Raw genomic sequence first — 144179 nt, forward strand, 5'->3', positions numbered from 1 at the left:
GTGCTGTTACATGCCTGAAACTTCCACAGCTATCGCTTTCCACTACCCTCCTTAAAAAAAGACATTCATTTAAAAAATGCATGTATACCCTAGCAAATATAACTTTACCTGACTCTTTAAACTGCCTCTGAACTTTAAAGCTTTCAAATAGTATGACACAGTGGTACATACAGCATATGCTTTTATTGCAATTAAGTTTTTGGGCTTTTATATTTATTTCATGGGTTTAAAATCTTTCCCTAAATAGAGACCCCTAAGGTCATTAATAACAAAAATCTGCTGGTCATTTTCTTCCGTCTGTCACATAGCTAATAAATAGTATCACTTATTTCATGGCCTTATGTAACAGCACCTTTTCTAAGTTACTGAAAGAAAGTTATAACCAGTATTACACACTAAAAAGAGTTGAAGAATACTCTGTATCTATAAATACATTGTTTATAATAATCTAAATGAAACTGAGACCAAAATATTTTCTGACCTCTAGCATGCTAAGCAGTGTTGAGGAGTGGGTTAATAAGGAAGAAAATTAAAAGTAAGCAGCACTTACACATAGTTTAATAGTTGTCTCTTAAGACACTATTTTTTGAAAATCCTACGGAAAAGAAATTTTCTTCTGATTGCTTGTGCTGTGTAAATATTACCTCAGATAAATGCCATATTTTGACTAAATAAGTCTGCATAAACATAGACTGTTTCATGTTGGTTTCCTTAGTTTTTCTGCATTAATTCAAAATTCAAACCATGATTACCCCTAAAACACTCTATAAAATACTATTCATGACTTCATACAGTAAGGATGATATTTTCCTTTATAACTGCCACATAAAATCTGTAGTAAATTTTTAAATTGAAAAATTGTGAAAATCCCAACATAACCACAGATTGCCCTCCATCCCTTGTCCAATAAATTCTAACTTTAGGTTTTTACTCTCTGACAGAAATCCTTTACAGTCTTAAGGGGAAAAAAGCAGCTTTTTGTTTCTTGTACATTTGTCTGTGTAAGTTTCTCTTTTGCCACTGAAAATGCATTGAGGATAAACATAATTCATATCTGGATAGAGAAAGTTCGAGGAGTATATTTTCTCCAGAAATAATACTCAGAAAACTCAAATAAACTTTTGCCATTCAGGAAGAAAAGAAACAAATGAACATAATTTTTTTAAACACATATGTAGTCACCAAAAATATACCGGAGCCTAAAACAACTGATAGTCTACCAAAAAAAATAATAATAAAAGATGTCTATTTAAAATTGACTTTGACTGTTTTAGTCATGAATAAGAATTTGTTTATTAAATCTAAAATGTTAAAAGCTTGACTTACATATGTTTTTGTGTTAGAATATAAGTTTACATTTTTCATTCAATTACCAAAGTTAGCAGTTGCTACCAAACTGTAAGAATTCATTTAAATAAGCTACAAAAATATTACATTTAACTTCATATTAAGTACTAGAAACAGTACATATTTATGCTTGGGACTTTTAAATAGGAGGAAAACCCTATTGTTGTCATATATTACACAATTACAACAAAATATCAGAGAAAATTTTTCTGCCCAAAAAATGATAAGGGGAACAGATAGCTAATATTATAACTGCTATCTATCCTAAGTATATGTGGGCAGTAGCTCCTTTGACTGACTTACGTATTGAAATACATTCATCTAAGGAGAACCAGCCTCTCTTGTGAATAAAATGAAATTTTAGTTTCTTCTTTATTAGTTGAAGTGAATTAGAACATTGGCATCCACGATATCATTTATCCTCACATAGCAGGCTTCTAGGTCTTTCATTCCACATTCTCAGTGCTATATCTCCCCTTTTCTTATTTTTGCAGTTATTTTAGATAAAGATTTTGAGAGATAGAAATACTTTGTGCACATGCAATGTTTCCTACCCTGTTTGAGAGAGTAACTCTGTTGCTTTTGGGTTCCCAAGAAGACAGCTAGGAAAATTAAAAGAAATGAAATCAATGTCTCGTCCAATAGACTGTTTTGAAGCTCTATCTTACTGTTGTGTCCTAGATAATAAAGAAAAAAAAATCTCATATTCCAGACTATGAAGACAGGAAACACAAGAAAGCAAAATACTGTGTTCTATAATGAAAGAGAGAAGATTTGTCACACGGCAGGTATTTCCCCATTGACCAATTAAAATAAGAAACCCTATCTTCTCTTCTTTAACTAGAGGATGGTCACAACAAAGGATTTTTGAGCAGGAGATAAAATAGAGCAAACTGATGAGCATCTTCCAGGCTTCTCAGGGACATTAAACAGTCCCCTAAGAAAGACCAAATGGAAGAAACACACTGATAGGTTTCATTTTCTCTTGGAATATTTGGGCATCCTAGAAAGGAACTAGCAACTTTGTCCTTTGAGATCACAGTAAAAAGCTATATATTCAACCGTTTCAAATCTACTTCAAGAAATAAAAAAAAAGTATACACAATGCATAGCCCATTAAAGCTGTCCTTTCCATATGTGTGTGTGTGTGTGTGTGTGTGTGTATCAAGGACTCTAACATTAAAAATCAATTACAAAAGTAATATTTACCATTAAAAATAAACATGGATTATATTTTGAGTTATGATTTTGATGTTGCCAGAGCTCATTTCCCAGTCTCTCTCTTAATTTGCTGTTGAGTTGTGGAATTTATTTGGCTTTTTAAATGCAAGTTATTTCTTTATTTGCACATTAATTATTTTTAAAAATTCAAAGAAAACCAACACATATGAACAAATATGCTGAGATAGAATGCTTGCTTTGGGGCTAATGATTAAAGTATTAATAAAGTGGACAAGCAGCACTTTCAAGAATATGAAGCAATAAACATGAGGGAAGAAGAAGTTACAAATTACATAGTGATGTGACCTGTCAATATTAAATACTGACTTCTCATTATCAAAATTGAAGATTACTTACTACAAGTGTATTATAGCCTATACCTTAAATAAATGATTATACCCCCCTCACCCTGAGTCAGCCAAAGGACAAATGGGAAGCTGCTCTGTGAATACTTCTCTTAAAAAAATAGTTTCCCCAAATTAGCTAATAGTGAACATGACCTAAGTAGAAACTATGTTCTCCAAAATTATCCACCATCTTTGCTTGCTAAAAAGTGAGAATCTATTGACCACATGGATCATATGGATGAAACCAGCAACCACAAAGATGTCCCCATGTGCCTAATGTCTAAAATTGCCACTTAGTTATCATTCAGCAACTTCAGTAAATAATTTTCTGTACAGGTGATGATTTCTTTTCCAGCATAAGTAACGCTGAACTCAAAGAATTAGAACTAATACAATCTAGGGAAGGGAATCTAAATTCTAAACCATTCTTTTCCTTTGGCAAAATTAAGCCCATCCTCCCACTACAGGCTACAAGAAAATTATTTATAATTTGCAGATATTAGTGACATAATAAGCATACATTCCCCTTGGCGTTTGCATTTTAAAAGAGAAATTAAGGACAAAAAAACTTAATGCAAAGTAATAAACTGTTAATAAAATTATTTTAGAACACAGTGAAAGGAAATTATTTGCCCCTCCTGAGAAACTGATATCATTTCTCTCTGTGGATAATGAAAATAATTTGCTTTGAGTATCAAGAAGTATAGAGCCAAATTTACAACCGGCTTTTGTTGATTTTCTCATTCCTGACCTCCTACGGTGTTTCCCCAAAAATAAGACCTAGCTGGACAATCAGCTCTAATGCATCTTTTGGAGCAAAAACTAATATAAGACCTGGTCTTATTTTACTATAATATAAGGCTCGATATAATATAATGTAATATGGTATAATATAATATAATGTAATACCAGGTCTTATGTTAATTTTTGCTCCAAAAGATGCATTAGAGCTGATTGTCTGGCCAGGTCTTATTTTCGGGGAAACACGGTATTATAATTTATATTTTCTCTCGTCCTGAATTTTCTCAGGAATAAAGATATGTGCATAGTACCAGAGCTGCTGCTGTGTCTTCCAAGATTTGTTTCCTATGATCACCACCACCCAATTCCATCAGCCCATAAACAGCTTGGAGGTTTTCCCTTTTCAACTTTCTTCCTTCCATACTTAAGCTTCCGTATGTATAATATAGTTCTTCTACTTGAAGACAAATTAATTCAGAGCGATCCTTATAAAACTGTGAAATAAGATCAGTCTATGTTCTTTTCCTCTGTCCTCCTTGGAGTCCTCTTGGCTTCAGGGTTCCAGGACCCACATCACAGGGACTTCAAGCCTCCCCTCAACCCCAATCTCCCCTTAGCTCCACTGCCTCCATTTCACCAAACTTCATTCCTGCTCCAAAACTTGTTTGGAATTGCTCATTTCCATAATAAAATAGCTTTATAGCAAAGCTTGATATGGCTTTATGCAGCTAGTGTTGGTCTCTTAGTATGACCTTGATATTGAACCAAACCAAATGTTTCTTCAAGTGCCGACGAGTAGTGTTTTCTCATTTACACGAAGCTTGCACCTTATCTCATTTACTCAAGCAAAATAATAATAGCAATAACAGAGTTTAGTGTAATACCTGCTTCTCAAAAAACATTAGGTATAGAATTCGCATTAGTTATATTTATTTTAAATATTTCTGAAAAGCTCTAGTCTCAATTCTGAGGGAACACTCAGTCTCATTTCTTGTCAAATAAAAAATGGGGTATTTTTTCTTTAATATTTTTCATATTAAATGTAGAGCATTAATTGATCTAAATATTCCTTGTGGAGTTGCCACACTTCTAATGAAATTCCAAACAGGGCTCACTTCTTAGAAAACACATGAATTAATGCCCTAACTCTAAACTAAAACATAAAAAACTGCATCTTAATGAAAGTCAAGCACCATTGACAATCCTTCCTAAATTTTGAGTCAAACCATTGTCAGGTTGCACAGTGGTTCCCATTCAGCAGGGGTTGCTGGTTTTCTAAATGCTGAAGATTTTCATTTTGCACTGTGTATCATTTTAATAAGTAATTAACATACTTAGATACTTTTCTGCATGATCCTAATTTTCTCTCAATATCTTTTAGCTCTGTGGTATTCAACATTCATTCCTCTTTGTTTCTAAAAAGTATTTTTATACAACTTAATGCTAACACCAGGCATAAAGAGCTCTATTTGACTTATGCTTGTGTTAGATTGAAGAATAATTTCTCTAAACTTCTATGTTGGGAAACATGCTACTCCCCTCTACCTCTAGATGTGTTCAAAATGAGTTTAATGAATCTTATTCCCTTATTCAAAGTTTCAAGAAATAGTAGCTAGTCACCATTACTCAGCAGGCAATAATTACAGAGACAATTGTTTCAATAAATCAACTCAAAAGAGCTCACAAACGAAAGGGTTTCCTGGGTTAGCATTGTAAAAACTTTACAATCTTGAATTGTTTCCTGATTATTCTACTATTAATTATTTAAACAACATATCTCAGAAAAAATACAGATGTCATTTTACATTTGTCCAACTTATTAACTTGGTAACTGGATGAGAAGGCAGTAGAATGACTAAATATGTTATTTTCCCTAATATTCAAATGAAATTTTTCAGAAACTCATTTGTATACAGGAAAATTCACTTGCTTAATTACATACTCTACCACTACTATGAAAATTCATCAAAACAAAACAAAACAAATCTAACCATAGCCAAAAAGATTTTTAAATCTTATGAAATTTGTTCTGGATATAGAAGGCAATATTTTATGATATAATTAAAACCATAGTTTTTAACCTATGAAGAAATATTTTTTGATGGCAAGTTTTCAGTCCAGTCCAAAAAAATTTTATTTTTAAAACAACCTCTAACTAAGCAGTTACTTACTAATTGATTTCCAGCTGTTTAACTGACTAAAAACTAATTTTTGCCTGCACAAATAAATCATGCCAACAATTTAAGATTAACTGCTAGAGTATTTGAAATTTTCTTTAAGACTAAATTTAGGGTTAACATTTTTTAACTATTATTGACATAGTCATTGATTACAACAATCAGTCAATATAACTGAAATTATAAAACCAAATTACATAAGTAGACAAACTGCTGAAGCTAACAATAACATTGGTTTGGAGGTGGGGAAGTGCAAATTGTCTTTTTAACAGAAAACACTGCAAAATAAAGCAAAGGAAGGAGCTCCAAAGCATATTCCAAATAGAATTATATGACCAAAAAGAGTTCTTTGCATATGTCAAAGTACTCCCAGACTTAGGTGCATATGTAGAACCCTATATATAGAGAACCTATATTTGTTTTATGGGGAAAGTTGGCACGTTCTCCTGATAAACCTTTCAGTCAACTATTAAATTACCAGCTATGTAGAAGGCTTTTAACAAGATAGCTAAATTTCTGGTTGATAACTTTAAGACTAGGAAAAAATTAAATTCAGTACTGCAAATAAAAAGAATTAATTTTATTTTCTACCCACAAATTTTTTTGTTGTGCTTTTGAATCTGTGCCACTTCCTGCCTGAAACACTTATTTAGAACTGCTCTTTTGTGTTAATTGTTTTTTCAAATTTTACTAGATAATCTCAGAAACCAATAGGGATTTAAATCATCATGTATAATGATAGTCAGATTGATGTACTATTAAAGCAAAGATAACTTACACTTGTAACACTAGTTGTAAATGATAATAGGACATTAAAGAGTTTTAGTAGAAGAAAAATTGCCTGAAAAACTCCCTATTATCAGGTTAACCTTCTAGAATTTCTCAGACAAACCAAATTATTCTACAAAACCAAAGCCAATATCCAAGTCAGTTTATAAAAATCACCAATTCAAAAATGCTACTATTTGTCCTTCTCATTTAAAAATTTTAAATGGTCTCTTGTCCTCTTTTGTGTTGTAGCTGAATTTGTGTGCCGGCGTACATTATTCAGCTCAAAACCCTCCTGTGTGGCAGAGGGCTTGGCAGCTGAGAGAAAGGCAGTGAGCATTGTTGAATTCAGTGCAGTGCATTTGGAAACACAAGGAAAGCATGAATAATATTTAGAGATCTAGCACACCTTAGTGGAAACAATTATAACTACAACTGACTGCTTTGAAGACATTTCAATTTTAAATTCCATTGTTTTAGGGAAATTCCATTTCACCTAAAAAGAGGGACTTTGTTCAGGTTTTCTTTCCCCTTAACTTGATGTGTTTCTTCCCCAAACTCCCACAGATAAGAAGATAAATGTGATTGTGAATTTCCAAAAGTAAAAAATCATAATTATTTTCAGAATATCCATAAATGTCTGTACAATATCCCGGAAGCTATCACATTAAAGGCAATTCCATTTGCCATCATGGTCAAGCGTAAAGTGTCAGGTTTTTCTTGTTAAATGATTGCTGTGCATTTGCCCTGCAAAAGCTTGTCAGGTCAGCTCTTGGGATGCCTCAAAGACTTCGTTTCAAATAGGTTGTACATTTTCTACCATTAATGGTTGACCCCCGTTACTTCATACTACTCAAAGGTCATCAAGAAAAAGAGAGAAGACATCTTAAACATCATAAATATCTATTCTACTATCTAGACAATTTCAAGAGCTTTCAATTTTATCTCCTGCTCCATCATCCTGCATCTCAGAATTGAGATGTAAACATCCAAGAATAAGTACAGACCATTCATTCTAAAACATGAAGAAAATTAGTCCTGCTCATCTACATGTCCATTTATACATATAGTCCCAGAAATCAGAACGTAATATTTATGGAGCCACAGGTAAAATACACTTGTTTATTATCTAGGCATCTCAACTATCAGCCACATGACTGAAAACTAGGAAGTGAATAATGCTTATCAACAATTAAATATTTCAGAGCAGGGACTTCTACAATGACAGAATAAGAAACTTAGCAAATGCTCTCCCTCAAAAACAATGATAAAGCTAAAGAAAATTGTCCAAAAAAAAAAAAAGAAAGAAAATGAGTTTCAAGACTCCAGAAATTGACCAAAGGCACACAAAAAATGGAGATGTATTTATTCAAGAAAAACCTCCAGAAAGAACTGTGTCTATATGGATTGTCTGGGTCTGCTCCCGTCCCCATTTTCCTCCAGCTTTGCCAGTATGGTAGATAAATGAGGGCAGGCGAGCTGTGAAAAATAGCAGCGTTGCTGTCGGAGGGGGATCGCTGGTTTGGAGTAAAGCATGAGTAGAGCACTGAACAACTCCATTACTGCGGGCATTGTCCAAAATAGTAGCTATCTCTGTGGCCAACAAACAGGGAAGGCCGATGACAAAGCAATCCTGAGGCTGTAGTCCTGGTCAGAGCAAGCAGCAAAATGGCAGGCGAGCTAGAAAAGGAACCAGAAGACTGGAGAAGGAGACAACCATAGTCTCACAGTCTCATTCAAGTGGGACTGGGTAAGTTCTCACAAGTCTCTGGAAATTCGAAGGGCTGCAACAGGCTGCACAAGTACAGGAGAGACCAGAAAAGGCTCTAGCTACCCGTTCACCCCTGATTGGCCATGAGGCCATATGCAGGCACAGCCAAGAAGTGAGAGGGCCTGGAAGGAATCAAACGCTGCAACAGACTTGTAAACTGCCTGAATTTTGAATATGTTCCCAAACATATAGTCACACAAATAGGAAGAGAGTAGGAGTCTTACTGGGTTAAGGTGTTTGAGCCCCATTTCTGAATGATCATTGGCAGACCACTAAGCAATGCTGTCACAGGGGTGATCCCTACAAGGCCAGGATCAAATATATAAACAAAAATGTTTATCGACTCTTTTTGTGTACCTCCAGAGTTCTAAGAAATCTTCATTGCCAGCCATTTCTTGATTAAGAAAAAAGAAATAGAATGATGATTGCTACTATATTTGGGAACACACAGAACAAGGATGGCAATTGATAGACAGAAGAGAGAATAGGGAAGTCAGCACATGATCTTCCAAAAAGTGTAGCTATTTGATTTAGACATAAACAATGCTATCTCTTAGGTTTGTCCTTGGTGACATCCTGTGTTTAAGAGCTGTACTATAATTGGATTTCATAATGTATAAACTGAACCCCCAAAAAAATCTAACTTAATTTCAAATTCACATAATTAATATCCAATTATGTGACAACTTTCTCACTTCTAAATTATTTTCTAATGTAGACAAATAGTGGGGAAAACCAGCACAGGTAAAAATAGTGTTGTCTTGGGTTTCGATCCTAAATTAAACTTGTCACCACCACTGCCTTCAATATTTCATACTCAAGCTTTTTCTTTTCTCCCCTCAGGAGGGATCCATTCTCAAACAATTCCATTAATAGTTTCCAGAGGTTTTTGTAACTCCAATGTGATACGATTTTAAAAGGTGAGAAGTATGTGATTCTTTTGTATGGTGAAAGAAAGAAAATTATGAAAGGAGAGTTAGAAAAGAGACCTGGAAAACCACAGAGAGGTTCTTAGGCAGATTTATTTTATAAGACTGCATATGAAAGTTGTGGATACAATAATTAATTTCCTTATACTGATACATGATGATGTATCCTCCAGAAAACCTTTATGGTCTCCAAGAGTATGCATACTTTAATTCAAAGATTACTGTATTTGAAGACTCCAAATATGAAGACAGGTGTCTTATTTTACTAAATACAGAGGTTGCCAAAAACTTGTATACATATTTTAAGAAAGGAAAACTATATTAAAATTGTAATACTCAATGTATACCAATAACAAAAGACGAATACAAGTCATGTTTGACTTTTGCAATTACAAGTGCTCAAAGCGGTTACCACCAGTGTCCAGACACTTCTGATTATGGCGAACTACTGTTTGAGCACCACTGACCAAAGTGTCGACTTGTATACATTTTTTTGGCACCCCCGGTATATATTTAGCATAAATGCAGATTTTTTTCAATTCTCACCCTAGAGATGAAGAGCTAAGTGGTAACACATATTAAATTCATGTTTTAAAATATATAACTGATGCAAAAAAATATTGATGAACTGATATGTAATACATTAGAAGGTCAGAAACTACACAGTTTTTGTTTAAATCTATGACAGTTTCTCAACCTCAGCAGCATGGAAATTTTAGGCAACAAATATCTTTGTTGTGGGGCACTGACCTGTGCATTGTAGGACATAGAGCAGCACCCCTGACCTCTACCTATTAGAGGCCAGTAGCAACCCCTTTCCACTCCACCCTTCTCACCTTACCCCATTGTGACAACCAAAAATATCTTCAGACATTGCCAAATGTCCCTGACAGACAAAATCACCTCCAAATAAGAACCACTGAACTAGGATAATATTGCATAGTCCTGTCTAGGAGCACACAGAAAGTTGGGTTTTGTTTGGTTTTTGTTTTTAACCGTAATTTAATTTTTGAGATATAAATGATATTGTATTAGTTTCAGATGCACAACACAATAACTCAATATTGTAAATATTGTAAAATGATCACCACAATATGTCTTGTTAACATCCATCACCATAGTTATAGTTGTCTTTCTTGTGATGAACAGTTTTAATATTTACTCCTTAGCAACTTTTAAATATATAATACAGTATTATTAACTGTAGTCATCATGCTGTACATTACATCCCCTGGACTTATTTATTTTATATCTGGAAGTTTTTAACCTTTTAAACACCTTCACCCATTTCACCCACTCTCCTCGACCCCCCTACCTCTGGCAAACACTAATCTGTTCTGTGTCTGAGTTGAGTTTTTTGTTTTCGTTTTTTAGATTCCAAGTATAAGTGAAATCACACAGTACTTGTCTTTCTCTGTTTGACTTATTTCACTTAGCATAATGCCCTCAAATCCTTCCATGTTGTTACAAATGGCAAGATTTCTTTATACTGAATAATATTCTGTTGCATATATATACATATATATACATATATTTACATACATTTGTAAATATATATAAAATATATATACATATATTTTCTTTATCCATTCATCCATCAATGGACACTTAAGTCACTTTCATGTCTTAGCTATTGTAAATAATGCTGCAATGAACAAAAGAGTGAACACACTTTTTTGAGTTAGTGTTTTCATTTCTTTCCCTATAATCTAATTATTCCTGGTGTGTTGTCTATTTTATGATAGGCTCCTTCCAATTAAAAAGAAAACAGCATGTAGACAATTTGATCAAAATTTTCATATTTGTTTGGAACAGTGTCTCATAGGAAGCTCTAACTAGGAAGAGAAAGAAAATTCTTCTGAGTTAATTTCTCTTTAAAAATGTGTTACTATAACCATATAGCAGCTCCATGTCGTATAAAACTATCTATCCCATAATAATGTTTTATTCTTTCCTTTAATTGAAAGATGGACCCATTTACCCATTTGTTCTTTTTTTCTCCCAATAAAAAAAGTAAACTTTTTATGGAGACAATACAGCAGCAGTCTCCGACACCTGCAATTTGTTCCAAGAATTCTATTCTGATCGATCAGATTCTGTTCTCATAAACCACACAGGAACTACAGAAGTGTTGGTACTTACATCTCCCTCATTAAGTTGACCAGCTTCCAACTGTAAAAAGAGGATACTCCAACTGCCCACTTAGATAATGAAAGATGACTCAAATAGCTACACATTTTTCAAAACTCTACACCTCGTCCTATTTACATGTGATTTTTGAGCATCAATATTTCTTCTGATATTAGGAGAAGAAAAAATGGTGTATATACACATAACATTCATATCAAAATTAAGAAAATTTCTCAAATATTATAATCTTTGTTTTTGAAACTGTTCATGTGGTCACAACTAGTATTTACACCTACCTGCCTTCTTCTACTACCCATTCCATATCCCCTTTGCCTTCAGCAAGCTCCTCAGCTGGTCACGGTTCTTCGCCTGGAAGGGTGACTCAAACCTTCATTCCTAATGGATCTAGATCATTGGCATCGTGTGTTTCAGGTTGTAGTTTCCCATTGATTTTAATCAGAGGACATGGGAATAATAAGTGGCACCTTGGGGATCTCCTGCATTCCAGAAATTTTCCTCCTTATCCCAATTAGATAGAAGCAACATAATTTCCTCTTCATAGTCAGGATCAATCACACCAACCAGTAGAGTGACACCCTTATTTGAGTATTGGTTTACTGGCCTGAAGAGTCCAAAGTGGTCAAGTGGCAGACTCAATTTCCAGTTTAGTGGAACCACTACTGTATTCTCTGGTGAAGTTATTTCTTCTTTGGGAACTAAAATTTCTAGACTAGAAGAGCCCAAAATTGTGAGAAAGACAAACAAGAAATATTACTAGTGGATCTCTGTGTTTAACAGTGAGAGGATCAACTCCCATTACCGCCCTTTGGTTAATACTGGCTATGGGAGAAACAACGTCATATACTATTGGTCAGTCATTGATACAGAACATATACTGTATCCTAGAGAAAATGATCAGAAACTTGCAAGGTACTGCCACATAGCTGGCACCATAACAGAGTTAGAAAAAGCCATTCCATTATTCTATTGGGCCAGCAGCTTCAGGATAAGTGGTAAAGATGGTGAATTACATGAGCATGAGCTCCTCACTGAACTTCACTTGCTATAAAAGGAATTTCGTGATCAGAAGCAATGTTGTGTAGAATTCCATGACTCTTAAGATATTCAATAAGTTCACGGAAGGTAGTTTGCGCAGAAATATTGCAGGAAAAAGAAGTTAAATCTGTGTCCATTGTAAATGTCTATTCCAGTGAGAACAAATGCTACCTCTTCCATGATACAAATGACTCTATGTAACCAACCTGCCACCAGGTAATGGGGTAATGCTCTCCAGGAAGAGTGCCCTGTTGGGGGCTCAATGTTGATCTCCACTTCTGGCAGGTTAGAGACTCAGCAGTGTCTGAAGCTCGATGAGCCTTAGTGAGTGAAAATTCATGTTGCTGAGCCCATATATAATCTCCATTCATGTTGCCATTGTTTGTTCATGAGCCCATTGAGCAAGAGCAGGGCTGCTTGGTTTAAGAAGCTAACTTATACCCAGAGAACAGGTCATCTTGTCCACCTATTATTACAGTTTTCCTCTGCAGAAATTGTTTTTTGGAGATCATTCATATGGGACACAAATGCAAACACTTTGTGCCCATTCTGAGAGGTCTATTGATGTACTTTTTCCCCTAACTTCTGTGTCACTAATTTTCCAAGCATGTTGCTCCCAAGCCCCTAACCCCATCAAGCCAAATCATTCGCTTTCTGTGAAATAATACAGATCTGTATCTCCAGCTATCTTTCTTTCTAAGCAAAATGAGCAACAAGATCCGAACAGCTTGGATTTCTTCCAACTAAGATTTCCCTTCACTGACATTCAGGGCCAACCCAAAGCCAGGTTATAGTACTGCAACTATCCACATTCTGCTGGTATCAGCATAACATGAATAACTGTCTTCCCTAGTTTACTGGTCATGGGAAAATTCCCATTAGATTTTCAATGCAGGCTGAGAGAAAGGAGGCAATGCAGAAGCAGTTTGGACCACGGCCGCCTGATCCACTTGCATATGAACTTATGAGCTGTGATCAAACAATATGGTGAATGCTGCTGCCAAGTGCTATCCAGGTGATTTTAATTGTGTTTTTTGATTTTGATGGAATTGTGAGAGCTGAGTTTGTACCCAGGAACACTACGGTGAAGTCTGAATATTATAAGGGCTTATTAGAATGCTTAAGAAACAATGTCCTTAGAAAACCGCCTGTGAAATGGGCAAATGGTTTCATCCTCCATCATGACAATGCTCTGTGTCATGTATCACTTCAGTATGGCAATTTCTGCCAAATGAAAACATTATGGTGTATCCTTATCCACCTTATTCACCAGATCTGGCACCGTGTGACTTCTGGCACCAAAGTCAAAATCACCATGAAATCGATTCAGGACATTGAGGCAACCATGACAGTGCAACTAAAGACACTCATGAAAGAGGACTTCAAGAACTGTTTCAGAAAGTGAAACAGTTCTTTTTGATGGGGGTTATTTTGAGGAAACAGTTAATTTTGATGGGAAGTATTTGGAGGAGGCACCATGATCACCTTTCCATTCCATCTCATTGAACCACTATGTTGATGATAGTGTGCTGATTGGATATGGTGATGAAGAGTAGTAGTGACTCTAGATACCTTATTAAGACACATCCAAGCCAGAGGGTGGGAGATAAATCCCACCAAATTGACACCACAGTGAAATTTCTACAGTTCCACTGTCTGGGGTATCTCCAGATATTTTTTCCAGTCCTAAAGACAATTATTTGCATTTTTGTCTTTTCTACAACACAGAAAGAGGTACAATGCCTACTAAGCCTTTTTGAACTTTAGAGGTAACATATATGTTATTGAAGTATGCCATTCTGACTCATTTATCAGGTGTCTTGAAAAGCTCTCAGTGTTGAAAGATGCCAAGAATATGAGGAGGACGTATGACAAGTCCAGATTTCTCTCCAACTCGTTCTGCCAACTGGGAAAATATAGGCTATATGATGGTGCTTGAAGTGTCAGTGGTGGATAGGATTGCTATATGGGGCCTTTGGCAGGATCTTATAGGTAAATCAGAGCACAATGACTTTTAGGAGCAAAGCTATGCTATCCTCTGTAGATAACTGTTCTCATTTTGAGAATCATTTTAACTATGGCCACCAAGCTATCAAGGAACCTAAGCTTCCCATCATAAACTGGATGTTTAGGGGTATCTAACCCAACTGTTTCATAAAGTGGCAAGAACAACGGGATAAGTGTGCTAGAAGTGATGAGGAGTATTTTGAGGGGAATTAATGACAATGTGTCTTTTACTGTAATAAACTGTCTTTAATTTAAACATTCATCATATTTTTTATCACACCTCGTACTTGTGCTTTCAGTGACCACATAAGCCCAATCACAATACATATAACTTCTGTTTGATGATAGAGTGTCACTGTATACACTACCATGTGTCTTTTCTACTTTCAAGAACTAGCTTGCTCACAGGCCATCAAGTTATCATGCAACCTTCCATCACAAGTTGGATCAGACACCCATAAACATCCAAGGACTCCCAGGTTCCTTGATAGCTTGGTGGCCATAGTTAAAATGATTCTCAAAATGAGAACAGTTATCTACAGAGGATAGCATAGCTTTGCTCCTAAAAGTCATTGTGCTCTGATTTACCTATAAGATCCTGCCAAAGGCCCCATATAGCAACCCTATTCACCACTGACACTTCAAGCACCATCATATAGCCTATATTTTCCCAGTTGGCAGAACGAGCTGGAGAGAAATCTGGACTTGTTATACGTCCTCCTCATATTCTTGGCATCTTTCAACACTGAGAGCTTTTCAAGACACCTGATAAATGAGTCAGAATGGCATACTTCAATAACATATATGTTACCTCTAAAGTTCAAAAAGGCTTAGTAGGCATTGTACCTCTTTCTGTGTTGTAGAAAAGACAAAAATGCAAATAATTGTCTTTAGGACTGGAAAAAATATCTGGAGATACCCCAGACAGTGGAACTGTAGAAATTTCACTGTGGTGTCAATTTGATGGGATTTATCTCCCACCCTCTGGCTTGGATGTGTCTTAATAAGGTATCTAGAGTCACTACTACTCTTCATCACCATATCCAATCAGCACACTATCATCAACATAGTGGTTCAATGAGATGGACTGGAAAGCTGATCATGGTGCCTGCAGACTAGATTATGACATAAGGCTGGAGAGTTGAAATAGGCCTGGACAATACATTGAAGGTGTACTACTACCCTGTCAGCTCTGTCAGCTGAAAGCAAACTCTTATGGTCTTTAATAATAGGTATAGAGAAATAGTCATTTGCAGTGTTTAACAGCTACATACCAGATGTCACGATATGGGTTTATTTGTTTCAGCAAGAAAACATATCTGGAACAGCAGCTGCATTTGAAATCACCACTTGATTTTTTTTAAAAAGAACATAAAAACCATAAAAAAGAACCAGTCAGAAGTAAAGAATACATTAACTGAAGTGAAGAATGCACTAGAAGGAATCTCCAGCAGACTAAATGAAGTAGAGGATCAAATCAGTGATTTAAGAAATAAGGTAGCAGAAAATAACCTATAAGAAAATAAAAAAGAATCCAAAAATATGAAAATAGCTTAAGAGACCTCTGGGACAACATCAAGCATAACAATATTTGCATCATGGCGGGTCCCCGGGGGTTGGTGGGTGCCAGACGGATAAGAGAGAGAACAATGAATTGAAAACCTATTTGAAGAAATAATGACTGAAAATTTTCCTAACCTGATGAAGGAAATAGACATACAAGCCCAGGAAGTACACTGAATCCCAAATAAGATAAAACCAAACAGGCCAACACTAAGACACATCATAAGTAAAATGGCAAAGGTTCCTTTTCACAAAGATGGCACTGAAAATGAAGAAGGAGGCCCCTGCCCTTCTCAAAACCAAAGCCAAAACAAAGGCTTTGAAGACAAAGACAGCAGTGCTGAAGGTGTCCACAGCCACACAAAAAAATAAGATCCACACATCACCCACCTTCTGAAGGCCCAAGACACTCCAGCAACAAAGGCAGCCTAAATATCCTTGAAAAAGCGCCCCAGGAGAAACAAGCTTGACCATTGTGCCATCATCATATTCCCTCTAACGACCAAGTCAGCCATGAAGAAGATAGAAGACAATAATACACTTGTGTTCATTATGGATGTCAAGGCCAACAAGCACCAGATCAAACAGGCTGTGAAGAAGCTCTATGACATTGACATGGCAAAGGTCAACACCTTGATCAGGCCTGATGGAGAGAAGAAGGCATATGTTCAACTGGCTCCTGACTATGATTCTTCAGGTGTTGCCAACAAAATTGGGATCTTCTAAACTGAGCCCAGCTGGCTAATTCTAAATATATAATCATTTCACTCTGAAAAAAAAAATGGCAAAGGTTAAAGACAAAGAGAGAATCCTAAAAGCAGCAAGAGAAAGGCAACTAGTTACTTATAAGGGAGCTCCCATAAGATTGTCAGCTGATTTTTCAACAGAAATTCTGCAGGCCAGAAGGGATTGGCAGAAAATATTCAAAGTGATGAAAAGTAAGGACCTACAACCAAGATTATTCCACCCAGCAAAGCTATCATTTAGAATTGAAGGACAGATAAAGCTTCCCAGACAAGAGAAGGCTTAAGGAGTTCATCAGCACCAAACCTGTATTGCATGGAATGTTAGAGAGACTTCTTTAGGAGGAAAAAAGTATATATGAATAATAAAATGGCAATAACTACTTATCTATCGACAATTATTTTCAATGGAAATGGATTAAATGCTCCAGTCGAAAACATAGGGTGACTGAATAAATAAGAAAACAAAACCCTTACATATGCTACCTACAAGAGACTCACTTCAGATTGAAAGACACACACAGACAGAAAGTAAAGGAATAGAAAAAGTTATTTCATGAAAATGGAAACAAAACAAAACCAAAAAAAAATTTGTAAACTGGAGTAGCAACACTTATACCAGCCAAAATAGACTTTAAAACAAAGGCTATCACAAGAGACAAAGAAGGACCTAGTAATCCCACTTCTGGATATTTATCTGAAGAAACCCAACATACTACTTTGAGGGGATATGTGCATTGCAGCATTGTTTACAATGGCCAAGATGTGGAGGTGACCTGGATGTCCATTGATGGATGAATGGATAAAGAGGAGGTTGTACTTAAATACTATGGAATAAAGCTCAGCCATGGAATGGAATGGGTTCTTGCCCTTTGTGGCGGTATGAATGGACCTGGAGCATACTGTGGTAAGTGGAGTATGTCAGACAGAGAAAACAGATGCAATGTGATTTTGCTTACACATGGAATCGAAAGAATAAAGTAAACAAACATACAAAACAAAAAACAAACTCATAGATACAGAGTACATTTTGATGGTTGCCAGATGGAGGGGTGTTGGAGGTGGGGTGAGGGTAAAAAAAGGGGAAGGGATTAAGAAATACAAATTGGTAGTTACAAAGTAGTCATGGGGATGTAGGGTATAGTATAAGGAATATAATCAATAATATTGTAATAACTATGTATGGTATCAGCTGGGTACTAGATCTTTCGGGGTGATAGATGGGAGGGGGTTGGGGTCAGGGTGAAAAAGATGAAGGGATTAAGAAGTAGAAATTGGTAGTTACCATGTAGTCATAGGGATGTGAAGTAAAGCATAGGGAATATAGTCAATAATACGGTAATAACTATGTATAGTGGCAGGTTGTACTATAGGATGGGTACTATAGGATGGGTACTAGTCAGGTGGGTACTAGGCTAATCTTAAATTATATAAATGTCTAACTACTATGCTACATACCTGAAATTAATAAAAAATAATATTGAGTGTCAACTGTCACTGAAAAATTTAAACAGAGGGGAGGTGAAGGGGACTAAGAGGCCCAAATTTCCAGGTGTAAAACAAATAAGTCATGGGGATGTAATATACAGCATAGGGAATATTGTCAATACTGTGTTTCCCCGAAAATAAGACCTAGCTGGACCATCAGCTCTAGTGCGCCTTTTGGAGCAAAAATTAATGTAAGACCTGGTATATTATATTATATTATATTATATTATATTATATTATATTATATTATATTATATTATATTATATTATACCTGGTCTTATATTAAAATAAGACCAGGTCTTACATTAATTTTTGCACCAAAAGACACATGAGAGTTAATGGTCCGGCTAGGTCTTATTTTCAGGGAAACTCGGTAATATTGTTAAAGAGTGGTAGTGTCAGATGGTTGCTGGACTTATCATGGTTATCACTTCTTTAGGTACATAAATGTTGAACAACTATGGTGTACCCCTGAAATTGATATAATGTTGTACGTTAGCCATATTTTTGATAAAAGTCTTTTAAAAATAAATCACCACCTGATTAACTTTGTGATGATTACTTTAATTCTTCAAAATCCATGTCTTCTGCACAGACCAATAAGGTAAGTTGAATTAAGATATGCAGGAGCCATCACCCGAGCTTCTTTCAAATCTTTGCAGGGGAATTAATCTTTGCAGTCCCTCCATAAATACTGTATTACTTTTGGTTTACTATTTTGATAAGTAGAGGAAGCTCAGGTGACCTAAACTTGGCTTTTTCTTTTTTTTAACCACAGGTCAGGGAACCTATGTGGGAATTCTCCCATTCTCTGAGTATGTTCATGCCAATTATGCATTCTGGAACTGAGGAATAACGACAAGGTTCCGAGACCTACGGGACCCACTGTTAAGTGGACACAAGTCAAAATTCCATTGATCACCTGATTTTATTAAGCCCCAACTCTGATTAGTGAACCCTAATGGCATTTAAGACCGCCATGAACTAATGTCTAAGTCAGTGTCTAGAAATCCTTGAAATACCTGATTATTTACTTTTCCCCAGTACACAGTTAACTGGAAAGTGGTCATAGGCCTCTCAGGAAGGCTAGGAAGAATATTTATACTATACATTTTTTGATGTGTGGCAAAGTTTTTTCTAAATGGGGCCCACCATCCTTTCATTCATGCAAGGGTCCCTGGGTCTATGAACTTGTTCAATTCTGGGAATTGGTTGCAGGATTATTCTTCTCTTCTCAATCACTAAACTCTATAGACTCCCTCAATATCACCCTTAGGGCTCCTTGCCTTCTCACTCTACACTGTCACCTTATTGAAATGCATCCACACTTGTGGCTTCATTACTACCCACAACCAAATGCCTTACATTTCCATCTCCACTTCAGACCACTCCTCTGAGCTGTAGACTGCCTACATAAGTACCTACTAAAATATACCTCAGATTCAACAAGTCTGAAACCAAATTCAACCCCATTCTACTGCTCCACATCATAGCCAAAGGCACCACCATCTGTCCTTCTAAGAGAATCCCAATCCTAAAAGTCGTCTTCAATACCTACCTCCAACTCACTCAATTCATTGATTCTGGTAGATTTTTCTCCTAAATATTTCTCAAACCCACTACTTCTCTCCATTTCAAACACAACCATCCTAGGCAAACTTTCTCTTTACTGTTGTAATCAATTCCTGTTTGTTATACTCACATTGATTGTTGGTTGTCTCCAATTGTTTTCCATATTGCAGGCAGAGTTTGTGAGATTACAGTCTTCTCAAAGGTAATGTGTTTCTATATAATTTATGTACGAGCACAGTACCCTACCCAATTATTAAGGAAGTATTGGCTGTTTCTGCTGCTATGTCTACAGGTGATGATTTTTATGGGAAAACATTTTAAATGGACATAACAGTGCCTTAACCAAAGAATCTTGGAGAAACAATAAGCAATTATTTGATTCTAGAAATATACAACAAAATCTAATGTAAGTTTCTTCCCACACATGGAAGGCCTCATCCACAGATCTCATAATGTCAATGAGCCTCCACAGACATGCCTTTGCTTGTGAGACTTTTTCTCATCCCAAGGTTCATAGAGGATGAGTTGGTTTAGATATCAGAAAGGAGTTAAATGTCTTAGGAGAGCTGAGATCCTGTACTGATTGAGAAACCTTCATATTAACTTATAGATATTTGATTGGTTTTTGTATCACATTTCTTCTTACGAATCAATATGGATCCATATCCCTTGCATCAGAAATATGCTTATCAGCTTATTGAGTTAAGTTGATTTATGGCCAGAATTCTTTCACATAACTTAATGAACTAGACCGAGAAACATGGTCTAGTTGTGTACCCAGGAGAAAAACAAAAGTCAGGAAAACATAGTACTATTGCTAGTACAGTATTAATAGAGAATTTTGCTCTACCTATTTTTGATTGATTCTCCATTTTTATTTTTATCATCATTTTACCTTTTTTACAAACATTTCCACTTATGTTATAGATGCCCATGGCTTCCACTCTAGCCCTGTCCCCTTATTAAATAACCTGACCACATCCACTGCTCTCATAGACTAGCCCCTGATAAGTAGACCATAGGCCACACATATGTGCTCACTATCTAGCAACAAAGGTTACAACAGTGGTGTATTATTTTCCTAGAGCTGCTATAACAAAGAACTACAGACCAGGTGGCTTAAAACAACAGAAACTTATTATCTCACAGTTCTGGAGGTTGAAGTCTAAAATCAAAGTATCAAGATAGCCAAGTTCCCTCAGAAAATGCAAAAGACAGTTCTTTCTTGCCTCTTCCTAACTTTTGGTGGTTGCTGGTGATTCTAGGTGTCCTTTGGCTTGCAGCTACAGCTCTTCAATCTCTGCCTCCATCATTATGTAGCGTTCTCTCCTCTTTGTGTTTGTCTCTTCTTATAAAGACACCAGTTATATTAGATTGAGGACCCACCCAACTACAGCATGACCTCATCTCGATCAAATACATCTACTACAGCCCTATGTCCAAATAAAGTCATAATATGAGGTACCTGGGGTGAGGACTTCAACATATCTTTTGGGGGGACACAATTCAACCCATACCAAATGGGTAAACACCTGACACAAACCAGCCTGTCTCAGCATGGTTTCCCCGAAAAGCAGAGCCTATGACAAGACTTGTGAGCAGGTTGGTTTAGGTATCTAGAGGGAATTAAATGCCCTAGTATTTTTCAGGAAGTGATCACAGTGGGCAGGGTGAGGAGATGAAAAGAGTGAGATAGGGAAGGAGGAAAGGCCAATAATAAGGTGTGATATTGAGATGGCTACTGTGGACATAAGGGGCTCAATTCTGCTTGGACTTCCAGAAAAGTGTACAGAACACCTCCCAGAATCACAAGCTAGAAGGATGAAAAAGCAGGAGCACTTATGAGGCAGCAGCTCTCACTCCTCATTGTTCAAGGGAATGTTAACCCCCAAGGATGTTAACTCCCTCACACGTACCAGCCAATGGACATGGACAAAGTGAGCTCCCAGGGGCATCACTGGCATCAAAGGAGTTTCAGGGCAAAAAGCAAAGATCTGAGTCTATCAATCGGAAGTGGGTGAAAGCCTGCCCAGAGCTCTCTGCAGCAGCAAAGCTAAATCAGGGATGAGGCTGAGTGGATGTGAACCAGGACACCAGATTCTCTCTCCTGAGGACATAAATTGGGATTCAGAATCTATAATCGATTGGTGGCACTTGAACAAGCAGGAATTGTAGGAGCCTACAAGAGCCATAGTAGAAACGCAATTTTGTCCTGAAAAGCAGCAGACATACTGTGATATGAATATGCAGAATATAGCAGACATATAAAAGATGCAAAGAGTAGAAAGTGTGCTTTCACAGTCGAATGAGAACTAGAAAAGGAGTCTGTTTTGCTGCCTAACTTCTGTTCTGTTTCAGGGTTCCCACAAAACCCACTAATTGTCTTCCATTGGTGTCCACAGGACAACTCTATATCCTCCCAATAAATGCTTCTTTTTGATTTGTAGCCCAGATGTCATAGGAAGCCTCTCTGCCACTCAACATCTGGATAAACTTGGATCCAACTCTGTATGTGTGGAGATGTAAACACCCATTTCAAAATTACCATGAATATTCAGATTACTATGAATATTATACATCCTATGAATAAACTAAACATGAATAAATAAAGCATTATGGGTATAAGGAAAAAACTGGAGTTGCATATGCTGCCTATCTGATTGTCACTACGGAAATGTGTGCCCATTATTGACAGATTTTACAAGATGTACAACAAAGCTGAATCTTTATTAAAATTTCCCCAATTTTAAATGATGTCATGCAATTCAAATGTTTTAAAGCACTCTACAGACTAATCGCATCTGCCAGATTAGGCCTTGTGGTTCTAGTTTCAACCTCTATCATATTCTTGAAGCCCCCTCTGCCTCCAGACACCTGTGCTTTCTTCAGAATCCGCTGACCCACCCATCTTGTTCCTCACGTGAAATTCAGCCCTTTCATTGATTTCCACAACACAAAACAATCTCAATAAAAATTTCTCACCAAAGAACAAACATTGTATAACTTCACTTATATGAGTAATCAAATTCACACAGACAGAAAGTAGAATGTGGTTGGCAGGGGCTGAGGGATGGGGAGGATGGAGATTTAGTGTTTAATGAGTACAGACACTCAATTTGGATGATGAAGAAATTCTGGAGATAAATTACAGTGATGGTAGCACAACAAAGTGAATGTACTTAATGCCACTGAGCTTTACACTCAAAAATGGTTCAAATGGTAAGTTTTGTGTTATATATATTTTACCATAATTATTAAAATCAAAAAAATGTGAGGTTAGTGGTCTTCATTAAAAATTTGGGGTGATTCCAAGGAGGATTCACATTATGCAAGTGCAGTCTTCTACCCTCCTTTCTGTACCTCTTTCCTCTTCTGTTCCCCCAGCCCAAGTTCTACTTCCTCTATTACAAAGATCAGTATTATTGTAAATAAAGATACTTTAATGCAAAATAATTATGGTGATTGCTATTTGAAAAATAAAATTGTCTCCTCCTCATTAAATGTAAGTTAGACTGACTGACTTTCTAATTTCTCAGGACAAAAATGATCTCGGACTAAAGCACAAGTACTTACATACATATTTTGTAGAAAGAGTAAAATGCTGTTTCCTGAGACAATCTTTAACCTATGCATGTGTAATATTATCTTAAGAAAGTTGTAGCATAGTGAATGGGGCATATCACACATTAATATTTCCATACCTCTAAACCACGTTACAACAGAGATTGAAAAGATGAGGTGTTGGAGAGATATTAAAATAGAACTTTCATCTTTTGGCTTCTACATTAGCAGCATGTTAGAAAGCCATGTCCAGCTATCTGAAAACAGCAGAAAGGAGAGCTGCCGCCTCTCTAATTTAATACCAAACTCCCAGGAGTAGCTTACTGTCAGAGTTTTATCATGTATTATGGAGACAAGTATTGGCAGGTTTCCACGAGATCCATATAAGCTTTTATCTCTTCTCTGGATCAGGACATGTGACCAATAGCTGGATCCTTACATAGGCTTTTACCCTCCTTTTAGTAATACACTTGGTGATTGAGTTGAGTCCCATAAATCTAGTCCAGTTACAACCCCACTGGAATTTCATCCTGTTGATTCTCAACCATCTACCACACGTGTGCATTAACATTTCATAAAAGCTCTACTTACAGATCTCCTAAAAGCTTTCTCCTATGTAAATGAGAGTCTTTGAAGACCTTTTTCTTTCTCAGTAACCGAAAATAGTTGTTATACCTTAACAATAATTCAAAAACAGATGACTAACTTCTATTTTCTGTACTAAAACTCCACACTATGTTATTCCGGCAGCAACAATACACCAAAGTTATTAATAGGTGGCCCTGATTAACATTCTTCATTCTTATTGAGTCCCACAGAATCACAAAATTACAGTATTTGAAGATTGGTTAAAAATTAGCTAATCCAAGGGTCATAGATCGCTCATCTATCATAGGATGAATCTGTTTTACAGAACATGCTCTTTAACACAATCTTTATAAATCTTTTGAATTATTTATCACATTTTTTAAAGATTTTATTGGGGAAGGGGAACAGGACTTTATTAGGGAACAGTGTGTACTTCCAGGACTTTTTTCCAAGTCAAGTTGTTGTCCTTTCAGTCTTAGTTGTGGAGGGCGCAGCTCAGCTCCAGGTCCAGTTGCCATTGCTAGTTGCAGGGGGCGGAGCCCACCGTACTTTGAGGGAGTCGACTGGCAACCTTGTGGTTGAGAGCCCACTGGCCCATGTGGGAATCGAACCAGCAGCCTTCAGAGTTAGGAGCATGGAGCTCCAACCACCTGAGCCACCGGGCCAGCCCTACTTATCACATTTTAAAAAGTGGAGATTGTAAACCAATGTTTAAAGATCTGGAAAAAACAGGCTGGGGCTGGTGTTCACCTGTAAAAACAAGAGACCGGTGCCTGGAAGCCACTAAGGTCTGTGGACAAGACACATCTTCTTTATCACAGTCCTCACCAAGCTGTGCTGGCTTTCACCACATCCGTTATTCATCTGAGAATCCTGCCTTAATTTTTCTAGGTATTTGAAAACTTGACTTGTGTCACTTTAGAAATTAGAAAATATGAGATTAAGAGTACGGAAATGTACTCTTACATTTCAGGGGCTCTAGAAGAGGGTAAATGGAGTCTAATATATGGTGATGGAAAGAGAACTGCCTCTGGGTGGAGAACACACAATGTGAGATATAGATGATGTATTACAGAATTGTACACCTGAAATCTATGTAACTTTACTAACAATTGTCTCCCCAACAAACTTTAATTTAAAGAAAAAAATTTTTAAAATTAAAAAAATAAAGAGTGACTAGGCATTAAGTGACAAAAGTACCTGAACTCAAATCTTGTTTCCTCATAAAATGCTACAGTGTTCTAATGGACACAGTTTAAGGACATCTGCACTACATTACAATATTTCTTCTTTTAAGTTTTTAAAGTTTTTTAATACTTTGTTGTCTCTGCTTTTTAACATAAGTTTCAATTTAAGCAATCAATAATCAAAAATAATTAGCTCTGAATATCTAAAATAATGATTGCCTAATCAGAGATAGTAAATACCTAGGTAAATATGAAAGGTGATTCATCTCCTATGTGTATGTTTAAGTACATGACTGTTTGAAGCAAAATTATGACATTGATTTGTGGGTATTATAATATGTGTAGATGTAATATGTATAATATGTATAACATAAACTACAGTGGGGAAAGTGAATTTATTCAGACAATTGCAAATATTTCTATATGTTATGTGACGTAGTACAATATTGTCTCTAACTAGACTGTGAAGTTAAGGATCTTTATTATATTACCTGGAGCAAACACTAAAAACAAAACATTATATATTATTATGTATTCTATAAAATATTCAAATAAACTATTGGAAATATTTTTGCTTCCGATCTTGTGATCCTGATCTTGGTGTGTCTGTAAGTCCTATAATCCAATAAAAAAGTGTTTTCATCAGAGAATATGGGATGGCTCTGGTGAGTTGGAAGTAGAAACTGCCCCTTGACTATTTTGAATTACTCATAACTCTGAACCATCAGGCAGAGAAAGGAGATTATTTTTCTGGGAGGAGAGATTGATAGAAGTAACCTAGGGAAAATGGAATTACTGGTGCATATTAGGGATAAGAAACGCTGTTTGGAACCCAAGGAATTCCCCACGGCATCTCATAACGTTTTCATGCAACCTAGGCTTAATGATTACCTATAAAGTCAGGAGTATAGCAGTTACGCTTTACATTACCCTATTTTTTCTTCTGCTCTCCGTATTACATTTTATGAATTGAGAATAATCTAGGTTTCAATAGGAGTGTAATTGGGTTGATATTATCCCACTATGACACAGTAGCTGTTAAAACGTTATGTGTTCCCTTGTGTTGGAAATACAAGCTTACCACCTAGACAAAAAGAAAAAAGGAGGGAAAAGTGAATGCCTAAAGGTTGAACTATAACAAAAATCCTCCATTTTCCCTTCTCCACCATTCTCTTGACTCCAAGGAGCCAACCTATATCAAGATTCCCATGTCTTCTGTTTCTAGTTGGCTTTCTACCAATGGGAATCCCTGGTAGAAGAGTTTATGGAGGCAAGAGAGCGAAACCAGTTTATTTATTCCTGTGAATCTCTCTTTGCAAGGTCACCTTAAGCTGGCTATGTCCTCCACCCAACAGTCAATACCCCATTCATAGTGACGCTATACACAAACTTTTCCTTCCAAGTTCTAGAAACCATTCCCTCTCCTTGTTGCTTTAGACCTGGAGGTTGGTGACATCTTGGTTGCTACTCAGCTCCAAGTCAATGCACCATCCCTTATGGGTTCCCATTCTGCACCTTTTAAATAGTCCCTTTGTAAACAAAACTTCCTTGAATTTCCTGTTTTAAATGTACTGTTTTTATTGAAACAAGACTGATAACAAGAGTCATACTTATTTGTATAATACTTTAAAATTAAAATAAGTGAAGTGAAATACTAGATAAACATAAATAGTATGCACAATTACTAGAAGTTAAAAGGGATTTCAGCTCTAAGCAATTTATCGAAAGAGCTTTCTAAATAAACATATTTTTTCTCTGAGATGAATTATAGTAATATCTATTAATGTAACTCTTTTACCCCCACCAAACATATTTTTGCTACTTTCTCATCTCTTTTAAAGATTCTTTCAATTTGTCAAATTAATATATGCACTTTTAATTAATATATGCTTCTTTTTCCATCTATACACACATTTTCTAGAAATAACTATTCTATCCCTGTATCATTTTTGCTTAATTTTCACTTCCATATCTTTTAATGATATGCTTTTCATCCTATTTCCTGATTTACAATTTTTACATATTATCTAATGTATTATAATAAATGAAGAATGAGCTGGCTTACAATCAGCCCCCTTCCAACCAGTTGTTAAATTTCTATTTTGAGTGCTTCATGTAGTTACTTTGTATCTTTAGTGAAATACTAACATCGTATTTCAACAGCTGTGGACAGTATATTTTATAGCAGTAAACTAAATGCATACTTTGGCCAAATACCAAGGCAAACCCAAGCACGCTGCATCCATAATTTTTCTTCTCACATTTTAACATGATATTCATGATCATAGTTTTCATTTTAGCATCACTCTGTTCTTTTCTCCTGAAACTTCTATCATCTGTACATAACTTTTGCAATGGTAAGGTTAATACTATTAATAACGATTAATTCTTCCATGCTTTATCTGTAGATTAATGGAAAAGATGAAAGTCAGTAAGAATATTAAGATGTAAATGTTTTCCTGCAGATCCAAGCAGTGAACATTGATTATTGTGATATGTTTTTAACAGACTTTGTCTTCAATTTTCTAATTGTAGTGATTTTTCTTACATTTACCCCAGTACCAATAGATACAAAATAGTAATAGGTGCTCTGTTTTGTCACCGTTTCGCCTCCTGCCTCAGTTTACATTGGCTGAACTCCAGGCCTGCTGTATAACTGTAATTCTGAAGTTTCCCTTTGCTGTTCTTCTAGAGACAAATTGGCTCCACTGTTTCAAGAATGCCAAGATTCTTTTCTGTCTTAATTTTCTCCCTCATTTGGATATAGTCCAATCTAAAACAACCTCCCTTTCAAGGGTGCAGGAAATATTTTATGAATCTTGTGACATTATTCATTAGAACTTTAAGCTATTTCTTCAGTCTTCTAACATTGAACATTGTTGATGGAAAATGTGATATCAGACTTGTCATTTTTCTGTAGGTCATATTTTTTTCCTCAAGAAAACTTTTAGAATCTTGTCCTTATCCTTAGTAATTTGAATTTTCACAATGACATGTCTTGGGATGTATCTTCATTCATTGTGCCAGGATCTCAGTGCAGTCTTTAATTGCAAGTTTCAGCACTGGGAAATAACTATGTATTTTTTATTTGACAGTGCTCTCCATTCCATTTTCTTTGTTCTTTCTTTCTGGTATGCTGGGTTTCTTTTACCTCTCAGATTCTTTTACCTCTCAGATCTTTTTTAGCTTTGTTCTACTTTGTGACCAATTTATCATCTTTATCTTGCAAAGTTTCTATTAAATGTTTTTCTAGCAATATTGTGGTACCTCAGGGTTGGTGCCTTGGACAGTCCCTTGAAAGCCATTATACGAGTCGGACAATTAAGTTCATGAACTCATCCTAGAAAAAGTGCTACATACCTCATTGCTGAATATCACTATAGTCACCTCAAAGTACTCTCTTTGGGAAACTATACACAGACGCCAGCACCTAGTCCACCCTTCAAAGCAATTTTGGAACTCTTTCTGAAATGACCGTCAGAGCTGTGGTCATATTACCCTTGATGTCCTGAATGTCATCAAAATGTCTTCCTTTCAATATTTCCTTTATCTCCAGTTAAAGAAAGAAGTCATTGGGGGCCAGATCAGGTCAGTAGGGAGGGTGTTCCAATACAGTTATTTGTTTACTGGCTAAAAACTCCCTCGCAGACAGTGTTGTGTGAGCTGGTGCATTGTCGTGATGCAAGAGCCATGAATTGTAGGCAAAAAGTTCAGATCATCTAACTTTTCATGCAGCCTTTTCAGCACTTCCAAATAGTAAACCTTGTTAGTTGTTTGTGCAGTTGTTATAAATTCATAATGAATAATCCCTCTGATATCAAAAAACTTTAGCCAATCAAGTTTGTGAACCTGTCAGATCTTGTATGATGTCATGGAGGATACCAGGGGAACTGGCATGGTAAGGGTATCAACCTAGTGTGAGAGAGAAGGAGGAGCTAGAATGGAAAAATGAAAGAACTGTTTGTGGCATCTGGAGAGAATCCCACAGACTTACAGCATAACTATATGAGGTATGTGAATAAAGAAGGAAGTCAAATTAAATGGGCGTCTATTAAATTATCTGCCCAGCACTGTTATCCTGGATTTCTCCACTAACATCTCTGCTCCCCTATGCGTGCACACACGCACACACCAGTATGACTATGGTTACCATAAAGTACCATGTTCTGGAGCTTGGCCTCACCACTGTTGTCCTCGGTTGATTAGTTCAAGTGGGATATCTGAGCCATGATGAGTTCATCAGTCCCTTTTCCAAGGAGTTTTTAAACAAACTTTTTATTTTAGAAGTTTTAGATTTACAGAAAAGTTGTGAAGATCGTATATCCCATACACAGTTTCCCCTGTTATTTTTTTTAATTTTTATTACATTTATTAAACTTATTGGGATGACATTGGTGTGGGGACAAAGCCCCAAAAAAGCAGTTTCCAGGCTCTCGGCCCTCACATAGAAAGGTGCTGGCTCGGGTAGTAAATGGCCATCAACTGTGATCAGATGGCCAGCAGCTGTGGTTAGTTGGTCGTCAGCTGTAACCCGTAAGCCACTAATATAACTGCTGTGGCTACGCTAGCAGAAAGGAATGGGGGCTAGCAAGAAGATGGTGGCTGGCAAGCGCAGACTGCTGTTAGGCAGATTATGTAGATTCTGCTTCCTGTGTCTCCAGCCCAGCCGCCAGCGAGAGTATATTGGTTTGACTCCCCTATCTATGGCTCCATGGGTGTTCCTTTTTGGCCTTACCGTGTCCTGCGTTCTTGGGCGGAGAGTGGGAGCTGAGACCCTGCACGACAAATGGCGCAGCGAGCAGGGTCCCCCGCACGACAATTGGTTAGTAAAATTATATAGGTTTCAAGTGTATAATTCTATAATATAGCATATTATTAATGATTTGTAATAACAACTGAAAACATGATTCCAACTTTATATTCTTTAGTTAAACTGTAATTCACAACAATGATAGGTATTGTAGGAATTGGATTGAGTTTTATTTTTAATTGGAAACTAAAAGCCAGCTCCATCTAAAAGGTATCATAAGGGTTTTAGTACAAACTTGTCTAGACTGGGAGATTTACTGAAGGCCATTTATTTAATAGTCATGCATATCTTAATAAAGTTGCTGTATTAGTTTTCCATTGCTGCTCTAACATATTACTATAAATGTAGTGGCTTAAAACACCAACGCATTATCTTACAGCTCTGGAGGTCAGAAGTCAAAATCAAATGCTGTGTTCCTATCTGGAGTCTGCAGAGCAGGATCTCTTTCCTTGCGTCTTCAGATCGTTAGCAAAATTCCTGTAGTTGTAGGACTGATGTCCCCATTTTCTTGCTGGCTATCGGTTGGCTGCCATTTCCAACTTCTAGAGGACACTGCATTCCTTGGCTCTCAGCCCCCATCTTCCATCTTCAAAACCAGCCATGGTAGTTCGAGTCCTTCCCAAGTTTCAAATGTCTCTTTCTTCTTCTGTCTTATCTCTCTGACCAAGCCCAGAAAGGCGCTTCACTTTAATGGACTCCTATGATTAGATTGAGTCCAAACATGTGATCCCAGATAATCTCTCCATTTCAAGGCCTATTCTTTTGACCATATCTGCAACGTACTTTTTGCTATGTAACTGACACATTCACAGGTTCCAGGCCTTAGGGTGTGGGCATATTTGGAGGACTATTATTCTGCCTACCCCAGCTGCCAGATAATGGTAACTTTCAATCAGATAGACTTTACAGTAATTTAAACTCCACATTCATTTGCTACAATAGATTTATTTTAAATTTTTTTCTTCCTTTTGAAGGTTTTCTTAATTTTGTTGCCAAGAGAAATTTATTCAAATTTAGCAAATAAATGTATACAAGAATTTCACTCCAGTTAAATTTTCCAAACCATTTCATGAACAACACATCTGATAAGTTCTGTTTGCCGTCTTTTCATTTCCTCATACAACCATCTACTGACTTAATTTGATTTCAGAGGGATTTAGAGCTACTTTCTTCTTGAATGTTGAAATCACACTTTCACAGCAGACAGATTTCCTAAGGAGTAAGAATCACTTGTGCTCTTTTCTGTATGAGAAAATTAAGGTTTTCAATTTTACCAGAGAAAAGTTCATGATTAATTAGCTTCCAATAGTGATATCTGACTTCTACTCACCTTTAATAAAACATTTAAAATACTGCTTAATTAACAATAAACTGATTTTTTTTTCCCCAGTGACCATTACCCAGCAAATGCATTATACAAATCTCTGGTTCTCCTTTTCTCTGTCAATGCTTAGTAACTTGGCTACCACACTTAAAAAGATCAGAAGGAATTAGAAGTACAATTGAAAATCAGTTGGTATTATTATAATTCTTTTTTAGTAGTTCAGGTAAAAGATGGATATTCCATTATAATTATAATATATGACTTACATAAAACTATTTCCTTCTAGCTTTTTTTCCAACTCCCTGAATAGGACTATTAAGTCTAATATTCTCTGTGCCTCTTTTTCTATCCGCTTCCACATGATTTTATGCAAAATTTGCCTCAAATATTATATCTATGCAGGTGACTCTCAAATCAGTATTGCCAGACTGTCCAATGGCCCATTTTCCCATTCCTAACAAACTTTGTATTTGAACACTCCTTATTAACTCAAACTCAAAATATCAAAAACGTTAGTCCTCAATTTCATGATCATAATAATTATTGTACCTAAAGAGTTGAAGAGGGAGAACACAATAAAGGCAGGACAGGAACTTGTTGGTGGAATGTCTCAGAAATGAACATTTCTGAACATGGGGTAAGGAATTTGATCACCTAATATCAGAAAGTGAACCAGTTCAGTTTCAGCAGTGCTGAATTCTACACACACCTCGAGGTGAAAGACAACTGAGAAGAGGTCATCGGTAAGTTGGCAAATGGGTCTTCTAAAGGTAATTACAGTTTAACCTCCCAAACCAATACATGAGGGAGTCTGTTTTCTACTTGGGGGAAGGCAGAAGGAAGGGGGTGTAGAGAACAGAGGATATAGCCAGTGTGATCAATTGAGGCATAAATCTGATCATATCTCCACTCTTCATTTCTTGAGATAAGTCTTAGTTCACAACGCATTTATTGCTATTGAGTCTTCCGTGAAAATGCTAAATACCCTTAGCTTTACAGAAACATGGACTAATACCTTTGTTCTTGGTAACGTTTGATGAGTTCCTTGTATACCACAAGCTGTGCAGGCCTCCAGCAGTACACGCCTGGCGGTCCAGCATATCTAATGTCAGTGCAGACTGCCTCAATAGAGATCCCTAGGGAAGCAGACACATATAGCCAGCTTCATGAATTCTGCTTCCCTGATGCTGGCATCAATCCAGACAGCATAAAGGAGTTACAGACGAGTAGTAAATCAGGCATCACATGCAAAGATCTTAAAGTTCAGAGAACCTGGGAACTCAGCTGTCCCAGCAATTTATTGCCCAGTGCCTCCTTAATCATCCTGCAATTTCTCATCTCATAATCTGCCTGTTATCTATTGTTGTGTAACAAATTGCCTGAAAATTTAAGGTCTTAAAACAACAAGCATTTATTATCTCAGTGTCTGTGGGACAGGAATTTGGGAGCATCTTAGTCGGATGATTCTGGTATAGGGTCTCTCACAAGGTTGCTGTCAAGACATTGGCCAGAAGGCTTGCCTGGGACTGGTAGATTCACGCCCAAGCTCACTCAATATTCACATAGCTATTGGACAGAAGCCTCAATTCCTTGCCATATTATCCTCTCCATAGGGCAATAAGGCAGCTGGCCCAGAGTAAGTGATCTGAGAGTGAGAGAAAGAGAGAGAGGCAGACCACAACCACCAAAAAAAAAAAAACTAAAAATATGTTATGTGGCTCTCACAATCTCTGTGAGTACCAGAGGATCAGTCTTGAGGATTCTGCAGGCGAAAAGAGCACCAAACCAGTGAGACTGTCCCCAATAGAGATATCTTAGATGGCATCATTGGGTACAGACACTGTAGTTCAAAGCACTGATATTAAACACTAAAAAACAGAATCTGTACCACTGATTGCCCTAAAAAAACCAGCTTTCCCTTGCCAGAAAAGAATTGATTCTGCATAGCGCGTGGTCCTCAAGTTTCACTCTTTCACATCAAAATGTTAAGCACTTCATTGGTAAAGCCAGTGCCTAGGCACTAAGTGCAAAGAAAGTCTGGTAAATTTAAGTTCCAATTTGTATCTTGAAGAAGATAACTCCCCAATATAATATGAAAGTTTTCCCAAACTAAAGTGGAATATTCCAAAAATGGTAAATAATAACAAAGACTAAAAGAGTCCACTCCACTTCTCTACTTCACTTTGCAAAATCAACACACTGTCTTCTATATTTAAATTTGCAAGCAGCAGCAACAAATCATAATCTATGATGTCATCTAATTTATAATTTATGTTATAACTTATTATAATATTTTATAATAACATAAACCATGAGCTATCAATAATACCCAGGATCCATGCTCTATGAATATTATACTTAGATCTATATCACGATAATGACCCCTTCGTGACATTTTGTAATCTGTGGACTAAATCGTAAAGTTAAACACTATCATCACACCTTATGTATAAGAGGAGAATATTTGTTAAAATAAATAATTGAAACAGAAATAGATAATACAATTCTGCAAGTGGTCAGAAGGCTATAGTTGACAAGACTCACTTCCTACACCACACCGTCCATGCTCCTTTGTTCTACGCCAGCAACTCAGTTGGTTTGGGTTCTCTGTCTGATGAAATGACTTAAACTTTTATTCCTAATTGATTGGAGTCCTTGCTGCCTGAGTATTTTGGATTAGTGCAGTCTACCATTAATCTTTACCAATGTCAGCTATGATATGAGAAAGTCTATTCAACTGAATAGACTTATTCAACTGAATTTGATCTTTGTGAACTGAAACATACCATTTCAACTTGATGTTAAAGGACTGCCAAACCACCAAAGCTTAGGTACAGGTATCAGCCAGCCTTTGATGGGCAGTGCATGTTCTAGGTAGACATGGGGTGCCATGGCCAGGAATTGAATCTCTATTAGGAACAAGGAGAAAACCAAGAACCACTTCTCAAAAACAATAGTTGTCCATCAAAGAGAACATTGCAATTCCCCTAGCAGGGCCTGCGCTAGATTTTGTTCACACAGATCTGCAATGAATATTTGGATTCCCTGGGTCTTAAAACATAGCCAGCAGATCTGCTAGCCCAGCTAAAGAGCCTTGCTTTGCTCTGGAATGCACTCCAAGCTGGCAGGCAGCCTTTCAGGCCACAATTAAAGGTTTGCAGTAGATATATATGCCCCTTCTAAAATACAAAGAAGACCAACAAGCATTGTGCTGTATTTTTAGTAGCAAAGGAAGCAAATCTCACAAATACTGAAAAAACAAACCAAACCAGATGTTTTCAAAAAGAATCAGCTCTTATCTATCCAGGAAAGCTTTCCATTTCACAGATCTGAAGGGGAAAAAAATCAAGTATTAAAAAGTACACTATCTGAAACTTTTACCTGGTGTCAATCTCTGGAAGAGGCAAATAAGTAAAGAAAAATCTTAATGTAAAAAAGTGGAGCCTGATAATACCTATTCTAGGAGTTATTTTATCTTCTTCATTAATTATTTAAGCTTATTAATGTTTAATCTCCTGCACTTCTGAAAAGCACAAAGATTAATAAGGCACCTGCACATAGATGACTCAAACTCATTAAAGCATTTCATGTTTTTCCAGTACCTACCACAGTGCGTGGCTCTTTTTATAATCTCAATAAATGTTTTTTGAATGACTAATGGGATCTTCACTAATGTGGAAGAGCAGAAATAGTGTGAACTTTGGAGGCTAAAGACATCTAGATCCAAGTCTCATCTTTAATTCTTACCAGCTCTGTGACCTGGGGGAAATTAGTTAGGCTGAATAGTGGCCCCTCCAACAAGGTCCACCTCTAGTTACTGGGACCTGTGAATATTTTACTTTATATGGCAAAAGGAACTTTGTAGATGTAATTAAATTAAGGATATTGAAATGGAGAGATTATGCAGGTGAGTCCAATGTAATTACAAGGGTCCTTATAAGAGGTTGGCAGGAAGGTCAGAGTAGGAGAGGGAGCTGCGATGATGGAAGCAGAGATCGAAGGAAAAATAGCCCTGCTAAAACCTTGATATTAGCACTTCTGCCCTCCACAACTCTCAGAGAATAAATTCATGTTGTTTTAAACCATTAAATGTGTGGTAATTTGCACAACCGAAAACTAATCCAGGCATTCTGAGCCTTAGTTACCTTCTGGGGAAAACTGAGGTAGTATACTTGTACTGTGAGGATTAAAAATAATTTTACAGCACTCAGCCCATAGTAAGTACTCAATAAGCAGCAGCTATTACAACACTTTTGTTAAAGATGCACCTTAGTATACTGATTAAAAGCCTGGATTCTGGAGTCAGACTGAAGGATATTCCTTTTCAGACTGTGCCATTGACCGAGTCTAGGTTTCCTCTTTTATAAAATGGAGTTAAGCACAGGCTCCTATCATAAGACTGTTGTGAGGATTAATTGAAATATTTCATATAAAATACTGAGCCCCACGCCTGACACAATGTTAGCACATAATAAATATTGGCTACAAATACTACTACTACTCCTGCTGTTTGTTTTTCAATTTCACCATTGAAGCATTCAAAAACTATCTCTATAATTTAAAAAGATGTCCTGGAATTTCCTGCCACCAGATGACTATATCTTGCCATGATCACTTGTTCTGAACTTCAAAGACTGAAGTTAGCCTGGGGCTTAAAACTGTAGCTCTATCCTGAGCTCACCCAGATTTACTCTTAACCAGTAATTCCCGCATTCCACTCCAAACAGGAAAAAGAAAAATCTCTTTATTAAAATAATTAAACTAGGCTTTAGTAAACATTAACAAATACTAAAACCGATAATGTTTTTAGCTTTAATAAACCAAACCCTTAAGATACAATTACATTTCGCTTTCTTGTCCTAAGCATGTATTTACTAGCTTATTCTCAGCTGGTCTTTATGCATAAGCATTTCTTCCTGATCTTTACCTAATTTAAAATATATATCCTATTGCTCACATTTTTATAAATCATGAATAGTGTCTTAAACAGCTCCAGTTTCAGCCCCTCTTACACTTATAAACTTTCAGTTATAAATTAAAGATAAAATAAATATATATCAAAATGTTCAACATGCATAGACATGGCTTATTACTTAGAAAGTGAGAAATGCACTTAGAAAGTGAGAAACTGAAAAAATAGAGGGAATTAATTTCTGATTTTCATGAAGTTTTCTTCTGATAATATGTTCATAAACATCACCATCATTGTTACCATGAAATAACAGAAAAAGGAAAAGAACATTCAGCTTACATGGAAACAATTTATTTTCTATTTTAGGTGGAAGGCTAATGTGTGTGTATTTACAATATTTATACTTGTACTCATTCACAACAAATGAGTTAGTAAACATAGAAAATTTATTTTCAAATAACTAAATTTGAATTTGAATAATTTGTCAACCAAAATTTGAGAGTAAAAGGGGGCACTGGTAGTAATTATGTTGGAAAACAGATGTAAACCAAGACCATTCTAGACAACCTAAATATGTGGCCAATATGGTCATCATTATTTGACTTGAGGTGGCAGCACCCTGGGTGAGGTCAGTTGGAAGGAGAGGGGAGAAGGTACAAGTACTATATCATCTGAAAGCTAACTCCCCCTGTGTAATTTACCATTCCCCTTAGCTGATGTCAAAGTGTTCTTTAAAGGATTACTTGGCTCTCTGGGTTTAAGCTAACTTAGAACAGAAACCCAAAGAAGAAGAAACCAGAAGCTTTTGAATACTCATTGTCATTATTCCCATTCCCATGATTATCTTTTTCCCACTCTGTTTCTGATATAATTTCAATCACGTTTATTATTTAACAAACTTTATCCATTTTTATATGCTGGGTATATTTAGGGATGAGTACGAATTCTTAAGGAGAAGGAAATCATATGGAAGAGACAGATTTAAACATGAGCATTCACAAGTAGAGGTTGGGAAATGTCTGTACAATGTAGAGTGATAGCATATGAGAAAGAGTGCCTAAAAAAATCTGATGGACAAAGGAAAGCATTTATAGAGGGTGTAACCCCTAAAATAAAGACCAATCCTCTAAGAATTTTAAGCTGAGGAAATAAAATAAAAAGGGCAAGAGACTCCAAAATTAGTACTAAGGAAAACTATGAATATTTTAATGTAAGAGTATACAGTTCAACTGATGGGACAGTGAGGGTGAAAACGGCTTTAGTGGAATCATGAAGAATTGTGTTTGCCAACCCAAGAAGTTTAGATTTTAACCTATATGGAAAGGGAGCCATGGAGGCATTTAAGCAGAGCAGGACATGATTCAATTTATCTGTCAGTGGATCACTCTGAGTCAGTACTGGAATCCACTAGAGGAGGGTGAGCAGAACCATTGAGAACTTCCAGGTAGTCTTTGCATTGCCTGGGAAAGTCCTCAACTCTGGATAAGCATCAGAACAACCTGGAAACTTTTTAAAAATAGTGATGGGCATGGCAGAAGGGTTAAGCATTGTGCCTGCCACCTCCCATGATTACATTAAAATTACAACTAAATTATAGAACAACCAATTTCAAGAAACATCTGAAGACTAGCTAAACAGAACCCCTATAACTAAGGATATAAAGAAGAGGCCACATCAAGACTGGTAGGATGGACCTATGTAATTTTACTAACCATTGTCACCCCAATAAACTTTAATTTTTAAAAAAAAAGACCAGCAGGAGGGGTGGAGATGTGAATTGGGTTGACCCTAAACTGACAGGAAGTAGTTGAGCATCAGGAGGGACACTTTGGCAGCAGAAATCTCCCCTGAAGAGTGAGGGTTCCCAGCCCCACACCAGATGTCCTCTTAAAGGCTTCCACACAGACTCACTCACTTGCAACCACTCACCATGGGCTCCAACAAGGAGTGGCAACTCGAGAGGTGTCAGAGACATACAGGGAAAGACTGAGTTGTACAGCTTCAGAGCAAGGACAGTCACCGCTATCCCTGTGTGGAACCCACCCCTACAGGTGGGTGTCATCTTTCCTGTATTGTGCCCTCCCCCACATGGCCAAATCTGAGATGACATTGACCTGGAGAACTCTGCAGGCCTCATTCTGGTGACTGCCTAGGACACTGTCCTACCCAGCTTGTGCAGCATCTCCAGGGGTACTCTTAGCTCATGGCCAGCCAGCCTCACCCTGCAAGGTGTGGCAGGCTTTTCCAGCAGCAGACAGCCCACAGAGGCCTGTGTGGCTGCCTGGAAAATATTTGGTGGCAGGCAGTCAGCCCCAGCTCATGCTATAGCCTTTCTTGGGCTACTCTCAGTTATCTGTGGGCCCAAAGCAAGCAGCAGCTGAATGTGGTTTTCTCTGAGCATTTTACAGAGTGGGCACAGGCGTGGCACTGGTGTAAGAAGTGAATCTGCATTAACTTTGTGAACCTCACAAAGTTAACCTCATTAACCTCACCCTGGTGACTCCCTGGGACCCCACCTTGCCCAACACAGGTGGTAGAGCTAGCAGAACTGCCAGCACTGGGACAACCAGCCCAGCCCCATGCACCTAAGGAGGCTCTTTCAGCAACTGAGGTTTACAGGCAGCTGGCAGGTGGCAACAAGCCTATTTGTTTACTTATATATGGTCTGTCTCAATACCATCCCTCCCTCCTCCAATGCAAACTCCAGAAAACAAAACACATTCTCTGTCCCATTCACCCACGCCCAGAATGTACCTGGCCAAGGGAGGCACTCAATGATTCTTTCATGAGTAAAACGATTATTTAGCTCATGCTCAAATCATCATGCACAAAGTAAAAAAGTTACACATGGGCTGGCCTGGTGGCTCAGGAGGTTGGAGCTCCGTGCTCCTAACTCCAAAGGCTGCCAGTTTGATTCCCACATGGGCCAGTGGGCTCTCAACCACAATGTTGCCAGTTCAACTCCTTGAGTCCCGCAAGGGATGGTGGGCTGCGCCCCCTGCAACTAGCAACGGCAACTGGACCTGGAGCTGAGCTGTGCCCTCCACAACTAAGATTGAAAGGACAACAACTTGACTTGGAAAAAAGGCCTGGAAGTACACACTGTTCCCCAATAAAGTTCTGTTCCCCTTCCCCAATAAAATCTTTAAAAAAAAAAAAAAAAAGTTACACAGTTCACACTTTTACATCATTTATCATAAAACCCAAATCATCCTCATCACACACTTATTAACGGCTTACTAAATTACTTAGTTTAAAAGATGAAAGCCTAATTTTTTGTTGCCTCAGTACAATAACATTCATTTGCCCAAATCACAATTCAGTATGTAATATATTCACTTTTTAGATCATTTAGATAATATTTTAACCATCAATACCTTAAACTTTAAAGATTTAATTAATAACTGGAAGAATATGGATCAAAATGTGTTCTGGAGATCTGGACGGAGAATTAACACAGAATGTTCTTGAGAAAGTTAATTATATTTAGGAAAAAAAAAAGGCAACCTAAACAACTATAGCAAAGTCTTATCAATTAAGGTGCAATCGTACAAAGTATTGTGATTTAGCCATTATAAGTACCAAGCCCTTAATACTACCAGGAAATGCTTATGATGCAATACCAGGAGAAAGTGCAGGTGCACATATAAATATATCTGTGCATATAAATTATAAGTGTATACATTAATAAATGTGTTCTATATTACCCAAATTCTAAGACTCCATGAATTCTGAAATACACAGTCATTTTAATAGCAGCTTTGGGGGAGTCAAAGAAATAGCATCACATAAAAAACACAACTCTAAGATGCATTAGAACTACAAAATAACTCAAATATGTGAAAACGTTGAGTTTTATAATGAAGAAAATGCTGTGTAGGTAAGGGTACATGGGTGAGAGCTGATAGAGTACCCTGTGGGAGAACAGTTCTGGAATAAACTCCACAAAATGTCAAAAAGCACTTCTTTTTCCTTAATTGTTATTTTTATTTATCTACGTGTTTCTTCATTTTACAACTTCTCTGTATTGAGCATACATTGCCTCTACATTATTCAACCTCTTAAAACATCTTAAAGTGCTTTTTACAAATAAGCAAGTAATGTTGTTATATAAGTTGTATTAGGCCAATTCCTAGGCCAGGTCCTTTTGCTAAGCTGCCCCAGGTCAAAAACTGGTAGCAGCCAGCCTTGGTTCAGAGTGAGACCACCCACACACACCTCCAAGTCCAGCACAGGCAGCAACCAACTGCATATAGTTTGTAGCACCTACCAAGCAGTGCCAGACCAATCACAGGAATTGACTGAAGTTGGCCTGCAAGGGAGCCCCTCACAAGAGATACCATAAACAACACAACAACGCATCCAGAGGCCAGCTTCAGACCAAAACAGAGCACCACCGGATTAGCCGCACAAGCATGACACCCAAAGGGTGGTCTCAACAGGCACCAGAGCCCCTGGAGGCAAATCCCCTCTGAGGGATCAGCCCCCACATAACAGCCAATACACTATGGGCATAGCCAATCTTCACAACCAGTCGGCCTGAAAGTCAATTCCACTCACTGATACACTAAATGCAATCAAGGCTCAACTACAACAGGAGGGCACATGCAACCTACACAAGGGACACTCCTGGAACACATGGCACAGGTGATCAGGGAGACTTCACCACTAGAATACACAGGAGACCTACTATATAAGGCCACCTGGTGAAGACTGAAGACACAGGAGATCTACCTAGTACATAGAAACAAGCAGAGAGGCAGCCAAAATCAGGAAACAAAGAAATATGTCCCCAAAAAAATTACAGGAGAAAACTCCAGAAAAAGAACTAAATGAAATGGAGGCAACCAACCTACAAGAGACAAAGTTCAAAACACTGATTATAAGAGTGTTTAAGGAACTTATTGAAAACTGCAACAAAAAGATAGTAAGCATAAAGAAGGAAATACAAACCAGAAAAAAAGAACCAGTCAGAAATAAAGAATACAATAAGTGAAATGAAGAATATACTAGAAGGAATCAACACCAGAGATTTAAAAGACAAGGTAGCAGCAGAAAACACTGAATCAGAACAACAAAAATAACAATATTTTTTTTTTTAAATGAAGATAGTTTAAGGGACCTCTGGGACAACAGCAATTGTAACAACATTTGCATTATAGGAGTAGCAATAGGAGAAGAGAGGGAGCAAGGGATTCAGAACCTATTTGAAAAAATAATGACAGAAAACTTCCCTAACCTGGCAAAGGAAATAAACATACAAGGCCACAAAATACAGACTGTCCAAACAAGATGAATCCCAAATAGGCCCACACAAAGACACATTATAATTAAAATGGCAAATGTTAAAGACAAAGAGAGAATCCTAAAAGCAGCAAGAGAAAGACAACTAGCTACTTACAAGGGAGCTCCCGTAAGATTGTCAGATGATTTCTCAACAGAAACTTTGCAGGCCAAAAGGAAATGGCAGGAAATATTCAAAATGATGAAAAACAAGAGCCTAGAATCAAGACTATTCTACCTAGCAAGGTTATCATTTGAAATTGAGGAGAAATAAAGAGCTTCCCATACAAGAAACAGCTAAAAGAATTGATTGCCACCATGCAAGTATTACAAGAAATGTTAAAGGGATTTCCTCAAGAAGGGGGGAAAAAACACACACACAAAAAAAAAGATTAAAATATATGTAATAAAATGGCAATAACTATATACTATCAATAATCACTTTAAATGTAAATGGGTTAAATGCTCCAATCAAAAGACGTAGGAGGGCTAAATGGATAAAAAAAACAAAACCCATGAATACTTGTCTACAAGAGACCCACCTCAGATTGAAAGACACACGCAAACTGAAAGTAAAGGGATGGAAAAAGTGATTTCATGCAAATGGAAATGAGAAAAAAAGCTGGGGTAGCAACACTTAAATTGGAAAATATGCACTTTAAAATGAAGATATAATAAGAGACAAGGAAGGACATTGCATAATAATAAAGGGATCAATCCAACAAGAGGACATAATCCTAGTAAACATCTATGCACCCAAAATAGAAGCACCTAAATACCGTATTTGCCGGCGTATAAGACGACTGGGCGTATAAGACGACCCCCTAACATTTCCACTCAAAATACAGAGTTTGTTATATACTCGCCGTATAAGACGACCCCCTCTTCCGCACACCTTCCACACACCAAATAAAAGGTAAAACAATATCAGATTTGATTTCAACATTTTAATTTATATTCAAATGCTTATGACATGCAGGAAAACTGTCACAAGGCTGTATGTAATCAAACATATACATAAAACAGTGCAAGTTTATTACCAGTAAACATACCGGTAATTCACTAAAGAAAACACACTCTATAGACTGGTACCATAGATGCTTCTCAGGAACATAGGCAAACAGCCCACAACCTAGAGGTGACTGTCAATGATAGAAGTAAGATAACAAATAGAGGGAGAGAGCAAGTGCCAGGCAAGTCCCTAGCAAGTTTGCTGGCCTGACAGTTTCCCCTTAAAAGCCTTCAAACTCCTCTTCATCATCTGATATTAAAAGTTCATCAACGACATCTTGGGATACAGTTGCAAGGCAGTCATTGTATGGATCTACCAATTCTGCGTCAGATGATGTGGCCTCAGCTTCAGCTTCCTCTTCATCTTGCCACAAGTACTCGTCCTCCATACCATCCAATGAATTTGATATGCCACACTTCTTGAAAGACTTGATTACCGTTTGCGCATCAATATCATTCCAGGCTTTTATGACAAATTGGCACAAAACATCCAACTGTGGAGCACGCATGTTTCCTCCTTTTGTGTATGACTTTTCGCAGCTAACCATACATTCATTCCACTGTTCTCGAATGCGATCTTTAAACGGCTTGTTTAGGCACACATCCAGGGGCTGTACCAATGATGTCAATCCTGCAGGAATAACTGCTGCATCTGTTTTTATTCTCACAAGCCTTTCCTTGGTGCTGGGAGTTAAATGAGCCCGGAACATATCCCACACAAGTAGACTACGTTTTTGAAGTAGACCACCTGGTCGTCTGCTCCATACATTATCCAGCCATAGCTTCACACCCTCCTCATCCATCCAACCTTTTTCATGCACATGCACAAAACAACCAGCAGGGAACTTGAGTTTTGGCATTGTTTTCCTTTTAAAAATAATCATAGGTTTCAATTTGTTGCCATCAGCTGTACATGCGAGTACCACTGTAAAACTTGACTTCTCATGTCCTGTTGTTTTTATCAAAATAGTTTTTTCACCTTTTTGATGGATAGTTTTATTTCCAATCATATCAAAATTCATTGGAGTTTCATCCATATTTCCAATATGATTTAGTGCATAGCCATGTTTAGTGCACTGTTGTATTACGTATCGATGGAAACTACCCACTTTGTTATCCAGATCTGAGGGTAATTTTTGGGCAATTTTTGTCTTTTGCCTTAGTACCAGATCATGCCTTGCCATGAATCTACTGCACCAGGATATAGTGGCCTTAAAATTGTTGCTGTGATCTGGGTTAGATTTGGCCCACTGAAGTGCAAACAAGCGTATTGTATTTCGTGTCACCACATAACCGTTTTGGCGATGTTGAGCCACCATGTCTGCTACATGGTTTTCGAGTTCTGGCGAGTGTGGGGTGCCTCTTCTTAATGCACATACCCCTTGACATACTCTTTAATGCTTTCTCATTTGATTTCCAGTCCCGAACCATCTTTTCTGTTACTCCATATTGTCTTGCAGCAGCACAATTATTATTTTCCTTAGCAAAGTTTATAACTTTCAGTTTAAAATTTGCATCATACTTCTTTCTTTTGGCTGGTGCCATGATAGGGATGATAGGCGTTTGACTGGTCGACATTTTCTATGCTGTACTGTACAATGGTGCAGTATTGTGGTTGGCTGTTGGCTGTATACAAAGCCTGATTTGATTGGTCCCTGCTCCCTGTTTGCCCGCCCTGTCACTATAGCAGTCTGGTCCACCCTTGCATCAGCATCTCCCTGGGACCTCACTAGTGCGCAAGTGCGAGCTCTTCAACATTCTAACAGGCACCATGATAGCGCAAAATTGCGAATCTTCAATGCATATGTAAAGAAATATACGGTAACCCGAATTTACCACACTCGCAAAATCGCACACAGCCGACCATACACCCAGCATGGTATCGCGATTCGCGATTTTGCGCTATCATACTGGGTGTATGCTCGGCTGTGTGCGATTTTGCGAGTGTGGTAAAATCGCATAACAGCAAAATCGCATAACAGCCGAGCATACACCCAGCAGCGCTGCTGATGCCTGAACGGTATGTGGAATGAAGTGGGCGGGCATCAGGAGGCCACTATGGCACGGGGCAAGCACTATGGGCAGTCTATCTGAAGTGTACCTGGCGTATAAGACGACCCCCCCACTTGGAGGCATATTTTTCGGGGCCAAAAAATCGTCTTATACGCCGGCAAATACGGTATGTAAAACAAATAATGACTAACAGAAAGGCAGAGATAATCAGTAATATATCATAGTACGGGGATTTAACATCCCACTGATACCAATGGACAGATCTTCTAGACAGAAAATCAACATGGAAACAGTGGCCCTAAATGACACACTAGACCAGATGGATTTAACTGATATTTTTAGAGCATTCCACCCCAAAGTAGCAGAATACGCTTTTTTTTTTCAAGTGCACGTGGAACATTTTTCAGATAAGACCACATGTTAGGCCACAAAATAAATCTCAATAAATTCAAGTTGATTGAAATTATACCAAACATCCTCCTGACCATAATGGTATGAAACTAGAAATCTGTTATTTAAAAAACCCTAAAAACACACAAACACATGAAGGCTAAATAACAAGGTACTAAACAATGAATGGGTTAACAATGAATGGGCTAACAATGAAACAAAGGAAGAAATCAAAAGGTCCCTTGAGACAAATGAAAATGAAAACACAACAATCCAAAATCAATGGGACCCAGCAAAAGTAGTCCTAACAGGGAAATTCATAGAAATACCTCAAAAAAAAAAAAAACAAGAAAAATCTCCAATAAACAACTTACCTTTACACTTTAAGGAACTGGAAAAAGAACAGCAGATGAAGCCCAAACTGAGTAGAAGGAAGACTATAATAAATATAATATAGGTCAAAGTGGAAATATATGAAATAGACTCTTAAAAAAATAATGCAAAAGGTCAATGAAACCAAGAGCTGGTTCCCTGAAAAGATAAACAGAATTTATAAACCTTCAATCAGACTATGAAGAAAAAAAGACAGAAGACCCAAATAAATAAAATCAGAAATGAAAGAGAAGTGACAATTGACTCCACAGAAATACAAAAAATAAATAAATAAATAAATAAATACTACAAACAATTATATGCCAACAAATTAGACAATCTGGAAAAAATAGATAAATTCCTAGAAACATATAATCTTCTAAGACTGAGTCAAGAAGAAAAAGAAAATCTGAACCAACCAATTACTTCTAATAAAATCAAATCAGTAATCAAATACTCCCAACAAACAAAAAAATCCTGGACCAAATGGCTTCACAGGTGAATTGTACCCAACATTCAAAGAACAATTGACATCTATTCTTTTCAAAATATTCCAAAAAATTAAAGAAAAGGGAACGCTCCCAAGCTTATTTTACAAGGCCACCATTACCATGCTTCCAAAACCAAAGACATTACAAATAAAGAAAACACCATAGATGCAAAAATTCTCAACAAATTATGAGCAAACTGAATTCAGCAATACATTAAAAAGATCATACACCATGATCAAGTGGTATTTTTCTTAGCATGCAATGTTGGTTCAATATCTACAAATCAATTAACGTGATACACCACACAAAGAAAATGAAATATAAAAATCGTATGATCGTATCACTAGATGCAGAAAAAGTCTTTGACAAAATTCAACATCAATTTATGATTAAAAACTCTCAGCAAAGTAGTAATAGAGGGAACATATCGCAACATAACAAAGGCCATATATGGCAAACACACAGCTATCAGACTCAACGGAAAAAATCTAAAAGTATTCTCCTTAAGATCAGGACCAATACAAGGATGTCCACTTCCACCACTTTAATTCAACATAGTATTGGAAGTCCTAGCCACAGAAGTCAGAAAAGAAAAAGAAATAAAAGTCATGCAAATGGGGAAGGAAGAAGTAAGACTGTCATTATCTGCAGATGACATGATACTATATATAGAGAATAACAAAGATTCCACCCAAAAACTACTAGAACTGATAAATAAATTTAGTAAAGTAGCAGAATAAAAAATTAATATTCAGAAATTATTTTCATTTTTATACACCAATAACAAACTATCAGAAATAGAAATTAAGAAAACAATCCCATTTACAATTACATCAAAAAATAAATAAATAAAATACCAAGGAATAAATTTAACCAAGGAAGTAAAAGACCTGTACATGGAAAATTATAAAACACTAAAGAGACAAACTGAAGAACATAAAAATAAATGAAAGCATATATCACGCTTATACATAGGAAGAATTAATATAGTTAAAATGCCCATACTACCCAAAGCAATCTATAGAGTCAATGCAATCCCTATCAAAATACCAATGGCATTCTTCACAGAACTGGAACAAATAATCCTAAAATTTACATGGAACTATAAAAGACCCCAAATAACCATGGCAATCTTGAGAAAAAAAAACAAGGTTGGATGTATCACACTACTTTCTATCAAACTATATACTACAAGCTTATAGTAATCAAAGAGCATGGTACTGGCATAAAAACAGAAACATAGAACAGTGAAACAGAATAGAGAGGCCAGAAATAAACCCACACCTATTTAGTCATTCCATGGCAAAGGAAGAACATACAATGGGGTAAAGACAGTCTATTCAATAAATGATGCTGGGAAAACTGGAGAGATACATGCAAAAAAAATGAGACTGGACCGCGTTTTTACTCGGTCCGCGTTTTGAGTTTATACAAAAATAAACTCAAAGTGGATTAAAGACTTAAATGTAAGACCCAAAACTATAAAACTCCTAGAAGAAAACATTGGCAGTAAACTCTCCAAAATTACCCTTACTAATATTTTTTCTTACCTATTTCCTCGGGCAAGGAAAACAAAAGCAAAAAATAAACAAATGGGACTACATCAAACTAAACAGTTTGTTCACAGCAAAGGAAACTATCAACAAAACAAAAAGACATCCTACTGAATGGGAGATGATATTTGTCAATGATACATGTGATAACAGCTTAACATCCAAAATTTATAAGAACTCACACAACTCAACACCAAAAAACAAGCAATCCAATTAAAAAATGGGCAGAGGACCTGAACAGACATTTCTCTAAAGAGGACATGCACATGGCCGATGGTCATATGAAAAGATGCTTAACATCATTATCATAAGAGAAATGCAAATAACCACAAGGAGGTACCACCTCACACCTGTCAGAATGGCTATCACCAATAAATCAACAAACAAGTGTTGGCAAAGGTGCAGACTGGTGGGATTGCAAATTGGTGCACCCACTATGGAAAAAAGTTTGGAGGTTCCTCAAAAAGTTAAAAACAGAACTACTTATGACCCAGCAATTCCACTTCTGGGTATTTATCCAAAGAAATCAAAACACTTCTTCGAGGGCCGGCCCGGTGGCTCAGGCGGTTGGAGCTCCGTGCTCCTAACTCTGAAGGCTGCCGGTTTGATTCCCACATGGGCCAGTGGGCTCTCAACCACAAGGTTGCCAGTTCAACTACTTGAGTCCCACAAGGGATGGCGGGCTCCGCCCTCTGCAACTAAGATTGAACACAGCACCTTGAGCTGAGCTGCTTCCCGGATAGCTCAGTTGGTTGGAACGTGGGCTCTCAACCAAAAGGTTGTCAGTAAAGGTTGTCAGTTCGATTCCTCGAGTCCCACAAGGGATGGTGGGCAGTGGCCCCTGCAACTAGCAACGGCAACTGGACCTGGAGTGGAGCTGCGCCCTCCACAACTAAGACTGAAGGGACAACAACTTGGCTTGGAAAAAAGTCCTGAAGTACACACTGTTCCCCAGTAAAGTCCTGTTCCCTCTTCCCAACAAAATCTTTAAAAAAAAAACAACAAAAAAAAACACTACTTTGAAAAGATATATGCACCCCTATGTTTACTGGAGCACTATTCACAATAGCCAAGATATGGAAACAACCCAAGTGCCCAGCAATAGATGACTGGCTAAAGAAGATGTGGTACATTTATATAACAAAATGTTACTTGGCCATAAAAAGAATGAAATCTTACAATTTGGGACAACATGGATGGACCTAGAGGATGTTATGCTAAGTGAAATAGGTCAGACTGAGAAAGACAAATACCATAGGATTTCACGTACATGTGGAATATAGAGAACAAAATAAATGGACAAACAAAACGGAAATAGACTCAGAGATACAGAGAATAAACTCATGATTGCCGGATGAGAGGAGGGTTAGAGGCCTGGGTGGAAAAGGTGAAGGTATTAAAAAGTACAAACTGGTAGTTACAAAATAGTCATGGATGTAAAGTACAGTATGGTGAATACAGTCAATAATATTTTGAAAACTATGCATAGTGCTAGATGGGTACTAGACTTCCTGGGGAAATCACTTCATAAATTATGTAAATGTTGGATCCCAGCTTGGACGTCCCAGCTTGGACGTCATGCCTGGCCACGTACATGGACCACATAAAGTCCCTTACTAAAGTGGAAAAAAAATTATATAAATGTCTAACCACTACACTATACACCTGACACTAATACAAAATAATATTGAATGTCAACTGTAATTGAAATAAAATAGTCACGGGATGTAAAGTATAACATAGGAAACATAGTCAATAATATTATAATAACTATGCACAGTGACAGAGGGGTGGTAGACTTGTTAGGGTGATCACTTTGTGACGTATGTGAATGTCTAATCACTATGTTGTTTTGTACACGTGAAACTTATATAATATTGTATGTCAACAGTTATTTAAAAAATAAATTTTTAAAAATTAAAGAAATACATATTGATGTTGGGCCTTATCCCCAGAGGGTTCCGTGGGCCTGGGATGGGCCTGGAGATAAATATAAATATATATAATTAATTTCAGAGAGATCCAAATGCACTACTAAGGTTGTGAGCCACTGAGATAGAAAAGCTTTTGAACTAGAATTAGGAGAAGGGGGTAGGTGTGACAGATTGGAGGCAAAAACCTGTGGAATGTGGTGATAGAAAGGATGGTGAGTGAGTAAGGGAGAAAGGTACTTGTAGAATTTAGATATATCCTAGTTTTCTGGCTTGGGCTACTGGATTAATTTTGACGACATTAAACTATATCAGACAATGTTTAGGAAGACTTCACCCATGGAACAAGATGTTTATAAAAAAAGATAATATTCAATAAATACTACTTCAAAAAGATAGCCAATGGATCTAGGCTTTATTTAGTGTTGGAACAGGATTTTGGAAGACACATTTTCCGTTTTTGATGCTAAGGATTCATTACCTTTATAGTCTTTGGGGAAAGCACAGGGGGGCAAAGGATCCAAAGAATATCCTTTCCATGCTATATTCATGAAGCAATTCCCAAACATCCCTCTGAGGAAGATGCTACTGACTGTTAAGCATTGGTTTGGCAGAGCTTTTAGCATAATGCTCTCGTTTTCATCTAGTAATGAATTGTAAGAGGAGGGTGCAGGATACTGAATGGTATCTTTCCTGTTTTTGAGATTTGACGACTAAACACCACAGCTGAGCACAAAAGATCTGACACTGAAAGGACACATTGCCCCTTCTTTTCCACTTATTTTCAACAAGCACAATATTTTATTTTCCCCTACGCATCATTCTTTGATGTGAAGAAAGGGGCAGAAGAGAGAGAGTGAAGCTGAAGAAAGCCAAAGTAATTTTTAGAAACACTCAGATAGTACTTACTATGTGCCATACACTGTTCTAAACACATTTAATTTTATTCTCCTAACAACACTTTGAAGGAGATACTATTATGATCCTCAGTTTTTCATATGAAACTGGAGGCTCAGAGAGGTTAAGTAACTTGCTCAAGGCCACTCAGCTAGTAAGTAGCAGAAGTGAATAGTCTCCACTCAAACAGAAGGGAGGGGAGCTCCACCTGCACCTTTTTACCTGGCAAGAATACGGTTCCATTGGACAAGTGGACACTGTGGGAGTTGCCTGGGCATAAAACCAGTGTGTGCAGCAAGGGGGCTGCTCATAAAGCATATGTTTGTATGTTGAAGAAAATGAACCAATGAAGAGCAAAAGGTTGAAGACTTAAGAGAGGGGAGTAATTGATAGAACAGGGTTCAGGAGAATGTAAAACAAGATAAGCCTTCCATGGCACAAATGGAAAAGAGCAAGAGGTCAGGAAGTAGGTAACATTTTAGACACACTTTGGGAACCTAATGAAGCAAGAAGCAAAACCTGCGCTGCGAGAGAAAAGCTGGGTGTGGCTTGGGGGTGTTGACAGCGTGGTATTTCCACTGTAGTAGCATCAGAGGCAGGAGTGGCCCCATAGCTTGTGTCTACATAGGTTAGGGCCCAATGCAAACTGAAAAGCAGGGTTTCTTGTCCAAAAAATTATGAAGAATTGCAAGACAACAAAAGCACAGCATTGAAACAAGCAGAAGCACAGGTCCTGCTGAGTGTGGGGCCCCGTGAGACTGTTCAGGTCACAAACTTGTGAAGCCCGCCTGATCAGAGGTCAAGGGTGAAGTGATTTTATGCTGGCATAAACCTGAACTTACTGGACAGGTTTCTGATTCACACCACTATTCTCACCAAAAACTCTCTCCATGAGGAAGAAGACGGGGGTTGGGGAGGGGGGTGTTGATTAAATTCCTTCTGACCACAGGCAGTTTTCTATCTCCTCATTTTGTAGCTGAGTGAAACAATTACTCTCCTCTTTCTGTAATTAAGCACGTTGACTTTTATTCGTGAGCAAGTCTTGCTTATTATCCCAAAGTCTTGTGCTGGATTGCTCTGTAGTAATAACATCAGAAAAATTATCAGCTTAAAAAGTGACTATCTCACACCTAAAAAAAATGATAAAAAATTCCTTACTACCATTAAATGTCCGATAAATGTTCAAATTTCAAAAAAGTGACTGTATTTCTTAAAACAGAGATCACATTTCTTAACAAAACAAAATTATTTAATTTCAAAAGATTAAAGACTATCAACATGGGGCAACGGAGTAAGTTATTTCTGTGAGGGAACTTTGAAACTAGCCAATTTCCTATGTCCATGTAGAGGTTAAACGAGTTACAAGTCATATTGTATAAACATTACATAGCAGGTTTCAAATTATATTTAATTTCAGAAAATTGATATTTCATCAGGGTGTTTCCTTCCAACACAAATCTCACTTTCGTCCAAAAAAATTAGTGTTTTTCCAAATAGATTTTTTTTCAGTCATTAGTTGGAAATATTTGTTTTAGAGCTAATGAGATAATCAAATATTTGTTTAAATACTTGAGCAACCTGACTTGTGTATATAATTCTTATAATTATTTTTGTTGCCATGAAAGCTCAAGATACTGAGTGTACCTGCAGATATGTTTTCAAAAACATTTGTGTTATCAGAAGCTGAAACTATTTTAACTATGTTTGTAGAGATTTTGTGGCAGCCAGAATGCACATGAAGAAACATTTTCAAAATAAATTGCAGAGATAAAAAGAAACAGGTAGTATCTTCTAGTCCTCCCTTCTGTCGTAAGAAAATTTACTAATATAAACATACCATTTTTAAAAATCTCTAGGAACGTAAACTATAATGGTTTGGTTGTGTATGTACCTCACTTTATGTATGTATGTATGTATGTATGTATGTATTTTACTACAACTATAGAAAAATCCGTGGAATCTGGCCTAGATCAAACTTTGAGACTGCTAATTATTATGTCTGTATTTTGAACAGTCTTTCAAAATTTCTGGAACATTTTCATCTGTGCAATAGACGTTCTCATTCCAGACACGATTATAGAAGCCCCTCAGAAAGTGTTAAGCATATAGAGAAAGGAGCTATTCACATCACCCTGTGTTTTAACCCTGACTTCATTATAATGGAAGCAGTGGACTTGCACGTATGACCTCCCTGAGCTACCGTCCTTCAACAATAATAACACCACCACCTACGGAGCTTAGATGAGGATCAAAAGAGATTATGTAATTAAAAATGTGTTGTTCAACTAGAGGTAGACAGATGGTAGATAGATAGATAGATAGATAGATAGATAGATAGATAGATAGATAGATAGATAGACAGACAGACTGACAGACAGACAGACAGATGACAGGGATATGATGCTGTAGAAATATGACTTGCACTCCCAGAAATTCCCAATGTAGTAGAAGACACAATATGGATACACAAGTAATTGTAACACATGGGAAGATTATAACTGCCTAAGAAAGTAGTATATGGGAACACCTCTCTTTGTTCCTGATTTCTTCTTAGCCAGTTCAGGCATCCTGATCTGACTAACTTATGTTTTAGAAAAAGAAATATTATCAGTCAGCATTGTTAGGTACTGCAGGACCAGCTACACAATTGGTGGGGCCCAGTACAAAATGAAAATGCAGATCTCCTTGTTACACTGATTAGGAATTTCTAAACAGTGACAGCTGAGCATGAAGCCAAGAGCAGGGGACTGTGTGACTGCACAAATCACAAGCCACAAATCACAAATCACAAATCATAAAGCTGATTCTGGGTACAAGCAAGAAATTGACTCAGGCTAATTTCAACAGCAGTTATTATTCAGTTTTCAGGAAGGTTGCATACAAGGCTCAAAGCTGCATAGACATTATGCAGAATTACAGCCCTGTTTTAGTCTATTGAAGATGGCATTGCCACTGCCAAGAAGTACTTCAGGCTATAGCTTGTGTTACTGCCACCATAGACCAAACAATTTAATTTTATTGCAACCACTATCAAGGCTAAAGAGAAAATTCTCTATGGACCCTGGTTTCTGTAGGTCACTAGCTCCTGACTTAGTTTCTGAGGTAGAAACATCCCACTGACGGAGCCTAAGCCACATGCCCATTCTTCTAGCAACAGGGAATCCTGGGAAAGCAAGTACCTGGCATTTTCCGCATACAGCAGAAGGTGGGCTATGCCTCCCAGCAAGTCACACAAAACAGGGAATTCCTCAAACTTAAGAAGGAGAGGCAATGTGCCAGGCAGCCAATAAAGACCACAGAAGTCCATTCTAGAAATAAAATAATTCTCTCAGGTAGATAAAGTTATTAAATTTGACACAATTGTTTATTTGACTCTGAAACTTACAAGTTTGTTTTGTAAAGAAGATCTTGATAGTAACAGAGGTGTTCAAGAATCAAAATATCTACACAGGTAGGCTCTTCTTCCCGGTGTCTTTCCATGAGCAATAATCTTAGAAGTCCCCGTCTGTTTTCAATATTTCCTCAGATGTAAGATTAATCTTAAACCATTCCTTTCTTCTGGGCAAAATCATAACTGGTCAGATGCAGTGATAATGCAATTGTTTTTACTGTCCATCCTTACGCTTCTGGATTACGTTCTCTCACCCAGTCATGTGATACTGAGAGGGTTGCCCATCAACCTCCCATTCCCCTAAAGTAATTTTAATACCAATGAGATGCAGGCCCTGTCAATGATAAAAACCCCTTTCCCAGCCACAGTGGTTCAATATGAATACTCTCAAACTTTAATGTGCACACTAATCAACTAGGAAACTTTTAGTATATAGATTCTGATTCGGTAAACATGCGTACACCTGAGAATCTGGGCTTCTAACAAACTCACAAATAGATGGTGCCTCCGCTGTGCTGATCTGTGGAGAACACTGGGACTAGATTCCCCTGGGGTCTAGGGTTGTGCACACTTACCAAACCCAGCCAATTAATCAACACAGAGAAAGCCAAGGGGTCAGCGAGCAGAGGTGGGAAGAGGAATAATCATTTGTTTCTATTGCGAGCTAGATGTACCTGGTGCTAGTGCCTCACTCCAGTCACACAGGCCAATAAATCTACTTTTTGTTTAAATAAAGCCAAGTTGGACTTCTTCACTTGCAACCAAAAGAATGCATAGAATATAAACCTTCTTTAGATATAATAATCTAACAGTATCCAAGCTGTCCTGAACAAAGCTATTTCTTATTTGCTACACCTGCAACCTAACTACCTACCTTAAAGAATTATGAATTCTGACTCCTGGTTATAAGAAATAAGTAGAAACAAATATATGATTGCAAAGTTATTTGCTCTATGTGTGAAATTAATTTTTATTATTAGTCATTGTCATGCACGATGTCATGCAGGGTCTCAGCTCCCGCTCCCCACATAAGAACGCAGGATATGGTGAGGCCAAAAAGGAACACCCACAGAACCATAGATAGGGGAGTCATACCACTATATTCTCGCTGGCAGCTGCATTGGAGACACAGGAAGCAGGAGCCACACTATCCGCAACCTGCTGTCCACTTCTCTCTGCCAACCAACCTCACTTGCTAGCTGCAATCCACCAGGCTAACTGCAATCCGCTCTTACCAGCTCAGCCACCATCTTCTTGCTAGCCCCCATTTGCTGCTAGCATAGCCACGGCAGTTATATTAATGGCCAATGGCTCACTGCTTACAGCTGACAGCCAACTAGCCACAGCTGATGGCCATCCAATCACAGTTGATGGCCATTTACTACCTGAGCCAGCACCTTTCCACATGAGGACAAGAGCCTGGAAACTGCTCTCCTGGCTCTGTCCCCACAGTCATTATTTACGTTAAGCTAATATAATACTTTTAAGGCTTCTCTTTGATCACTTGATTGAAAAAACTAGTATTCTTTACAAATGTTTATTTCTACACTTTAGCTTCCTATGTTTTTCTATTGACCTCACTACATGTTTCCCGAAAAATAAGACCTAGCCGGACAATGAGCTCTAATGCGCCTTTTGGAGCAAAAGTTAATATAAGACCCAGTTTTGTTTTACTATAAGACCGAGTCTTTAATACAATATAACATAACATAAGATAATACCGGGTCTTATATTAATTTTTGCTCCAAAAGACGCATTAGAGCTGATTGTCCGGCTGGGTCTTATTTTAGGGGAAATGCGGTATGCCTCAGGGGTACAGTACAGTTTCAGGCTGTTATGAGATACACAGCTAAACTAGTATTCTAAATGACATTTTCCAAGTTTTAAAATTCCACCAAGTTCATATGTGTTTACCAACTACACTTATCCATAAGAGTGTAAACCAATTGTTTTTAATGCACATGAAAGATAAGTTGAGATCATTTTGCATTTGTTAAATTAAGCTGTCTAGAGAGTTCCGGTCAAGATGGCACTGTAGGTAAACACTGTGCTTACCTTCTCTCACAACCACATCAAAATTATAACTAAACTCCGACCTCACACTGAACCATCACATTATATATATAAAATTATAGTTGGCATTCATTAATGTTTAGCTTCTGATGTACAATGCCATGATCAGGTATCCACAGTATCCCTGAGGTGGTCTCCCAAATAGGACGCATGTCCATCGGATACCCAACAAAATCTTTACAACATTATAGAATACCCAAACTAGAAATAATGTATATGTAATGAAAATAAATATGAAAACTTGAAAAAAAAAAAAATTATTTCATAATAATATTAAAATATTAATTAGAAAAAAAAAAAAAAAATTATAACTAAACTACAAAACAGTCATCATTGAGAATCACCTAAAATCTTGCTGAACCAAAGCCCTAAAACTAAGGACTTGCAGAAGAAGCCATCTTGAGACTGGTAGGAGAAGCAAAGACCCACCCATGTGTGGCCATTAAAAATCAAGAAGGATCACTCGGCTGTGGTGGCTTCCCCCACCCTCCAGAAGAACAGCCCAGGGTTCCAGTGCCAGGGAGAGAAGTCCCCATAATTCCTGGTTGTGAAAATGAGCGGAGATTGTGGCTCAGGGAGACAGAAAGCAGCTAGAGTCCTAGGTGCTCCTCTTAAAGGGACCGTGCCAGACTTACTCACCAATGAAATAAAAAGTTGAAGGGATTAAGAAATACACATTGGTACTTACAAAATAGTCGCAGGGATGTAAAGTATAGGGAACATAATCAATAATATGGTAATAACTATGTATAATGCCAGGTGGCTACTAGTCAGGGGATCACTTCTTAAATTATATAAATATCTAATCACTGTGATATACACCTGAAACTAAAATAATATTGAATGTCAACAATAATTGAAAAATTAAAAAGGGGGGAAGATAAAGATTAATAAAAGGATCAAAATTCCAAGTATAAAACAAATAAGACTTGAGTATGTAATATACAGCATAGGAAATATAGTCAATAATATTATGATAGCATGGTACAGTATCAGATGGTTGCTGCACTTATCATGGTGATCACTTCTTTAGCATAAGGAATATAATCAATAATATGGTAATAACTATGTATAGTGTCAGGTAGGTACTTTTGAATAACTGTGATGTATACCCGAAACTAATATAATATTGTATGTTAGCTATATTTTAATAAAAATCTTTAAAAATTAAAGTAAATTAATCTGTCAATTGAGTTGTAGATTAAATCGGTCCTCTATTCACATGGCATAAATTATTAATCACCTTGGAAAACAGATGGGTGGCAATTCTGAAGTCAAGGTTAAATAAACATTTGGAGAAGTCTTCTTAGCGAAAAAATGACTCATTGTTCTTAGAGGTGTCACAGTTCTCCAAGAAAAATAGAATAGATATTCCCAGTATAAGCGCAAATAGTAATTAGCAAATTCCCACTGCATGGTTGCTATCCTTTTGTTAAAGCAATTTATTTTTAATCCAAGTGACATTTTATTAAAACATTCCCTTGGTAAGGCTAGGATAAATCAAGAAAGCAAAACAACTTTATCAAGTCAGTTCTAACTCAGGGCCTTCATACGAGGCTTATTCTTTCTGGAACCTTGTCTGTCCCCTTGGACCTAGATGAGCTTGTTAGTATGGGTCCCCATAGCCTCCCCTACTTCCCCCATCATTCACAGGCCCACACCACATTTGTTCACTTTTCTGAGTCCTTCCCTGCCTTTCCCCATATCCCTCTACACAGTTAAGTGTTTAGCACAAAGTTAGTATGTTAAATGTGTTTACTAACGAATAAGAAAGTTAGAAGGTGCTACATTACAACCAATTTAATTCATAACGTGAGGGGCACCTATGCTGCTTGCATAGTGCTGATGCAATCTACTTTGAGAAAATTTCGTACTTCGTTGAGTTTGTCCTTTTTATTTTTTTTAATGTATTAACATGAAAAGGTTTTGTTTTTCCTATATAAGATAAAGCTAGCCGATGTTGCTGGATTTGGCTTAAAAAGTCATGAGTGTTGTACTTGCCTTCAAAACCTTCAAATCCAAAGTCATAACCAAGAATTTAATAGTAGCAATGGAATTGAAAACAGGTGAAGTATCTTTTAAAGACATTCCCAAGGTAAAGACGGAACGTGTGACATTTTCTGCCATTGAATTATATCAACAACTACCACTAGGGGGTGCTTCATCTCTTCTTATTTCCAGTCAGCAGAGTGCTGCATTGAAAGCACATGTTGCTATATACGTAAGCTGATCATTTCATTCTTCGTTGTATGTGCAAGATACTTTATTCTCAAATTTCATATTAGCCGTTACATATTTGACATCTGTAAGTCAATAATTTCATTCATGTTTATTGAATAAGGGTCAATTTACTTTCAAATGATCACTTTTCTTGATGAAGTTAATTCTACGTGTAAATTTTTTTTTCCTATTTCACAACCCCACTGACATAAGGAAAAAAGTGTTCAGTATCAAAAGTAATAGACTTTTCGATTCCAAAAAAAATGGATAACAGCTACGTGTATGCCTAAAAAAATTAAAGGAAAAAAGATTTAGCAACTGTCTTTGACTTGATGAGTTTCCCAAATTTTTTCAGGGCATGGGACACTTAGTGTCTCAGTAACTTTTAATGAAGCTCCAAGCCAAAAAAAAAAAAAAAGTTCTGTTGATTAAATAGTTTTAATAACTTGAGTATTTAGTGCTAACAACTTAATAGCTGTTTAAAAAAATCTTCAAGAAAAGAAATTATGTCATTATTACTCACTGCCTCTATTAGTTATCTATTGCTGCTTAACAATTTATCCCCAAACTTGAATGGCTTAAATGAGCATTTATTATCTTATTGTTTCTGTGGGTCAGGAATCTAGGAGGGGCCTGGCTGGGGCTGGAAAATTCACTTCCAAAATGGCTCATTCACATGGCTGTTAGCAGGAGGCCTCGGTTTCCTGCTGGCTGTTGGAAAACAGGGTCAGTTCACTGCCATGTGGGCACCTCCATGGCACTGCTTGAGTATCTTCACAACATGGCAGTTGGCTTCCCCAAAAGAGAGTCATACAAGGGGGGTGTTAAGGGGGTTGTAATGCCTTTTATGACACAGACTCTCACACTGTCACTTCCGCCATCTTCTGTTTTTTAGAAGCTAGTTACTAAGTCCAGCCTATACTCAAGGGGAAAATAATTCAACTCCATTTCTTAAAAGAAAGATAGATTATCTAATAATTCTGGTCACAGTTTAAAACCACTGCACTTACCAATGAGGTATATGCATCTACCCTTTGGACATTGTAATAATTAATTGTGTGTCAACTTGACAGAGCTAATGGTGTCCCGAGAACTGGTAAAACACTATTTTGGGGTGTGTCTATAAGGGTGTTCTGCAGCAAATTAGAATTTGTATCTGTAGACTGAGTAAAGAAGATTGCCCTCACCAATGCAGGTAGGTAAGCAAGATCTGATCGGCTGAGAGCCTGAATAGAAGGAGAAAAAGAAACGAAGGAAGGGCAAATTTTCTTTCTGAGTGAGCTACCATGTTTCCCCAAAAATAAGACCTAGCCAGATGATCAGCTCTAATGCATCTTTTGGAGCAAAAATTAATATAAGACCCGATCTTATTTTACTATAAGACTGGCTATAACATAATATAATACAATATAATACCGGATTTTATATTAATTTTTGCTCCAAAAGACGCATTAGAGCTGATAGTCAGGCTAGGTCTTATTTTGGGGGAAACAAGGTAGCACATCCGTTTTCTCCTGCCCTGGACATCAGTGTTCCTGGTTCCAGGGCCTTTGGACTGGAACTGGGACTTATACCATTGGCTCTCTTGGTTCTCAGGCCTTCAGGTTTAAATTGGAACTACACCACCAACTTTCTTAGGCCTCCAGTTTAATAGACAGGCATGCTGTGGGACTTCTCAGTCTCCATAATCACGTGAACCAATCCCTCATAATAAACCTGTTTCTATATATCTATATCTATATCTCCTAATGGTTCTGTTTCTCTGGAGAATCCTGACTAAAACAGGTAATATACACTTAAACTTTGGAGTCAGATTAGAAACTACTACCTTCATTTTCTGTTCCACATTGGTTTTTATGACAGCAACTGACTGAACACCCAGTTTCACAAAGGTATGTCTTCTATCGAAGTAATGCAACACGATCCAAGATTACAGTCATGAGCTGCCTTGAGCTAGTAGTTCATACAATGGCTAAAAGATGATACTGCATTTCCCTCAAAATTTTTAAATATGTCATAATCCCCGGAGCTCACTGCAGCCTTCCTAGACTGCCTCACTGCTCAATTTGGGAACCATTGACTTAATAACATTTTTCTCAGAGATGAAAATTAAAGTTGAATGCATGTTTTAAAAAACTGTCTAGATATGCAAAAAATAGGTTCTCTATTATTCCAGGAAAATTATAAAAGAAAAATGAAGAAGCTATTTCTATCCATGGTATTGAAATAGAATGGAAGTTTTCTCTTATTATAAATGTTTGTTCAAATGTAAAAATAATCTAAGGGCAGGGCATTTTCCTCCACCCATTTTAGCCAGATATCAGCTGGATATGAAGAAAAAGCAATCCAAGAATGAAAAAACTACAACTGTAAAAAGTTTGAAAAATACTTTTCAAACTATCCAAAAAATAATTCCCTCCTTTCCATATATATATTTTAAAAATTCCTTTTCTAACATGATGGTATTTTAGTGTTGGCCTGGGGTCTGTGCCAAATGATTACATAGTACATATATTTCCTCACTCATAGGACGTTAGTTTTCAGGTAATGAAAGCTCTTCCTGTTAATTGCAGCAGATAGAAAAACAAAACAAAAGAAGCCAACATATTTCATCTTAGCTTTTTCCTGAAACTTCACTAAAATAACAAAAATTCTTTTTAAGGGCATGATCCCACAAAAACAGAGAATGAAAAGGTGATGATAGCAGATGATTATTGTCTGCAAAATACTGAAAGATGGAAAGCTATTTACCTAGTGGTAAATGACTTAGGTTTCAGCTTTCTCAGCTCTACTTAGCACCCAAAGAAGAAAAAAGCCAACCAGAAGCAAGTTGAGTCAGGCCACAGAAACCGAGACCATTTCCATCAGAAGAGGAACCAGGGGCTTCTGAGGGCATTGAGTTTGCAACTAGAGCTAAAAACAGGAGAATGTGTTAAAAGCTTAAGGAGTTAATAGGCCTTTTAGTCCCCTCTCACTGTCCATGCAGGCACATGACTACCTATCACAGAAGATAGGTTTTCTACTGATAACAGAGAGGTCAATGAGTCCACCTTCAGAAGTGAGGTCTCTAGTCCCCTTCCACATGGGCCCTGAGAAACCTGATGGCAGAGTTACACTCCATCTTGCGATACAGTGGAGAAGACCCCTGGGGAAACTGTCTAGCCCAGAAATATGGATACCAGGAGTCCCACACACAGACGGGACCTGCCTGTCACTCCACAGTGAAACTGGACACTTGATTAATGTTACGTGAACACATAGCTTGTAATCAGCATTTTAGTGCCCCATTCTTTACTTTGAAATAAATTAAAATTTCCAGACCTGCACAAAGACCTCTTGTATCCCTTTCATTCAGATTTCCCAAATATTAACCTTTTACTGAATATATATGAATGTCAACTCTCTCGTTCATTCTCTCTCTCCTCCCCCGCCCCCCTGCCCTGTGTGTGTGTGTGTGTGTGTGTGTGTGTGTGTGTGTGTGTGTGTGTGTGTTTAGGAGGTGATATACCTAGTTGTACTCTGAACATTTTAAAAGAAAGCTTCAGACATGAGGTCCCATCCTAAATAATCCAGTGCATATTTCCCCCAAAACAAGGACACTCTTCCATTCAAGTTTTGCCCACTATTAAAAACTGTCCCTTTTTTCTTTTCTGGTCCAGGGTTTTACCAAGGAATATGGGTTGCTTTTAGTTCTTAAGTCTCTTCAGACTCTTTCAACATCAAACAGTATTTCTCAGTCTTCGATGTCCTTAGTTTTACGCTTCATCCTGTAGGATGACCCTCACAATGTTTGTCAGGACCAGTTGCAGGTGACGTGAACTGGACAGGGAAACCATGGGAACCGTGGTGTGTTTTTCTCAGTGCATCACACCAGGGCTCTCAAACTTAGCAACGAAAAAAAAAAGAAAAAGCAAGTATTAAGTCTGAGAATTTTTTTTCAAGTACAGGAAAGGCAATGAAGCCAGAGTTCATTATCGTAAAGACCTGGGAAGAGTCAGAGACTTGACCCTACTTACGCTTAAGCCAACAAATTAGGCTGCCATAGTTTCAAGGATGCTGGCAACAGACACAAGACCCCTGGACCAGAGGTCAAAAGTTGTTTTGAAGAATCTAGAACAGCAAGCAGCAGAAGCTTCCTAGTGACTGTGGTCCCCTTTTTTCAAGTCCTGTGGAGGTGACAAAGAGTGGCCAGGTGGCTGCTGCACACCCAGTGGGTTTGTATCACAGCTGAGGAACCCTGAGATGAGGGAACTCCAGTCTTTTATAATAGGCTGAAAGCAAACCTGCACGACCTTTGTCCCAAAGAGAAACATTATCTTTATCATACTGGACAGAAAACAAACCTGTTCTCTGCCCTGAAGTGGGGTACTAGTGCTATCTTCCAAGGCTGCTCACTATAAATACATCCTTGAAATGGCAATCTGTACTACATGCCATCAGCACCTCTGCTCATAAGATGTGCAGAGATGCAAAAGAGCCATGCAGAATTGTCTCCCAAAGTATATGTGACTTAACTCTGGATGTAATGACATAGTTGTAATAGAGCAAACTCTGGATGTTGGCTTAACCAACCATTGTGACTTAAAGGCAATGGGAATGGGGAGCGAAGGGAAGAGTCTGTTGAGGAAAGTGGAACGACATCAAAGATAGTAAGTCCTAATATACTATAGTAGGAAGTAACTAGGTAACATCTAACAGAAAAATCAAGAAAGAGAAGTAAAAGCGTGTTACGTTTTTTAAAAGAAATAACTAAAGTGGTGAACGTGGTATTGCCTCCAAGGTACAGTTTTCGTGGGATGGGAAAGTTAGAACAAGTATCTGGTTTTTTTCAACATAAGCTATTGGACATTTTAAACTATACACATGACTATTTTCATAAAATTTAAAATACCATTTTAAAAAATGGGAGGAGATCCTGAGGCACAACAGTTCTGTTATAATCATTAGATTATAGCTTGAGGAAATTTAATCTGCCCCAAATGTCTCTAAGGACCTAATGAGAACATAGGCATCTCCTTTTCTGGGGGGAAATGGCTTTTAAGCACATAAAGCCAGCCCCCTTATCTTAAGGACCAGCTATTCAGGGATGGTCTCCAGGACCACCCCTTCAGCCCTGGGAGGGATGATTAGATTTCCACTCTAGAATTCCTCCACTCTGGCTCAGGGATCACATGCCCTTCTCGAAGAACACTGGGAGAGAGAAAACCACCTCATTGTTGATATGGTGTCTGTCATAACCTCTCCCAGCTGCTCTGTGCTGTTTTCACAACAAAGGAAGCTTGACTTTGTGAAGCCCTCCAGGCTGTTAAATCTCAGCAGCTCATTCATCTGCACTGAGCAATATGGATGGGAGGAGGGGTGGGACAGGGTAGGAAAAAGGTAGTGAGGAAAGAAGGAAGCTAATATGTTAGAATTTTATGAAGAGTCAAGGGTTATCTTGTTTTATCTTTTCCTCTACATATAGGTTTATGGTACTGGAAAAAAAATCAAAAGTTATGTAGGTGTAGAAAGTAGAAGCTCCCAGGCCCATTAATAGGAGGACATGAATCAAGACAGAGGAAGTCACAGAACGCAGGGAAAGGAGATCAACATAAGAAAGGGCTGCTGGGGACTCCACCAGATGGTAGAGCACAGGAGGATCAGAGTGACAGCTGTGCACGGTATAGAGAAGAAAACCAGTCCCAACTCAAGTTAACCAACTCAAGGCTCTGGAGGAAATTTCCTCAGGCACAATTTAATGGCTAGAATACACCAGATAACTGGCAAAGACTTTGTGTTGAATAGCATGTTTTCCAAACTAGGACAAGTACATACTGACAGTGACAGTGGACATTATTACTTATTACACCTGACCAACAGGCTTCAAGTGGGATGAGGGTCACAGTCGTATGGAAAAAAAGAATATGCAAGAAAGAAAAAGTATAAATTACTACATGGCAAACCTGTGACTATTACTTATAATAACGTGCACAAAGATGTAAACAAAATGACAATCTAACCAACAGCGGAATGATCAGTTGTACATGGAAAGGGTACAAAGGTGTGGTTAGGATAGGGGAGGAAAGAGAACTGAATCCTCATTTTCTACAGTGAGAAACTGATAGATAATGCATAAAACTGAAAAATCAAGAAGTAGTCAAATAAGCATGCTATTTAGAGACAAAAAAGTCAATACAAAATTCGGCAACTAAAAATAGGTGAACAGTTTCCTTTGGGGAAAAGAAGATGGACCTAGAAGAAACAGGGATTGTTGTTGTGCATAATTATTTGCCTCTACGCTTTACACATTTTTATCTTTGATATAAATAAAAAGCAAAACACAAAAGAAAGGAAAGATGGAAGAGAGGAAAACAAAGAAAGGAGGGACAGAAGGATTGAGCAATGCATCTACTTTTCATCTGGTAGAACTCTATATGAGTATCTTCTATTTTGAGATTTAAGCCTCTAGGGTAGTGCGATTTAACAGTATATTAATAATTTAGCTTGGGACTTTTTGAAAGTTTTGCTTTTCTTTGCTTCCCTCCCCTCCCATCAACCTTACTGATTCTGTTTACTACATATTTACTATGCATGCCGGTTTCAGTGGTTTTGTTTACTCCATACCTTATGCCATACCAGGCCCTGGTTCCTCAAGGAAACCTCCAGGACACTGACTTGAAAGAAGTTTTGACATCTGCAGAAGATCCACTGCTTTCCTTGAAAAAAACCAGCCTCTGGGAAACGCCTTTTCTCCTGACCAACTTCTCCTTTCCTTTGTTCTGCCTCTCTTTTATATTTTAGGAGCAGGAAGGCAGTTTTTGTGACTGGGAGTTCACTGTCTTCCCTTAATGCTGGCATTTTGGAATAAACCTGCTTTTCTTTACAACAGTCTTGTCTCCTGAGTTTTGGACTAGCATAAAGGCAGCCGGATCCTATTGGGCATAGTAACAAAACTAAAAATATTAGTAAAAATGTCAAGTTCGATCTACATTTGACTAGATTTTCTAAGCTATACTTATTTTGTTTTGGTAGATTGAAGGCAAAGTCTACAAAAGAAATAATACTCCTTAATAGTTACAGAAATAGGGAAATGAGGACAAACAGAGATGGTGCTATAGCATGCCTCGGAAATATTTACTCAGAAATGGGTTATTCAGCAGTATTTGCTTTCAAAGCCACGAACCATGGGTTTTCAGTTACCAACAGACATTAAGCAATCTGGAAAAGGAAAATGTGAAAATAAAGGGAGGGTGACCCATCTATCCTCACCTTTTCTTCTTTGCTATGTTCCTGTCATTGCTACTACTTCAACCTAACAGATACTGGCTTTTTACAAAGATACCAACTGCCTGATTGTAATTTGATTTTCAGAAATCTTAACCAACATGTTCTGATGAGAACTAAAGAAAATATGGTGTAGATGACACTTTGTCATCATTGACTTCCTCTCCTCAGTAGTTCACGAAAAGGTCATTTTTAAAAATTTCCACCAATGATATATTTTGTGCAAAGCCCTACATGGAGGTTATTATCTGAGGCTGCTTCCTCATAAATGTGTATCCCTGGGTCCCCAAAATCCTCTATTAGGAGGACATATTTTTCACCTTCTTTGAGTGCACTTACTTATAAAGCCACGAAAAATTGACAGGTAAAAAGAACCTCAATTAGCACCAAATCCTAATAAGAGTGTACACAGCACTATTTTTATAGGATTCCATTATAATATATTTACAAATTCAACTCAAATCCTTGAACTCAAAAATAGAGAAATCACCTAACTTAACGTCAACAATTGCTGTAGGCAGAGGGCTCCTCAGAGAGCTAACCCCCCTGCTTCTACTAGCACAGTGGAATCAAGGACAATAGGAAGGAAAAGGAGACACATCTAGGACGGATTTCTTACTCTGTAAGTGGCGAGCCCTGTAATTTTGGAGATAGTTAACCACTCTGAAACTCAGTCTGTTTATCTGTAAATTGAAGAAGCTAAGGTTTTCCTTACTATGGTCTAGCAGAGTAAATATCTTATTTAAAGAAGACTCTCAACTAATATTAGAGCTCCCTTTCTTCTTATTTCTTGGGGCATAAGGAAAGAGTGTGGCAGGCGTAATGTTTACTTTTTCTTTCACAAGACCAGGTTCCCCACTTTTTTCCCTTATTTGGAATACAAGGAGAAAGTGAAGATGTTAACCTACGAAAGACCACCTTGTGAGTTTGCATTCACTTCATATTAGAGGATTTGAAAAAAAATCAGATCAACCCCGGGGGCTCTGCTTTCACTCTTGGGCCTGGACTTTGTTAAATCATTGGCAGAGATTATTTTTCTAGTGACACTGTCAAATCAAAGGCTAGCCAGGCCACCTGGATTGCCCTCTTGGGAAATGGTCTCTTAACAGAGATTATATAACTATAACCCATTGGTGTCCCTTTTCAGAGAAGTGAGGAGGAAAGACAGTAAAGAAAAACCATAAATCATGAGACATGGGCAAGGTAGGGGTGGGGATAAAAATTATTTCATAAATTAGCAGAAAATTATAATCAGGAATTCCTCATCATTTCTCCTTAGGTATCATCTATAAAGTAATTTTGCACTTGTATAGAATATACAAAAATCTTAGAACCTGGAAAAGCTTTATAGATTCTTAAAAGCAATAACCCCAATTTACAGATATAGAAACTGTTCCCAGAAGTCAAGAGCTTTCTCCAACACAGTACAGCTAATTAATGGTGAGTCTCATTTCTATCCATGCATATTACGCTTTAGTTCATGTATTTGAGTGTGTGTGAAAACTACATTTAGTTTATGTATCCAAGTGTGTGTGAAAACTGTATTTTTGTGTGCTGTATTGTTCCGCTATTTAGGAATTAGCTAATAGGCCTTACATTTATTTTAAGGAACTCTCAACAAAAGTCATGCTTTCTATTTAGGTGAAACATTTTAAGGGGTGAAAGTAAAAACAGAAGTTGGGCCTTTTAAGAATTCAATTAGAAAAATAAGAAAATTGTCTGACACCTTCTTGCTAACTCTAGAAATAAAAATGAGACTGTTGCTTTTCTCCTTTGTATTGTTCTTTGGTTCTTCTCTGAACGCAGAAATTTCAAAGACCCAAAACGTTTGCTAAAAAACCAGTAAGTTGCTATGCAACCTACATATGAAATAATTTCTTCCTATATTTAATTCCGAGGATCTATTATTATGCTATTTAAAAAACAATCATGCTGTGTCAGAAGGAAGTCAGACAATCTAGTTTTCCAGCTTGTCATGGCTCCTTAGACACTGTTTAAGGAAATATTACAAATGAAACTGATTTACCATAAAACATGCATATTTTCCATTAAATCTTGCTGTTTGCTTCACGAGGCACAGGATTTACCAATGTTTCACTGGTTGACCCTGCAGGGCCACCTCTAGGTCTTGTTAGTCCAGAAGACGAACCTTGGAGGAAGAGGTTTGTTCGCATTGGTTGATTTGCACATTGCTTAAACTAGACATGTTAACAATTCCTTGAAGAGAGCAATATTAGTCAGACCTTTGGGGAAAATAGTGAGAAATGAAACTTACCCTGTCACATGCTTGACAGAAACATGTCAGTTGAGATAGGCATAGGGAAGAACATAAGAAATCTGTTCTCAGAGCATCATTAGTGAAATGGGAGAAGGCCTTAGAACCCTTCATATCCCAGGTAAAATTCCACAATGGCTACCGTGTTTCCCCAAAAATAAGACATAGCTGGACAATCAGCTCTAATGCAAATTAATATAAGACCCGGTCTTATTTTACTGTCATATAAGACTGGGTATAATATAATATAATATAATATAATATAATATAATATAATATAACATAATACCAGGTCTTATGTTAATTTTTGCTCCAAAAGACGCTTTAGAGCTGATTGTCCAGCTAGGTCTTATTTTCAAGGAAACAGGGTATGTACGCAATGTATGACCTTGATGAAATCCCTTAACCTTCAAACTTCACTTTCTTCATATATAGAATGGCCATGATATTACTAACTCAAGAAGTTATTATGGGCATCAAATAAAATAGCATACATAAGGTACCCATTCCAGGTTTGATCATCAGTGTGTACACAGTAAGAGTCAGCAATCTTAATGATTGTGATGCTGATTATTATTATTCTAATCCAACCACTATCATTCCCCAGCTCTATGTCCTTGAGTGAGGAATCATGAGTTTCATTTTCTTCCACTTAGAAAATAAGGAAATTAAGATTGACCTTGCAAGGTTGTTCTGAGGACCAGAAATGGTGTGTGGAAAGTACCTACCAACAGTATCTAGCCTAGCACATGTAGGTTCTTGATAATTTGTTGTTCTTATTGTTTTCACCATTACCTATTACTTTTATAACATCCTGTTTAATCTTGAAAAAAGTCATGCTTCATGTAAAGGTTGGTTCATTTTGGTATGATAAATTTATACACTAGTCCATCTATAAATATTTCCTCAAGAGATAGACAAGATTTCTCTGTCTCATAAGCCCCTTTCAAACTCCCTTAAAAATTGGCAAAAAAGTTATGGTTGAAAATCAAACCTGTGTCCTCTGCTATGAGTAGGGCTCATCAGAACCACTGTGAAAGAAACATACAAAACAATTCCACATCTTATGGAAATATGCAGTGTCAGCAATTTGGTAAGGCAGAAAAAACAGCTAGGATTAAAGCACCTCCGGAACACTTTATTCTTTTTGGCCTTGACACCTGACTGTCTTATTGGCACATATTGGTTTATCAGTCAAAGAAGAATAGGCTTTATCCAAGGAGCATTCTGCAGGACCTATTAGCCATCTGGTCTACACACTCTGGACACCAGAATCTTGATTCAATTACTCAATAGATCTACGTGTTTACAACATATGTTTGAAACAATGCCCCTTTTTTCAGTTAAAAAAAAAAAAGAAGACAGTTGAGAATACAGAGCTCAAAATATTTAAAAACAACCTGTAGTTTCTTCTGAAGCCCTATATTCTGCTTCTTTGGGGGCCCTGACGGGTCAATCTACCTTCCCACCTCTCCCTACCAATTGAACCCTTTTTGGCATCTGTGGCCTCAAGATTCCTTCACTACAACTGAAGATCCTGGAAATCTCTCCAAGGTTCTGGGATCCTAAAAGCCTTACCCTTGAACTTGGCCAACATGTTCTCAATCAGATATATGTTTCTAAATAAGATTTGCAAATTAGTTTAGAAAGATGAGCCTCTTCTTCAGGGAAGTTAGGCCTCTTCACCAACTGTGCTATGATGTGTCAGTTTAGTTGTCTTAGCCTGGGTTTCCCCAAAAAAGCAGAGCCTGTGACAAGATGAAAGTCAAGATGAATTTGGGGGGCAGTTATTCTTAAGAAACAAGAGTAAGAAGGTTGGTAGAGTGAAATGAGAAGAGAATGATAAAGCAAAGGTTTATTATCAAACTGGTTATCACTGTGGCCTAGTGGACCTTGATTCTACTGAAGATTCTTTAAGAAACTATGTAGAATGTGATTCAGAGTTGTTCACCTGAGGGATCAAAGAGCAATCATTAAGCATCCCATTGTCCACTGGTCAAGGGTTGCCTCATTCAGATGTTAACATTTTCTCCCTTTTGGTTTTATCCATGCAGCAGAATGGTTGAACATGTTCCCACAGGCATCTTCCCAGGGCTGTGACAGAGAAATCAGGACAGAAAGCAACAGCTTCACAGTGCAGCTAAGACAAGTTATAGCCTGGTTCCACCTGCCTCAGCTGATAGCAACGACTGGAGTAAAAAGATTTACTCTAAGGTTAATGTAAAGCAGGACATAGATGTGACCTTATTGCTCATGTGACCCCAATGGCATGATTCACATTAAGATAGTCTTCACAGGGTGGCCAGATGGCTCAGCTGGTTAGAGTGTGACCTCTCAACAAAAAGGTTGCCGGTTCAATTCCCACATGGGATGGTGGGCTTCACCCCCTGCAACTAAAGATTAAAAACAGCAACTGGACTTTTGGAGCTGAGCTGCATCCTCCACAACTAGAGTGAAGGACAATGACTCAGAGCTGATGGGCCCTGGAGAAACACACTGTCCCGCAATATTTCCCAATAAAATTTAGAAAAACAAAACAAACAAACAAATAAAAGCTGGTCTTCACTACTTTATAACTCTCACAAACTGTAAACTAAACCTCACTTTCATTCCAAAGCCTGTACTCTGTTTTGGTGATAGATATAGTTCTTCAACAGTCAATGTACATTTTTTAAACTTGCCATGAAACCACCTCACAAATTATTTTTGAATTATACATTTTGAAAGTGAATTTTCAAAACATTCATTGAAGAAGGAGATGTAAGATGGTAGAGTAGATAAATGCTGTGCTTGCCTCTTCCTATGACCACATTAAAATTACAAGTAAATTATAGAGCAATCAACCTAGAGAACCATCTGAAGTCCATCTAGCTGAACAGAAGTCCTATAACTAAGGATACATACAAGAAGCCACATCAACACTAGTAGGAGGGTTGGAGACACGGAACGGGCCAGCCCCCTACCTGCATGTGGCAGTTGAGAATCAGGAGAGATATCGTGGCTGCAGAGGTTCTCCCCACTGAAAAGGAAGGGACCCCATCAACACCAGACTCCCCAATGTAGAGACTTTTGCTGAGTAGCTCTAGGCTAAGCACTGGCACCAAACCAGAATCTACATTAACCAAGTGAACACCACTTGTTTCACCATGTGACTCCCTGAGACCCCATCTCACCCAACTGGCATACCACATGAGGCTCTATCAGTGGCAGAGCCCTATGGGAGCCAGCATGCAATAGCAGGCCTCAGTGTGTCCTGGGCATTTTACAGAGCTACCTCCAGCCCAGTACTGGTGCAGCCTTCCTCATTTCACAGTGTAGCCTCTCCCACATGCCTCCAGGTCCAGCACTGGCAGTAACCAACTACCAGTTGCTTTGAAGCTCCTACCAGGTAGTCCCTGGGCCTATCACAGGCAATGGCTGACCTGTGCTTCCACCAGAGCCCCTTCCAAGAAGCCCCAGAAACAACATACTGGAGATAAGCTTCAGACCACAGCAGAGTACCACACAATTAGCCCCACAAGCAGTACACCCCAAAGGGGTGTACTGACACCAGAGCCCAATGGGTCTAATCCTGCTTCATGGGGTAAGCTCCCCACACAGCAGCCCTTAAGCTGTGGACATGGCCAACCCCAAGCCAGACAGCCTGAGTGTCAGTCATACCAATAACAATCAAGGCTCAACTATAAGAGGAGGGTACACACAACCCACACAAGGGACACAACTGAAGTATCCAGCACAGGTGGCCAGAGAGACTGTGCCACTGGGGCCCACAGGGCACCTACTACAGAAGGCCACCCAGCAAGATTGGGAGACATAGAAGATCAACCTAATACACAGAATCAAAATGGGGGCAGACAAAATGAGGAAACAAAGAAATATGTCCAAAGTGAAAGAATAGGAAAGAACTCCAGAAAAAGAACTAAACAAAATGAAGGAGAGCAACATATCAGAAATGAGTTCAAAACAATGGGTATAAGGATGCTAAAGGAATTTAGTGAGAACTTCAGCAAAGAGATAGAAAGCATAAAAATGGACGTAGAAAACATTAAAAGAAAGTGAGAAGTGAAGAATACAATAACTGAAATGATGATTGCACTATTGTGTTTCCCTGAAAATAAGACCTAGCCAGACCATCAGCTCTAATGCATCTTTTGGAGCAAAAAATTAACGTAAGACCCAGTATTAGATTAGATTAGATCCAGTCTTATATTACATTATAACATATAAGAGCCAGTCTTATATTAAAATAAGACCTGGTCTTATATTAATTTTTGCTCCAAAAGATGCATTAGAGCTGATGTCTGGCTAGGTCTTATTTTCAGGGAAACACAGTAGAAAAAAAGTCACCAACAGAGGAGATGAAGCACAGTATCGAATCAGCAATTTGGAAGGCAGGATAGAAGGAACACCCAATCAGAAAAAAAAGAAAAAAAGAAAAAAAGTTTAAATAAAATGAGGATAGTTTAAGAGATCTCTGGGACAATATCAAGTGTAACAACATTTGCATCATAGGGGTACCAGAAAAAGAAGAGAGAAAACAAGGGATTGAGAACATATTTAAAGAAATGATGACTGAAAACGTTCCTAATATGGTAAAGGAAATAGATCTACAACCCCAGGAACTGCAGAGAGTCATAAATAAGATGAACCCAAAGAGGCCCACACCAAGACACATTATAATTAAAAAGCCAAAGGTTAAAGACAGAGAGAATCCTAAAAGCATCAAGAGTAAGACAACTAGTTATTTACAAGGGAGCTCCCATAAGATTTTCAGCTGATTTCTCAACACAAACTATGCAGGCCAAAAGGGATTGGCACAAAATATTCAAAGAGATGAAAAGCAAGGACCTACAACCAAGACTACTCTACCCAACAAAGCTGTCATTTAAAACAGAAGGAGAGATAAAGAGTTTCCCAAACAAAAAACAGCTAAAGAAGTTAATCACCACCAAGCCAGTATTACAAGCAACTTTAAAGGGACTTCTCTAAGGAGAAGAAGGGAAAAATAAAAGAACACAAAGATAAATAATAAAATGGCAATAACTATGTATCTATCAAAAATCACTTTAAATGTAAATGGAGCAAATGCTCCAATCAAAAGACACAGAATACCTGAATGGATAAGAAAACAAAACCCATACATATGCTATCTATAAGAGACACACTTCAGACCAAAAGACACACACAGGCTGAAAGGATGGAAAAAGGTGTGATAAAGGGATCAATCCAATAGAAGGATATAACCCTTGTAAACATTTATGTACCCAACATAGGAACACCTAAATATATAAAGCAAATACTGACCACATAAAGGTAGAGACCAGCAATAGTACAATCAAAGTAGGGGACTTTTACACCCCATTGACACCAATGGACAGGTCATCCAGACAGAAAATCAACAAGAAAAGAGCAGAGCAGCCTGAAATGACATACTACACCAGATGGATTTAATTGATATAGTTAGAGGATTCCACCCCAAAGTAGCAGAACATATAGTTTTTTCAAGTGTACATGGAACATTTTCCAGATAGACCACATATTAGGCCACAAAACAAGTCTCAATAAATTTAAGAAGATTGAAATCTATAGCTTCTCAATCCCTTGCTTTCTCACTTTTTTTCTGGTACCCCTACGAAACATCTTCTCTGATCACAATGGTATAAAGCTAGAAATCAATTATAAAAACAACAACAACAACACAAAAAAACAGAAACCTGAAAAACACACAAACACATGGAGGCTAAATAACATGCTACTAAATAATAAATGGGTCAACAACAACATCAAGGGAGAAATCAAAGATTAACTTGAGACAAATGAAAATGAAAACACAACAATCCAAAATCTATGGGACACAATAAAAGCAATCCTAAGAGGAAAATTCATAGCAATACAGGCCTACCTCAATAAACAAAAAAAATCTCAAATAAACAATCTAACCTTACACTTAACGAAATTACAAAAAGAACAGCAACACAATCCAAAGTGAAAAGAAGGAAGAAAATAATAAATACCAGAGTGGAAATAAATGAAATAGAGTCTAAAACAACAATACAATGAAACCAAGGTCAATGAAACCAAGAGCTGCTTCTTTGAAAAGATAAACAGATGAAAACCCATTAACCAGACTCATCAAGAAAAAAAGAGACAACCCAAATAAATCAAATCTATAATGAAAGAGGGAAAGTGATAACTGACGCCACAGAAATACAAAGGATTATGAGAAAATATTACTAACAATTACATTCTAACAAATTGGACACTGGAAGAAATGGATAAATTCCTAGAAATATAAACTCTCTTAAGACTGAATCAAGAAGAAACAGAAAATCTGAACCAGCTGGTTACTACTAATGAAATCAAATCAGTAATAAAAAAAAAAAAACTCAACAAAAAGTAGTCCAGGACCAGATGGCTGCGCAGGTGAATTTTACCAAACATTCAAAAAAGAATGAACGCCAATCCTTCTCAAACTAGTCCAAAAATTCAAGAGGAGGGAAGTCTCCCAAACTCATTTTACAAGACCACCGTTACCCTGATTCCAAAACCAGGCAAAGACATTACAAGAAAAGAAAATTATAGGCCAATATACCTGATGACCATATATGCAAAAATCCTCAACAGAATACAAGCAAAGTGGATTCTGCAATACATTAAAAAGATCATACACTATGATCAAGTGGGATTTATTCCTAGGATGCAATATTGGTTCAATATCTGCAAATCAATTAATGTGATACACCACATAAACAAAATAAAAGATAAAAAATCATTTGATCATACCAACACATGCAGAAAAAGCATTTGACAAAATCCAGCATCCATTTATGATTTAAAAAACAAAAACAAAACAAAAAACCTCTCAGCAAAGTGGAAATAGAGGGAATATATCTCAACACAATAAAGGCTATATACAACAAACCCACAGCTAACCTCATACTCAACAGGGAAAAGCTAAAAGCGTTCTCCTTAAGATCAGGAACAAGATAGGAATGCCCACTTTCACTACATTTTCACTACTTTCAACATAGTACTGTAAGTCCTAGCCACAGCAACCAGACAAGAAAAAGAAATAAGTGCATCCAAATTGGAAAGGAAGAAATGAAGCTGTCATTATTTGCAGATAACATGATACTATATAGAGAAAACCCCAAAGATTCCACCAAAAACAATATTAGAATTGATAAATTCAGTAAAGTAGCAGGATACAAAACTAATATTCAGAAATCAGTTGCATTTTTATACACCAATAATGAATGTCAGAAAGAGAAATTAAGAACAAAATCCCACTTACAGTTGCATCAAAAAGAAAAATATATATATCTAGGAATAAATTTAACCAAGGAGGTAAAAGACCTATATCCAGAAAACTAAAAAGACACTGAAGAAAGAAATTGAAGAAGATACAAATAAATGGAAGCATACACTGTGCTCATGGATAGGGAGACTTAACGTCATCACAATGTCCACACTACCCAAAGCAATCTATATCAAAATAGCAAAGGCATTCTTCACAGAATTAGAACAAATCATCTTAAAATGTATATTGAACCACAAAAGACACCAACTAGCAACAGCAACATTAAGAAAGAAGAACAAAATTGGAGGTATGCTACCTGATATCAGATTATACTACAAGGCTATAGTAATCAAAACAGCATGGCACTGGCATAAAAACAGACACATAGATCAATGGAAGAGAACACAGAGTTCAGAAATAAGCTCATAGCTATAAGGTCAATTAATCTATGACAAAAGAGGAAAGAACATACAGTGAGTTAAAGACAGTCTATTCAATAAGTGGTGTTGGGAAAACAGGACAGACACATGCAAAAAAATGAAACTGGACCACCTTCTTTTACCATATACAAGAATGAACTCAAAGTGGATTAAAGATTTAAATTGAACACCCGAAGCCGTAAAACTCCTAGAAGAAAATATAGGAAGTAAACTCTCAAACATTACCCTTAGTAATATTTTTACTGATATAGCTCCTCGGGCAATGGAAATAAAAGAAAAAAATGAACAAATGGGACTACATCAAACTAAAGTTTTTTTCACAGCAAAAGAAACCATCAACAAAGTGAAAAGACATCCTACTGAATGGGAAAAGACATTTGCCAGAGATACATCTGATAAGGGGTTAATATCCAAAATTTATAAAAAAAAACTCATACAAATCAACACTAAAAAAAAAAAAAAAACCCAATTTAATTAAAAACTGGGCAGAAGACCTGAATAGATATTTCTCCAATATCTATTGGAGGACATACACATGGCCAATAGAAATGGCCATATGAAAAGATGTTCAACGCCGTCGCTAATCATCAGAGAAATGCAAATTAAAACCACAATGAGATACCACCTCACTCCAGTCAAAATGGCTATAATCAATAAATCAACAAACAAGTGTTGGCAAGGGTGTGGAGAAAAGGGAACACTTGTGCATTGTTGAAGGGGTTGCAAAGTGGTGCAGCCATTATGGAAAATGGTTTGGAGGTTCCTCAAAAAATTAAAAATAGAACTACCTTATGACCCACCAATTCCACCTCTGGGTATTTATCCAAAGAAATCAAAACACTAATCAAAAAGATATATACACTCCTGTGTTCACTGCAGCATTTACAGTAGCCAAGATATGGAAGCTACGCAAGTGCCCATCAACAGACCATTGGGTAAAGAAGAGGTGATATATACATACAATAGAATATTACTCCACCATAAAAAAAAAATGAAATCTTACCATTTGGGACAAAATGGATGGACCTAGAGGGTTTATGCTAAGTGAAATAAGTCAGACTGAGAAAGACAAATACCATATAATCTCCCTTATATGTGCAATCTAAAGAACAAAATAAATGGACAAACAAAACAGAAATAGACTCATAGATACAGAGAACAAACTGATGGTTGCCAGATGATAGGGGGGTTGGGGGCCTGGGTGAAAAAGGTGAAGGTATTAAGAAGTACAAATTGGTAGTTACAAAATAGTCACAGGGATGTAAAATACAGCATGAAGAATATGGTCAATAATGTTGCAACAACTATGCATAGTGCCAGATGTGTATTAAATTAATTGGAGGAAAACTTCATAAATACATAAATATTTAACCACTATGCTGTACACCTGAAATGAATATAAAATAATATTAAATGTCAACAGTAACTGAAAAAAATAAATAAATAATTTTTTAAAAAACATTCATTGTATAGTCATTATGGTAGATCTTTTTGAAGACAGGCAGAATACAAAAAAGAACAAAACATGTTACGTTCCCTCAAGCTGTTTATAAACTACTCAAGGGAATCAGGATAAGACAGATAATTTTAAAAGTTAAAGGAAGCTAACAGAGGGAGTAGGAGCAATATTTAATGTACACTGAATTTGTAGCAATTACTCAGCAGATAATTATCGATGCTACAGAATCCTACCCAGACTTATAGAGACATGATCTGACATGGATGGAAAAAAACATATGAATACAAACATATAGATATTATGGACAGGTAAATTTGTTTTAAATAGCTCTGCTCCAAAGAAGTAAAGGGCTATTCCCAGAGCCAAAAATAAAAAGCTCTTGGATCTGGGGCTGAGATTTTAATACACATGAGAGGACAGAGGGTGTGGCTTCAGGTGGGTTAGCAATGGAGGAGCTGGAATTGAGCCCTCAAATAACAGAACTGCAAAGAACTTCTTAGTTTATGAAAAAGTAAGCCTAGAAAAATTATCAAACTAGCCAAACGAACAGGAAAAATCTTGCCATCAAAGTAAAAATGTAAACCATTTGTTTAGTGCAAAATTCACAAGCCTAGAAATTAATATTATGACTTATCCAGACCACTGAAGTTGCTAGGGCTCATTCAGAAGAAAACTCAAAACTGATATTTTACATTCATAACCAAGGAATCAGAGAGCCCTTCAGCAAAAGTCTTTACTGCAAATCGGTCTCCATAAAAAATTGCAACATGCATCAAGAAATGCACCATCATCATGAGAATTAGCAAAAATTACCAAAGAGAAAAACTGGTCACATTGACGTTGAATCACTATGTTGTACACTTGAAACTAATACAATATTGCAGGTCAACTACAATTAAAAATAAGTTTTAAAAAGATAATAAATACATACATTTATTATTAAATTGTTTTAAAGAAGAAAGATTGGTCACTGTGAAAACTGTAAGTGGTAAAACAATTTGAAAGACACTCTAAAATAAATGGACACTAAGATGGGATCAAACATGCAAGAGATGTATTTGAAACACCTGTTAAAGAAAAAAATGGGAGGGAGAAAAAGGAGGTGAAGCAAGCCTGTAGACCACAATGTAGGTTTGACTATGTGGAGGAGAGAGGAAATGAAGACAGATGGCATAAGTAGATACTCAGACTGTAGAACCATTCTGAGATGCTTCAGCCAGGCCACGGGGAGTCCTTAAGCCAAAGGTGCCCTGCACAGGAAACCTGCTTTTTACAAGAATAGACCCACCTTTGAGTGCTTGCTATGCTTAGTCACTGGCTAACGCAGCTTGTGGGAAGAGTGTCTTTTGCAGAAATCAATGATAGATTGAGAGGCCAGAAGCTGGGGCTCTCCATCAATTACAAACAGCACAGCAGGAGATCTGAGCGACACATTTCCCTGCCTGGTTCATCCATTAAAGGGGATTTAAATTGTAAAAACTCCAACATAGAAATGCAAATAAATAAGACACAAAATAATTTGAATTGCAGAATTAACTTATGATGTTATATAAATAATTGATACTCCAATACAGTTGTATAATCATTCTAATCAGTAAATCTTTGAATACTTATGAAATGGTGTGAAGCACTATTATTCTACATTAAAGACTAGGGAAACAAGATTTAATAACCACAGAGGTCTACCTGAGAATAACAGCTAATAAAGCGATTTCTGTTCCTAGAGCCCCAAGTCAAGCACTTCTATTAAAAGCATTTCACTTTGTCTTTCAACATTGATAACCAAAATGATAGAGAAAATTCCACAAGTGGGTTGTATAAATCTCATTGGTGTCCTGGTCTAAAGTCTGAATACTCTAGAGAAATGTGACTCTTAATTAAGGGCATTTAACTTAAGCTTGCCAGACTGTAACTGAAAGTAAATAAGCTACCAACACAATCCCACGTGATTTAATGGTGTTGACAAAGCGTGAGGAAAATATCTAGTTTTAACCATGTTTCCCGGGGTTCCTAGCCCTTTTGCTAGAAGCAAAGGGGGAAAAGGCAGGCATTCATGTTTACCATTTGGGAGGTTTCTCTGAAATATTTTATCCTCTCATTGTGTCTTTAATGCCGTGATTGTGCTATGTAGAGTTCACATTTAAGAGTAGATTAGGAAATGTCAACACATACCAGAAGTCCCTAGTGGCGGAAGTTGAGAGAACTGATAATGTGTGTTGGTGGCCTGGTACTTCATTATTTATAGTCACAGAAATTTACTAATCCTTGGGTTACACCACAGTTTAACAGAGGAAATGTTCTTACTTCTACGTTGAACTCCCAATTGTGCCTCTTTTTCTGTAGGCAAAAAGCCTGGTGAAATAAAAAGAGGAAAATTAGTTGGAAATTAGGTCAGAGGTACATTATCATATTATGAAATAAATATGCTGCTGCTTATATACTGTAATGGTTCTAAATTCCTTAAGCTCATTTTCAGAGGCAATGGAGGTGCTACCATTTTAAAATGTTGTTACCTGTGTTATAAATAAAATGGCAGTATTTTCCTTTTCAAGTAAATGAAGTGAAAAGTTGAAACACTGAATATGTAACCAAGTGAAACAAATCAGGATTCTTGTCCCGTTAGGATGAGGAATTCACTTTCAGGTACTACTTTAAGCAGAACCATCTTTTTCATAACTGTAAGTATGGGAAGAAAAATGTGCATGGATGTTGGAAATCCCAAGAGGCAGCTACTAGAATCGTCCTGACTGGATGTAGCATTCCACCTCCCATGATGGAACATGAAGGAAACAGAAACTTCCCTCCCTGCCATCATCTTCATTCCTATCCTGGCAGTCAGGACACAAGCAAGTGACTCAGGATCCCCCAGTCTGATGCTTTTGCTCAGGACTTTGAATTCTGAGTAAGTAACACAAAGAAAGTGGGATAGTTAGAATCTGTTCACAGCTACAGTAATAGCGACAGTGTCTGTAGCAAAGCCACAGCTTCCTAACCAGCTGTCTGTTGTGTTGCCTTCCTCTTGACATTCTGGAGCCACACTGCTTCTTGTCCTCTTGTCAAATTTTCTTGCAGTCTCTCACTGATACTTGGAGCTCTCAACATCCTTCTAACAAGATTTCTTTTTACTTAAGACTACTACAAAAGCAGTTTTTCACTAAAGGTAACCTGACTGATGAGACCAGCCAAGCAAACTTCTACAGAAATTCTAATCCCAGTGAGGATCAGGGCGCTGAGTAGTGAAGCAGGGGCCGGTTGGGACCCCCATAGGAGAGGTCTGGACACATCTCCCGCCTCACCTTTCCTTGACCTACAGCTTAGTAATAGATTATCCCCCTGCAGCTTGAGCTCGGAATGTCCCCTGTCCCAGTTCCCTGCTTTAGAAAATTACACTGAAACTTATGATTAATACCTTTATCCTTGTAGATCACAATCTCTATGGTCTAGCATTCTTCCCAAGCTACTCCCATCATTGTTCCTGGGTTGCTGACACCATTGGAAAGAAACGTGCCAAAGGGAAGGCTTCATACAGACCCCCTGAACTGTCATGTAGCCTTTAGAGGAATGCCCAGATTTTCCCTTAAATACCCCAAGCCAGACTGAGAATGTTAAGGCAGTTTTGAAGGTGTTAACCTACTGCCTTCTCAGACCACGAGGGTTCTAACAATAAATGCTTATCCTAGAGTCCAACTCCTGTGTCAGTCTATTGGCTGAGTGGTGCAGGCAGCATGAGCCCGTCTCGGTTGCCCACCAGTTTTGGCAGTGGTGTGAGGTAAAAGTTCAGTCAGTCATAGATTGTTAAGGGAAAATAAAGGTCAGTGGACAGACAATTTGCTTGAGGCTCTCCCCAGGCAACTCAGGTAATTCCCTTGCCATCAGCTGGTAAGGATGGGGTCTGCATAGACCCCCTGCTCAGGTAAAGTACATCTCAGGAAGTGGCTGCTGCTGAATCTGCCAGAACCAAGCCTGCGTGTGCCAGACTCCATGAGAACAGAAGCAGAGAGAGGAGGAACCGAGACGTTGTGAACACAGGAATCACACTATGTGGATCTGATTAATTATTGGTTAAATCTCTAGAACTGGCAAACCTTTAAAAAGTCTGAACCTACATAAATATGGAAAAATAAGTTTTGACAAAGAAACCAAAAACATATAATGGAGAAAAGACAGCCTCTTCAATAAATGGTGCTGGGAGAATTGGATAGCCACGTGCAAAAGAATGCAACTGGACTGCTATCTGTCACCATGTACCAAAATTACCTCAAAATGGATCAAAGACTTAAATATAAGACCTGAAACAATAAACTCATAGAAGAAAACATAGGTACTAAACTCATGGACCTTGGGTTCAAAGAGCATTTTATGAATTTGACTCCAAAGGCAATGGAAGTAAAAGCTAAAATAAACAAATGGGACTATATGAAACTTAAAAGCTTCTGCACAGCAAAAGAAACCATCGACAACTTAGAGGCAACCAACTGAATGGGAGAAGATTTTTGCAAACAGTGCCTCTGATAAGGGGCTAATACCCAAAATATATAAGGAACTCATACAACTCAACAACAAAAACAAACAAACAATCATTTTAAAAATGGGAAGAGGACCTGAAGAGACATTTCTCTAAAGAGAACATACCAATGGCCAATAGACATATGAAAAAATGTTCATCACTAATCAGAGAAATGCAAATAAAAACCACAATGAGATTTCACCTCACCCCAGTTAGAATGGCTATCATCAACAAGACAAATAATAAGTGTTAGAGAGGCTGTGGAGAAAAAGGAACCCTCATACTCTGTTGGTGGGAATGCTGATTGGTGCAGCCACTGTGGAAGGCAGTGTGGAGGTGCCTCAAAAAAGTAAGAATAGAATTACTATATGACTCAGCAATCCCTCTCCTGGGTATCTACCCAAAAAATCTGAAAACATTTATCTGTAAAGACATAAGGATGCCAATGTCCACTGCAGCTTTATTTATTGTGGCCACGACATGGAAACAACAAAAGTGTCCTTCAATAGATGAATGGATAAAGAAGTTGAGGTGAGGAGGCCTGATGGCTCAGTTGGTTAGAATGTGAGCTCTGAACAACAGGGTTGCCAGTTCAATTCCCACATGGGCCAGTGAGATGTGCCCTCCACAACCAGATTGAAGACAATGAGCTGGCATTGAGCTTCCAGAGGGGTGGCCAGATGGCTCAGTTGTTTAGAGCACAATCTCTCAACAACAAGGTTGCTGGTTCAATTCCCATGTGAGATGGTGGGCTGCACCCCCTCCAACTAAAGATTGAAAACGGCACTGGACTTGGAGCTAATGGGCCCTGGAGAAACACATTGTTCCCCAATATTCCCCAATAAAAAAAAATTTTTTTAAAAGAAGTCATGGTATATACACACAATGGAATAGTATTCTGCCATAAGAAAAAATGAAATAGTACCATTTGTGACAACATGGATGTATCTTGAGATTACAATGCTTAGCGAAATAAGTCAGACAGAAAAAGTCGAGAACCATGTGATTTCATTGATATGTGGTATATAAAACTGAAAACAACAAAAGAACAAGACAAATGAAGAAAACAAAAACTCATAGACACAGACAATAGTTTAGTGGTTACCAGAGGGTAAGGGGGGTAGGGGATGGGGGGAGGGAGATGAGGGTAAAGGGGGATCCAATATATGGTGATGGAAGGAGAACTGACTCTGGGTGGTGATCACACAATGTGATATATAGATGATATAATACAGAATTGTACACCTGAAATCTATGTAACTTTATAACAATTGTTATCCCAATAAACTTTAATTAAAAAAAACAAAAACTTTAAAAAGTCAAGAATAACCACTAAGTGCTTCTTTCTTTGAGACAGAAGCAGAACTTGTAAAGATGGGGAAAGAAGCAGCAACGTTAAAGATAAGAATATGAGAGGTAAATTATGTTGTTGGCTTTTATTTCCTCCATGAAGCATGAAGCCAGGACATCTGCTAAGAATGAAAAAGAGAGAAAGTGGATAGAGGTTTGAAGAGTAGATAAAAGTTCAAAATGGTCAATATCACAGAAATGTATGAATCAAAAGAACTTTGAATGCTATTTAGTGAATTGAAAATAACAAACTTAACTCTTATCAGGTGACCTCTGAAAATGGTTCGCTATTCGCTTCACCCAGAGAACCCCATAAAGTCATGTAAATCGAGAGGTTCAAATGTACGTGTTCATTTTAAGAACACTCCTGAAACTTCCCAGGCCATCAAGGGTATGCGTATGGGAAAAGCCACCCAATATCTAAAGGATGATAACAGAAGCAATGTGTGCCATTCCGTCGTTACAATGGCGGAGTGGGGAGGTGGGCTCAGGCCAAAGAGTGGGGTTGGACACAGGGTCAGTGGCCCAAAAAGCGCGCAGAATTTTTACTGCACATGCTTCAAGATGCAGAGAGTAATGCTGAACCTAAGGGTTTCGATGTAGACTCTGGTCATTGCACACATCAGGTGAACCACGCTCCCAGGATGCAGCACAGAACTTACAGAGCTCACGGGCGGGTTAACCCACACCTGAGCTCCCCCTGCACCAGTGAGATGCTCTTCACGGGAAAAGAGCAGACTGTTCCTAAGCCAGAAGACGAGGTTGCACAGAAGACAAAATCTCCCAGAAGAAACTGAAGAAACAAAAACTTAAGACCGAGGAGTAAATTCAGCATCAAATAAATGCTAATAAAAAATGAAAATAACAAACTTAAATGAATTCGAGACCCAGTTATGTGCTTTTTCTCTAGCAACACCTCACCCAGAAATACTAGCTGTGAAAATAATGGTCGTATCCAGGGCGACCAGTTGGCTCCGTTGGTTAGAGCACTGTGCTCATAGCACCAAAGTCACGGGTTCGATTCCCATATGGGCCAGTGAGCTGCACCCTCCACAACTTTCAATCCACAATATTGAAAACAACGACTTGACTTGGAGCTGGTGGGTCCTGAAAAAACACACTGTTCCCCAATATTCCCCAATAAAAAATAATAAATAAATAAATAAATAATCATATCACTCAAAAGCCAAAGACTATTGAAAATTAGTAAATGACCAAAGGGGGAAAAGGGGAGAAGGAGGATGCTAATAAGAGGGTAGTAAGGATGTGGGAACATAGGTTCTGGGCTCATTCAGAGAGGGAAGTGAAACTAGAAAGAACTTAACAAATGGGAAAACAGAAAGGAAGCCAGAGCTGGATGGTAGGATAAGGTAGAAAAGTCGGTTCGGTTAGGAGAAAGGATATGAGACTGGTGAGAGAAGTGAGAGGGATAGAACTTTGTGGTTAGAGCAAATTTTAAGATAACGTGACTTCGGAAATGAGTGCTGGGGAGGAACAGAGGTAAAGGTCATCAGAGTACGGGTTCAGTGTCCCTAATGTAAGGATGTTGGATAAGACATTCCAATAATATCAAAATTACCAAGGATGATGGAAGGATTTGAGAAGAAAAGACATATCAGTCTGGTGTCAATTTCCTAAATATTCATTTAGAACAATGACCTAAGAATCAAGGAGATGATGGTAGAAGAAAGCAGCAGAGTCAAGATGCATGATTCTAAAAGGAGGGGTGACATGACACAATAAAGTAGGAAAAGAGTGCAAAAAAAATTTAAACCATTTTAGTTTAAAAAGATGTTTTACTTATCATCATAGAAACACCAGAGGTGAAACGGGTTTCAGGGGTGGTTGATTCAAAGGCTCAACCATGGCATCAAGACCTTGGTTCTTCCTGTCTTTATTCTCAGCCCCACGCTTTAACCTAACTTACCCTTGAAGTCCTCAGATAGCTTCCAGGACAATCCTAGCTATGTGTTCCTGCTCATTTTCAGCAGGCAACACAGAGGCTAATTTCTCACCCAGTACTTTCACAAGCAGGAGAGAACTTTGTGCAATGCATCTCATTGACTCGAATTGGGTTACATACCACTTCTAAACCAATCACCAGCAAGAAAACAGCACTTCCTTCAGGCAAGACATGCCCAACTCTTGAGCTGAAGTCAACTCTCCATATCACATTGTTGCTTCTCAATAGAATGGGGGCAGCTGTCGGGGAGTCTACCATTACTCACAGGCATCTGAGAAGCTTCCTCAGCTTCTTCCCTTAATGTGCTAGGTCTAGAATAGGTAACACATAAGAACGTCAATTCCCAGAATAAACAAAGTTTGGGCTTTCTATTAAAGAATCAAGTTTGCACTGGTGTCACTTGATACACTACTCAGTTCATCTCATTTGGGGACAGAATCCTCACAGTTGCAAATGGAGATAAGGACTATAAGCATGTTTCATTGTGTCTATAAAACTGCAGCAACCTTATGGTCCCTTGCTCAGGCTCCAGGATAGTCCTTATGCTCTCTCTACTAAGACTACAGATGTTTTCCTCCAGCTACACATCCTAAATGCTCTGTTGCTGCAGTTAGGCCTCTACATCCCTTATGCTGAAGCTGGAGACCATGAATGGTACTTGGACCTGCAATTCTGGAAGTCCTTACCGCCTCCTGTAGCAGGCAAAGCATCAATGTGGGAATAGAGACAGGTGGGCAGAGTGACTGACCAAATACCAATACAAATACGAGACCTTCATGATCCTGCTTAAAAACATTCAGTGGCTCCCACAAACAGAACAGTATCCCACTCCTTGCCCCTGCATAAAGGACTATTTACATAAATGCAGGCACAACCAGTCATACCAGCTTCACTGCCCACCTTGCAATTCAAATACATGCTTGACACCCCTGAACACTCCTTTTCATCTCTATACTTTTGAAGATTCTTTTTCCTCTATCAAGAATTCCTTCCCCTACTTTGATAGTTAATTGTCCTTCATTCAATATTGATATATTAACTATATGAGTGCACTTAGCCAAACTCCACCACAACAACCAAATAGTTAATGCTTTAAAAAGAAAAAAAAAGTCCAGCATTTTCTGACTTTTTTTTGTTGGTATTTTAAAAATCTTAAGTAGTTAAGTGTATCTTTGTAAAGAAATCGTTGGATTGCTCATTTTCAGCAAGGAGACCGGTGTCATGTGACCACAACCTTAGATACGTGTAGATGATTGACATAGAGACATGGTGCTAAATGAGGTGAAGTGAAGCAAACCAATAGAGCAGGAGGAAAGGAACAAACCTTATTGGCCAGTGTACATTTTTCAAATGTGTAGGCAGTTTTCCTGCAGGCCAAACCCACTGGGTGGCTTGTTTTGAAAATAACACCATAATCTTCTTAAGCAATTGTTTCATTGCATGTAACACATATATAAAACTACTACATTAGAAACTTAGTCACTGTGTTTACTTTGTCCCTAATAAACCAGAAATGATTGTGTTTTTTCTTTATAAGGACTTAACTGCTGTTCCCAGGCTGAGAGAACATTGGATCAGTGACTCCCACAACATTCTTCTTCGGGGAGCACACAACTCCCTGATCTAGGGTTGTTCTTTTCTAGCCTCGTTGTTTCCAAATTATGTCATCCTTTTCGCTATTAAGGAATGACATGAGCTTTAGCTTCAGGTCTTGAAGGTTCATGACTGTATTTTAATATCATGTCAGAAATTAATGTAAAGCTGTCTCCTCATTCCATTCTCCAAATCCCAGTGTTAAATAACTGACAAGCCAGAAAGGGAAAGAAGGAAGGGAATGAAAAGTTACTGAGTCCATATTATGTCCCAGGCAAGGCTTCTAGATGATAACTTCCCCGTGGGTCGAGATGTCTTAGTCATCTCTGTAGCCCCAATACCTAGTACAGCTCCTGCAACTTATGCAAATGCTCGATAAACATGTATTTACTGAAGCAATCTAAATTAATTCCAGATCTCACCTCATTTAATCCTTAAAACCACCATTGGAATTTGTAAGTATTTTCTTCACTTAACAAAGAAATTAAGTACGTTGCTTAAGGTCACATTGAAATACCTGAATTATAAGGATGTAAGACAAAAGTCATCTTAGACGTCATCCAGAAAAATGCAACTTTTTAATAGATGAAACAAAATGTCCAGTGAATTTAAGTGACTGTCTCACACAACAACACATCACTAGAGAAGTGAAAATCAAGACAAACATATGAATTCAAGCTTAAAACATTCAAGACAGTGAGTGTGACCATACAGACACTAATGTATAGGAAGCAATTTGACATATTGAGAGCATTTTGAGTATCCCTGCAATGTGGCAGGACCAAAAATGACTAAACCATAGACTTTGCCCACATGGTAAAAGACAGAAACAAAAATAGTATAGTATCACAGACTCTAGGCTTTCAGTTATGAACCAAGCACTGAGGGAGCACAGATGACGGAATAACTCCACACTAATGAGGAAGAAGACTGAAGAGTTTGTAAAAGAAACAAGAGCAGGAGCAAAGGACAAAGCCACAAAAGGTCCTGATGCGGAAAGAGAAGCATGAGGAACTCCGTAGAGTGGTAGCTTAGAGTATTGGGAGGAAATAGTAGGTTACAATATTAAAAATGCAGGTTGTGATCAGATATAAAGGGTTCTGCCCACATCCATTGTGTAAACGGCTAAGGATGATTCTCTGAAATGCTTTGTGCCAAGTACCCAGAGGAAGCGCATATGCACTGGCTGACCCGTGGCATCAGTATACATCTTCTATCAGATAAATAATAAATTCCTTTAACTACCAGGGGCTTCTTCCCAACCTGCCGGTTTCCTTCTCTGGCTTTGACCATTCTGGAAGGAAAAATTAATCCCAAAATTGAATGTTGATCCAAACTCATAATGAAGTGTCTCACATCTCACAATTTCAACAGTACAAAAGGATTATATTCCCCTAGTAGTGCAATAAGGTAAGAGTTTCCTCTTCTGGATGAAACTATCTTCTTCCCATGATAGAGAGAAACAGTTGGTGTACAAACACCTGCTTTAAAAGAACACAGATGAGACAGTTTACACAGAGCATAGAGGTCAGCAAGATGGGTGGATAGGTTAGAACACTAAAACCTAATTAAAACAGCTTAGGCAATTGTTTTTACACTGAGATTTGAGAAATGATATGAGATTTCACACTAAAGGTATTTATATTTATGTGCCTTTAATAACACTGCTATAATCAGCAATTATTTTTGAATAAATAATATAAATTATAATGTTGCCTAATATTTGAGAGGCTCTTGTACCAAACACTTCCACAACATAGCTTTCCTAAGAGCATGGAAGTCTCACAAGCCTGTGTATACCTGATGATGGCATGTGTACATGACATCATGATTTCCCTTATCAAGGGATAAAATGAGTCACACCTGAAATTGCTTCATCTCATGGAAGCCAAACAACCTGTGAATTTCAAAAATATGGACTCAGTCTATTTCAGAGAGTTCATAAGTGCATGGCCTATTTTATTGAAGAAAAGATTCATGTCTTCTGCTGGGTGCACCTCCAAATCTGTTTCCTCCTTTTGACGAACTTATGTTACTTCACAACAGCAGAATATTTCTTCCTGCTACAGCCTTGTCTTCAGTCATGAGTATGTTTCTAGGATTCCATTTCCTGATATTGTTACTTTCCTCTTTCAGGCAGGCCCACCTGAGATTCAAACATTTTACCGGCTTCTTAAAATGACGCAGGGAAGACTCTGCTTTCCTTTCCCTTTGCTTTCTGAGCCAGATGTCTAGTTTTCTAACACACTCCTCTAGATCTGGTCTTATGGAGTGTCAGCTAGTTACAAATATAAATTTAGTGACTTCTGGGTTTGCAAAAAGCACCCATCATCCCCCAAAATTTTGTCCATCCTTATTTCTCCTACTTGGATAATCCTACCTAAAATGCATCCTTTCATCAGCCTAACATTTATCACAGACCTGATTTCTATTTAGTGTTGTCCTGGCTAGCTCCCTTTTAGTGTGCATCTCCCTACCTGTTCTGGGGGCCTGTAGATTTTCTGAGCATAATCTCTAATGACACGTGCTTTACAAACTTCCCTACTTATCACAAATGTGGTAAGGACCTGATGCATTCTGTGCTGAATTTCCAAGTCTTCCTCTCCAATCTATCCACACTCTCTAAACACCCCTCACCTATAACTTTTTAGGCCTTTGCAGACTGGTTCTCCAATGGTTGTTATTTACTATCCAGCGCTTTCAGAAGACATATCTCAATACTTCCTCAGATCCTTGTTCTATCTGGTAAAGTCAGTGCAATGTGCTCTTTATAATTTGGCCTCTCTTCTGGTACTAGAAATCTTTGGTCATATTCCTTTTCATCTGTCCTACCTTACAGAGTAGGTTAAACTGATTTAAACAGAGTAAGATAATTATTGAAAAGATATCTGGCTGTCCACATCCTTAGGAAGACTAGAGAACTAATGTTCAGAATGGGCAGATACAGGGAGGTGACACCAGCCAAACCACAGCCAAAATCATGCCACAGAACTATTCCAGTGAGGATGCAGGCACATGTTAGGGCCACGGCCAAGACCATCCCTGCTGCCAGCACAGACACTGGCCCGACCACGGCCTTGGTTGCCAGTGTACACACTGACACCAAACAGCCAGAAAGATACCCCCAATGTTCTGGACCCTTTGTATCAATAGCCTCTGACTCGAAATCTAAGACACGTGCCGAGCCTAAGAACGAAGGCCTTTGCTCAAGGGAGATTGAAAACTAGGCTTCAGGTCTATTCAGATTCTATAGTAGAAAATGAGCTCTACCACCCAAGAAACACGTAGTACAGATTTCCTAAATATAGGAAGGGGATTCAGGTTCCAAACAGACAAAAGAAAACCATGTCCACTGTGTCTTGATTGTGGTACCCTGCCGTATGGGAAACCTAAATGACCACATATCTACATGTCATTGTATAGTTGGGTTCCTAACATGGAATGTGCCTTTTTCATCTTCCTTCACCTAGCACTGAAGTTCCCAAACTGTTCCCTGAGGTGCTCTAGGTGCCACAGAGAACTCAGGAGATACAACAGGATATTTAAAATTTTCAAGGCCAGCACAGCAGCAACTGCCGGACACCACTACTACCTCAAGGTGATTCACAGTGTCATTCAATAAGGCTACTTTCCTTTCAATGACATTCCTTTCTATGCAAAGCTTGGCTTTCAACTGTTGCGGCAATAAAAAGCAAGTACCACATGAAAATCGACATGGGACAGGACATGAGTATCCAGACATTCCAAGGTAGATGAAGGTGGACAGTGCCCAGAGAAACACATATCCCGTTAGTAATTGTATTTACCCATGAATGAAACTAAACATTACTTTTCTTTATGTATACAGACTTACTTTCCCAACAGCTACTTGGTTGTTAAAACATAAATACTTATTAAGGTGTTTAAAGCTAATAACTTAATAATGGAACTGTTAGGTTGTTTTATTTTGTTTTGTTTTTTTGGGCTCAAGGTGTTGTGAAAAAAAATTAGTAAGACACTAATGGCAGCATGAACCAAAAGAGTTTAGGGAACTCTGAGATAGCACAATATCTATTGATTTTTTAAAAAAACAATCTTTTATTCTTCACAGTCCCACATTGTTCATGAGAAACTGGGACTGTCCTCTCTCAATGATGGATAACTTATGAGTAAAGCGAAGGGTGAATAGAAAGGTCATAGCCTTTCTCTCATATGACAGGTGATGATTACAGGTGATAACACCAGCAAATGCTGAAAGGCCCAAGAGACAAGGAACCTCCCAATCTTGTAGAAAAGAGATTCATGTGCCCATTACCTAGCAGGATTGATTGTACAGTATTGCGGCTGCCAAACACGAGGATTCTTATACATGTGGTACAGAGACAGAAGCTGTATTTTGAGGATGGACTGAGCTTCCATCCCACCCTACACTGCTTCACTGTGAGATGTGACAGGACAGCAAAACAAATTTCTCTCTTCTTAAGCCATGGTATTATTGGGATTTCTGTTAAAATAGCTTACACAGTATCCTTAGGGGGATAACTTTAGGCACAGGTTTTGAATAGGAAATTCTACAAATCAAGCTTAATAAGCCATTCATTTGCTGTGGATGTGTAGAGTTCCTTCTGTGTGTTGGAACAGTAAAAAGGCTGAGAAGTATGGCATTATCTATAACACTTTCCAGAAGAAAAGATTTACCTCCCTTTTTCCCACGAGGGATGGAAAGATTGGTTCTGAGTCCCATCAAAATACAAATGAAAATGGAGGAAGTCATGATGCTGTGGAAAATACTTGAATGTATTGAGGTCACTTTTGTCTTTTTTTATAAGACCCAAGGCAATATATTCAATCATTGTTATGGGCTGAATTGTGTCCCCCAAAATTCGTGTGTCGAAGCCCTAACCCCCAGTTCTCCGGAATGTGACTGTGTTTTGAGATAAAGTCTTTAATGGATGATTAAATTAAATGTGGCATTAGGGTGGGCCCTAATCCATTCTAATTGGTGTCATAAGAGTAGGAAATTTGGACACAAAGAGAGACACCAGAGACGGCTGGTTAGGAAAGTTGGTTAGAGCACAGTGTTTATAACACTAAGGTCACTGGTTCAATCCCCACATGGGCCAGTGAGCTGCACCCTCCACAATTAGACTGAAAACAACGACCTGACTTGAAGCTGATGGGTCCTGAAAAAAACATACTGTTCCTCCCCACCCCACAAAAAAGAAAGACACCAGGGAGGTGCACTCCCAGAGAAAAGACCATATGAAGAGGTTGTAAGATAGCAGCTCTCTGCAAGCCCAGGAGAGAGGTCTCAGAGGAAATCAAACCTTCACTTGATCTAAGACACCTTGATCTTGGACTTCCAACCTCCAGCACTGTGAGAAAATAACTTCTGCTCTGTAAGCCACCCAGTCTGTGGGACTTTGTTATGGCAACCTTAGCAAATTAATACAACCATTTACTTTCAAAATCAACGAAGAACCTAGCCTCTAATTCCGCCCGATGAATAAGTAAATAAATAAAGGAATGACGTTGGAGCCATAATGCTGGGAAACATCCAGAACATTTTACTCTATAACAAGCTGTTCATTACATAAGTACATTTGCACTCAGCTGGACTAAGGAGAAGAGGGTGACATGACCTAGCTTAAAATTGCTTAGCCATCAGAGAGGACACAAGAGTCCCTGTTAACTATTCCAGCTTTGCTAAATATGAAATCACATTGGTCTGGATGTGTCTGTAGCCACGTCAAAAAATCTGAAATGACGAAGCAGCAGAATTCTGAACCACAGGCTGAGCAGCCGCATGGATTTCCAAAAGTGAAGAGTTTCTTAAGTGAACCATTACAATTTTATCGAAAGCAGGCCACAGTAGGTCAGAAACAAATGAGGTTATACAACTCTAAAAACATATCTATTTCAAGTTCGAGTTTTAACAAACCAATTATTTCCATAATTATAGGAAGCTTCCGATATTCTGACATAAATTACCTTAAACACAATTTGTCAAAAACTGAACTCATTTTTTTCCTGGAAATTACCCCCTGGTATATTCAGTTTTCATTGGTGCCATCATCCTTATCATCACCCAAACTAGAATTTCATTTATGTGTAGACCTAAGAACTAAATCTTCTCTTCTATCTCTTTTTATAGAACAGTATCCTTAGATTATCAGAGAACATTTTAAAACTTACCATTTGCAACTACTTATCTCTGTGAATCAAAATTATCTTGCCACTGTACAACAAACAAAATTCAGACATAAAAGAATTGCAAAGTTGAGCTAATATATTTTGTATTCAAACAAATGTCAGTATTTTCACTGTTTTAATTTATAAAATAAATGCATAGTAATTTAATTTCCTCTTAATCTAATTTTTCTCTCGGTGTACCATACAATATTTAATTTGGAAGAAATTCTGCTGCTAAAATCACATGGGGAAAAAAATCATTGATCTAGAGAATAAAAAGCAAGGTCCTTAACAACAGCATGGCCCCATTTACTTCTTCAGCCCCATCTCTTGTTACTCAGTCATACATAGATTTCTGAAAAACCATCTTGTTTCTCATATACTCCTCCTTCTGTCATCTTCTGTCTGACAATTAAGTTCATGAACTCATCTTAGAAAAAGTGCTACATACCTCATTGCTGAATATCACTACAGTCACCTTCGAAGCACTCCCCTTGGGAAGCTATGCCCTGACACCAGTGCCTCATCCACCCTTCAAAGCAATTTTGAAACTCTTTTTCTGGAATGGCCATCAGAGCTGTCGTTGTATTACCCTTGATGTCCTGAATGTCATCAAAATGTCTTTCTTTCAATATTTCCTTTATTTTCAGGTAAAGAAAGAAGTCATTGGGGGCCAGATCAGGTGATCAGGGAGGGTGTTCCAATACAGTTATTTGTTTACTGGCTAAAAACTCCCTCACAGACAGTGCCATGTGAGCTGGTGCATTGTCGCGATGCAAGAGCCATGCAATTGTTGGCGAAAAGTCAGGTTGTCTAACTTTTTCACACAGCCTTTTCAGCACTTCCAAATAGTAAACTTCGTTAACTGTTTGTACATTTGGTGCAAATTCATAATGAATAATCCCTCTGATATCAAAAAAAGTTAACAAAAAAAAAAAAAAAAAAATTAAAAAAAAAAAAAAAGTTAACAACATCATTGGAACAAGTTCACGAACTTAATTGTCACACGTACAACATCCTTACTCCGTCACATCACATAAGGCTTATTCTTTAAGATTCACTTCATACTGCTCCAAAAATTCTTTTCTGGTCCACCAAGGCCCAGTTAAAAGGACTTCTTTCATATATTCCTTATAATAACATATGCTTTCAACTTTTATATTTATTTATCTACCTTCCTGACCAAAACCTGAGCTTCTGGAGAAAGGATAGTAGTAGAGACTTTCCAGTACATAGTAGACATTGAAAAATATTTGATAAAGAAAGAAGGAAGATTCAGGACACAAGGTTAATATACAACAGTCAATTTATTTCCTACAAACCAGAAATTCACAGTGTATTTGAAATTAAAACATAATACTATTTATATTAGCACCCCCCAAAATGAAATACTTAGGTATAAAACTAACAAAATATGCATAAGATCGGTATGAACAAAACTATAAAACTGATGAACAAAATCAAAGAACTAGCTAAATTTCATTTTTGTGTAGACCTAAGAACGAAATCTCTTCTTCTATCTTTTTAGAGAACAGTATCCTCATATTCCCCAGATAGCATTTTAATAAAATGGTTATCATTTGCAACTCCTTATTGCTGTGAATCAAAATTAGCTAAATAGAGAGATAGTCCATGTTCATAAATAGGAAGACACAATATTGGCAAGGTACCAGTTCTTCCAAACTTGAACTCTAGATTCAATGTAATCTCAATCAAAAGCACAGCAAGTTATTATGTGGATACCAATAAACTGATTCTAAAGTTTATATAGAGAGACAAAAGACCAGAATAGTCAACACAATATTGAAGAATAAAGGTGGAGGACTGACACTACCCAACTTCAAGATTTACTACAAAGCCACAGTAATCAAGACAGTGTGGTACTGATGAAAACACATACAAATAGATGAATGGGACAGAGTAGAGAGCCCAGAAATAGACCCCCATAAATATAGTCAGCTGATCTTTGACAAATAAGCAAGGGAAATGCAATGGAACAAAGACAATCTGTTCAACAAATGGCGCCAGAATAACTGGACATCCACATGCAAAATGATGAATCTAGACACAAACCTTACACCCTTCACAAGAATTAACTCAAAATGGATAACAGATGTAAATGTAAATTGCAAAACTATAAAACTCCCAGAATATAACATAGGAGAAAACGTGAATGACTTTAGGTACGGTGGTGACTTTTTAGATGTAGCAACAAAGACAACAATCTATGAAAGAAATAGCTGAATTTCATTAAAATTAAAAATCAAAATTAAAAACTTCTGCTACTCTAAGAAAGACAGTATCAAGAGAATTAAAAAGGCAAGTCACAGGCTAGGAGAAAATATTTGCAGAAGACATATCTGACAAAGGACAGTTATGCAAAATATACAAAGAATTCTTAAACTCAACAATAAGAAAACGAACAACCCAATTAAAAATGGGCCAAAGACATTAACAACAAGCACTTCACCAAAAATTATACAAATGGCAAACAAGCACATGAAAATATGCTCCACATCTTGTGCCATCAAGGAAATGCAAATTAAAACAACAATGAGATACCCCCACACACCTACGTGTTTCCTCGAATATAAGACCTATCCGGACCATCAGCTCTAATGCAACTTTTGGAGCAAAAATTAATATAAGACCCAGTCTTATATTATATTATATAAGACCAGGTATTATGCTATATTATATTATACCTGGTATTATATTTTATATTATATTAATTATATTATATTATATCATATCATATCATATTACATTATATATTACATTATATATACTATATATTACATTATATAAGACCCGGTCTTATATTATTATATAATTAACATTATTATATATAATATATAATACATTATTGTATAATTAATTATTATATAATTAATATTATAATGTAATATTATATATTACATTATATATACAATATATAATACATTATATATTACATTATATAATTATATTATATTAAGACTGGGTCTTATATTAATTTTTGCTACAAAAGACACATTAGGGCTGATGGTCCCACTAGGTCTTATTTTCAAGGAAACACGGTTTTAGGATGATCACAATACAGAACACTGACACCACCAAATGCTGGTGAGGATGTGGAGCAACAGAAAGTCTCATTCATAGCTGGTGGGATACACAATGAAACAGGCACTTGAGAAGACTGTTTGTGGTCTCTTGTAAAACTCAATGTATTCTTTTTTTTAAAGATTTTTTTGGGGAAGAGGAACAGGACTTTATTGGGGGAACAGTGTGTACTTCCAGGACTTTTTTTTTTTCCAAGTCAAGTTGTTGTCCTTTCAGTCTTAGTTGTGGAGAGCGCACCTCAGCTCTGGGTCCAGTTGCCGTTGCTAGTTGCAGGTGGCGCAGCCCACCATCTCTTGCGGGAGTGGAACCAGCAACCTTGTGGTTGAGAGGACACGCTCCAACCAACTGAGCCATCTGGGAGGCAGCTCAGCTCAAGGTGCCATGTTTAATCCTAGGTGCAGGGGGCGAAGCCCACCATCCCTTGCGGGACTTGAGGAATTGAACTGGCAACCTTGTGGTGGAGAGCCCACTGGCCCATGTGGGAATCAAACCGGCAGCCTTCAGAGTTAGGAGCATGGAGCTCTAACCGCCTGAGCCACCGGGGCGGCCCTGAATGTATTCTTAATCATATGATCCAGCAATCATGTCTTTGGTATTTATACAAAAGAGTTGGAAACCTATGTCCACACAAAAACCTGCACACTAATGTTTATAGCATCTTTATTCATAATTGCCAAAACTTAGAATCAACCAAGATGTCCTTCAGTAGATGAATGGATAAACTAGGGCACATCCAAACAATGGGATATTATTCAGTGCTAAAAGTAAATGAGCTAGCAAGCCATGAAAAGCCATGGAGGAGAGGAGCAGGAAAAATGGCGGCGTGAGGTGAGCCTCTGTAACGCTCTCCTGGAATTTACAACTAATCGGACAACAATAACTCCACAAAGGACTCCCTGCACAGCAGACAGGCAAGACGAAGAGGTCCACTACTGAATTCACCTCCAGGTGGGTGAATCGTGCGAGCAGGGGAGGAGGGAAGGGAGAAGTGCGGAGACAGAGCCGCTCGGGCACAGGACGCAGACCTAGCTCAGTGCTCCGAGCTTGCTGCATCCCGGAACTACCGCAGCTGCGGGAGAGGGAAGGACTCGGACTGCTAGGGCTCCACTTACGGCCCACAGGGCTGAGGGGGCAGCATATAGCACAGCTGAACCCAACGTTCACGGCAGACCTCGGAGAAAAGACTGAGGGAAGAGGGCTGAAAACTGTGGTTAAGCCCTCACTGCCGAGCGGAGAACGGAAGCCTTAGGCACTGAGACTAGCCGCCCCTCCCTACCCTCCCAGAGCTCGCCCCACCCCCACCTGCCCGGTGCTAGAAGCGATAAACTAGCAGTGTCAGATCACAAGGACAGGATCTTTGCTGTTCTGAGAACTGTGGACCGCAGAAACAGATTCGCAGCCCAACTAGTTACGGCAAAGGGGAGGGAGCTGTGGAAGCAGGACCGGCTGTGGTGGTGGTCGCCGCCATTGCTCTGGGCCACCTCTCACAACTCACCCCGCCCCTGGCCCCACCTATCTGGGCGGATCCCTGCAGGAGTAAACAGAACTGCTGAAACATACGGGCTCTGAATCTGGTGCAGAAAGAGCTTTGGAACTTCAAAAGCTCTCCGCACCCCCACAGGGACTTGACGCCCTATGACCCAGGTGAACTGTTAACAGAGGAGAGGCCCGTCTCCCAGGGAATCCCCCCATTGTGTGAGAAGCTGGAAAAGTGCAGAGAAAGTATAGCACTACTGTGTCAGAGAGACCTCTTCCTATCAACCTGTTGAAGAAGCCACTCCTGTAGATGTCTAGGAAGAGAAATAATAAATCAGTAATTGCCATGAATAACCAAAGTAACAAGACAGCTCAAAAAGAAAGTGAAAAGTCCCCAGAAAAGGAACTTAGAGATATGGAAATATGTGACTTAAATGACAGAGAATTCAAGATTGCAGTTCTGAAAAACCTCAAAGAGATGCAAGAAAACACAGAAAGGCAATTTAATGAACTCAGAAACGCAATCAAAGAACAACATGAGCATTTTACAAAAGAGATTGAAATTTTAAAAAAGAACCAAATGGAATTTCTGGAGATTAAGAACTCAATAGAAGAAATTAAGAATGAAATAACCAGCTTAGGTAGTAGAGTTGACCAGATGGAAGAAAGAATCAGTGACATCGAAGATAGAAACCTGGAAATTACACAGATGGAAGAAGAAAGAGACTTGAGACTTAAAAGAAACGAAAGAACTCTACAAGAACTTTCTGACTCCATCAGAAAGAGCAATATAAGAATAATGGGCATACCAGAAGGAGAAGAAAGAGAGAAGGGAACAGAGAATATACTCAAAGAAATTGTCAATGAGAACTTCCCAAATTTGTGGACAGAACTGGATCCTCGAATCCAAGAAGCAAATAGAACACCTAATTACCTCAATCCCAACAGGCCTTCTCCAAGACACATTGTATTCAAGCTGTCTAAAATTAACTCCAAAGAAAGAATCCTTAAGGCAGCCAGGGAAAAGAAGACGGTAACCTACAAAGGAAAGCCCATTAGATTATCATCTGATTTTTCAGCAGAAACTCTACAAGCCAGGAGGGAGTGGAACCAAATATTCAAACTATTGAAAGAGAGAAATCACGAGCCAAGAATAATATATCCAGCAAAGATATCCTTTAGATATGAAGGAGGAATAAAGACCTTTCCAGACATACAGAAGCTGAGGGAATTTTCTAATACAAGACCTGCACTACAAGAAATACTAAAGGAGGCTATTAGACCACCATCAACAGGGACAATTTGTGGCAACCGAAACATAAAAAGGGGGAGCGTAAAGGCCTGAACCGGAATATGGGAATGGAGAAAGTAAGCGTGCTGAAGAAAATGGAATACTCTAAATATCAAACTTTCTTTTACATAATCTTAAGGGTAACCACTCAAAAAAAATCCAGAACTGAAATATATACTCTAATAAAAGAAGAAACAGAGGGAAACATCATAGAATACCACCACACAGAAATAATAGACAACAACAAAAAGGCAAAGAAACAATGGAGACACAGCCTTACCAGAAAACTAAAGATAGAATGACAGGAAATCCTCACGTATCAATAATCACCCTAAATGTAAATGGACTGAACTCACCAATAAAAAGGCACAGAGTAGCAGATTGGATCAAAAAACTAAACCCAACCATATGCTGTCTCCAAGAGACACATCTCAGCTACAAGGACAAGCATAGACTCAAAGTGAAAGGGTGGAAATTGGCACTCCAAGCAAATGGTACCCAGAGAAAATCAGGTGTAGCCATAATGATATCAGATGAAACAGACTTCAGGGTGAAAAAGATAACAAGAGACAAAGATGGACATTTCATAATGGTAAAGGGGACTATACAACAAGAAGACATAACAGTCATCAATATTTATGCCCCCAATCAGGGAGCACCAAAATACACCAAGCAACTACTAACAGAACTAAAGGGAGAAATTGACCAAAACACAATTATACTAGGGGACTTAAATACATCATTGACAGCTATGGATAGATCATCCAAACAGAAAATAAATAACGAAATTGCAGCCCTAAATGACACATTAAATGAAATGGACATCATTGACATATATAGAGCACTTCATCCTAAAACATCAGACTATACATTCTTTTCTAGTGTACATGGAACATTCTCAAGGATAGACCATATATTGGGACATAAAAGCAGCCTCAGCAAATTTAAGAAGATTGAAATCATACCAAGCATATTCTCTGATCACAAGGCTTTGAAATTGGATATCAACTGCGAAAAGAAAGCAAAAAGAAACACAAATACATGGAGATTAAACAACATACTTTTAAAGAACGACTGGGTCAAAGAAGAAATTAGAGGAGAGATCAAAAGATATATAGAAACCAATGACAATGAAAATACATCCTACCAAAATTTTTGGGATGCGGCGAAAGCAGTTATAAGAGGGAAATTTATATCATTACAGGCCTATCTCAAGAAACAAGAAAAATCCCAAATAAACAACCTCATGTTACACCTCAAAGAACTAGAAAAAGAAGAACAAGTGAAACCCAAAGTCAGCAGAAGAAAGGAAATAACAAAAATCAGAGCAGAGCTAAATGAAATAGAGAACAAAAAGACAATAGAAAAAATTAATGTGACAAAGAGCTGGTTCTTTGAAAAAATTAATAAAATCGACAAACCCTTGGCTAGACTCACTAAGATAAAAAGAGAGAAGACACTAATTAACAAAATCAGAAATGAGAAAGGGGAAGTTATCACGGACACCACAGAAATACAAAGGATCATCCAAGAATACTATGAAGGACTATATGCCACCAAATTTAATAACCTAGAAGAAATGGACAAGTTCTTAGAAACATATAGCCTTCCAAGGCTGAACCATGAAGAACTGGAAAACCTAAACAGACCGATCACCAGTAAAGACATTGAATCAGTCATCCAAAACCTTCCCAAAAGCAAAAGTCCGGGACCAGATGGCTTCACTAGTGAATTCTACCAAACCTTCAAACAGGATCTAATACCAATCCTGCTCAAACTCTTCCAAAAAATTGAAGAAGAGTCAGTACTCCCTAACTCATTTTATGAGGCCAACATTACCCTGATACCAAAACCTGGTAAGGACAACACAAAAAAAGAAAACTACAGACCTATATCTCTGATGAATACTGATGCAAAAATCCTAAACAAAATTTTAGCAAATCGAATACAACAATGCATTAAAAAGATCATTCATCATGACCAAGTGGGGTTCATCCCTGGGGCACAAGGATGGTTCAACATCCGCAAATCCATCAATGTGATACATCACATAAACAAAATAAAGGACAAAAATCATATGATTATATCAATTGATGCAGAAAAAGCATTTGACAAGATACAACATCCATTTATGATTAAAACACTTAATAAAATAGGTATAGAAGGAAAATACCTCAACATAATAAAGGCCATCTATGACAAGCCCTCAGCTAATCTCATAATTAATGGTGAAAAACTGAAGCCCTTTGCTCTACGTTCAGGAACACGACAGGGCTGTCCCCTATCACCTCTGCTTTTCAACATAGTGTTGGAAGTCCTTGCCAGAGCCATCAGGCAAGAGAAAGAAATAAAAGGCATCCAAATTGGGAATGAAGAAGTTAAAACATCACTCTTTGCAGACGATATGATGCTATATATAGAAAACCCTAAAGACTCCACCAAAAAGCTGTTAGAAACAATTAATGAATACAGTAAAGTTTCTGGCTACAAAATCAACGTACAAAAGTCCATTGCATTCCTATATACTAACAATGAAATCTCAGAAAAAGAAATACAAAAAACAATTCCCTTTGCAATTGCAGCAAAAAGAATAAAATACCTAGGAATAAATTTAACCAAGGATGTGAAGGATTTATATGCTGAAAACTATAAGACATTTTTGAAAGAAATTGAAGATGACACAAAGAAATGGAAGGACATTCCGTGCTCATGGCTTGGAAGAATCAACATAGTTAAAATGGCCATATTACCCAAAGCAATATACAGATTTAATGCAATCCCCATCAAAATCCCAACGGCATTTTTTAAAGAAATAGAACAAAAAATCATCAGATTTGTTTGGAACCACAAAAGACCCCGAATAGCCAAAGCAATCTTAAGAAAAAAGAACAGTGCTGGAGGTATCACACTGCCTGACTTTAGCTTGTACTATAGGGCTACAATAATCAAAACAGCATGGTATTGGCGGAAAAACAGACACATAGACCAATGGAATAGAATTGAGAACCCAGAAATAAAACCACATAAATATGGACAGATAATTTTTGACAAAGAAGCTAAAAACATACAATGGAGAAAAGACAGCCTCTTCAATAAATGGTGCTGGGAGAATTGGATAGCCACGTGCAAAAAAATGAAACTGGACTGTTATCTGTCACCATGTACCAAAATTAATTCAAAATGGATCAAAGACTTAAGCATAAGACCTGACACAATAAGCTGCATAGAAGAAAACATAGGTACTAAACTTATGGACCTTGGGTTCAAAGAGCATTTTATGAATTTGACTCCAAAGGCAATGGAAGTAAAAGATAAAATAAACAAATGGGACTATATGAAACTTAAAAGTTTCTGCACAGCAAAAGAAACCATCGACAAAATAAAGAGGCTACCGACTGAATGGGAGAAGATTTTTGCAAATAGTTCCTCCGATAAGGGTCTAATATCCAAAATATACAAGGAACTCATGAAACTCAACAACAAAAAAACGAACAACCCAATTGAAAAATGGGCAGAGGACCTAAAGAGGCATTTCTCTAAAGAGGACTTACAAATGGCAAATAGACATATGAAAAAATGCTCAACATCACTAATCATCAGAGAAATGCAAATAAAAACCACAATGAGATATCACCTCACCCCAGTCAGAATGGCTATCATCAACAAGACAAATAGCAACAAGTGTTGGAGAGGCTGTGGAGAAAAAGGAACTCTCATACACTGTTGGTGGGAATGCAGACTGGTGCAGCCGCTATGGAAGGCAGTGTGGAGGTTCCTCAAGAAATTACGAATAGAATTACCATATGACCCAGCAATCGCTCTCCTGGGTATCTACCCCAAAAATATAAAAGCATTTCTCTATAGAGACACGTGTACTCCAATGTTCATTGCAGCTTTGTTTACGGTGGCCAAGACATGGAAACAACCAAAATGTCCTTCGATAGATGAATGGATAAAGAAGTTGTGGTATATATACACAATGGAATACTATTCAGCGTTAAGGAAAGATGATATAGGAACATTTCTGACAACATGGATGGATCTTGAGAATATAATGCTAAGCGAAATAAGTCAGACAGAAAAAGCAGAGAACCCTATGATTTCACTGATATGTGGTATATAAACCAAAAACAAGACAAACAAATGAGAAACAAGAACTCATAGACACAGACATATTTTAGTGGTTACCAGAGGGTAAGGGGGGTGGGGGGAGGGAGATGAGGGTAAGGGGGATCAAATATATGGTGATGGAAGGAGAACTGACTCTGGGTGGTGAACACACAATGGGATTTATTGATGATGTAATACGGAATTGTACACCTGAAATTATGTAATTTCATTAACAATTGTCACCCCAATAAATAAATTAAAAAAAAAAAAAAAAAAAAAAAAAAAAAAAAAAAGCCATGGAGGAAATCTCAATATATACAGGTAACCCCCGTATAACTCCACTTCTACAACACGGTTTCGCTCTGACAGCGTTTGTGAATTAGAGAAATCCCCGAACAACATGGAATATAATAAAAGCTTTTAAGAGCAAAAGATATCTCATTTGAAATTAGGGAAATCCTCAAACAACACGGAACGTAATAAAAGCTTTGTAGTGATGACAAAGAAAACATTATTTAATACATATTAACATGTTATACTTTTGGTGAAAATTGCTTTAATGAAGATATTTCTCTTAATTAGAAAAATATGATAGTATGTTTTTTAAATTTTTGGAACATAACTGTGGCAAGCCAGCCGCCACGAGTCGAACAGTACCTAAAGGGGGGAGTGGGAATGAAAAAAGAGACACACACACACACAAATGATGATGCGGCCGGTCTTCAGTGATGCTGAAGCGCCTGATTTAATCACCTTCACCAATATATACCCTATGGGTACGTGCAGTTTAACAATGACATGGGTGCATTACCTCAAACAAAATAAATTTTTAACTTTTACACAGAAACTACAGAATCATCACAAAGTTTCCCAGACATAATTATTATATGAAAGAGACTACCAAATGTCCTGATAGCTACCAGTTATCTGTGTCGGGAAACCGGCCAGTCCCATCTCATTCCTCAGCAACTTGCAAACATTCTCAAGGTTCTTTGCAGAGATAATGCTTTAAGAGCCGAAACAAGTTAACTATATACTAGCCAGCTCACAAGGTTTCTGAGAAACAAGAAATCATGGCTCCCCACATCTCCCCCTTTTTTATTTTAAAGCTGCAAAAATTTTCATACAGCAGAAAGGCAGGGTGACGGCGCCTGGCTTAGGCGTCTCAGGATAACCTTATCAACTTGCCCGTCATTGGTACTTGTATCACACAATACTGCCCGTATTGTGCAATACAAGCCCTGTCTTAGGTGTTGAAAGGCTCCTTAAGACTTACCCATCTTTGGCTAACCCGTCCCATTAAGCACAGGGGGGAGAGGGAATCAAGGCCTTGTCTTAGTTCCAGTTGATAAATGTCAGCTCGCAACTCTAGCATTTGATTAATGAAATGCTTAATGAGGATGGAAAGTAGGCACAGAATCACACAGACACAGATGCCCAACGTAAGAAAAATCAAAATAGAATGAGTGAGATTTGGCATAGAAGGCATAACATTCTTAAGAACATCAATAAATTCTGAAGCAGTCTGGGCAGCATCAAATTTCAATGGCTCAGCTTCTTTTTCCCGTTTTCTCTTCTCTGATGCTCTCTGTCTTGCCGTCTCTCTCTCTCTCTCTCTCTCTCTCTCTCTCTCTCTCTCTCTCTCTTCCTCTCTTTTTTTTTCTTTTTTCTCTCTCTCTTCCTCTCTCTCTCTATGGCCCTCCTCACTTTCTCTCTTCTTTCTTTTTCCACTTTCTTTTTCCTTCTATAATTTCTTTCTAATATCTGCAAGTTTTTTTCTGCATACCAAGGACCAGAAATATTAACAGGAAGCATAACAAATGAAGGTTGCTTAAGTACCATAACTTGAGTTCCCAGCGGTACCCATGAAATACAATTTGCAAGAGAACAATTATTGCAAAATACATGAAACTGATTTTCTATAAAATTTACATTAACATTTCCAATCAATAATGCATAAGGAGAAGGAACATAAGCAGATACATTAACAGTTTTAGTAATAGTAGACCAGTCTCTAGTTCCATCTTTTAAAACAGTCACAGGAGTACAAGGAGTACCCGATTTACAGAACTCAACCATTTGAACAACCTCATCCATTACTCCCATAAGTTTCCACAAAGCGCTTTGTTGATACTACGCATCAGAAATCCAAAGTCCAGCAATCAAGTCCTGAGCCCATCCTGGCTGATTACTCCTTGACCAATCAATAATATATCTGTCCGTTCCAGGAATGTCATAACGAAAGGAAGCATTGCCAGGACAGTCTTTCCATGGAACAGTCTCTGTGTTCAATCTCAGTCTCTTATTTTCATGTGTCCATCAGCTCCAGTATCTAAAAACCCTTGAAAACTCTTTCCATTTATTTTAAGTTGTAAAACCGGCCGATCTCTTTTGTTTTCCTGAACCCAATAAGCATCAGAAGAACCAAATCCTTGATCTCCACGTTTTTGATCTTGCCTAATTTTCCCTATTTTAATACGAGGCAAAACAATCAGCTGAGCAATGCGAGTTCCTGCAGGTATAGCTGAGATATTTAAAGGTGAATGAGTCATGATCTTAATTTCTCCAGTAAAATCCTCATCAATAACTCTTGGGGAAACCTGAATTTCTTTTAAAGTAGTACTGCTTTTTCCTAATAATAAACCTACAGTTTTAGGTGGTAAAGGCCCAAAAACCCCTGTGGGTAAAGTTTGCTTTCTTGAGCTACGGCCACTACTGGGAGATATTTTCCCCATCAACTTTAGATGCAGCCTCTTCCAAGCCTTCTTGATCTTGCATATCTAAATCTTCCCGCTGTTTATCTGGTAATTTCTGACTAGCAAGCTCTTTATTATGCATAGGAGCTTTACCATGCATGGGAGCTCCCTTCCCCTCCTCTCCTTCCTCCGGAGAGGTGGCAGATACGGGAAGCTCCGCATTCCCTGCCTGTTTTACTTTTTTTAGCTTATAGCCTTCATGTCTAAGATTTAGACAGTCCCTGATTAATGCCCATAGCCCGAATGTTTCTACCGGGACCCGCTGAGGTCCGTGGGCAGTGTAATAATCCTGCACTCGCTCTCCAACTTTCTCCCAGGTTTCCAGGCTGACGGTACCTTCGTCTGGAAACCACGGGCAAACTTCTTTTACAAATTCTAAAAATTTTTCTAACTGTTCTCTGCTCACCCTGCTGCCACGGGCGGCGAGTAATTTCTTAAGTCCTCTAACATAAAGGTCCTTGCTGCTAGCGTGACCCATCTCTTCCCCCTAACCTCGGCCCTTCTTTCACTCAAAGAAAGCAATCACTCACACACTCATTCGACCGAGGGGGACCGTGTCTCACTCACCGTGCATCCAATGAAATAAGCTCTTCTTTGCGAGCCGGGCCCTAGCCACACGGCGTTCCTCACTGTTACCCCGTATTCAGGTCCCTGTTCGGGCGCCAAGTGTGGCGAGCCAGCCACCACGAGTCGAACAGTACCTAAAGCGGGGAGTGGGAATGAAAAAAGAGACACACACAAATGATGATGCGGCCGGTCTTCAGTGATGCTGAAGCGCCTGATTTAATCACCTTCACCAATATATACCCTATGGGTACGTGCAGTTTAACAATAACATGGGTGCATTACCTCAAACAAAATAAATTTTTAACTTTTACACAGAAACTACAGAATCATCACAAAGTTTCCCAGACATAATTATTATATGAAAGAGACTACCAAATGTCCTGATAGCCACCAGTTATCTGTGTCTGGGAAACCGGCCAGTCCCATCTCATTCCTCAGCAACTTGCAAACATTCTCAAGGTCCTTTGCAGAGATAATGCTTTAAGAGCCGAAACAAGTTAACTATATACTAGCCAGCTCACAAGGTTTCTGAGAAACAAGAAATCATGGCTCCCCACACATAACCCCCTTTTATGTACTAGTTCTTTGTTTCATATAACATGGATTCATATAACATGGCATTTTTTAGGAACCTAACAACATGTTATACAGGAGTTACCTGTATTACCGTGTTTCCCCAAATATAAGACAGGGTCTTATATTAAGTTTTGCTCCAAAAGACGCATTAGGGCTTATGTTCAGGGGATGTCATCCTGAAAAATCATGGTAGAGCTTATTTTCCGGTTAGGTCTTATTTTCGGGTACACAGTACTATGTGAAAGGAGCCAATCTGAAAAGGCTACATACTGTATGATTCCAACTATATGACATTCTTATAGTCACAGTCTTATATGACATTCTTATATGAAAAGGCAAAAATGAACAAAATAAAAAGATCAGTACTTGCCAGGGAAAAGGTAAACAGGCAGAGCCCAGAGGATTTTTAGGACAGTGAAAATATGTTGTTATAAAGATGGATATATGTTATTATAAATTTATCCAAACCTATAGAATATACAACACCAAGAATGAACCTTAAGGTAAACTGTTGACTGTGGGTGATTATGATGTGTTAATGCAGGTTCATCGTTGGTAAAAAAAAAAAAATAATAATAATAATAATAATAATAATAAATGAATAAATAATGTACCTTTCTGGTGAGTAATGCTGACAACGGTGGAGGCTATGCATATGTGGGGACAAGGTTATGAGGGGAATCTGTACCTTCCTCTCAATTGTGTTGTAAACCTAAAACTGCTCTAAAAAAATAGTCTTTAAAAAAGGGAGGAAGTAAGGTGGGAGGAAAAGAAGGAAGGAAAGAAAGAAGGAAGGAAGGGAGGAAGACAAGTACATATTGAAGGGCTCATATATGAGGCAAATTTTACTGTTATGGTATGATTTAAAGGAAATATTGCCAAGAGCTCTTTGTTCAAAATTATCTCTAATATTGGCTTTCAGCTAACTTGAAGTTCCCACCGTTAGATATTCATTAGTTTGTTCAAGATTTGGAGAAAGTGACTATTTACCCTGAAATAGTCCTCTCCATCTAAAATATGACAGCATGTCCCCAAGGCTTCATACTAGGTTAACTGAAAGGCAAGAATGGCTTGGGAGGAAAAGACAGAAAAACAGAATGAGACCTATTTCTATTCAGTGCCAGTTTCCCGAGGTAGGTGGGAGAGAGGACGGAATCGTACAAACTCATCTGCAGCAATTCAGTGCCTAGTTATGGCATGTATAAACACTGCCTTTTTGTGTTTTGTTCTGGGTTGGTTTTTTTGTGTGTTTTTTGTTTCTAGCAACTCTGTGAGATGGGAGTGTGGTACACATTTCTTCATTTGGAGAAACCAAGCTCCTAAAAGATTAGATAGAGGCAAAGCTGGCAACAGAAGGCAAACTTTTAAATAAGTCTTCTCTCTCCCACACCCAATGCTCTGTGCAAGGGAGAGAAACTAGGTTGCCACTCCAATGATAATGTGCTGATTCTGTCTGTTTGACGAGGGCTACACCAGATTAGCAGACCATAATTACAGCTAAAATTCATGTCTCTGATACAGCTGAGAGAACGTCTGTTTCTTGGAACTGTTTCTTGGAACTGAACGCCAAGGAAAGGTTTTGCTGGAGGTTAAGCCAGGCAGCCTTCTGCTCTCCGAAAGTGATACACTGTTTCAGTGTCACACTGGATACCGTATCTGAGCAGCGGGATTTCCTACAGCTTGGGTTTCAGATGGCTTACTTTGATTTCTTGGGGCGATAAAAAAGTTTGCTCGTCTTTAAATAGTATTTTTAGTGGCCACACTATCGTAAAACCTTCAGCACTTTTCTTTTGTGTCGGGGTGGGAGGAGATCTGCCTTTATATTGTTACCCAACTTTACTCCGACTTCTTTTAGGGAGTTTCCCCCCACCCCAATTCTCTCCTCCTCCTTCATACTTTGCGGAAAATAATGAAGTCTATCGTGACTGGTCCTTCATTCACCTAGCTGACTTTGAATTTTATGTTTAATCCCTTGAGACTTAGAAACGGAAGTCAATCAGCTTGCTCGGTCAGCTTGCCCTGGTGGTTACCCTGGTGTTTGTCTAGACTAGCTCAGGGGATGTCCTCACGTTTTGCTAGAATCTTTCATACAGTTTCTGCTCTCTTGTCTGTTCTGTCCTTCCTGTATACACTCTTGTCTGCTTTTCAAATCAGAAAGCAAATTGTAAACTGAATTTGATTAAAAGTTCAAGAATGAAATCAAGGTGAGATAAGCAGAGGGCAGAGATGGGAGAAAAGAAACATCTAAACTACTGTTTCATTTTTTTCCTCAAACAGTCCCAGACGTACCCTAAATAGAACCACAGTTTGTGGGTTCTCTAATGAATAGTGAGTAGCCAAGTGAATAGCCGCCTCACTTTTGAGGCATGCTATTATGTTTTTTTGTTGTTGCTGTTCCCTCTCCTTAATTAGGGGCTTTAAAGGGAGGTTGCCCACAGTTTCTGACAAACAACATTAGCTTAATCAGTATGAAATGCCAGATCACAGATCTCTTTCCTGAAGAACTATTTTTGTGGAGGGGCTGCACTGAATCTGTGACATTTGTAGAATGAAGGAGGAATGCCTGGATGAGAATTAGTCAGAGAGGTTATGAAATCTCTGCTCCCTTAGGCCTCATTTTCTAGGACTGACTTTAGCATACCTTGATAATAAGGCAAGGAGATGGGTTAGATCAGTTTTTCCTGAGTTTCACAGTTTGACTGAGACCCATACTAAGAAATACAATTTATTTGTACCAAACACACACACACACACACACACACACACACACACACACCCCAAAATTTTCATAAAACAATATTTATGCCTACCACGTTTCCCCGAAAATAAGACCTAGCCAAACCATGAGCTCTAATGTGTCTTTTGGAGCAAAAATTAATTAAGACCCAGTATTATATTATATTTTACATATATTATATAATTTACATATATTACATATATTTACATATATTATAATTATACAATATATATTATATAACTTATAATATATATTACATTATATATTATATTATATTATATTATATCATATTATGTTATATCAGGTCTTATATTAAAATAAGACCGTGTCTTATATTAATTTTTGCTCCAAAAGACGCATTAGAGCTGATGGTCCGACTAGGTTTTATTTTGGGGGAAACACAGTAGTGCTTACATATATATCCCTTCTACTGTCCATCTATTTTATTTCATTTTTTTAGTAAAAATCTCCACTCACTAAATTGACTTTGCACACTAAGGAGATGAACACACCATTTGAAAAACACTCAACAGGATGCCCTTTTATTTTTTTTCAACCCTGTAATTCAATATACAGTGAATTTGAATTGCGGACAAGCCAGATGAGTTTGAGGTATGGAATAAAGGAATCTAATCAGCTCTGGGTCTGCTGTGTTTTCAAATCTCTCTGTTCATTCTCTTCACCCCAGAGGACTCCATTATCTTTGCTCAAAGAGCAACACTGGGCTGGCTGTTTCCTCTGTCTCTCTTTGATCCCTGCAGCCAGCCTCAGCCCTTCCCCCAAACCCTCCCTACGACCCTGGTTGAGGCTGTTCCGACTCTGGGGGGTTGCTGGGCCTGGAGCCCGGCAGTGTTAACTGTGCCCTGGGCTGTTCCCCACCTCCACTGAGCTTTCATTCCGGTCTGCCAGGTTAATGGGGTGATTGTTCTTCTCTTATTGTTCTTCTCTGATTGTTCTCTTACTTCATACAGGATTATCACTTTGTTCCTGGACAATTTTTAGTTTGTTGCTGAGGTGACGAAAGTGACTGGGGGTTGTTGTACTTTAGGAATAAGTGCAATTTATCCGCCAGGATTTAATCTGAGAAGAATTTATTCCCCTCTTAAAGCACTTCTGGAGGTGCTTTAAAAATAAGATTTTTTTTTTTAACAGACAAAAGACAATATATCTTAAACCCCAAGTCACATTTTAAAAGATGCATAAGTCATCAACACCAAATCAATTATACAGCATTTTAGGTTTGATTTTTAATTTTGGTCAGAAAGATAAATTAATAGACATTATTTATTTATCCATAATATCCAACAACATTTACTGAGCACCTGTTAGGTACAAAACAAGATATGTGAAGTACATTTCCTGACTTTTAAGACACCTAGACCTTCAGAAGGAAGATAAGAAATGCATGTAAATATCCATCTTACAAAATAAAACTTTAATAAGTGACTTGGACACAAGACACTACAAAGCAAAATCATAGTATCTCTCTCTTTCAGAACTCTTAAGAGTTGAAAAAGGAGAAATCATTCATTCCTGTTCTGTGTTTTCAAAGTATGAAATTGCCAAATTTCTCTGTTCCCCATTTTAACTGAATGCCTGATTAAAGGAAAGAGGAAGGAAGGCAGGAAGGAAGGAAGGAAGGAAGGAAGGAAGGAAGGAAGGAAGGAAGGAAGGAAGGAAGAAAAGAAGGAAGAAAAGAAGGAAGGAAAGAAGGAAGGGAAGAAGGAAGGGAAGAAGGAAGGGAGAAACGAAGGCTGAGTGCCTACTCTGGTGTGTGCTATAAGGGTGATGGAACAGCCTTCTTTGGTTTCTTCCTGGACTTCTCAAGTGAACTGGCTGCCCAAAAACAGGGCTGATGAGGAAAAAGAGTCCTACCCCAGGGTGAACAGACTGAGAAAATGCTAGAAGCATATAAATAAGGCCATGAGACTCACCTCGTTTCCTTCCACTCTGTCTAGCACAGTGTTATTATCCACCAGAAATACAAAGTGAGCCATATATATAACTGTCAATGTCATAGTAGTCACATTTTAAAAAGTCAAAAACCGGATGAAATTTAACAATATATTTTAACTCAACACATCCAAAATACAGAGGGATCAAAAAAAAAAAAAAGAGTTGTATACATGTTTTAAGAAAGGAAAAAAAAACTGCACTAAAATTGTAATGGTATACGAGTATACTGATAACAAAAGATAAAGTCATGTGTATACATTTTTGGGCACCCCCACTATTATCATTACAACATGTAATCAATATTAAAAAAAATCAACAAGATACTTTACTTCTGTGGGAGGGCGGGGACTACTGTCTTCAAATTTGGGCATCTATTTTCCAATTAGAGCACATCGCAGTTTTGACTACCTATATTTCAAGAACTCAATGACCAACTGCAAGTTGCTAGTGGCTATTGTATTGGACAGCACAGGTCTAGATAAAGAAGCAGAATTAGGGAAAAGCCTAGATAATTAATGAGTTTCTCTAACATTTAAATGATGGGACTCTTAATTCATGGAGGAGAAAAGCCTGCAAATTATTTTTCTGTGCATATTAATGGAGAAATGGGAGTTGCCAATTCAGTGTCCACTTCTTTCTGTTCCTCGCACTTCTCAGATCTGGGGAAATGAGACAGAACTGGGGTGGAGACTCCCCTATTTCTCCAGTGCCCCAGACTACCCTGTTTCCCAAAAATAAGACCTAGCCAGACAATCAGCTCTAAGCGTCTTTTGGGGCAAAAATTAATATAAGACCCGGTATTATATTATATTACATTATAATATATTATATTATATTACATTATATTAATTATATAAGACTCGGTCTTATATTATAGTAAAATAAGACTGGGTCTTATATTTTTTGTTCCAAAAGACGCATTAGTGCTGATTGTTCTGCCAGGTCTTATTTTCAGGGAAATACGTACTCCAAGGAAAACAAAGACAACCCCTATAGCCTTCACATTAGCATCACACCTGGGGGTGGAGAAATGGTTTCATGTACAATAGTTCATGTAACCATTTTAATCAAACTGTGCACAGTCCGTGGAAGTATTATTATCCTCATGATACAAAGGAAAGAACTGGGGCTCAGGCAGAGTAAATGAATTGCCCAAGTAGCCAATGAGTATCCAAGTGTTTTGAAACTTAATCTAGTAGATGTGCCACTAATCAGAGCTGCCTGATGAAAGGAAGTAAAGAATACATTTACAGAAGTATATAGATTTTTTTTCCTTCCTTGGCAATACCCCAAAAAAGCCCAAACTGATGATCACTTTACAAAAGTAATATACAAACTCTTGGCCAATTGAGTTTTTCACTGGGTTTCTGTATTTTCAGTTGCATATTGTTGTCTAGTTTAGCAATTTAGAACATCTCACTCCTGAGAGCAAATTAATACATTACAAAGTTTTTGCCTTAGCCATGTGTCGCAATCATTTTTGTCTGGGAAAACAAACAGAAGTGGATCTGCAGCATGTTTGTTATGTGAGATGCTGGCCAAGCCCAGGCCCAACCCCTAGGACGTTGGCTCACCTACAACAATACCTCCCTTTCAGGCAATGCCAGCTGTTTTATGGGAAGATTTCAGTTCTGTGGAAGGGAGCTGCTCTAGTCAGCAGGATCTAACTTTACTGTTGCCATGGGGGGAATTACAGTACTTCTATCAACTTCAATGCATCCCTCTTCTGACACTGTGTGAAAAAGACTGGGATAGACTTTAAGGCAAGGAGCTCACTCAAGCATCAGAATTCTGTCTTTTGGAAAACGTTCCCTAGGACAAAGACATTAATATGTTTATCACCCTCACTTTTAGAAACATCATGGACTCAAGAGCCATATTCACATTGCTCTGTTTTGACTGCTCATGTTTTTCCTGCTCTACCCAACGATGTTCCTCTTTTTATCCCTTGTATTCCACTGTGGAGCCATTTTGCTTCCTGATTAGGCCACTTGTATCCATTCGAAATGTATGATTCTTTTTGTCTTCTCTCATTTTATACCTATTTCCTTACTTCTTGGCTACTCCTTCTCTCAGTTAACCTTTGACAAATCATAATAAGTTTAGCTAGTTATAGAGAGCAAGAGTCATTATGGAAACTGGGATGACCTGAGAACATCTTTAAAAAAATCATTTGGATAGCCTTCAGAATGTGGACAAAACGGTAAAATCCAGCTGGGAGTCAGTGCATCCAGCTCATCTCATTTACAGTAAATCTTCTGGAGTTTTCCTTACAGCTGCCACAGTGATATGGAGAATGGCGGTGACTCTTTGACTAAAGTGCTGAGTGGTGAATTCTTTGCCCTACTTACATGCCATGCATGTACTGTGATTTCCTTAGTAGTAGGCAAATCCTGGAAACACAAAAGGAAGGTCCTATGGCCTATCAAACCACTGCCATTGTCTAGTTTATCACTGGGTTCTATCTCTTCCTTCCTCTATAGGAAATGGGGAGTACATAAATAATATAAAACTTGCAGAAAGATATTAAAATATCCAGACGCTTTTGTAGTAGCCAGCATTTTTTTAGTGGAGGTAAAAGGCATAAATAAAGGAATTTATCATTGTCCATTCCTGCCTCTCCAATAACTCCCTTTCTAGAAATCCTACTCAGAACCTAGTAACCAGTCAATATGGCAAATTAGTTGATCTGCTGGGCTGACTTAAACAGTTTGTTACCCTGTTTCCCCCAAAATAAGACATCGCCAGACAATCAGCTCTAATGCGTCTTTTGGAGCAAAAATTAATATAAGACCCAGTGTTACGTTATGTAATGTAATGTTATATTATATTATATTGTATTGTATATTATATTATATTATACCTGGTCTTATAGAAAAATAACAACAGGTCTTATATTAATTTTTGCTCCAAAAGATGCATTAGAGCTGATTATCCAGCTAGATCTTATTTTCGGGGGAAAAAGGCAGCTATCTTTCTTTAGACATTTTTAAAAACAAAATTTTAGCCCAATACTTTACTAGCAAATCTGGAAAGTAAGTGTGTTTCAATGCTACTAAAAACAGTCTGATTCAAAGGAACATATATAGTGGAGCAAACACACCTTTATTTAATCAGTATCTGCATAAGTTTGCACATATGAGAAAAGAATGTAACTGACAGGTTACATTCTTTAATAGTGTAAATTCTACTCTACCACTAAAAGTACCTCAAGGACCCAGATGCTGCTAAAATATTTCACTGGTAAGATTCTATCCTCCTCTCTGTATCCTACATTTAAGTGATTTCTCTTTCTAGGCTACCCCATAACTTCTTTGTCAGTTAAAAGATGTGTTAACATTTAAAACATCAAATTACTTGGCTGGAGAACTGGTCTCGCTGGCCAAGGTGCTCTGCCTGGTTCAATCTCCATGTCAACAGCATTTATTCTGTCTTTTCAACAAGCATGTTAAAGGGTATCTTAAAGGTATCTTGCTTGGGTTTAAACACAAGAGTATCTGCAAACATTGGTTTGGTTTGTAAGCTACACAGAAAGTAGCAAGAAAAATGATCTGATTCTCCCTGTAGTTTGTGACCTGGCTTGGTTTCAGGTATTCTGTCTGAAAAATGTATACACACATATTCCCAGGAACTCTTATCCAGCTCTTCTTTTACTGTTTACTAGCTTATTTCTTGGAATGTTACACACACACACACACACACACACACACACACACACACACACACACAGAGAAAGTTCTTGGTTCCGTGAAATTGTGTAATAGGACCACGTTGGAACAGGTGCCAAAATAGGAATGTTCATACCTGTAAACAGAACTGGGTCTGGTGAGAAGATACTGACTCAGCCTCCTTCCAGCTCTTTCATGCCAAAATATACAAGGAAAGATGCAGCTCCCTAAGGGAGAAGGAGAGAAGCTGCTGCTTCATTTTAAATAAATAGGGCTTAAAGTTATAAACTAGAGTCAAGTAGGAAAATAAATATTTTTCAGGGAATAGTAAAATACTAAAAAACCAAATGGGGCTGTAAATCTTTCATTATTATCATCATTGTACAAGTTAATCATGTTTATTTTATATAAGAATAGGAAACAGAGAAGCATAGAAATCATTAAGATCCCCACAACTCTACCTTTTAAACATGTAGACTATGTATGTGTTTATAGACACACATATGCCTATGGATTCTGATATAAACATATAGAGAAATCTTTCTTAGCCAACTGATATCACAAATTATTTTTTGTTGTACAAATTGCCTTTTTTACTTAACAACACAACATTAAAATCTCATTAAAATCTCAACCATGTAGGTAAACAAATACGAGTACCTACCACATCATTGTTAATGAATGCATAGTATTCTTTAATGGGGTCACACCATAAGTTACTTAATAAATACCCTATCAGTAATTGTTTGAGTTTTTCCAGCTTTTATAAACAATTCTATAACAAACATCTTTCTACATACATTTCTTTACGTATGTGTCTGATTAAATTTTAGGGTAAATTCTCAGAATTGTGATGGATCAGTCCAATGTAATGTTTTATTTATGTATTTTAATTCTAAAGTAAGTAAAATTCCAAATTATCATGTAGAAAAATACTGCCAATTCATATCTCACCATCAATGGATGTATCTCTTTTTCTCACAATATTGCCATCATTTGGAGATTATTTTTATATAGAAGAAAGATAGGGGTTTTCAATCTGATTGGTGATAATTTATATGTCTGTTACTCTTGATTTGCTTTACTTTGACTATTAGTAAAGTTATATGCTTTATTCATGCTATTGGCCATTTGCATCTTTCATTTTTTGAACTGCCTTTGCCCTTTTATTTTTCTCTTCCTAACTGAATTGTAAAACTACTCTTATTATATATGATATGGGAGAGCCACCTCACTATAGAGGTCTCCTTTTCTCTAGTTTCTTAGCTCCTTAGCCCCTGGCTTTGATTACTCTTCTAATCAGTTTCTGAATCCTAGACTAAAGATTGCTCCTAGCCTGAATCACAGAATGTCTCAGATAACTACTTAAAAGCCTGTGACTTCCCAGCATCCCCCAAGCCATTCCAGACCCCCCCCCAAGCTATTCTGGACCCCCTAGGCCAGTATCATCCTTGATTGTAGTCATTGAAGTGTCATGTTCTTTCCAACCCATTCTGGGCCCAGCTCCTGGACAGCTGACACCACTTAAATGATTGGTTGAACGGCCATAGGCTCTATAGAGCTAACAGATTTATTAATTAAAATCTATTTTTCCTCATTCAGGGGCCTTGGGGATACAGAGGATATACGAGCAAGATTGCCAGTCCCAACCAAAGAAGCCAGCATGGTCTTCCAGATGGATCTTTGGACCCCTTCCTCTCATCTAAGATCAGATAGGGTGAGAGTTCTGTGAATGCCCCAATAGGTAGCGACAGCTCTATGCCCCTGCCCAGCAGGAAGCAGATACAGATAAACAGACCTTCTGTCCCTCAACTTCCCATAGAGATATTATGGGGATCATGTCTCTCAAGGGGAAAACAAGGCAGTCAGTTAGAAAGAGGCATCGGGTCTCTGCATTCCTGCACAGAATGCGACCTCCCAAAAGACCTCCCCTCTCTGCCCAAAACTTTCCCTTTCCATTGTAATTATCTACCCCTAAGAGGAACAAATGGGTACAAAATATCCAACTAGATTAAACCGGCCACTCACACCTGTGCAGTGTAAAAAGATGAGTTAATTACCTCTTGTCAATCACAGGTGTCAATCAAGTGATCCCACACCCGGAAAGAAAAGAAAAAGGGATAAAAACTCCAAGTCCTCACCAGTCAGAGCCTTTTGAGCCTCTTCTTTTGCTTGGCCCACTCCAAACTCTGTGGAGTGTAATTTTTCTCCTAATAATGCCACCTTGGACCCTTGAGCCATTCTCTGCTGCTCGGGTCTGCTCCTATTTCTTTGAAGTGAACTATCTCTCCTAATAAACTACTCTTTCACCACTTTATTTCTGCGTCTTGATCAATTCTTTGCTCGAGACGCCAAGAACCTGGACATAGCACCAAGAAGGACTCACTCACTCTCCGGTAACATATAGGTTATTAAAACTTTGTCAAAAATATTGCAAACATTTTCCCAAGGTATCCCAGAGTTCACATGTCACTTAATTTTGGGGTGTGTGTGGCACAGTGTCCACATAGCTGTCTTTGTGTTTTTCCCATGCCCCAGACTACCACGATACATAAACTCAACATGTCTTTGATGCCCTTGAAAAAAATCTTCTCATGCAAAAACCTTAGTGAACATAACTGGAGTTTTCACAGGAAAGATGGAGAACAAGTTTTGCAAAACACTCCTCCCAGAAAAATCCCTATTGAACATGTCTGTTCTTATTCATTGTAAGCTTTATCTAGGGCTAAAATAGGTAGTCATTTGCAAACCAGTTCTTCTCAACTTGCTTCCTCAAACTTGTCTTGAAGTTCAGCCAAACAAAGGGCCCTCCACTTACCAAAAATTTCCCTCTTTAGAAGACAGTTGAGGAATCATCTTCACTTACTTTGAACATGCCCTTTGGGATACCGTGCCCACCTTCACCAGTTTATCAGAGTACTTCTGATCTCTTTCTGTTAAATCTCTGGAGAGTGTTAACTTTCCTTCACCTAGTTTCTGCACATTTCTTGTCAATTTTATTTCTAAGTCTCTTTTTTTCACTCCACTAACCAACTATTTCACTCCACTAACCAACTATTCTTTACATACAGGAAAACTATTGATTTGGATACTTTTTTAAAACAAAAACCACGATTAACTCGTTCTAACTAGCTGCGAATGGATATTTTATTTACAAGACATCAACCAGCTTATTAATTTCTTGCATTGTTTCTAACATTTTTTACTTGTTTTTCTTAATATATTATCATCATCTGCAAATAATTATAATCGTGTCTCCTAATTTCAAATATTCATACTTCTTATTACTTTCTCATGTCTAATTACATTGGTCAGTACTTCTAAACTAGAAGTATTAATAGTAATGATGGGGTTCTTTGTCTTTCATGATGAAAAGTTCTAAAGTTTACATTAAAAATGATGCTGGCTCTGCCATATTATATAAACACACACACATACACACATACCCTACCAAGGTCAAAGAAGTTTACAACTTTTTCTATTATACTGATGAGTTGAGTTTCTTATTAGTATATTTGTTTTCTTTCGCTTTTTGTCTTTCTTTTTAGTTAGAAGAGATTATTCGATTTGGCAAGCTGTTTTAGATACCAACCAGTCCGGGATTCATCGAACACCTTTCAGATACCATTCCATTGATCCACACCAAATTTGAATTATCATCTTTTTAAGCACTTAAATCTGCTGAGACGTGTTTATGGACTGTTAATTCTTTTGCACTAATCAATAAGTTATTTCTAATACCCATACCTTACAAGTTTATTTATTGGATATTTTCACACATAGTAACAGGGAAGGAAGTAAGGAGAGATAATTCTATGGATAAAGTTCAATAAGATCTTCACTATGTGTTCTCCCATAACCTTTCTATCCTTGTCATCCAAAACTGCCTACGTTACATTGAACTCCTTGCATTTCTCAGAGAATATCACATCTTCCCTATCACACCACCCTCCAACGTCCCTTTTTGTCTAGATACATGTACTCACAGTTCAGAAACAGGATTGCAGGGAATTCTTCCCTGTACCCTGGGACACGTAGCCCTTCTCTTGGCTCCCACTGTATTTCATTCATACCTGTCTGAATCTCTGGTTTTCTTGACTATCTCCCTCAGGAGAAACACCATGGGAAGAATCTTTTTTTTTTTTTTAATTAAAGTTTATTGGGGTGACATATTTTATTTTTTTACATGGGAAGCATCTTAATTGTACATTTAGCATGTAGCATATAAGGGGCATTTTTTAATTATGGAAATTAAAAATTAGTCCTTTTTAGAAAATCTTAAGAGATTTGGAACACAAACTCTTCTCTCTATTGTACTTATTTTCTCAATCCCATGTGGTTAAAAAAATCACATAATGAAGGTACAGCTCAAATCCATAATTAGTAAGGAATCAATTAATGAAAGCCCTCCTCTTTCATTGTCTATACAGATGAGGTAGGAGAAGGAGTCCAAGTTAGTAAGTATATGAATAAGGGAATCATAAAGTTGGAAAGGCCCATGAATATCATTCATCCAATGGTTTCTAACCCTGGTTGAGCTTTCAATAAAATGCCAATGGCCAGGTCCTATCTCAAGGATATCTGATTCAGTTTAGTATGGCTAAGCGGTAGTATTTTTTAAAGCTCCCCAAATGCTTCTGATATGCAGCCAAAATTGAGAACAACCAATATAATCTTACACCTTCATTTTGCTGATGAGGTGAACATGAGAAGTGGAGTCACTTGGGTAAATGGGTAGGGGACACGCTGAGAATCACCACGATTCCCCAAGGTACAATGTAGTTCCCTTTCCATCAAATCATACCTAAGAACAAATTATTTCTGTAAAGGTGAGGAGATAAATCCTGTATAGTCTAATGAAATTCTGTGATTCATCACAGAAGAAACAATCTGGAAATCAACAGATTTGGAAGAACCTGCTTACTTAAGATGACACCTTTGGGTGAGATGAGCTGAAGTGCAGGTAAAGCAACCACAAGCTATGTGTGGCAGCACTTCAAAACAGGCATAGTGAGAAGAGATGTAAATTAAAAAAAAAAAAAATCCAATTTCCAGGAAAGGCAGGATCAGCTCAGGAAATAAAAACTTGGCTGAATAAACAGAACTGTGAACTAGTGAAGACAAGAATATACAAACATGAGTTTTATTTCTAAACCATACAAAGCTGGAAAGCTGGACCATATATCAACTCTATTTACTTGTAATGTCCTATTTGTATATAAATCTCATCATGGTATTAAGCATGTATTTACAGCTTTCTTCAAACCTGATTGAGGACTTCTGGGGCCAGTCTGGTGGCTCAGGCAGTTAGAGCTCCATGCTCCTAATTCCGAAGGCTGCCGGTTCAATTCCCACACCACAAGGTTGCCAGTTCAATTCCTCGAGTCCCGCAAGGGATGATGGGCAGCGCCCCCTGCAACTAAAATTGAACACGGCACCTTGAGCTAAGCTGCCGCTGAGCTCCCGGATAGCTCAGTTGGTTGGAGCGCGTCCTCTCAACCACAAGGTTGCTGGTTCGACTCCCACAAGGCATGGTGGGCTGTGCCCCCTGCAACAATAAACGGCAACCGGACCGGGAGCTGAGCTGCGCCCTCCACAACTAAGACTGAAAGGACAACAACTTGACTTGGAAAAAAGCCCTGGAAGTACACACTGTTCCCCAATAAAGTCCTGTTCCCCTTCCCCAATTAAATCTTAAAAAAAAAAAAAAAGAGGACTTCTGGGTTCACAGGCATGGAAAATGGAAACTACATTGGTGCAAGAGATCAGATTTTTCTCTGATTTATCTTGCAAATTTAGAATCCTTAAAAAGTTGAGTATGACAATGAAAAAGATCAATGGAGAAAGTCAATTCGTATTTATTGGCAGAGAAACAAGGGACAAAGGAAGAATTTGTTGTTGTTTTGTTTCCTCACAACAGCTCCAATCTCTTTACCCTCCCTCTAAGTCAACTCTATTTCCAGATGGTCTTAAAGTTCCAAGACTCAAAGCAATAGTTTTATCCACGATAAAAACTGCTTGCCTTATTATTTGACTTTTATTTTCATACAGTAATCATTTAATACTATTTCTCAACTTTTTCAAATATATAGACTAATATTTCAGCATACAGTCAACCTACTCGTTTGTGATCCTGATCATATAGCAAGTAATATAATTTTCTGACTCATAAAACTTTCAGAATATTTGTCTTAGCTTCCTGCCTTTTATACACACACATAAATTTTCATTTTTCATTTCAAATTGAATTTTGTGCCTCAAGATACATGATAGAAGACCCAAATTAGTGTTAATATCAGGAAACTCTTTAGAAATGTGGCTCTAGCCCAGTAAGTTTAACAAGGGCAGAAATGCCGTGGGTTCTTACCATGTACTCAAAACTGGTGTTAACATTGATATTCAGGTATCACCAGCAGACAAATATAACATTATAAAGTAAGGACTGTTATTAGCAAACAGGTTACATATATCACAGATGACCTGTAACCTTTCTGTTCACCATATTTAAGTAACTTCTAGTTATTTCAAAGGCTAATTGGTCAATGTGTAGGTTGTGGGGAGCCTTTCCATATCTATTTCCTTCCAGTTGCTCCTTCATGAGACAAAAACGAGTGATCTGGAAAGGAAGTAAATCTTCAACCCATCTCAATTGTTTCCTTTTAGTAGCTTTGGTAGATATGGTGGCAATTTGGATGAAGAACAGCTAATGACTTGAAATAAAAATTATCTGTAGATATTGTTCACCCAGGTTCTCATCATGGAAAACTGTGAATTGCCTGAAATATTCCAATCACTGTATTTTATGTTATTGCACCATATATTTCACAAACTCAGATCTCAAAGCTACAATTGAATTTTAGAACCAATTTAAATGTCAGCCACATAGAAATACCCCCATCCAAAATGTGACTTACCACATCTTAATAATAAGCCCATCAGAAAATAAAAGTACAAGAGACTTTCTAGCTCTCTGTCATCTACTTGCTTGCCTATTAGTTTGTTTTCAAAAAATCAGATGGTTCCAACTTCAAAGTAAATCTGACCCAGTGCTAGGAAAACTGACCACCAACAGCCACTCTTCCACATGTGTACTATCATCCATAATTCTTCCAATTTTTCCTAACAGAATCCATGCATGGCTCTTAGATTTATTTACACATATACCCCCCACAAATCTTCTTTTGTCCCCCACAAAGTACAGTGGTGTCTAATAATAAGCTGCAAATTTTCTTTTGTTTCCCAATTTGGGCACTTGGTATTTGTGGAACTCTCAGCAATTACCAAACTTCTCAGCCAACCTTACGTCTTTAAAATAAGTGTATCCATCTCTGCCTTTATAATTACTGTCAAATTTAATGATAAAGTTGGTAAAGAGCCCCGACATATCTGAAGCACTCAACATCAAGTATTAGCTACTATTTTTGCTTTTCATTTTCCCCAAGTTCTCCATATTCAGTCTCTTTTAGGAAGAAATCCAAAGAGACGACATAATGAAGAATTAAGTAATAAATACAAAGTTGGTAAGAGTAGTCAAAAACTAGGTGTTCATTCCAGGACTCATTTTCTAATAAAGCAGGGTCCTCAAGCCATCTCCCCTGAACCTTGATTGCACTGCACTTGTAGTTTGTGAAGAGGTGGCTTAAATGAATCCATCTGAGCTATTAAACTTACGCCATTTGAGAAAATTCATAACCCTAGAGAGAGCTCTTACAAAAGGTGAACTAACAAAGCGACTCAGAATTTAGAGGTGGTGAAGGTGAGTTTTTCTGGGGGAAAGTTGGCAGTTTCCTGACTGGGATGGAAACACCATGTGGGAGAAAAATGAGAGCCTTTTGTGATAAAGGAAGAGCACTTTGTAAAAGGGTCTCCAAGTCCATTACTAAAAATCTTCCTTTAATTTCAAAAGCACTTAAGAGCTCCTGAAGGCTTTTGAGAAGGGCAGTGACGTGATCAAAGTGCTATTAGAAGATGAGCGTTACTTCTTGGAAGAGAACAGATGATGAACGAGGTAGATGATAAATTTTGGGTTAAGGGTGTTCACTGGTAGCTCTGATATATTTCAAACTGTTGCAGAAAGAATAGCGTCTAACAGGATAAAAATCCAAGGGTTTCATATGTAAGTCAACTAAAGAAATAAAGAAGAGTCTGCAGAGACATAACACCAATTGAATGCACCGTAATCATTTGTTCACACAAACCCATCATCTCTTAAATGTACAATATTTTACACGCAAAATATTTAAAGTTCATTTTCTTTTGAGCATTTCAGACTGTTAACCTGGAATTTGGGACTGTGTCACAGATTTTTTTCAAGTGACCTTTGTCAAACCATATAACTTTTTTTAATTCTAAATCTTCTGGGGTGTTTCGAAATCACTGGCACACACAATCTATCTTTAATCTTTAGGATTCTTGGAGTGTTCTAGAAAGGTTTCTCTTGATCCATTCTGATTCATGGTATGATTAAATGTCTCCCCACATCCTTGGGCAACTGGGGTTTTGTTTTTGTTTTTGGAGAATTTATCCAAAATCCAGATAGTTGTGTGAATACCTTGTAAGAAACATCAATTTTTAAAAGAATTATTATCTATTTTATATAAACAGAAATTACATTAATTGTTTCCCTGTCTTCTTTTTTTGGGGGGAAAGGAGTACTATTTGTTTTTTGTTGTGTTCATTTTGACATTCGATATTATATTAATTTCAGGTATAGCTTTCCTGCCTTCGTAAGCAGTGAGTTGAATATGTTGTAAGACTTTATTGAGACTCAGCACCATAATAAAACATCTTTTATTTATCATGATGTGTTTCATTCAATGAAGTGTGACAACAATTTCCAAAGATACAAATGCAATGAAAGCCTATGTACAAAGTTCAGAAAAAAATCAGGAGTAAGAGATTGTTTGCCTTCTAACTACTCATCTCACACTTGAGCTCTGATACACCATACCTCATGCCCCGCTTCAGGAAGGCCCTCAGCATGGTGGAGTATTCCACCTAAGGAGAGAAGCTAGGACGGTAAATGGTCATAAAATAAGGTCCAGTCAGGGAAATGACTGAAAGAATTAGAGAGCCTTCACTTACAAAAAGAAAACTTGAAGAAAAAAAAATATTTAAATATTGGTAGTATTGTCTTGTGAAGATGCCTCAGATACAAATCTATAAATACCTAGAGCAGAGAACCAGGACCAGTGGGTAAAAATTATACAGGGAAGCAGATTTTGGTTCAACATAAAAGAAACTTATCTTTGTAATTCACTTTGGTTCACAATTTAAATTCAACTCTATTTGGTTTCCCAGGTAAGAGAAAGATGAGCAAACTGATACGGGCCAACGAGTAGCCATCCCACCACCCCACCCAAAAAACTTTTAAGTTTTCTTTCCTATAGAAATTTTAAGTTTTCTTCTTAAGTTTACTTTCCCCAAGTTTTTTTTAGCTCCTACCCCTGCTTTAGATAATTATCCTAAAATTTGTGATTCACACTTGTTGATTGTAATCATCGAAGCCTAATGTTCTCTCTTACCAGTTCTGGGCCTCACTCCTAGACAATTAACAACACCTGAATGACTGGTTGAATAGCCACGGGCTCTATAGAGCTAATGGATTTATTATTAATTAAAATCTATTTTTCCTCATTCAGGGGCTTTGGGGATACAGAGGATACCCCAGCAAGACTGTCAGTCCCAACCAAAGAAGCCAGCATGGTCATCCAGGTGGATCTTGGGACCCCTTCCTCTCATCTAAGATCATATAGGGCGAGAGTTCCATGAATCCCCCAATAGGCAGGGACAGCTCTATGTCCCTGTCCAGCAGGAAGCAGATACAGAAAAACAGACCTTCTGTTTCTCATTTTCCCATAGAAATTATATGGGGATCATGTCTCTCAAGGGGAAAACAAGGCAGGCAGTTAGAGATAGCCATCGATCTCTGCATCACTGCATGACCCACAGAATGCAACCACCCAAAAGACCTCCCCTCTCCCTCTCTGCCCCAGACTTCCCCTTTTCATTTTAATTATCTACCCCTATGGGGAACAAATAGGTACAAAATGCCCAACTAGATTAAACCAGCCACTCACACCTATGCAGTAAAGTCCACAACAACCTTCATTTCACCTGGGCCTCATTATGCCATCATATGTATATGTATAATATCATACATATGCCCAGAAGTTCATTTATATCATTATAACAGACTGAATTCTGGGAAGGAACATGTACTGTCTAAAAAGATGAGGTAATAGCCTCTTGTCAATTACAGGTGTCAATCAAGTGGTCTTAGACCCGGAAAAAAACAGCCCATTCTAGAGGAAAAAAAAAAAAGGATAAAAACTCCAAGTCCTTCCCAGTCAGGGCCCTTTTAGCCTTTTGAGCCTTGCTTTTGCTCAGGGGCCCGCTCTAGACCCTTTGGAGTGTACTTTTTCTTTTAATAATGAGCCCTTGAGCCATTCTCTGCTGCTCGGGTCCATTCTTTTCTTTGGAGTGTACTATCTCTTCTAATAAACTACTCTTTCACAACTTTATTTCTGTGTCTCATTCAATTATTTGCTTGAGACGCCAAGAACCTGGACACCGTGCTCGCTTCCGCAGCACATATACTAAAATTGGAACAATACAGAGAAGATTAGCATGGTCCCTGCGCAAGGATGACACGCAAATTCGTGAAGCGTTCCATATTTAAAAAAAAAAAAAGAACCTGGACACCATTCAGAGAAGAGCGCACTCTCCGGTAACAAAACTAAAGAACAAGCCTCCCCAAAGAGCCCTTAGCCTACTGCAGCTCACGTAGCATTCATGAGTTAGAAGGCAAAGAGTTGGAAAAGTAGATAGAGACAGACCATGGAGGACCCGGAAAGCTAAATTGAGGATATTGGATTGTTTCAAACAAGAGATTGAAAGTGATAAGCATTTTTTAATAATTGTTTAACTCAAACCAGCATGGTACTGGCATAAAAACAGACACATAGATCAATGGAACAGAATAGAGAGCCCAGAAATAAATCCATGCCTATATGGTCATTTAATCTATGACAAAGGAAGCAAAAATTTACATTAGGGTAAAAAACAGTCTAATTAATAAAGGGTGTTGGGAAAACTGGACAGATACATGCAAAAAAAAAAAAGAACCACCTTCTTACGTCATACACAAGAATAAACTCAAAATGGATTAAAGACTTAAATGTAAGACCCAAAACCATAAAACTCCTAGAAGAAAATATAGGAAATAAATTCTCAGACATTACCCGTTGTAATATTTTTACTGATACATCCTCTCAGGCAAGGAAAACAAAAGAAAATATAAATAAATGAGACTATATCAATTAAGAATTTTTCACAGCAAAGGAAATCATCAACAAAACAAAAAGATATCCTGCTGAATTAGATATTTGCCAATGATACATCTGATAAGGGGTTAATACCCAAAATTTATTTAAAAACTCATATAACTTAACACTAAAAAGACAAACAACCTAATTACAAAATGGGCAGAGGACATGAAGAGACATTTCTCCAAAAAAGACATACCAATGGCCAATAGACATATGAAAAAATGCTCAATGTCACTAATCATCAGAGAAATGCAAATAAAACGCACAATGAGATACCACCTCACTCCTATCAGAATGACTATGGTCAATAAATCAACAAATAACTGTTGGCAAGGATGTGGAGAAAAGGGAGTACTCGTGCACTGTTGGTAAGATTGCAATTGGTGCCGCCACTGTGGAAAACAGTATGGAAATTCCTCAACAACAACAACAAAAAAATAGAACTACTTTATGATCCAGCAATTCTACTCCTGTATTTTTCTCCAAAAAAATTCCCAACACTAATTAGAAAATATATATGCACCCCCTATATTTACTGCAGTGCTAGTCACAATAGCCAAGATATGGAAACAACTGAAATGCCCATCAATAGACGATTGGATAAAGAAATTGGATATTTATACAACGGAGAGTTACTCTGCCATAAAAAGAATGAAATCTTCCCATTTTCAATAACATGGATGGACCTAGAGGATATTATGCTATGTGAAATAAATCAGACTGAGATAGACAAATACTATATGATCTCACTTATATGTGGAATCTAAAGAACAGAATAAGTGAGCAGACAAAACAGAAATAGACTTAGAGATACAGAGAAAAAAACTGACGGTTGCTAGATGGAAGGAAGGTTGGGTGATGGGATTAAAAAGTACAAACTTGAAGTCACAAAAGTCACAGGCATGTGAAATACAGTATCGGGAATATAATAAACAATGTTGTAAAGATTATGTAGGGTGTCAGATGGGCACTGGACTTATTAAGGGGATGTGTAGATGCCTGACCACTGTGCTGTACACCTGAAGCTGATGCAGAATAATATTGAATGTCAACTATAATCAAATATATAGTCGGGGGATGTAAAGTACAGCATAGGGAATATAGTCAATGGTATTCTAATAGCAATGTACAGTGTCAGAGGGGTAGTGGAGTTGAGGGGTTTATCACTTTGGGAGGGGTGTAAATGTCTAAACATTATGTTGTTCTGTACACCTGAAACTAATAAAATAAATAAATTATTGAACTCAGATTTTAATTAGAAAAACAATTATGATTTATTATAAAAATTCAAACATATCAAAATACATTACATACAAAGTGAAAGTTCACCACCAACCCCAATTTCCAGAGGTATCCATAAGCAGTTTAACTTGTACCATATTTCCCGGTACAAGTTAAGACCCGAAAATAAAACCGGATCTTATATTAAGTTTTGCTCCAAAAGATGCATTAGGGCTTATTTTCAAGGGATGTCTTATTTTTTCACGTACAAAAACTACATTGATTCAAATATAGTCATGTCATCCTCTTCTGGAACATCGTCATAACTCTCCAAACCCCAAATTTTGGCTTGAATTTTTTGCGATTCCATTTCCTATAGAATCATTGGCCCCAGTCTCTCATGTCCAGCAATAGAGCTCTCCTTAAATGAGCACTTCTTGTCCATGTTGTCTGCTCCTAGTGCATTGGCAACACAGCTGTCAGTGATTTTATCCCATGAATTCTTCACCAAGTCACGACCTCTTGCAGACTAGGCTTCACAAAGTTTCCACGCTGATTTCTCTCCATTCTATTTTCAATGTAGTCACTGATTTCCAAGCACAAATCATCCTTGAATGGCTTGTTTATTGCAATATCAAGAGTCTGGAGATAAGCAGTCATCCCTACAGGAATCATTATTTGATCTATTCTTCTCTCTGCAAGGAAGTTCTTCCTGTCTAGAACTTCCTAGACATGAGTGCTGCCTGAATCCCAGGCTAGCAGACCTCTTTGGCCACATCGCAAAAACAAGTGGCAGCATTAAATCTACCCACTTTCTTATAACTGCTTGTGTGCACCAGGCTCTTTCAGTTTCAAGAACATAAATGCCTGGGACATGTTCAACCTTATCTTTCTTGCCCTTAGTGATGATTAGAGGTGGAGCTTTCTTTCCATCCAGACAAATTGCCAAAATACAGGTAACACGTGCACTTTCGTAACCAGTGGAGGGAATGTAGATTGACGAGGTGCCCCTCTGATCAATTGTCGTTTGAGATCCTTGACCCATAAACACTGCAGTTTCATCCACAGCAATCATGTTGGAGAGCTGGTATTTAGAAAAGTCGATGCCATCAACAAAGGACTTGAATGCAAGTGCACATTTGATAACTTCAGTATCTTCCAGCTTGAACAGTGTTGTCCATCTTAGAGACTGTTCGTATCGCTGAAGGAAGCCATCCAGCCAGTGTTGTGGCGCTTTGAATTCTTCTGGGGATATTTCTAACTGTGGTGCCATTGCAAGGGCAAATGTTTGAATATCAGCCCTGCTCACACCAAAGCCTTTGCTCTCCTGTCAGCAATCCATTCACAGATGATGTCTTCCAGTTCAGGAAATAATAGTTGCCGACCTGATCCACATTTGGGTTTCTTAGCATTTCCCTCATCCACCTGTTGACTGAGGTTATCTTACTCTGCTCTCCATTTTCGGACCATTTGGAGATCCAACTTCTTCTCTTTGCAGAAAGCCATAAGATTCTTCCCCAGGAGTCCTCCACGATTCCTTTCTTGTACTCAACAGAATAGCTCTTTCTTTTTGTACTCATCTTGTCTGGGGATCAAAATATTGTTCCCTTTAAATCTACCATTAAATCAAGTGTTAATTAAAGACTTATGAGACAGGAGTGGCAACAAAAATGATGACAGTTAAGAATAATGGGCCACACAAAAGAGACAAAAAATTGCAGGCACCAAAATTCAGAGAACATTTCTGTATTTCACACGAGTGCATTAAGTACGTCCGTTACAACACACAATGTACTGAATTATGATGATTCATATTAGACACAACCACATCCATTCGTTATCAAGTGCACACGTTATTCATGCGTTGTGTCTGTCCTCCAATTGGTCATTCAGCAATAAGTCTCGAGTTCATCAGTTTACATTGGTGTTTACCTCTCGTCCAAAGGCACCCACTTGGGTATTTACAAATACTTAATTATAATTTATATTATCATTTATTTTATGTATTAATGTCAATATTGTTATTTATTTATATTTAATTATACATTATTATTTTATAATTTTTATTATTTTATTATTTTATAATTCAATATGTCCATTGTGTGTTGCAACGGATGTACTAAATGTGTCTGTCTGGCTGACGATCTTAACTGGGGCTTATTTTTGAGGGCTTATTTTATGAGCATCCTGAAAAATGCTAGGGCTTATTTTCCGGTTAAGTCTTATTTTCAGGGAAATATGGTATCTTTACTTAACCTTTTTGTGCCTTAGTTTCCTCATCCCTAATAATAGATAATAATGGTGCCTTCTTCATAGAGGTGTTATGAGGATTAAATGAATGATTGCCAACGCCATGGAGCTAGGGCTTTTGTCTAATTCATGGTTTCTAAACCCCTGTAATACTGACTTTTTAGGCTGAATAAATCTTTGTTGTGGGAGCTGTCCTGTACAGTGTAGGATGTGTAGCAGCACCCCTGGTTCCTACCTACTAGACGCCAGGAGTAACCCCCCATCCCTTTGCACACTCTTGTGACAACAAAAAAATGTTTTAATACATGCCCAAATGTCCCCTGAGGGGGCCAAAATGCCCCAGGTTGACAACCAGTGGTCTCATTTACTGTTGAATGCCTATCACTTAGTACAACTTATAATAAATATTTGTTGAATTGAGTGAATGAAATGACACGTGTGAAGCTCCTTGAATAGTATATGTACATAGGAAGCCTCAGGAAGTGTTAGCAGTGTTAGCTATTTTTTATACTGTTTTCCTACAACACTACATCATATATAACTATTTCTATATGAATGGGATCATACTGTGTTTCCTTGAAAATAAGACCAGGTCTTATGTTAATTTTTGCTTCAAAAGACACATTAAGGCTTATGTTCAGGGGATGCCATCCTGAAAAATCATGCTAGGGCTTATTTTCCGGGTAGGTCTTGTTTTCAGGGAAACATGGTATTATGTGTACTTCACTGTGATTTGAAATTTTTCCCTAAGAATGTATCTTGGATGTCTTTTCACGTCACCACACATATTTGTAGCTCTATCTCAGTCATTTTCTATGGAATCATAATACTATTCTATTGTATGGGATATGTCCTATCATACCAATTCATTTATTAATTCACTATTGATGGATATTTAGGTTAATTCCATCTCACTGCTATTATAAATAATGCTACAAAAAAAATCATTTTCCATCAAGACTTTTTAACAAAGTAACGACACAATGAGAGTTATGCAATGCACCATGTCATAATTTAAAGGTATTCTGTGTTCAGGGTTCTCCAGAGAAACAGAAACCAACAGGAGATAGATGATAGATAGATGATAGATAGATAGATAGATAGATAGATAGATAGATAGATAGATAGATAGACAGACAATAGATAGACAGATACATACACACATATATATACATACATACATACATATATACATACATACATAAATACATAGATATTTATTTTAAGGAGTTGGCTCTCATGATTATGGAGACTGGCAAGTCCAAATTCCGCAGCGTAGACCAACAGGCTAGAGACTCAGGGAAAAACTGATGCTGCAGAATTCTCTCTTGCTTAGGGGAGGTCAGTTTTTTGTTTTACTCAGGCCTTTGACTGATTACTCAAGGCCCGCCCACAGTATGGAGGGCAATCTGGTTTACTCAAAGCTCAGTAATTTAAATGTTAATTCATCCCAAACACCCTGACAGAAACACCCAGAATAATGTTTGACACATCTGAGCACCATGGCCCAGCCAAGTTGACTCATAAAATTAATCATGAACAGATTCTTTGTCAACTGGAGAGAATGTCATCACGGGCAGCACATAAATAGAGGCTGTCCAACTTCCTGAGAGGAAAACTATAGAAGTGAACCATATGCTGACTGGGAAGGTGGACTGGACGTCTCTATACGCATTTGGGGTTCTGAGTCTGGACTGTGGCATTGCCTCCAGGGAAGAGTGATGCACACCTTCCTCTTTCCCCCTAATCGTGGCTATAGACTAGTGTATTCTGTGGTTTACGTGCCTACTATTCAGAATTGTTCTGTCTTCTTGGGGTTGTCAGGCAGTCAGCTGCCACTTCTTGATGTTATTGCTGTATCTGCCTCGAGCAGCTAATAATGGACGTGAAAGCCCTTTGTATAATTGTTAATGCCAAAGACATATGAAGTAATATGCTGCTCTGGTCTCCTGTGGGCTAGATAAACCCAGATAACCAAGCTTATTGTAATTATGTCTAAAATTAAAGTAAATAAATAATGAGTAAGGACCTGAGTGGGGTTTATTTTTGGTTTTTTATGGTTGAAAAGTACTGATTTACTTAATGCATGAATCTTGTATATATTTATATGCATAGAGACTTGGGGGTTTATTCTAATTTCCCATCTGGGTTCTAGCAATGTGAGAGGGCTGGATGTGGGAGTTTTGCATCAGTGTGGTCTTGTCCTACCCCGTTTCCCCGAAAATAAGACCTACCTGGACAATCAGCTCTAATGCATCTTTCAGAGCAAAAAAAAAATTAATATAAGACCCGGTGTTTATATTATATTATATTATTTTATTTTATTTTATTTTATTTCATTTCATTTCATTTTATTTTATTTTATATTATACCCGGTCTTATAGTAAAATAAAACTGAGGCTTATATTAATTTTTGCTCCAAAAGACACATTGGAGCTGATTGTGCAACTAGGTCTTATTTTGGGGGAAATACAGTAAGTTGACTATCATTTCTGCCTGAATTATCCGTGGAACAAGGTACCAAACATATAAATAAATATCATAAAAAGTACACAAATAATGATTCGTCAGTCTCAATAAGTACTTCTCTGTTAGTAAAGAATTAATATAGTGTTTCTCCTTTGTTGCTTAGTAGTAGTAGTTTCCTTTACTTTTTAAAATTAGGTTCATGTTCATGCAATAAGGTTCCTTATTTGGGATAGGGAAGAAATTTACTATTTAAAAATGTACCACTATTTATTTTTAGCTATGACTTTTTAGCACCTAGGTATTAAAAAAAATAATGATTAGGAGCTAAATGTATTCCATAATCTGCCTTCATTCTCTCACTTAAAGAAGGCCATTACTAACCTTCCCATTAATTCTATATATTTTGGATCTTCCTAAATCAACGCCTACTCTAAATTACTACTCCCATGAAACCTAGTTTTATATCTGCATTCTCTCTGTTCTAGTCTGAAAAGCCTGCAACGTTTTCTGTCTAGTCCATATTTCTGCCTCACTCCAGAATCTGGCTCAAAGCCTGGACTTTCCCAATTCCAATTTCTGGCAAGCACATCCTCTATCAAACAGCTCTCTCACACGTGTATTAAAAATAGCTAATATGACTCATGAATGCTTCTTACTTACTCAAACGAAAGGGCAGTTCTTGTGCCCCAGAGATGGGAAAGTGGAGGAGGGCAGTGTGGGAAGAAGGAGAGCACCAATATTCAGAAATAATTTTCTAAATTTCACATGGATGTTGAACTTATCCCTAGTGTTTCCATCAGGAAACATATCTGCAAGTGATTTTATGTGGAATTATTCTTTTTTAACTGATTTTTCTGAGGAGAGATATTGTCTTAAGTATTTGGTAAGGCTAATATGGCACTGTCATGTTTACTCAAAGGTCATCCTGTTTAGACTAATATTATAACATTATTTCAAAAATGGCTTCAATCAAACTGTCTTCTGCTTTAGCATTCTGAGATGAACCTTTTAATTCATTCTTTCCTTCATTTAAGAATCACTATTGAATATCTTCTATGGTGAGTAGGGCTGCCATGTTCCCCAACTCTATTATATTCTTTGCAGTTGGGCTCCAATGCAGGGTGGCATTCCCTGCAGTTGTACATTTACCAAAGGAGATTTAGAAAAAAACAAGAAAAAAAGTATGTATCACATAGTCACCTAGCGTGGGCCCTCTGGGTGTGATTAATAACCATTTTTCAAAACAAGTACATTATTATACATTCATTGTGCTATTCATTCATACCTGCTGGTTATTCATTAATGAATACCTTAGGCTTATGTTTTTCCTGGCTTTCTCAATGCTGAGAGACTCTCTAGCCCTGACAGAAAAGTACACTTAGTAATCAATGTAAACACAAAACAGGCAGAAACTCAAAACCAACTATGAACTAGGCAATAAAAATGCTGGCTTTCATATAAAGTTTCCGTCTTGTAAAATGTTGATAATTCTTATCAACCAATGGTATAAAGTCCACCCTGCACTCAACACAGCTGATGACATGACCTTCATAAACAACAAAAGTAAAGTTTGATGATCATGACAATTCCTTCTATTTTTTTTTTATAAAGCAATAACAACAGGAAAATTGCTTTTCTTTATACAGCTGATCCAGGAAGGTCATAAAGTTTAATCATGAGAGGTTTATTTATCATCATTTGTAAAAACGTTCTTTCAGTCAAAAAACTTTTTTTCCTAATAGTAACTGACCTTTGTCATAATTCTTTTTCATCCCTGTCAAACATTTCTAAGACTTGACATAACTACTTAAGTTAGCTGGATCAAAAACACCTTGTGATTCAGGTAGAAATAATTCTCCCAGCAGAGGAATTTATATGACTGTGCCTTTTACCACCCATTAAGCAGCTTTTTATGTTGGGCCGACTTGTAATGTGTATTAAGGTCAACTTGTAAAAGGAAACAACATTCAGCATTTTCACCAGTTTATAATAAGAAATCCCTATTTCAAACAACTTTCATTCAATAGATAGTCTGTGCCGAGTGCTGGAAGGAGGTGATACTAAAAGAAACAAGACATTCTGTGTGCTCTCTGTATGGATCCACTATTTGGTGCCTGAGACCTACACCTACTCAAAAGGCAAATTAGCCCTGGATTAAATGGAGAGCTTTGAGAGTATTGTTGTGGAAAAGCGGGAGGACCGAGAGACTCAAGAGGCACGCAGAGATGAGGGAGAACACAGCTTTATTACGCCGGCGGGCTCAGCGGGATTGTTCCCAAAGACTGAGCACTTACTGGGGTCAGGCGCTTTGTTTTATAGGGTTAGGCCTCCAGGTTAGGGGGGGAAATCTGGCCTGGGTGCCAGGGAGGTCTGTCCCTAGCAGCTGTGATCTCTCAACATTGTTTTGACAGGGAGGCCTCTAACTATGATACCCACCGGAGACAGCTCCTATTAGTATGGGGGGGGGGGATGGAGCTCCTAGCAGAGCCCACCAGAGACAGTTCTGATTAGTATCGGAGGAGGAGGGGGGGATAGAGCTCCTAGCCGTGCCCGCAGGAAAAAACCATCCCAGTAGTATGAGAAAATTAATCCCAACTGGGTTATTTGCAAGTTTGTATAGCAGCCATGTGGAGATGTGAGAGGAATGGGAAAACAAGGACATTAAGGAATGAGAAAGACTTAAGAAATTTAAGAATGGAAATCTGGTTGAGGAACTCGGACTTAATCCATGTAAATCCTGGGACTTGGAAGTAATATATCAGATTTGTGTTTCCTTAGCATGGTTTTATGCAGTCCCCATTTCATACAGGGTACAAGCTAAAACATATTAGTTAAGGCCTGCAAAAATCTCCCTCAAGCTACCTTCTGTTCCTGTCCACTCCCACCAGACTTCTACTCTGACCTCCCAGCAGGTCTTGAATTCCATCACCTCTGGTGTTTCCCTCAAAGTCTACCACAGGCGTGTACTCCTTCTCCATTCTTCTCCAGCTATCCAATTTATACACTCAGCATTTATCTAAATTATGTGTGTGTGTGTGTGTGTGTGTGTGTGTGTGTGTGTGTGTGAATTACTTTTGTTTTTAAACTGAGGATCTAGCATATGTATAGGAGTGTGTGACACATAAACTTATACCAGATCAGGTCATACTATTCAGGGAGGTTATAGCCTAAATCCTATCCATCCTTTGAGAGAACTTTTCCAGACCAACCTACCTTGTGAAATTCTACAGTACACACAAAAATGTCAGTGCCAATTACATAAATAATCTAAACTGTTTCCTGCGGGTTTCCTTTTTTTAAAAAAAATGTTATTTGAAATATTTATTGTTGTTTAGTTTTTCATCAGTTAAGTAACTTAAAGCTCCTTCAGAATAGGGATCCCATTTCATTTATCTTTGTTTCTCTAGTAGCACTAATTCAAATGTTTCCATATTATAGGTGATCAATAAATAATTGATCCTTACAAAAGAAGTTAATACATATATTAATATATATTATGTATATAATTTATAGTGTGTATATATGTGTATAGTGTGTATATATATTATGTATATAATATATAGTGTGTATATACATATGTATAAACACATATAGACGGTGTTTCCCGGAAAATAAGACCTAGCCAGACCATCAGCTCTAATGCATGTTTTGGAGCAAAAATAATATGAGACCCAGTCTTATTTTACTATAAGATAAGGCCGGATCTTTATAATATAAAATATTTATATACTTTATAACATAATATAATACAATTAATATAATATAACATAATGTAATATAATACCAGGTCTTATATTAATTTTTGCTCCAAAAGACGCATTAGAGCCGATGGTCCAGCTAGGTCTTATTTTCGGGGAAACACATATGTATATATCAGCATAATGGGCTAATGTTAAAATGCAGTGCATGTACTAATTTAATTTCATAAACTAATAATTTTTAATTAATGCATATACATGTGTGTATATGACAAAAGTTTATTTTCCTAATTAAGATTGCTTCAGAAATCCATTGTTACATAAATTATACCACCATAAAGTTATGCAAAAAAATCTGTTATCAGATTTTCGTAAAGCTAAAAAAAATATTTTATGAAAAGTAGAAACCTGGGGCAGCTGGTTAGCTCAGTGGCTAGAGTGTGATGCTTGTAACAACAGGGTTGCCAGTTCGATCCAGGCATGGCCCAGTGTGAGCTGCGCCCTCCACAATTACATTGAAACAACTACTTGACTTGGAGCTCAGGGGTCCTGGAAAAACACACTTAAAATAAATAAAAGTTTTTGTTTTTTTTTTTAAGTAGAAACCTTATCTCAGAATAAAGAATAAGACTTTGAATTGAAAAAAAAAACATATGAAAAATCACTACAGCATCCTAATTATTTTTATTTTGCCATTGAAATCATTTAAGTAAACTACAGAAATTTAAAGACAAGAAAGTAAAAGCTTGAAAGAAAATATGATATCATTGGTTGAGTGATTATTTCAATTAATCCTTGCAAGAATCCCGCCAAGTATGTCTGAGTCCAGTCAGACTCAGAGAAATTAAGTAACTTGCCCAAGCAAGATCCCGTAATACAGGATTCAGACCTAGACGTCTGTGACACCAAAGTCCTTGCTCTCCCATGATGTCTGCCGGTACTACTACTAGCAGCGGAGTATAAAGAAACTTCAAGGAGGTGGTGGTATTTTGAGTTGGGCTTCCAGGGAACGAAAGGTTTCTGTGTGCAGAGACTGAGGGTAAAATAGTCCAGGGAGAAGAATAACTGTGCTAAGGCCTGACGCATGGAATGCACTGGATGCTTGCTGAGCATCCCAGATCCCGCGCCCCATTGAGGCAGGCATTCCCCCAACAGCTGGCAGGTCGGTGGGTGATAGCGCTCTGGGATTTGCTCTCAAAAAGAACCCTTACCCAGGACAATCCACACAGATAACTATTTAATGCTAGAGGCAGGGTGGGGATATGAGACTAACCCTGCCGGCCTCAGGTAGGGAAACTCTGAGGTCACTCTTTGTTACATAAAACTGCATCTTCTCCATCTTCTGCCCCACCCTACTTCCTCCAGTCCTCGATAAACTTTCTCCATGCAAGTTTCCATCTAAGAGTCTATTTCCCAGGAAAGCGGACCTTAACAATTAAAAATATATATAAAATTCGGGGCAGCCAGGTGGCTCAGTTGGTTAGAGTGCGAGCTTTCAACAAGGTTGCCAGTTCAATTCCCGCATGGGATGGTGGGCTGCGTCCCCTGCAAATTAAGATTGAAAACGGTGACTGGACTTGGAGCTGAGCTGTGCCCTCCACAACTAGATTGAAGGAAAACGACTTGGAGCTGATGGGCCCTGGAGAAAGACACTATTCCCCAATAAAATTTATTTTTTAAAAAAATACATATATATGTATATAAAATTAGAAAATACAAAACAATAAAAAAAAAAAACCTCAACCCAAGACAGTAGGGTATATAATGATGATAAGATAAAATTCTATCACTATTTGGAGAAAACCTCGAATTCATTGCTAAGGAATTTGGACTTTATCCTGCAGAACAGTGATTTCCAAAGCGGAGTAGCTGAAAAGCTGCTCAGAGTATGGGAAGAAAATATTTATTATTTATGCTTCTATAGATGTCTACTTTTCTCTGTTTTATAATATAGATAACATATCAGTAAAATAGTACATAAATACACCCACAGATACTTCAATATATGTTCTAATTTTTTTAACTAATAAATGTGTGCAATCAAAAACTGAGACCACAGCTACAGACATTGAGAAAAATCAATGAGATCTTCTTTTCAGAGAAGAAAGATTGCTCAGGATATAAATCAGAATAGTGGTTCTCAACCTTCAACCCAGGAGAATCACCTGGGAACTACTTAAAAATATTGATGATCGGGTCCCACCCCAAAGTAATTATATCAACTTTCTGGGGTGGGAACCAGCATCAATATTTTCTTTTCCCCTGATGGTTTTAATGTGCTGGGGTTAAGAACCACTGAATTAGAGTTACAATCAAGTTTGATCTGAATTGTCCAACGAAATATTGTAATTATTAATTCAAACTATCAAAGACTCTGAAAAATAACCATCTAGTTACAGAGAAATGAAAGCTAGAGATTTAAAAAGCACTTTTACTTTAAGTATAAAGTCTATATTGGAAATAAATATGGTTATTCTCTCTGGTTTTTACTTCCTTATAAAGCCTAACAGTCATGTGATCCTTTCACACTCTCTCCTCAGGAAATGAGTAACACACCCATTAAGAGACTTTTTACATTAGCCACTTTCTTATCTGCTAGAATTAGAGTGAGTTCTCTTAGCTTCTCGGTTTGTTTTCCCAAGTTTACACAATAATAAAATACACACAATGACCCTCTTACTCTTCTTTTACTAGCTGATTATTTAAAACTGATTAGCTTTGAAATGCAAATAGCCCTATCAAATAGCAAGCTACTTGCCTTTCCCTGGACTAAGGCTGTTAGGGTCAAAGTCAAAAGCATTTTATACAAAGACAACATAGTCCATCCAAAAACCCCTAGGAGATCTCCAATTTTGGGGGGATTATATTTAGGATATTAAATTCTTTATACTTTATATAATAATAACTGATTATCTTTTCTGCTAAATTTATTAACCCTTTGCTGACTATTAGCTGAACTTTTAAAGCAAACATAAAACTTTCAGCATTTGCATTTATATCAAAACATGGTAAACAGCAGTTATGAGAAAGAATTTCTATAGGAGAATCTTACCTAGTCTATTACAACAGGATCACTATTTGTTTGTCTTAAACAGAGGGTAACAACTTTAGAGCTGTAAAATACCTTTGAGATTACCTAATTCACCCTCTTCAATTTACAGATAAGCTTTGAGGTCTAGCATGCTTTTTTTAGTAGGTCAGTATTTGGGCTGGAGGAAACAGGGCTGGGTTGCTGAATGGTACATTCCTGGAAACTGAGCTGACATTGGCAGGCGGGTATTAAACCAGCTGGAGCCCTTAGCTTGAAATTCAAAACTTGAAAGGAAGAGCCAGAGGCTGAGCAGGCCCTACGACAGGATATCAAGACTAAGACTGATTTCTAAAAGCAGCAGGTGGGAGTGGGGCTGCTGTCTAGTGTCCAGCTCCTGGCAGCCCAAACCCGGTACAGCCTGGCCAGCCAGAGTCAGGTACTCTGGGCAAACTGAGCATTCCTTTGAGATTTCAATTTAGAGAAGCCAAATTAAAATCTCGGTGGGATAGTTTGGAAATGACACAGATATGGGGCAGAAATGCAACGCCCACCACAAGTTATGAAAGTACCATCCTGTTTCTTTACCCCTTAAAAATAGCCTGGTGGTTGCCAGAGATCAAGGTTTTGAATTAAAAAGGGGATCTACAGAAAGTAACCTCAAAGGGTGATCTGATCTTAAATTCCTAACTGGGCAGGTCATGGTGGGTAGTCATGCCCAAGGCATATATATAACTTTTTTAGTATAAGGTTTCGCTTTGTCTTAAGCAAGCCCTGTCCATTGTTCTTGTGCATCTAGGTTAACACACCTTTGAAATGTCTCTTTTTCAGACCCCTTGGAGGCATATCCACCCTCAAGAGAGCACATGGTCTTGTTAACTCTCCTGTAATACACCCCGCCTTGCTTTCTCACTCCTTCAAGTAATCTTCCCTCCTTAATTCCAAATGCACAAAAGAAACTTCAAAACTGTCATGCTCCAGAGCATTCCAGATCTTGCTTCCCAGCAATGGTCATCAGTTTGGCTCAAATGAACTCTTATAAAAATTCTCTACAACTTCGGACATTCTCACACTGACAGGGGGAGGGCAGAATGGGAAGTTATTGTCTAATGGTTACAGAATTTTAGTTGGGGAACATGCAAAAGTTCCATGGATAGACGGTAGTAATTATTGCATGACACTATGAATGTACTTACTGCTACTGAACTATATACTTAAATATGGTTAAAATAATAATTTTGTTATGTATATTTAACACAATAAAAAAATCTGCCATTAGTTCTTAATTCACCAACATCTTCTGCCTTTTGAATAAATTTCTAATTATCATTTATTTTTTTAAAAACTCAAAAAAATTCAATAATTCTGTTTCAGAAAATCATTACCTAACTGAAAATCACTTGAAATAGACAGTGAAATCTCTGAGGAAATTTAATTTTAAACAAAGAACACATAGAACTGTAAATTTCAGAGAAGCTAAAATTTTCTCACAATTAAAAATGTTAAGTTTATTGAACAAACTAAAAAAGTCTGGAGGCTTTGCTATAAATAAATGATCAAAATTTATTCAAATGTCTCAGGGTTTGCATATCTGAAACACAACTAGGCAACACCCAGAATGTTCCGAAGATAAAAGAAAAGCTACTGGGAAGAATATGTACAGTAAAAAGTGAAAGCTCAAACTGCTCGCCACATGACAAGTAGGAAGTCTAGTGACAAGGAGTTGGGGCAAGGAAAACGAGTTTATTCGGAATACCAGCAAGCCGAGAAGGTGGTGGACTAAAGTCCTAAACAACCATCTTGAGAAATCACAGAATTCAGGCTTCTTTTATGTCAAGGGAAAGGGGGAAATGGGAGCGGTTTGAGGGGTTTGGTCAGATGATTGATAATCACAAACATCTGGATGTCAACAAGAATTGGGGAGATGATGAATCTTCTTTATTTTTGGTTAACAAACTCCGGTTCCTGTGGTCCTTCTCATGATGTTCCTATAAATCTTTTGATAAACAATCATTATTTTATGCATATCTTCCTTATCTTTTTGGGGAGATAGCTTTGAGCAGGGAGGCTGTTTGTTTCAGTCATTTCTAGGCTACAGGTTAGATTCTGTTAATAACTAGCATATCTATGTGCAGGACTAAGCAGAAGTTGCTAATCCATGTCAGGATAGAGCAAGATGGAGTCAGAAAGACTATTTCATTCTATTACAAAAGTACCGTTGATTAAGAAACGTCCAAACCTGTAGGTAATTTTTATGAGTTTTTTCAGCCAAACTGATGATGGATGCCAGGGAGCAAGATCTCAAATGCTCCCAAGAGTAACAGTTTTGCAGTTTCTTTTGTGCATTTTAAATTAAGGAGGAAACATAAGGAAAATTACGTGGATGTGAGGTAAAGCAAGGTGGGGATTCAATTACAGGTTAGACAAGAGTATGTGTCCTCATGCTTTTGAGGGAGGGGTCTGAAAGGGGACATTGCAAAGGTGTATTAACCTAGATGCACAGAAACAATGGACAGGGCTTCTTAGGGCAAAGATAGACCTTTTATTTTAAAGAAGTTATATGCCTGGGGCATGAATACCCACCATGACCTGCCCAGTTAGAAATTTATGATCAGATCACCCTGTGAGATCACTTTCAATAGAACCCCTTTTTCCTCAACAGTACATTCTTGAAAATAATCAGTCCTGCATTCTTAGCATCCAGATTAGTCTGAGATGGTAATCCCCTAGATAATCAGTAATCTGGATAACAGATGTAAGGTGGTCTTCCCAGCTAATTAAAACAAGAATAGAATCATTTCCTCACACCTACCTCAACCTGCTTGATTTCAGTAAACTAGCAGCTTGACTATAGTGACAGCATTTTATTTCTTTACTCTATTTCTCAGTTACCAACACTACTTCCCCCTACACACACACATACACACAAAATCTTTAAAAATAAATAATGTTGAAAGAGAACTCTCTCCTTTTAAGTGTTTAAAACATGCAAAGGGGGCGGCTGGTTAGCTCAGTTGGTCAGAGCACAGTGCTCTTAATCAACAAGGTTGCCGGTTTGATCCCCACATGGGCCACTTTGAGCTGCACAACTAGATGGAAACAACTGCTTGACTTGGAGCTGATAGGTCCTGGGGAAAAAAAAAAACACTTAAAAAATACATTTAAAAAGTTAAAAAAAGAAAAAAAATGCAAAAGAAAAGGGGTGTGGGAACCTTTTGGAATTGTTGCTGGGTGTCATTTAATTGCCATTTTACAGCCACGGAAATTGAGGATTAGAAAGGTTAAGTGTTTTCACAAGATCAACAAAGTTTGGAAGGACAAGATCTCGACCAGAACCTACATCAATCAAATTCTAAATCTTTATTGTTAACAATTTGCTCTCCATATGCAAATGTATTTCTTGCTTCAGGCTATGTAATAATTATAAATAATGGGGTAGAGATGCAGGTAAACAATGGCATTGAGTAATGCCCCAAATTACCAAAGTAAATTGTTTTTAAATAGTGGGAGGTCCTCATAAAGCCCTCCACCTGTAACTTCCCTCCAAAAGCAGGCCATCACTAAAACCTTCCCATTATAACAGTGGAAGCAAAGATTGTACTCATCCATTTTGCTGAGTACAAAAGGAGAATTATATCCTGTGCACAGAGCTGACTGCAGCAAATAGAAATAGAAATATCTAGAACAATTAGCATGACATAGATGAAAATTCGGAGTGTTTCAGTCTGAGCCTTAAACAGTTGTAGCCAGAAACTGAGAATTTTATAGTTTCTTTACGTAGCCCCATACCAGAAAGTGCCAATTCATACTGGCATGAATCTGTATGGTACAACCTACTAGGATGAAAACTGGTATGAGAGTTTTGAAAGGATCAGCAGGTGACTCAGAGCCAGAACTATGAAGAGAACAAGTTAAAGCTGTTTATCTTGCTTTCAGCTACATGGTTTTCTAACACCCTACTGAGAAGGTGTTAAGAGTCAACAGCTTTGTCAATGTAATGTCCAAACCTGTAGAGAATTTTTATAAGAGTTCATTTGAACCAAACTGAGGACAATTGCCAGGAAGCAAGATCTCAAATGCTTAGGAGAGTGACAGTTTCTTTTATGCATTTGGAATTTAGGAGAGAAGTAAGAAAGATTACATAAAGGTGGGAGGGAGAAAGCAAGCCAAGGAACAGATTACAGGACAGTTAACAAGATTACGTGTTTTCTTGAGGGTGGTTATGCTTCTGAGGGGTCTGAAAAAAGAGGATTACTCTGATATTTAAAAGGTGTGTTAACCTAAATGAATAAGAAGGCAAAGATAAACCTTTTTCTAAAATAGTTATATGCCTGGGGTGTGACTACCCACCATGACCTATCCAGTTAAAAATTTATGATCAATCACCCTCTGAGGTTACCTTCCATAGAACCTGTTTGTGTGTGTGTGTGTGTGTGTGTGTGTGTGTGTTTGTCCACACCTTTGTGATCATATATAGTCTAAATATCTTGATTCTCAGGTATATCAGGAGCTGTATATGTATCTGTATTTAAATTTAGGTAAGCCAAGCCTAGGGTAAAACAATAGGTAAAAGCAGTCACAAATTTGTATTTCCCCAGATCTGCTCCTTTTATTCTTTGGGAACTCCAATTTTCTCATATTCCTCCAGAATTGTTCTAGGAGGGACTAAAGACTATTTTCTATGAGCAACTTGTTCTATTATTGGAACCATCTTTTTTTTTCTCCTACTCAAGCTCACTGCAGTTATTAGACATAGCTCTGGTCACTTACAACCTGCTAAGTACTAGCAACTGTGATACCAATATTTGCTGAAGTTGCTACCACTGCTGTTAAACATTCAGGAGTGTGCCATTTGGGGGCTAATGTCTGATGTAGTAAGTTGGTGTAAAAGTAACTGCAGTTTTTGCAATTATTAACTTCTTTTTTTAAAGATTTTATTGGGGAAAGGTTATAGGACTTTATTGCGGAACAGTGTGTACTTCCAGGACTTTTTTCCAAGTCAAATTGTTGTCGTTTCAATCTTAGTTGTGGAGGGTGCCATTCAGCTTCAAGTTGTTGTCCTTTCAGTCTTAGTTGTGGAGGGCGCAGCTCAGCTCCAGATCCAGTTGCCGTTGCTAGTTTCAGGGGGCACAGCCCACGATCCCTTGCGGAAGTCTAGGAATCGAACTGGCAATCTTGTGGTTGAGAGCCCATGCTCCAACCAACTGAGCCATGCCGTGCTCAATCTTGGTTGCAGGGGTCGGAGCCCACCATCCCTTGCGGGACTCGAGGAATTGAACTGGCAACCTTGTGGTTGAGAGCCCCCTGGCCCATGTGGGAATCAAACCGGCAGCCTTCAGAGTTAGGAGCATGGAGCTCTAACCACATGAGCCACCGGGCCAGCCCCCCAATTATTAACCTTTTAAACCACAATGACTTTCGCACCAACCTAATAGAAGACAACATCTCCTTTGTCTGATTTATGAAGTCAGATGGCTTGGGTTTAACTCTCAACTTTGCCATTCACTAGGTATATTAATACTGACATACATTTGTGTATTTATAAGATGGGAACTTTTATAGTCCTTATCTAATTGTGGTAATTAGATAACACAATGCATACAAAGCTAACATTTATTGACTGCTTATTATACACTGTCTTAATCCACCTGGGCTGCCTATAATTGAATATCATAGACTGGGTAGCTTACACACAACACAAAATTTATTTCTCACAGTTCTCAAGGCTGGAAAGTCCAAGATCAAGGTGCTAGAA

At 37.8% G+C, this 144179-nt stretch overlaps 1 pseudogene across 1 annotated transcript in view; it reads left to right on the top strand.

The window, feature by feature from the left end:
* LOC308510252 (oxaloacetate tautomerase FAHD1, mitochondrial-like) overlaps nucleotides 1–6990 on the top strand; it is a 24026-nt pseudogene extending 17036 nt beyond the window's left edge. Inside the window, exon 4 of the transcript in view lies at nucleotides 6854–6990. The product of the transcript in view is annotated as an oxaloacetate tautomerase FAHD1, mitochondrial-like (transcript). The remainder of the gene's footprint in view (nucleotides 1–6853) is intronic.
* The last annotated feature ends 137189 nt before the right edge of the window (nucleotides 6991–144179 follow it).

This window comes from Rhinolophus hipposideros, assembly GCF_964194185.1.
Source record: "Rhinolophus hipposideros genome assembly, chromosome: 2".
Classification (NCBI taxonomy): Eukaryota; Metazoa; Chordata; class Mammalia; order Chiroptera; family Rhinolophidae; genus Rhinolophus; species Rhinolophus hipposideros.